Consider the following 144179-nt stretch of genomic DNA (forward strand, 5'->3'; position numbering starts at 1 on the left):
TTGAATTTTAGTTAATTTAAATTTAAAAAGTGATATTCAATTTAGTTATTGGAATACTTCAAGTATGTGTAGGACAACGTGGCTTTGTGAATCTACTTTTTTCCAACTATGAATTTTATGAAATCTAAGTATAGATCAAGAATATCCAATAAAAATGTAATATCCTGATTGATATGTCCTATAAGTACAACCAGCATTTCAAAGACTTAGTGTGGAAAAAAAGGATATAAAAGATCTCAATATTTTTTACATCAATCACATTAGTGATTTTATTTTGAATATATATGGTTAATAGAATATATTATTAAAACCCATTTACCTGCTTCTTTCTTCTCTTAAAAAATGTGGCTACAAGAAACATTTAAATTACATGTTTGGCTCACATTTTATCTTTATCAATTAGCACTACTTTAGAACCATGTATTGTGTATTAAATTATATTTTGTGTCAAAATTCTGAAATGACATGCTAATAATGTATCTACCATCACTACAGCCTCCACAGTATAATCAGTCACACCTCATTCTCCTGCCTTTGTAGAGAAAGATCAAGGATCACTAAGTTCCAAGTCACTTGTGGCAGATGTTAGATGCTCAGATAGGGACCCCAACAAGGAAAGAGAAGGGAGAACGGAGAGCAAGATGCAGGATGAATATTGCAGGTCTGGCTTTATCAAGTGTTGTCAAAGAACAGCATCACCTGATGGCTTAACCATGCCATAAATTTTGGGGACACTTTCGATTACTGAAGGGCTCTAGTTCTGGCTTATTTTACCGTGAGCAAAAGTATTGGGCTACCTTGGCTTATTTTCTCGTGCGCAAAAGTATTGTGCTACCTCCTTTCCTTCCCACTCCTGTGAGTTAGTACTTTCAGCTTAGTACTGATCTCAAAAACAGCACAGTATTCTAGTCTTTCATTCCCTTCTTTGCTTTCTGGCAATGTGAAATTAATAGTAAGAGTTTCCTTTACCACATAAAGATGAGTTTTCTTCTTTTTATGTAATTTATTAAAGAAACTACACACACACACACACACGATTTAGCAGTGTAGGTATTGTCTTGCCAAAACTAAAATCATTTTTGAAAAAGTAACTAATATAGAAATGGGCCTGACCTTAAAATGATATTACACATTACATTTTTATAAAGATGATTTCAAGATTTTAATACTTCAACATAAAATTTTGCAGGTCCAATATTTTTTTTAATTATAGAAAACTAAAAATAGTATGCAGATATTACGGTATTAGGTAAAATATTTATTAAAAATATAACTAAACCTCAAAAGTGTATTACTCTACTGCAATAGATAATTATATTAAGCTTTAACTTTGATACAACACAGAATAGCTCTCCATATAAGATAAACTTCTACAAGTTTTCTATACTTTGGGTGTGTTTTAGTGTATAATAATTCTGAAACAATCTAGGTTACGTACAAGTTCTAATTGAACACATTTCTCTCACAATCAAGCCAGCATCAAAGTAAATATATACTTACAATACAGAGATCATATCATGGGAAGCGCATAAGCAGTTGTTAAGCTACTCCACTGTATTATAAAATTCTTGAATTATTGCATTCTAAGCCTGTTGGGAAAGAAAGGGGAAAAAAAAAGTATGTTAATTAAATGTACTGGGTGTACTATATAGGCAGTTAAATAACCAAAAGAGAACTAAAAAGAAAATCATATACTTCTCATAGATCTTTCTCTATATACTTTAGTGCCTTTTGTTTATATACATTTATTATTTAAGTTTTAGAAAAATGCTATTGAACCATGTAAGTCATTTGAATATGTAACAAGAGAAATATTATTTTTTTTAAAGATTTTATTTATTTATTTATCTTAGAGAGAGCAAGAGCATTAAGTATGAGCAGTTAAGAGCAAGTGGAGGGAACGCAGGGGAAGGGACAGAGAGTGAAGGGGAGGGACAAGCAGACTCCGCACTGAGTGAGACTGAGCCAGGGCTCTATCTCACAATCCTGACATCATGACATGAGCTGAAATCGAGAGTTGGATGCTTAACTGACTTGAGTCACTGAGGTAACCCATAAAAGAAATATTATTAAAAAGAATGAATGCTAGGGACGCCTGGGTGGCTCAGTTGGTTGGACGACTGCCTTCGGCTCAGGTCATGATCCCGGAGTCCCGGGATCGAGTCCTGCATCAGGCTCCCAGCTCCACGGGGAGTCTGCTTCTCCCTCTGACCTTCTCCTCGCTCATGTTCTCTCTCACTGTCTCTCTCTCTCAAATAAATAAATAAAATCTTAAAAAAAAAAAAGAATGAATGCTATAACTGAAACTCTGAGGAAATAATATATCTTGTTAACCAAGGTAGATTTCATCATCTCTATTTTTTATGTTTTCCACCTACAGAATACGTTGTATATGTAGCACAAAAACAAAACCAAAAACTAAAAAAAGAGGTTACTGAATGATCTGAATGTTTCTAATTATCTGGATGCTTAACAAACCAAAGACCAAATAATTAGATGATTTGTCCAAATATTTTTGAATTTTCATGTTGATATATGCCAGCTGCTATGGTCTGAATTTTTGTATTCTCCCCCAATTTATGTGTTGAAATCCTTTTTTTTTTTTCTTTCCAAATTTTAAGTATGCTTCAAATCCAATGTGGGACTCCAACTCACGACCAAGAGTCACAGCCAGCCAGGTATCTGCAAATGTTAAAATCCTAATGCCCATGATGATGGTACTGAGGGGTGAATAGCATTAGTACCTTTATAAAGAGGACCCAGACAGTGTCCTTGCCCTCTTCACCACATGAGGACACAGTGAAAAGATGTCCATCCGTGAACCAGGAAGCTCTCGTCCTAGTTGCCAGCACCACAATCCTGGACTTCTCTGCCTCTAGAACTGTGGAAAATAAATTTCTGCTGTTTATCAGCTACCTAGTCTGCGATACTTTGTTACAGCAGCTCAAATGGACTGAGCCCACAAACATGATTGGCTATAAAAGGCAGGCAAGTGCTTTCAAGCCTTATTGAATTTTTTTATTCTATAATGAACGAAGATTCTATTTAATACAAAGTGGGAAGCTGACCCACTGACATTACCCCAACCAAGAGCAAATCTAGTGGAACTATGGAGCAGTTTAAAGTCAAATAAAGAGAGGATTGGGAGGGAGACAAACCATAAGTGACTCTTAATCTCACAAAACAAACTGAGGGTTGCTGAGGGGAGGGGGTTTGGGAGAAGGGGGTGGGATTATGGACATTGGGGAGGGTATGTGGTTTGGTGAGTGCTGTGAAGTGTGTAAACCTGGTGATTCACAGACCTGCACCCCTGGGGATAAAAATATATGTTTATTAAAAAAAAAAAAAAAAAAAAGAGAGAGGAAGAGAGAGGATTTAGTTTCTCCTTAAGAGGATGCCTTCACAAACTGTGTGGTACGAATGTATTCCCTGTCAAAAACGTCTTTTTGCTGTAGAACTGAACTTTTCAAACTTAGAGGTTAGTAAGTGGTGGTTAGGAATTCCATACCCAGTACACGTACACACACCTACACACGTGTACACACACCCACACATGCATGTGCTGTGGAGTGCACACACATGCACACACACATGCCCATCTTGTCCTCCTTGTAGGTCTCCCAAATTCCTAATCCATTTTTTCTTCCTGAAGTCAGTAGATTTTAAAGCAAAGTTCAGTCAAATTTCTTTCTGGATACACACATAGCATTGGCTGATGTTTAACAGAAAAAATGATTTTCCCCCTAATTTGGCATTCTCCCTCCCTCTTGGCACTTTAATATTGGATTCAAATCCATTAAAGGTAATAAAAATATGGAGTACTGATCTGGCATTTTTGTCTTGTCCTTAATATTAACTATTCCTTCTTGAAGTTGTAAAACAGATGAATAGCTTCCTTATATTTTATAACAACTGTTGAAGATTTTTTAGGTGTGTTTGATTGACATTTAACCATCACAGCAATATTTTAAGGTAGGTTTTATTATCTTCATTTTACAGGGTTTTGATAATTCAAACAAATCATCTATACAAGAAGCTGGAAGGTGTAACTGGGGTCAAATCCAGCCCTAATTTAAAAGTGTGTACTCAAAAAAGTCTTCACTTGTACATGGTTTCCTGGACTCTGTTTAAAAGATAATTCTGCCTAAACATCTACTTTTAATAGTATTTGAATACCAATTTGGAAAAAAAAAATTAATGAAATATTTAATAAGGTAGATCAATGTTCTGTGTTGAAACCATATATATCTTGGGTTTAGAGTTGTTAGATGAGCAAAACCAAACGCAATTATTGCATATAACATATGTAATGTGCTGGTTTTAAATCTTGACATAAAGGATCAACACAGTTAATAAATTAAGAAAAAATAGAGAAGGGACATTTGTATCTATCTCAACTGGTTCCAGACTTTTATGACACTAGAGCATCTGTGCCATTTTTTTTTTAAATGATTTTTCTGCCTCAGCATCAAATGCCATTCTTGCTTTGTTCTTACCATCCAAATCTTTTCTGATGCTTTCAAAATTATCTTTGCTGGCAAGTCAGCGAAATTAAACATTTAAAATCCTACCTAGATTGAGAGAAAATGATAAGAATCAACAAATGGGCTGACTTATCTACTTGGAAACTCAGATTTGGATATATTGTGTATTTGTGTGTATGCATGTGTGTATTTCCCAAATTATAGCTACGATTTAATTAGCTGAATAAATAACACTTACATTATGGAGTTATTCTTATCATTTTTGTTGATAAAGTTTTATCTAAATAAAGTTTTCTTTTCTTTTTTTTTTATTACCTGCAGAGAAACAATTGTACTCTTCCATTTTCTACATTTCTAAGTCAGTCATGTGATGATATACGTTTTTCTCTTTTGCTTTCCTATATACGTGTCTTTCCTTCTAAGGCAGTCAAGTCATCTGCTTGATGTGGGGTAGAGGTAGGTAGGATAAGACCCTCTATGTTTGTCTTTTTTTTTTTTAAGATTTTCTGTCTTTGTCAGAGAGAGAGAGTAGCTAGAGCGAGCACAGGCAGGCAGAGAGGCAGGCAGAGGCAGAGGGAGAAGCAGGCTCCCTGCCCAGCAAGGAACCCGATGTGGAACTCGATCCCAAGACGCTGGGATCATGACCTGAGCCTAAGGCAGCTGCTTAACCAACTGAGCCACCCAGGTGTCCCAGTGTTTGTCATTTAAAGGGTCATTTTGTCATAGGGCTTAAAGTCAGGCAATCTTGAGAAAGAAAGGTTTTTTGTTTTTTTTTTTCCTTAAAGATTTTATTTATTTACTTACTTGAGAGAGAAAGAGAGAGAGGACGAGTAAGCAGGGGGAGGGGCAGAGGGGGAAGGGAGAGAGCAGGGGTGGGGGGAAAGAATGTTTAGCCAGCTCCACGCTGAGCACAGAGCCCTTCATGGGGCCCCATCCCACAACCTGGAGATCAGGACCTGACTGAAAACAAGAGCTGGGCACTTAACAGACTGAACTACCCAAGCACCCAGAAAAAGAGAGGATTTCTAAATTCCTTTAATTCTCCTTTATATATATAAAGACTAGACCTCATGGATTAATCTATTATTTGGAGTCTGGCCCAGATCCAGAAGCTTGGTAACTGAAGGATGAAACATTAAAATGGTTCATTGATTTTTACTTTTCATCTTGATGTTTGTTAGTGAGCATAAATGGCTATGTTTGCATATAATTTTATACAAAGGCATTTGAAATCAGGTAGAAATGACAAGAGGAAGAAAGCCTTATTTGTTTATTCCTTTGGCAAAGGCAAAAGAGATGGAGAGAACGAAGAGCCGAGTGGAAGAGGAAAGTGACTGTTTTCTCCACCCAGCTGCTTGAGGTCAGTCCCAGGGAGAGGAGCTTTAGGACGTCCTACCTGAAGGAACTCTCAGTGTTTTTGCTTATGCTTTTGGGAAGAGATTACTGTGCCAAGTAATCCCATACCAACATGTGGTGACCCAGTAGTGTCACGAGGGCCGCTTGGCTGGAACAGGCCCAGTTTACAATCCCAACTCTCCCTAGGTTACTTATGGCATGGAAGATGAGCTGATAAAAAAAAAAAAAAAAAAAAAAAAAAACAAGAAAAAAACACAACAAAACGGGCCTACGGGGAGCAAAATGACTTAGGCACAGAAACTTGTAAGGTTTTCTGCTTTAACCAAGTGTTGGAAGAGGGAAGCATCAATTTATGTGACATCAGAGACTGATGGACCCAAATACCAAGATCCTAGACAGACTGAATTCATAGGGCCATTAGGCACACAAAGCTGAGAAATAAGTGACTATGAGAAACGGCAGCCACAGGGTGGCCCATAGCAAGGGACTGAACTGCCATCCTGAGAAGAGGCAGTTAGAGAAGGTAAGCCACACAGAGGAGGTCACATCTGAGCGATGGTAAGGGCATAGCCTCACCTTCAGGATAGAGCCTTAGGAGGAGAGGGAACACTGGGTACAAAGGGCCAGGAAAGGAACAAGTACAACATGCTCAAGGAGGAAAAAAATCCCAGCATGCTTGTGGTGTAGTAATCCAGGGCACAGTATGGTGGGGGGTAAGAGTGGGGGTTTGTGGGGGAGGGGAGGAAGGACTGAGGCAGATAGCGGCTGGGTGATGTTGGGTCCCATAAGCCACAATAAAGTCCCACAATAAAGTCCCAGACTTTATTCACGGTACAGTAGAGATACCCAGGTTTTGACCAGGGGACGCTATGACCTGATGAAAATTTTAAAAATTTCATTTCAGTTATTCTGTAAAACATTTAGCAGAGAGGCTAGCCCAGAAGCAGCAGCCTGACTAAAGGCGACCGTAGCAGTTGAGCTGAGAGATGATGGTGATTGTAAGTTTAGCGGCAGTGACAGTGGAGAGAAGTGTTTGGATTTGGGATATATCTGAATAAAGTAAACATAAATAAAATAAACATCCTATCCATTCATTTCACCATTTCACAAACACAAATGCATCTGTGAGCCATCATGATAGGGTGGGCTATGTTTCTTTCCTTAGCAAAGGGTCAATTTGAAAAATAAAAATTACGTAGATATTTATGTAAGGTACTTCAGTCATTTTGAGTAAAATTTACCAAAAGGTAAAAATATGGAGACATTTGTTTTATGTAGTGAAAAAAAATATGTTGAGCCAATTGATTAAAGACAGTATAAATGATTAAGAAAAGTACTGTATTATTTTCATAAATGAAAGAATAAAGAAATGGACAAAAGGAGCATTACTTTTCTCAGAAAGAAGAGTACTCTCGAGGACTCCGATGATGTTGTTAGAAACATCTCAGATATATTTGAAATTGAATTTCACTAATAAGTTTCTGAATTCACCAAATGTGATGAAAGGACATTGAATTTTGAATAAATAAAGATAATCCTTTCATGCAGTTTATAGTAATAAGTGAGATTTGCTGCCAGAAGAGGTCACTGAGCCAATTTCTGTGGCTATACTTTAAACAGAATTTTATGACTTCAGAATTGCTAGACTGTGTCCTCAAGCCTTCTTTAGTTCAACATACATTTCTAAAAATGCATTCTGTCTAACATCGGCTAGGTGCTATGGCTAAAAGGGTGGCCAAAATACTCTCCTATCCTTGAAGAGTTCATAGTGAAGAGGAGGGAAGAAAGAAAGAGAAATGAAGAAATCGGTACTAAATGTCTGGCTAGGGGCACGTATACAGCAGCGTTCAACATCAACTTAGCTGAAGCTTGATAGTGTAAAATGAACGTTGAATGGCGGGGGGGCAGGGGCACTGTGCAGGATGAGCACAGATAAAGAATACGGAGATATTAAAGGTTGGGACTAAAAACTAATGGCTCCAGCGGAGCAGAGAGAGATAGGCAGTGTGGTGAAGCACAAGCAGGAGGCAGCAGAAAGGAGCAAGGGCCAGCTGCTGGAGGGGCTCACGCTAAAACCTTGAACCTCATTAACACAAATAATAACACCCCCTCGTAATAAAAGAGTGCTCACTATGAAACAGGCACAATTTTAAGGTTTTATATATATAATCTCAGTCTATCAATAAGCCTATGAGATACTATTCCAGTTGCCGAGAAGAGGAATATGAAGCAGAGAGGTTAAGCCATTGACCCAAGGTCACCCAGCTTGGAAACAGTGTCGCTGGACTGCAACCAAAGCAGACTGATTCCAGAGCCCTACTCTCGGTCACGCAGGTATGTCTGGTGAGATCAGTGTTCGATAGTTTAGCTGCAAAAGGCTTGTTGCTTGTTTGTTTTGCATAATTTACAGGGAAAAGGAGTACTTTGTTTTTCTCCCAGTACAAAATGTTGGTTTGCTTTTTAAATTGAGTGGAAATGGGAATAAGAATCCTGAAATTAAAAGCACAAAGTGAGTGAGGAGGGAAAGGGAAGGAAAGAAATGACGTTTCTTGAGCATTTTGCTTACTGTGTGGCTAGAGGGTGAATGTTCACCTTCCTTGGTCTGTAGATACCTGTGCAAAGCTGGGGAAAGGAGTGATTATGGGAGAGGTATATGCTTTGTGCTCGCTTCTACAACTCCTTACATATTTTCATGGTCTGAATTCTTTTGCAGGTTAGGCTTTCCTGTTGCTCCCTTCCCTTTCCTATTACGTAGCTGGCTTTGATATCTGCCCTGACCTTATTCCTTAGGGGAATATGATGCGGAGCTGTGTGAACAGCACGAAACAGGATTGGTGTTCAGGAAGAGAGCTAGCCCTGAGTGTTTCGAATTCTTCTACTTCCTTAGCTGCTGTAGGAAAAAAGGATTAGTAGCATTTAGGACCATTAATAACCATCAATGTCTTGAGGACTTAAAATATATTTATGTTTGGATACAGGCTAGTAATTGCTATCATAGAAGATATTGGAAATTAGTTCATATTTTATACATGTATTTTATCCATAGAGTATTTTTTTAAATATTTTTTTTTATTTGAGAGAGAGATCACAAGTAGGCAGAGAGGCAGGCAGAGAGAGAGGAGGAAGCAGGCTCCCCGCTGAGCAGAGAGCCTGATGTGGGGCTCGATCCCAGGACCCTGAAATCTTGACCTGAGCCGAAGGCAGAGGCTTTAACCCACTGAGCCACCCAGGTGCCCCTATCCATAGAGTATTTTTAACACACACTTTTTGAGGATGGGAGGGAGAGTTGCTTTGTTCTTTTAAAACCTATAAAAACCTTCAGGGCAAACTATTGAGCCTCTCCCACCTGGGGCTTGAAATATTACTGTAAATCTCATTGTGTATTCATCCTGGAACATTTGTTTTACTCAAAGATTCGGGAAAAAGAAATTTGTTCTAAAATAAATATCACAAGTACAGTGCAGAATGTACATACATTTTAAAAGATACTTATTTATTTAACCAAGTGTTTATTGAATCTCTACTGTGATAGATGGTGCTCTGGTTATTGGGATTAAAGCAGTTATTTCCAGATATTTATATTATGCTGGTTTGTGAGAAAAGGATATAGTTATGTTTTAACATGTGTATGGGGAATCTCTTTTTTAATAGTTTCATTGAGAAATAATAAACATACATCACTGTATAAGCTTAAGGTGTACATCATAAAGATTTACTTTACATATATGGTGAAATGATTCCCACAAAAGGTTCAGCTAACATCTATCATATCATATAGATATAATTAAAAAAGAGAAGAAAAACAAATTCCTTGTGATGAGACCTCTTAGGATTTACTTTCTTAACCACTTTCCTATATACATCATACAGCAGTGTTATCAACAGTCATCATATTGCACAGCACATCCTGGTACTGATGTATCATTCCTTTTTTATCGAAGTACAGTTGACATACAATATTGTATTAGTTTCAGGTGTACAAAAGAGTGATTCTCGACATTCATATACATTACAAAATGCTCACCGTGGAAGATGTAGTTGCCGTCTGCCACCTTACAAATTTATTTTAATATTATGGACTGCATTCCCTATGCTATACTTTATACCCCCATACTTATTATCTTATATTTGGAAGTTTGTAACTTTTGACAGCCTCTCTCCCATTCTTCCTATCCCAACATCCTCCTTTGATGACCATAAGTCTGATCTCTTTTCCTGAGTTGGTTTTTTGTTTTGTTTTATTTTGTTTAGATTTCACATGTAAAGAAGATGATTCATATAATATTTGTCTTTCTCTGTCAGACTTATTTCACTTAGCGTAAAGCCTTCAAGATTCGCTCGTCTTGTTGCAAATAGTGGGATTTCTTTCTTTTTTTCTTTTTTTTTTTTTTGGCGGAAGAATATTTATGGCTCAGAATTTCTTTATCCATTCATGGACACTTAGGTTGTTTTCGTGTCTTGGTTAGTGTAAATAATGCTGCTATGACCACGAAGATGCAGATATGTTTTTGCTTCCTTTGGATGTATTCCCAGAAGAGGAATTCTGAAGTCATATGGTAGTTCCATTTTTAATCTTTTGAAAATCCTCCATACTATTTTCCATAGTGGCTGTACCAGTTTATAACTCACCAGCAGTTCACAGGTTTCCCTTTACTCCACATCCACTCCAGCACTCATCTTTTTGATGATGTCCCTTCGAACAGGTGTGAAGTGATATCTCATCGTGGTTTTAATTTGCATTTCCCTAGTAACTAGGGATTCTGGGCATCTTTTCATGTACCTGTTGGCCTTTCATATATCTTCTTTGGAAAAACGTCTATTCTGTCCCTTGCCCATCTTTAATTGGGTTATTGTTTTTTTTTTTTTTTTCCCCCTAGAGTTGGGTAAGTACTTTATATATTTTGGACATTAACTGCTTATCACATATATAGTTTGGAAATATTTTTCCTCATTCCATAGGTTGTCTTTTCTTTTGCCATACAAAGACTTTTTAGTTTGATGTACTCCCATTTGTTTACTTATTATTTTGGTAGTTACAGTGTCATATTCAAAAGATCATTTCCAAGATTCACGTCAGGGTGCTTTATTCCTGTTTTCTTCTAGGAGTTTCATGGTTGCATTTATGACATTTAAGTCTTTAATTCAGTTCAAGTTTTTTCTAAGTTTTTATTTAAATTCTAGTTAGTTACCATACATGGGATATTAGTTTCAAATGTACCCTATAGTGATTCAGCACTTCCATACATCACCCAGTGCTCATCAGAAGTGCCCTCCTTAATCCCCATCACCTTTTACACCCACCCCCCATCCACCTCCCCTCTGGTAGCCATCAGTTTGCTCTCTAGAGTTAGGGGTCCATTTCTTGTTTTACCTTTCTTTCTTTTTTTCCCCCTTTGCTCATTTGTTATTTCTTAAATTCCACATATGAGTGAAATCTTTCTTTGACTGACTTATTTCATTTAGCATACTACCTCTCTCTAGCTCCATTTATGTCATTGCTAAAAGCAAGATTTCATTCTTTTTTTTTTTTTTTAATGGCTATGTAATTTCTAGCTAATTTTGCCAGTGGTGTAATATAGGGGTCCATTTCATTCTTTTCACGTGTGTGTCCAGCACCAGTTATTGAAGACACTGTCTTTTCTCCATTGAGTTTTCTTGTTTCCCTTGTCAGATATTAGTTGACTGTATATGTTTTGGTTTACTTCTGAGCTCTCAGTTCTGTTCCATCGGTCTGTCTGTTTTGATTACTATAACTTTATAGTATAGCTTGAAATCAGGAAGTATGATGCCTCCTGCTTTGTTCTTCTTTCTCAGGGTTTCTTTGGCTAGTTAGGATCTTTTATGATTCCATATAAATTTTAGGAGTGTTTTGTCTATTTTTTAAAAAAATTCTATTGGAAAATTGATTGGGATTGTATTAATCTATAAATGACTTTTTGTAGTATTGGCATATTAACAATATTAATTCTTCTAATCCATGAACACAAGATACCTTCCCATTTATATGTTTTTTTTTTATCTCTTTTACCAGTGTTTTATAGTTTTCAGTGTATAGGTCTTTCAAATCCTTGGTTAAATTTATTCCTAAGTATTCTATTGTTTTTGATGTTATTGCAAATGGGATTTGTTTGTTTATTTTTCAGAAAATTTATTGTTAGTTTGTGGAAATGCTACTGACTTTTATTTGTTAATTTTGTATCCTACAACTTTATTGAATTGTTGATTAGATCTAACACTTTTTGGTCACGTCTTTAAAATTTTCTATATATAAGATCATATCATCCTCAAAAAGACAATTTTACTGCCTCTTTACTAATTCTGATATCTTTTGTTTCTTTCTTTCTTCCTTTTTTTTTTTTTTCATTAGGACTTCCCAATACCATATTGAATAGGAAAGGAATAGTGACAATGAGTATTTTTGCCTTGTTCTGATCTTAGAAGAAAACTTTTCAACCTTTTACCATTGAGTATGATGTTAGCTGTGGGCTTTTATTATATGGCATTTATCAGGTTGAGATATGTTCCTTCTGTGACCAATTTGTTGGGTTTTTATCATAAATGAATGCTAAATTTTGTCAAATGCTTTTTCTGCATCCATTGATGTGCTAGAATTCTTTTCTTTCATTTTGTTAATGTAGTGAATCACACTTATTGATTTAGGTATGTTGAAACATCCTTGCATCCCATGGATGAATCTCATTTGATCATGCTGAATGATCCCATTAATGTGCTGCTGGATTTAGTGTCCTTTTATGGTTTTGGTATAAGGATAATGCTGGCATTGTAAAATGAGTTTGGGAGTATTCCCTTCTCTTTGATTTTTTTGAAAGAATTTGGGAAGGGTTGGTATTAATTCTCCTTTAAATGTTTGGTAAAATTTACTAGTGAAGCCATCTGGTTCTAGGTTTTTCTTTGTTGGGAAATTGTGGATTGCTGATTTAATCTCCTTACTAGTAACTGGTCTATTCAGAGTTTCTATTGCTATGGGAAATATTACCATGGAATTTAATTTATGAATATTTTGGCTTCATAAATTAGACAAATAAAGTATGAATGTTTTGATGTAGACCAGGAATTAGCAAACTGTGCACTAAAGAAGTAGGTGGTAAATACTTTAAGCATTACAGTCCAAAAGGTAAAGTCAAGGATTTCTATAGGTTCTCATTTATTGTATAGTTTCTGTCATAATTCCTCAATTCTGCTGTTGTAGTGTGAAAGCAGATAAATAATACATAAACAAATAGCTGTGACTATGTTCCAGTAAACTCTTATTTACAAATATTAGCAGCAGGTCAGATTTGGCCCATGAACCATATTTGCTACCTTCCGGTTTAGACCATAATGAACTTTTTAAAAAAAATTTTACTGAGAGAGATGGATCTAAAAATGGTGATATTTTTCACATCTTTTAATTGAATCAATAAAGTTTAAGCACTTAATTTCCTGATTTCTCTAGCTCTGCTGGGAGGTGTGGGGGGGCAGTTCTTAAGGGTTCTTAAGTTGGGGGAGGCAATGAGAGATAAGTGCTGACTTGTGATGTGACAGGCCAAGAAAAAACAGGCCAGTTGGTAGCCCAGTGGCTGTCATGAATAGGATGAGCATGGGCTGAGCTCCAGTGGCTGCTCCCAAAAAGCAAGTGCACTTCTTGCTTGTTCAGATGGTGTTTTGATTTCTGATCCTACTTGTTAAAACCCTCCCTGGAAGAAGAATCTTGAAATGGGAGATATGAACTAAAATCAGGATAAAGATTGCATGGATACTTATATCCATATCCTCAGTCACACTCATCTAGAAAGAGATACCTGACTGGGACCAAAGATGGGAGACATGCCAGGGACAGATGGCTAGTGACACTGGATCTTTTCTTCTTTGTCTATGACAATAATGAAAAAAAAAAAGGGACACTTTCCTTTATAAACCGGTGTTGTAAGAATGTTAGTGAGATTCAGCCAGGTAGGCGGAATAAGGGAGGGTTTTTCATAAGCCATCTTTGTCCTCTGCACGGACACCTTTCTCCCCCCAGTTCTTCTGACAAAATCAGTGAAAGCATTGAGAAAATAGAAGGAAAATAGTAAAGAAGGGAAGGAAAACAGAAGAGAAGCAGGGGCATAGGAGGAGAGAGAAGGATGAAGCAAAGAGAAGTCTGTGAATATTTTTCCTGGGATCCAAGCATGCTGCCTGCCCTCTTTGGCCAGACTCCCAGAACTCTGGGGACATTGGGAGGTGCTTCAGGCTTTCTCTCTTATGTCCTTTGGATAAATTCTTTTGGAAGTAGTTGACAGCCATTGAACAGGTTCTCCCAGTGTACTGCAAAGCCTAGAGATTACCAGTATTGAAGAGGTTAGGATCCACTGGTCTGTCCCCTTTAATCCTGGGTTCTTAAACATCAATAAGCATAAGAATCATCTGAATAGAGTATTAAAAATAGATTCATGAACTAGCTTTCTAGAGATGTTGATAAATAGGTTTGGGGTAGGGACCAGAATTTCCACATACGAGAAGCCCTCTACTTCGCAGTGGTATTTGGTGTGTATGTTTGGGGAGCCACACCGTAAAAAGTCACAGCTACATCACTTCCAGATGTTATACAGTTAGTTAGGCATTAACAAGAAGGGATAAAGCAGATGCTGGCCACATCCTTCAACATTCCCCACCCCAACGGTTAATAGCCACACCTTCAGAACTATCTCTTAGGGCTAACAGAACAGGAAAGGCCTAGCCAGAGAGCTGGCTGAAAAGCCACGAGGGGTCTCCCACGAGTGGAACACGTACAAGAGAAGCAACTTGCCCTTAAGTCCACTACAAAAGCTTCTTAGAAACTCAGAAATATACATTACATAAATAAATACAATTATAACAGAATGTATCATGGATAGGCACATGTGCAAAAAACCCCAAAATGTTATATAACCACCAGCTGTCAGTCACAAATGCCAATACAATCCAGATTTACATGTAGGCTTAGAAAGGATGCAGCTAGAGCTTCTCAGAGCCACTGCCACTCTTGCACCCTCAGTGGCCCATTGCAGTCTTGAAAGGGTGATATATTTATCTACTTCTCTACTCGTTAAACTCTAGCTCCCCATTCCAGTCTTGGATTTCCAGTTCTTTGGTGCATCTGGAAAAAGACTGGAGCAACCCATCAACACAGAGTGCTCAAAACAGTTGAATAAAAGGCGCCATAGGAACTCATATGATTACTTAAATATTAAATTTTTTTCTTGAGTATAAATTAATTACATCAGAATAAATGTTTCGCTATAAATTTTAATTATAAAACTTAAGTTGTAGCTTTCTAATTCAGACCAAAGCCTCTTGGAGTATCAATAATCAAAATAATAACATTTAGCATAATATTTTTTTGTAATCAACAGAGAAGAAATGCTAAACCTAACAAAAATATGAATGGATATTTTATACCATGGCAACTTAATTTAGAGTAATGTATTTCCTTTTTTCTAAAGTTGTATTAAAACTGATGAAAGAGTCTGAAAAATCAGAATTTCTTATTAAATTCTGTTTCTTTTTTTTTTTTAAGATTTTATTTATTCAGTCGACAGACAGAGATCACAAGTAGGCAGAGAAGCAGGCAGAGAGGGGAGGAAGCAGGCTCCCTGCTGAGCAGAGAGCCAGATATGGGATCAATCCCAGGACCATAGGAGCCACCCAAGTGCCCCTTAAATTCGGATTCTTAAACTAATAATGTTCTGAGAAAGAAAAAGAATCCATTCCAATTATAGCTGCAATTGCTACATTAAATAAAATCATTCTGGCTATGTATTCATTGCATGTGATTTATGAATAAATCAAATTATTTAACAAAGGAAATACATTTATTGTTCAGGGTATAGGCCAATTTTATGACAAAGTTGTACTCTGAAAAGCATTTTGCATATAGGGAAAAGCATTTTGTTTTAAAATGCATTCATTTCTTTTTGAATAATTTTAAAACTTGAATTTCAGGATTTTAATGGCCTAAGTAAAGTTATCACATCCTTTGTCCCTACCCCACTCAGGGATAAGTCTTTCAGGATTGTGAATAACTAGTTACTGTACCAAGCAAGCACAGAAGAATCCAGTTTATCTGACTTAAGCTTTTCAAAGACTCTTTTGGTTTATTTCTATTTCTTCTTTTCATCTACACTTAGGAAGTATTTTGGAAGAAAAGAAATCCAGGCCTCCCCAAATCATTTATATTTGTGTAGTTTTCTGTTGCCAAAATTTCTGCCTGAATATCCATTATGTTTTCCATACATGAAATCTAAATCCACAATAACATGAAAAAAATAAAGTATAAAGCCATTATTCATATAATTTGATCCAAAGAAAATATTTAAATAGTTATCATAAAAGCAAAAAAACATTGTTAAAGGAAAAAAGAATTAGATGTACAGCTTAAGTTTTCTGCATAGTATCTCCTCTTCATTTTGGACCTGGTCCACTCTGGCTAGTGGGTCTTGAGGTAAATCTTGAGCTGTGGGTTTGCTGAAAGTGAGGAGTTGGAAGCTCAGGAAGCAGCTGCCAAGAATGTTCTGACCCCTATAAATCTATTTATTTTTTTTTAAGATTTTTTTTTTATTTATTTGACAGAGATTACAAGTAGGCAGAGAGTCAGTCAGAGAAATAGGAGGAAGCAAGCTCCCTGCTGAGCAGAGAGCCAGATGCGGGGCTCGATCCCAGAACCCGGAGATCATGACCTGAGCCAAAGGCAGAGGCTTTAACCACTGAGCCACCCAGACACCCCAAATCTATTCATTATTAATACATTTGTGTTACAAAGTCCTTCTCTAAAAATGCAAACAAAGTTTAGAGTTACTCGGACTTTCATATAAGTTGATTTAACCAGATGGATCTGGTAGTCCTTCTAAACAACCACCTAGTATTACTTTTCCTCTGCTGTGGATGAAATTGTGCCCCCACAAAGAAGTTTTAACGCTCAGTATCTGTGAATGGGACTTGGGAAGAAAGTCTTTGCAGATGAGACAGATTTAGGATAAGGTCACTCTGGATTAGGATTGGCCCTAAATCCAATACCTGTGTTTTTATAAAAAACAAAAACTGTGGAGACATCAAGACACAAAAGGACGACGGCCATGAGAAAGCAGAGTGAGAGACTGGAGTTATGCTCCACAAACCAAGGGGCATTGAGGATTGCTGGCAACCTCCAGAAGCTAGAAGAGGCAAAGGAGGATTTTTCTTGGAAACTTGAGAGCTTTGGAGGGGCCTGGCCCTGTCAACACTTTGATTTTGGACTTCTAACCTCAAGAATTTTGAGAGAATAAATTTCTATTGTTTTAAGCAAATGGTGATTTGGTGATTTATTACAACAGCCCTGTGAGATTAACACAATCTTCACAGATTTAACTTTGATTTGAGTAAGGAGTTACTTGAAGTAATGGTGGGATATGCTACAGTGATGAGTTCTTGAATAACAAGAAGGCAGCATGATAATTCTGTTCACCTGGAAAATGGAAATTAAGAGCAGAGAGGAAGAAGGGAAGTATCTAAAAAATTACATATGTGTGTGTGTGTGTGTGTGTGTGTGTGTGTGTGTGTGTGTTATTCTGACTGAAAGTCTTCCTAGATAAGTCTGTTGCATTATAATATTTCTGAAATATTCCCTGGGCTCCTTCCTTAGCACCCATTCAGGTGTTTAGGCCATCCTTTGTTCACGACCTCAGCCGGTATTGCAGAGCTGAGAGCAGGTAGCCCATGTGTCTCCTCCTGTCTGTTAAAGGGAGTTGAGATCCTGCCTACTACTCTCTTATTCATTATGTTCTAGTCACTTCTTAAAGTGCCGTCCCATCTCAATATGTAATCTCTATTGGCTTGTTTGGAATGTCAAATATTCTAGTGTAGCTGGATGTGTGGGAGGAATATAAGCTTAAACTACTCTCTCTAGTGCAATGTGAAGATGTTTTTTCCCTTTAAATTTGGCATAATGGGTGGAAACATAATTTCTATGTGCTATTTGATGTGGGTATCAAACCCAACTACATTTCTAAGATTCAATTCAAGTTCAGTGAGCCATATGTAATTATAAACCAAGTCATACATTTAAGGTTATTCCCATATTCAACTCTAAGTTAAATGTGATTTTGTTGTAGCAAAGTGTGTCTCAAATGTAGACTCATACACCACTTGGAACAGCTTTGAGAGAAAGAATTTATTACTCTTCTTGAAGAGAAGCACCTGACCATGAAACTCTTATTGGCTACAAATAACCCAAAGCAATGATAGGTTCTAGGAATTGCATAAAAGGAAAAAGAAGCATGTATCAAAAAATTATTCTAGTAAGGAGATAACATCATATGGTTTATTCTGTTTAATGAATGGTTTTGACCACATAATCATTTTTTTTTAAAAAAAACTTAGATTAATTCAGTGCTTTATTTATACATAAAGTTCTTACTTTGGCATTCTAATGAATATGATTATATTTCATCCTTTAAAGATAAAATGTTCATTAGCATATGTCATTTTCAAGAAATAAACAATGATCTTTGCAAGAACACCATTACCTACTTTTATGTATTGATGTAATATTAGGGAATATCTGCATATGATTGGATAAATCAGGGGATTTTTATTATGTTTTACTGAAATATCCACCAATTACGTTTTGAGGCTTAACATACAATTTGCCACCCACACAAGCACTCACACACCCCCCCCACCCCATACCATAGCAAACAAACTGAAATAACTATGAATTAGGTCAGATATATTTTTTTTATTTTTATTTTTTATTCTTATTTTTTTAAGATTTTATTTATTTATTTGACAGACAGAGATCACAAGTAGGCAGAGAGGCAGGCAGAGAGAGAGGGAAGGAAGCAGGCTCCCTGCTGAGCAGAGAGTCTGATGTGGGGCTCGATCTCAGGACCCTGGGATCATGACCTGCTAAAAGCAGAGGCTTTAACCCACTGAACCACCCAGGTGCCCTCAGATATACTTTTAAATACACAATTTCTTTATCATAAGCTAAAAAGATGAATTCCTGGAGATACTACCTGGTAGAAAAGGAGAATGGTGAAGGAGAAAATACTGTTTCTTTGCTCTCCAAATGAAGCAAAAAACCTGTGATCTCCTTAAGGAAATTATTGGTCATGTAACAAAATGTATATTTTTATTTTATATATTTATTTAGTTAGTTTCCTCTGAAAAATTATTCTTGAAGATCTTTTGGTAAAATAGAACACATATATTCATGAACAGGAAAAGATTACTTAGAGATTTATAAACTTAAAATTTTTCAGGATTAAGAACACTCATTAAAATTAAACATTTAGATATAAAACAGTAATATTTAAGAATGGCCATCTGGTTGCAATTACAATTATATATTGAGTAGCAACCTCAATGCCATCTTTATCTTTGTTAACTTCCACTTTCATTCAAACAGCAAGTCTTAATTCTAATTTTTAATAAATGTCCCCCCCCTTCAATCCCATTTCCATTGCCACAACCAAGAACTTCTTCACTTACACAAGGGCAATTACAGTTTTCACACCTTCTGTGTTGTCACCAATAAAGCATTCTAAAACACTGATTGATATACTCAGGTTTAACTCAGACCACTCCATGCTTTAGAAATTTTCAGTAGTTCCTCACTGCCAGAAGCTGAAGTCCAAACAATTTAACATGGAAAGAAAGGTCTTCAAATTTTAACTGTCATCTTCATTTCTGGGCTTATCTGCCATGACTCCTTACTCTATCTCAGTCACACAGAGCTGTATCTCATTTCTTAATTACGTTATATCTTTAGATGGCTTTCAGAGCTCTTGCCCACATTTTCAGTTTTGCTTAGAATATCCTTTAAAACTTGTGAAGTTATGCTCATCCCCAAAGCACAACTCAAAACTTCCCCATTTTATAAAACTTCATTATTGAATCCTCTAAGCTTCCATAGCATTATTTCACAAGGAAGTCAAAGTATTTCTCTTACTTTATCTCGTTTTAATAAGTGAATTCTCAATATTTTGTTTCTCCATTAGATTATGACTTTTTAGGGCATTGACTATATTATTTATGTTGTATTCTTGGAGCCTATAAATTACCTTAACCGTAGTATTTGTTCAATATAAATATTTATTAGTGTTTTTAATTCAAAATTATAATTTCTTTAAAGAAATTTTATAAGATGGTAAGAAACTACAAACATGGTCAAATTCTTATGTGCCCATTGCTATTAAAAACATTCTCAGGGCGCCTGGGTGGCTCAGTGGATTAAAGCCTCTGCCTTCGGCTCAGGTCATGATCCCAGGGTCCTGGGATCAAGCCCCACATCAGGCTCTCTGCTCGGCAGGGAACCTGCTTCCTCCTCTCTCTGACTGTCTCTCTGCCTACTTGTAATCTCTGTCTGTCAAATAAATAAATAAAATCTTAAAAAAAAAATTATCCCAATTTTCCTTGGAAATATTATTTTTCCATGTTTATGTAAGTGGTTAAGATGAGTTTTAAAAATCACTTTACCCCCTTTGGTAGTGGATTACAAATGAACTGAACAATTTCCACCCTACTTTAGCATTTGCAGAATGAACAAATAAATATAAGAGGATCTATTGGTATTCCATTGACCTTTCTGGTGCAGACCTCATAAGAATCTCAAGGGCTAGCTTAGAGTTCAATTAATAAAGATTACACATAAGGAACAAGGTCACCTTGTTCTCCCTCCACTGAGTTTTTCAGTCTGTAGTAGATACTAATTACTCAACCAGTGTGGATATTTTATCTGTAAGCATCTTCTTATATACATTGGTTTTAGAAAAAATGGATCTGTGTCTGGCCATCAAAAGGCAGTCATAAGATAAGGGCATTTTATTTTCTATATACTCCAATAAATGTATTAGTATCAGGCAAAGAACAGAAAATTTTAAATTTATATACCTGAGTGCATAAACATTTAGAGACATCGTGATTTTGTTGCATTTATCATTTTCCTATGATTTGGAAGGAGAAACTCCAAATATCAAGTCTATGAATGGAAATGTTGGCAACTGTTCTCTGAGAAGTGTTAATGAGATACTGTTTTTGACATTTTAAGAAGGAATACAAAAGATGCAATATAAAAGGAAGAAAAGGGAAATAACCATAAAAACATATACAGTTTTAGCTTTAAAAAGATGAAATTATCTTTCTGTAATAAAACCAAGTCACATATTCCATATGTGCACAAATTTAAATTAGCAAGAATGTTCTAAGTGAGGCACAAAGAGGTGAAGTGGCTCATCTATTCCCATGAATTGTTGTGAATTATTTTTAGTGATTTACATCCTAGAATAAGCCCAGAGAAAACTGCAAACTTTGTATAGGACTCTACATTCTGAGGTAACATGAGAAAAATCTTTATTCTTAACAGTTGGGCAAATATTTACCGAATAACTACTATTCACAAGCTTCTGAGAATGCAGAGACACAGGGAGCACAGACTCATTGTTCAGGGACTTAACAATACTTGGGAAGACAGATACAAATGAAACTTGGTGTACTGTGGCAAAGACTATGATAGGGACCTGCAGAAAATCTCACGAGAACACAAAGAAGGTATGTATCTTTGAATGTCAGTGAAGGATTTCACAGATGACGTCATGCCTCATCTGAATCATCTAGATTTCAACAAAGCACTTGAAATAATTCCTAATATCTTTGTGGTTAAGATAAGCATATATGGATAGTATTAATGTGTAATTTGTTCAATTTTTAGTTGATATATATTTCCAACCAAACAATACTAGTGAATATCTCTGTGTCAAACTGCAGGAGGCCTCTGGTTTCTATTACTGCACTTTTCTTTGCATCATTTTTAAATCAACTATTTGATGACATGATATTATTTGATATACTTAATAAATCTGGAGATAAACTTAAATGGGGAATTCGAGCTACTATGTCATATAACTTATAAAGAGTTTCATAGATTAGGATACTAGGTTGAAATTGACAAGGGAATTAAATAGTAAAAATATAGAGTTAAGGTTAAATGTCCACTGAGGAAGTAGAAACATGTAATGAATTTAGCTTAATAGACTTTTTGGTAACCAAGATCTAGAATTTATCTAAGTGAAAGATCATCATGGCTCATGTGTGATGGCAACATTGCCTGGAACATTAATGAAATCTAGCATTGTAAGTAGAACTATATAGTCCAAGTTTGGTGTGGGATAAGACATTTAGTTTGGTCTTATAAGTGATACAAAGTGGAAAATTATCAGAGGACTGTGATTTAAAAATTATAGGTTTTAAAAATCATGCTTTACAGGGTTGCCTGGGTGGCACAGTCATGAAGCAGATACTAAGTAGATACCTGAGCCACAGTCTGCCTTAGGCTCAGGTCTTGATCCCAGGGTCCTGGGAGAGCTCAGCATCGGGCTCCCTGCTCAGTGGGAAGGAACCCTGTTTCTCTCTCTCCCAATTCCCTTGCTTGTGTTCCCTCTTTTGTTCGCTCTCTCTGTGTGTGTGTGTGTGTGTGTGTGTGTGTGTGTGTCAAATAAATAAACAAAATCTTTAAAAAAATAATAAAAATAAAAATCATGCTTTATAAATAAAAAGTAAACAAAATGAAAGGTGTTTTGAAAAAGAGCTCTCAGGGGCAGTAATGGGTGCCTAAAATAACCAATTATCCATTCTATTCATTCATTCAATCTAGAAGTCTTATTTTTTCTTTGTGTTTTCTATTTCTCTGTGCTAGATTCGTGCTGGAAATAGGAAATGAATTCGACAAATAGCTAGCCCCTAGGTCCTCTTATTCTAGTACAGTATGTCTGATTTATAAACCAAGCCTATAGACAGTACTTTGAAGTTTGTGCTCCTCCAGAAATGGTATGAATGACTATGTCACTGGATTTTTACATGGAGGATTCTATTAAAAGAAATGGTAGTTTAAAAATATTTAAGAGACTGCCTATGTGACTCAATTGGTTAAACGTCTGCCTTTGAGGTCATGATTCCAGGATCCTGGGATAGAGCCCTGAATCTGGCTCCTTGTTCTGCTGGGAGTCCGCTTCTCCCTTTGCCCCTCCCCCAGGTCATGCTCGCACTTTCTCTCTCTCCAAAATAAATAAATAAATAAATAAAAAGTCAGTGATGAAATACAAAATGAGAATACATTATGTAGGATACTATACCTGGGAGGAAATACTTTTTAAGATTTTATTTATTTGGAGAGACAGAGAGCGAGAGAGAGAGAGATGATAAAGAGAAAGAGGACACAAACGGAGAGGGGCAGTGGGAAACGGAGAAGCAGACTTCAACAAACTACACGATAATACATATTATTATACTAATATTGTATTACTGCTGAGCAGGGAGCCTGACAGATGGCAGGCTCAGATCATGACCTGAGCTGAAGGCAGGCGCTTAATCAACTGACCCACCCAGGCGCCCTGCTGAATATCCTTTTTTGAAGACGATTTTTTATACAAAATTCCCTCATAGAGTAGGAAATTATATTATATTTTATCCTAAGGATCTTAATTTTTATTGCATTTGTTTTGTAATGTTCACTGAAAGTTGTTATCAGCTTTCACCCTCTCACTCCTCTATATCACAAACGAACTAAAAGATGTCTTGGCCTATAATCTCTCTTCTATAAATTATACTCACTAACTCATTCACTCCTGAACCAAATATCTTTTTAAACTATCTTTTATGCAGTGGTATGCAGGTAAATATTTAATAACTAGCTCTCGGGGAAAAGATTCGATTTGTAGTGTTTGGTGAATTCCACAGTGTAAATACTTCCACTAAGGCCAATTTCAAGTTACCAAAGTATGTCACTGAAAGCAGAGTGCAAAGAGAGGCACACAGGGCTCTCTCAAGCTATGATGCTGCTCTGTGATCACATCAATGCTTGCATGATCCTAACACTGTACTAAGTACCAGGTTATTAAGATGACTAAAACTGTTCTGCTCTCAAGGAAGTCTCCTTCTACTAAGGAAGAAGAGGATGTACTACCTGACACTACTCATCTATTCTTGTCTGTAAGTTACATATTGATTAAGCATGTGCACACTAGATGCTGACCTGCATCCTCTAACCCTGGGTTTGACCTTGGATTCCTTCAGCAAATTGTTTCCTATTTATCATGTGCTTCACAGTACATGTTCCATGTCTTGTGCATAGAAGATACTCAATAAATGGTTGGTAAATCTAAAGGACGAAATTGTTGAAAAGAGCTGTCATAATGCATTTATTCACTCTCCATTAAACAGCTGTTTAAATTAATATTTTGGTAACTCACTTTTTATGGATCCTTATTCACTTAATATCTTTGAGGCCGCTTTTATTTTTTTCCTTGGAAGGAATAATTATAGGCTCATAAATAAAATAGACACAAAGAAAGGCATATTTCAGCCTTAGTCTTTGCTGTAGAGATCTTTTCTGTTTTATACATCTTAATTTGTAATCCATAATTTATGAACTCACCTATGCAATTTCTTAACATACATTTATGTGTTTATTGCCAGGACTGGCATATCCCTACTACTTGTCTGGAACATGCTTTATTCAATCCCTATGGTTCTGGACAATGTGGCCAATCATAATATCCATTCCCTCTCATGCAGGGAGAGATGCCCAAACTGCATCCAATGGTAGTAGTCACATGGGAAAGACAAATGATAGCAAGGAATAATCTACAGAAAGAAACATGTTTCAGGGAGATCACACTCCAATAAACACATTTTATGGGGCGCCTGGGTGGCTCAGTGGGTTAAGCCGCTGCCTTCGGCTCAGGTCATGATCTCGGGGTCCTGGGATCGAGTCCCACATCGGGCTCTCTGCTCAGAGGGAGCCTGCTTCCCTCTCTCTCTCTCTGCCTGCTTCTCTGTCTACTTGTGATTTCTCTCTGTCAAATGGATAAATAAAATCTTTAAACAAAACAAAACAAAACACATTTTATGAAGAAAAAGTGACTTTATCAATTCACTCACCAATTTAATAAATATTTGGTAAGCACCTTTAATGTGTAAGAATTGTAGTAAGTCCTGGGGGATACACTGCTTAGAAAACAAGATACAGTCTCTGATTCTATGTGGAGGAGGAGAGATATTAATTGTATAACCTCATAAAAAAATGAGAAATAATTAGTATGGTGCCCAGAGGGAAGTAATAGTATGGAATATTTTAAGAATAAAATGTGCCTCCTGAATAAATGAGGAATGGGATAAGGGATGAAAGCTAAACAGGAATTATGTAAAGAGGAGGAGTAAGGCTCGGATAACCCAAAAAGAAGAAATAACATGCAAAGAGCCTATAGTGAGTCGTAGCAGGACACAGTCAAGTGTGTGAAAGAAGCCAGGCAAGGCTGGAGCACACACAGCTAGGAGAAGTGTAGTATTTGAGAATTCTAGAAATGTTGGCAGAAATCAGATCATATAGAGCTTTAAGATCTATAGCAAAGATTTTGGTATTCATTTTAAAGTTATGAGAAGCCACCAGAATAGCCACTGCAATTTACATTTTTATACTCCTGCTTTAAATAAATATAGCCAGAAACCTGATAACTATATTTTTGTTTATTTTTAAATTGTGGTATCAAAGATAACTTTACTGGTGCACTCAACACTGTTTCATTATATTTTCATGAAGACGTAGGTAGATCTAGTTCTTTCATTTTATCTGCCATTTAGAACTATATTATAAGAATATTTGGAACCTCTTAGACGATTACAAGTTTCTCTTTGATCTGTTAAATGGTAAATGTGTCAATCAGTTTTTTACTGTTAAAATATCATTGTATTTTAGGATACATGTACCTAGCTATAATGTATTTTTTAATCAAACTAGTTATAATGTGATATCTTATCAAAAATCATCTCTGTATTATGTTTATAGTAGCACTAAAATTTGCATTTTTCAAACTGTCTTGATCTGATTTAGGCCCAAGGTTATACTCACAATATAAAATTAGTAAGAAAACTTTATTTCTCAAAGTATTGTCTCCCTCAAAAATTCTTAAAGATTTTAAGTATTTTAAAATTCTGTCTTATAAAACAATCCTATCTTGGTGTTGTCCCTCCCTACATGCTTTTTATTGGGAAAATTCTCGAACTGATAGAAATGCTGAAGCATTATTACAAAGAATATTTGTACACCCTTCAACTAGCTTCATTGTTTAACATTTTGCCATATTTATTTTCTCTCTCTTTCAATTCTCACTCATCTGTTCTCTTCATTCTCTCTCCTCTTAGTCTCTCTTTTTAACACAAAAGCATATTTCAGGTATGATACCTCTTAGCTAAATATTTCAGTTTAATTATCTTAAGCAAAAGAGTATCTAATATGACAACAGTGCCATTATCATACCTCAAAAATGCAATAATAATGGCATGTCATATATTATGACTTTCATGTATAAAGTTATTTCAATTGCTTCCAAAATATATTTAAAATTAAATTTTTTTTTTTTTTGAGCTGGGGTACAATCAGAGTTCATGCTATTGGCTATTATCACTGTGTAGTCTTCTTTAATCTAAAATTATCCCACTGACTTTGGGTTCTTTACTTATTTGCTTTATTTCACAAAATCAAAGTTTTTGAAGAGAATGCAGAAACTTATTTCATAAAATTACCCATGTTCTGTATTGAATTTCTCACAGTTAAGCTGAGGTTGAACATTTATGGCAAAACTTCATAGGTAATGCTCTACATTTCTTATTGCATTGTACTGGGAGTCAAATAATGTTAGGTTGTCTTTAATTGACAAAGCTATGTCTTACCACATGGCTAAGATGATGCTGTGGATGTATATTTTCCCCTGGTTACTTCTCTTTGTTGGCAAGGTACTGTTTTAATACACGTTATTGGATAGAAAAACATTTGTGCTTCTGGTAATATACTGAAAACTCAGCTCAGTTTCCCATCTTGTCTAGGATAAGACCTTGTCTCTGCTGTTAAAAACTCAGACCACTGTTGTACTTTTGGTCTAACTGCAGGAATATGGACCAGATTAATCTTCAAGACTGAAACAACAACAAGAAAAGGAAAGCAAAAAAAATACATCAAACAGCAGTTTAGAAATCAGATTATCAGGAAGCACAGGACAGTGTTCCCTGAGAGAGGATAAGAAAATAAACCCCACAACTTTGCGCAGGTTCCTACCAGGCGAAAAGTTGCAGACTGCAGCATGAGGAGGGGGAACCCAGGTGGACATGGTGGACTTCCTCAGTTAAGGAGACAGATTTAGGAGTTCAAGGGAGCCAATAAGCTAGAATTCTCAGGTATGAATTACTGAAAGGAAAGGATTTCACAGCAAATATCTGGAAATTAGCTGAAGGTCCCCTCAGTTGACTATAAATGAGCAAATATGTATGAGGAAACTCCCCATGGTGGGAAGAAGAACCACCCAAAAAGAAGAGAGGGAACAATTTCATATATGGTCACAAATAGTTTGTGTTCCATCAGACAGAATGGGAAAACATCTCATAAACAATGAGGTATTGTGAAGAGTATTCAAAAAAGCACTGGGAGCAAAATTATTACCTGAATAAAAGCTGTTCTGGTCTCATCTAACAGAATCTGAAAGCAAACCTCAAAAGGAAAAAAAGTTAAACAGTTTTCAAATAACTTAGATGTCCTCCAGAATAAAGCTCAACAATGTTTATAGACAAGCAAAGCTATTCAGTATCCAACAAAGCAAAAATTTATAATACTTGGCATCTAATTAAAAAAAAAAGCGTGTGAGGAAGCAGGAAAAGATGATGTTCCATATGTTTAATTAAGATAAGAACATAACTAAGCATTTTAGAAACATGGAAGATTTTTTAAAGGACTCATATCTAACTTCTAGAGGCAAAACTTTAATTTTTGATATTAAAAAAATACACTAAATGGAATAAACCACAGATTAGGTACCACAGAAGACTGACGGGTGCTATTTAGGATAGAACAGAGAAAAATGAGCAAGTCATCAGTAGCTCTGATAAACTTTAAGCCATCTAATATACATGTAGTAGGAGTCCCAAAAGGAGGAAGAGACAGAAAAAAACTTTGAAGAAATTTGAATGAAAACTTCTCAAAGGTGATGAAAGCAATAAATCTAGAAGACCAAGAAGTCCAATGAACACTAAGCACAAAAAAATATGAAGAAAATTGTATCAAGATATATCACAATGAAATTTCTCAAAAATGAAGATTTTAAAAGCAAAGAAATAGACATATCATGTATAAAAATGAAAATAAGAATTACAGTAGATTTTTCATTGGAAACAATAAAAACCCAACAACAGTGGAGAAACTCTTTAAAGTACCAAACCCCAAAATCTTATACTTAGAAAGAAATATCTTTGAGTAATCAAGACAAAATAAAGATTATCTTAAAATCTTAAAAGCTATAACCTCCACCAACAACATCTTTATTATAAAGTATAATAAAGGAATGTCTTCAACAGGAAAAAAGAAAAAAGATCCCAGATGAAAACTTGAATCTATACAAAAGTATGAAGAGCATCAGAAATAATAAACATATAGATAAATAAAAAAATAATTATCTATTAATTTTAATCTCTACAAAAAGACATTCACTGGTTAAAGCCAAAACAAAAACAACATATTGTGGACGTATGTGGGGAAATAAAATGTATCATAACAACAGCGCAATAGTTTGTGGGAGAAAAACAGAAGTCTACAGTTGTAATGTTCTCATACTATATATAAAGTGATATAACATTACTTGAAAGTGGATTTTGATAAGTTAAAAGCATACACTATAAATTTTAGCTAATAAGCCAAAGAATTTTAGCTAATAAGCCAAGACAAAAATAAATGACAAAATATATTCAAATAATGCAAAAGAGGCAAACCTTTAACTTTAGCTTCTGAGTTTATGAGAGTGGCATTTTTTTCCATCAAGGAATGAGGGCTAGATTTTCAAAATAGGTATTACAGGAATAACAAAAACTAAGAATTGATCTTCTTCCACATGCATAATTGTTTGGCTCCTTTCTGATCACCATGTGTTGAGAAGGCCTGTGTCCCTCTGCCAGATATATGGGAGGTGCAGGTGCTAACCAAAAATTGGCAGGCTGCACACTCCTGAATTGCAGGAAACCTATATTCTGTGACAACGGGATCCTGCTGCTACCATGTGCCTTTTAATACCTGAATGCAGTCAGTCTGTTCTTTTTTGTGAGGGCTAAAAAGAGAGGCCAAGAAGAGGAAAGTATCAATTGAGAAAATGCAAGTGTTCTTGATAGATGAAGATTTCTTAGTTTGAGATTAAAGGTTAGAAACAATGTCAAGAACTCAGTGATTAAAAGGAGTTTCTCATTAAAAAAAATAATTTAGGTTCCTAGTTTATGCTAATTCCAAAATTAAACTCCAGATGGATTATATTTCCTAATTATGAAAGGCAAAACCATACAGTCAATGGAAGAAAACATAGGAGGATATCTTTCTGACCTTAAAATGGAGAAATATTTATTAAACAAATTACATTAGCACAACTAAAAGTAAGAAACAAAAAAGAAAAAAAAAAACTTGATTGATTCTCTATGCGAAAATTAAGGATTTCTGTTCAAAGACAAGTTAATAGGTGACAAATTGAGGGAGAATAATTTCTAATCTGACACCCAATGGACATTTATAGTAGAAAAGAAACAAAAACAGTGAATCCCAAATTAAAAGAAGAGAAGCAAACAATTATGTGGAGATAAATGAAAATGAAAGGAACACTGAATATGTCAAATTCCAAAAATGGAAATTTTGAAAATACTAACTATTGTCAAGGATGTATTGATGAGGGAGCAGGAGGCTGATTGAGGACAAAGCAAAAGCTGGCACCCTGCACCCCCTCTCCACCCACTCCCCTTGGTAATGTGTGTGACATTCCTCGGGCACCCCTGATTGCCATAAGTGAGAAACAAACAGTTAACTTGCAGAAATTACAATCCTACAAGACAGGAGTCTCCCTTGGTTTACAAATGTTGTAGAGATCTACAAACAAAGAAGTTACCTTATCAATAGCACAATTTCCAGAGGCAAATAACTCAGTTCCTCAAGCCCTAATGTCTCCCTCCCCACCATAAACAAAACTGGAGGAGGCTGAGGTAGAAGGGAATGTAAATAGTGTTACACCTCTTCTAAATCTAAATCTCACTAACAAAGATGCTTGATAGCAGGATTGTGACATCCCACCAAAAATCTCCCAACTATCTTGATGTTAATGGCTGGCCTAAAAACAGCATTGATCAAGCCACAAGGGCAAGGGCAAGGCAGTTGTAATTTGTAGGCCGCTGGTATCGTGGCACCTTGTAGGCCCTCTTAAGCATATGAAAGTTCCATTGAAACCTTCCTTCCCCTCTCCTTCCCCCAACCGCAAGGTACATAACCTGCAGCAGCCCTTCATGCCCATCATGCCCACGGGTCCTGTCCCAGTGCTTTAATAAACCACCATTTTGCACCAAAGATGTCTCAAGAATTCTTTCTTGGTCATTGGCTCCAGACCTCAGCCCACCGAACCTCACCTAGGTTCTAGAACTTCATCAGTATGAAGAGAGGTACCTTTTTTGCTCTCTGGAGAAGAGACTGGTATATTAAGCCTACACATGCAACCTGTGATTCAGAAGACTCTGTTCCTGGGTTTGCCCAAGTTCTGATTCATGCTGCTTTTCCAGAGTAATTATTAATAATGCCCTTTTCCACTCTCAAAGTTATGTCAGTATGAACAATAAGTTGTCCAATGATTGTCCTACTGATGACTAAGCTATTCAGTACCTGAGCTTCTGAAGGAAACTCCCACAGGTCTATGAGAGAATATGTATAAATACATCCATCACAGTGTTGTCTGTGGTAGTCGAAAACTGAAGGCAACCTCGATGTCCATTTCTAGGTGAATGACTAAAAGATGTTTAAAGACTGCAAGCCACGAAAATACTAGCAATTAGAAACATTAGCTAGCTATGTATTGTGAAGGTAGAATTTATTTACAGTTGTACTGTAATTTGTTAAAAGCTGAGTATTAGAGTGGTCAGTCCCAAATGGGTGTGCAATAAAATTACCTTTGCGTCCTACAAAAAACATTCACTCACCTTAAAATCCAGCTAAGGTCAAGCTTTGAAAACTTTATTGATAAACTCTGAGAAATTAAGAAAAACATTTTCTTTTTTTTTCTTTTTTTAAAAAAAGATTTTATTTATTTATTTGACAGAGAGAAATCACAAGTAGGCAGAGAGGCAGGCAGAGATAGAGAGAGGGAAGCAGGCTCCCTGCTGAGCAGAGAGCCAGATACAGGGCTCTGAGATCATGACCTGAGCGGAAGGTAGAGGCTTAACCCACTGAGCCACCCAGGCACCTCAAGATAAACATTTTCAACTGACAAAGATGGTTAGGGGAAAAACAATTTTTGGCTTTAGTTCTTTATCCAAAAATCCTTTCTTCATCAGAAAGCTAGGTCTCATTTTAAAAAAGTACATAACACTTCTGAAATATACCAGATGGTCTTTCCAGGAAATTTAGGTTTTTTTATTCTTTTTTTTTTTTTTGCCAGAATTCTCTGGGGAATCAACCCAAACTTATTATTTTTTTTTTAAAGATTTTATTTATTTGACACAGAGAGATCACAAGTAGGCAGAGAGGCAGGCAGGCAGAGAGAGAGAGAGAGAGGAGGAAGCAGGCTCACTGCCGAGCAGAGAGCCCGATGCGGGACTCGATCCCAGGACCCTGAGATCATGACCCGAGCCGAAGGCAGCGGCTTAACCCACTGAGCCACCCAGGCGCCCAACCCAAACTTATTTTGGACGTAAAAAAAAATGGGAAGATATGATCTTCTATACAGCCCAATTTTTAGTGTGATTAAACACTTTAGTGTCTTATTTAAAATACTTTCAATGTTGCTACGTAATTTTTGGAAAAACAATCCCATCATCACGGGTAGAAGTAAGAGGCCAAAGTCTTCACTACGTATCTATTGAATTGACAAGTACATACTGAAAGGTTAGAACTTAATTTTGGGAGTTATATAATGGCATGCGAGAACTAATGTTTTCTCAAATTACTATTGCTCATCTCTGCTATGCTTAGCACATGGTAGACACTCCAGAAATAGTAGCCGAAAGAGTGCATGTATGAAAGTAAGAAGATGTTTCAGCTAAGTGAGAGAAAAATTAGTACATTACCTAATAGATTACTTAAAATATATGAAGAGTTATTTTGCCAAAAGAAGTCGAATTTGTTTTTTGAAGATCCGGTGATCAGGGCTCCAGTCAATGATGGTGACTCAAGAGAAGTAGAAGTTAACTCAGTATAAAGAACTCTTATATAATTAGAGCTTCTTTGAAAATGGAATGGAAACTTGAGGAGAGAGTGTGCTGCCTGATAATGAAGGGGTTCAAGCGGTAGTCCTGTGGTCACTCCACAAAGATGAAAGAGAAGCCACCAGAACACTGGATGAGAAGGAGATCTAGGTGACCTATCATCAACACAATTAGGCTGCCCTGTGTTCAAAGGTCCACTCTAAGTGATGTTTTCTGCATCTAGAAACCAGAAGAGAATAAACAAATGGTCATCAGTTTCTTTTATATTACCTGCTACCCAAAAAGATTATCTTTTTGTTTGTAATTCCATGATTTTGGCCTATCCTGGTTAATTAACAAACAAAACAATTTATGGCAAGGCAAAGCCCTCATGTGGACTTATGCATTCTGAAATATTAGTGATATATGGGACTCACATATTAATTTATTCTACAATTTCTTATTCAATAGTTTTTTAAAATGCCCACTTTACTTTAGATCCTGGTGATACAATATTGACCAGAAGGGACAAAATTTCTGCTCTCAGCTGAGTTTTGGTGAGAGAAAGCAGGTAGCAGCACATCAAAAGACAAATAGAAAAAATTCAGAATGTAGTAAGTGAGGAGAATGGACAGAAAGGAGACCAAAGTGGAAACACTGAAACCAGCTAAGAAATTTTGGAAGATCTCTTATTTTTAGCACTTTGGTAGACTAAATAACCAGGAAAAAAAGACCCTCCTTGTTAATGCAACCAAGAACATTAACTGTCTACAAACAAACAAACAAGCAAACAACGTAGGGAGGTAAAATATGTAGAAGTCTGTTTGAAGAAAATTATAAAGCTTTATTAAAAGACATGAAAAATATCGTAAATAAATGGAGAGTTATACCATGTTATTGAATAAGGATAAATATATTAAGGATGTAATCTTTCCCAAATTGGATTATAGATTCAGTATAATTTTCTTTAAACTTAAAGGATTTTTTTTAAGAAAACCAAAAACTATTTAAAATGTATATAGATGAATAAAGGGACAAGAATAGCCAAGACTCTTTAGAGGAAGCATCAGGTGAAGAAACTTGCTATACAAAACACCAAGACATATTATTACAAAGTCTTAGCTATATAATTAAGGCAGTGTGGTATTTGGGATAGAAATAGCCAACAGAAAAAAATAATCTAAAAATAGATCCACACATGTATGGATACTTGATCTATTATGTTAGCAGTCACTGGGAAAGAACAGACTGCTTAAGGAAAAATGTTGGAATCTAACTGTTCAAAAGGAAAAATAAAATTAAATCCCTACATATACCATTTCACAAGGATTGTCCTAAGAGATATTAAAATTTAAATGTGTATGGTAAGACTTTAAAAGTTTTAGAAGACGATATAGAAGAATATCCGTAAGAATCAAAGTTTGGAAATATTCTTTTAAGGAAGCTCAAAAGAAATCAAGATCCCAAAGAAAAATACTAATGTTTGACTGAATTATAGTGATTTTTACTATCAGAAGATAGCATAAAACTAGCAAAAGGATAAGACTAGAATTGAAAGAAAATATTTATAAAATACAAATGTCAAATTTCTACAAATCAATAATTATAAGACCATCAACAACACAAAAAGTTTAAATGACCAAGTATGTTTGAGATAAGAGGAAACATGAATGGTCATAAATACAAGAAAGATGTTCAACCACATTAGTAATCAGGAAAATGCTAATTGTAACTTACAAACGGATATCTCCTTAGACTCTTTACACCCTTCAGATGGGTAAAAATTTAAAAAATAGACCTAATAATGAGCACTGATGAGGTAGTAGAGCAGCAGTAATTCTCATCCACTGTCACGGGAGAGTAAATCAGCACAGTTAAATGGTTTGGCTTAAGCCACTGTATTTGAATATTCAAAAACTTCAGGACTTAGTTCCTACACTCTAGGTATGTACTTTGGAGAAACCCCACGGCATACTTATAATAGATTTATGTCTATTATGTAGCGGCATTGTTTTTAATGAAAAATTATAAAAATAAAACATCAAGAAAAATCTGAAAACCATTCAAATCTTCACATAAATTGTAATCAATATGTGAATTGTGAGATACCAAAACAATTGCCTAGTGTAAAGCAGTAAAATTGCATGAACTACAAATGTATATAGCAATATAGACAAATATCCCAAACAAGATATTGAAAGAAAGAAGGTTGCAGAAGAATATGTACCATACAACTCAATTTGTGAAAAGTTCAAAAACAAAACTAAACCATGTATTATCTAGGATGAATATATATAAAAAGGAAAAAAATATAAAAAGCCAGAAATTATGAGCATATGATTTAGGGTACTAGTTACCTGTGGGAAAAATGGTGGACAAATTGATCAGTAAGGACATTCAAGGTAATAAATTCCTATGTTCTATTTCTGAAGTTGGATGTTAATTGACAAGTATTTCTTAAAAAATATATATATATATATACACACACACACACACACACATATATATTTTATATTTCTTTAATGAAATACTCCATAGATATGAACACAAAATAAAAATAAATGACTGTAGTTTGATTAGAATTCTAGCAATGAGGATAGAGAGAATGAACATATTTGATGCATCTTTTGGTTTTACTGTTGGTGAGATTTTATGACAAGTACATACAAAATGAGTTAAAAAGTGGTATCAAGAAAGAATCTCAAATTTGGGACTTGAAAAAACAGTACATATTCCCACTGGTCATTCAGATGAGGAACATGTTTACCACAGAAATAAGATTTCTGATCTGGACATGCCATTTTTGAGATGTGTAATATACATATCCAAGATGTTAAGCTGGCTGTTAATTACATGAGACAAGATTTATCTGGGCTGGTGATACAAATTTAAGAGTCAAGGGCATATGAATGGCATTCGTATTAAACAGTGGAACTAGATTCAATCTTCAGGGAAGAGAGTGGATTTTAAAAGAAGGCAATGTGTGAACAAGATTTGGCCACTCTAACTATTCAAGTTTGAATATATGAAATATGTTCATTTTAATAGTCATTGAAACACAAACCATGAGAGACTGTGGACTCTGAGAAATAAACTGAGGGTTTTGTAGGGAGGGGTGGGGTGGGGTGGGGTGAGCCTGGTGGTAGGTATTATGGAGGACACATATTGCATGGAGCACTGGATGTGGCGCATAAACAATGAATTTTGGAACGATGAAAAAAAATAAAAATAAGTAAATACTTTATTTGGGGCAACCTTAATTTTCTCAATACAGTGATTTATTTGCAATAATTTACCTTAAATTTATTTTTGGAATAGGCAAAGTACACATATATTTAATAAATAAGCAAATGAATTGTTTATTTTTGTTTCACTTCAGTCCATTATTCTTTCACTGAATCGGTTTTAGGCATAGAAAAGAGCAACTGAAAATTTCATTTTCTTGATCTCCTCACTGTTCTTAAGTAAGGTCTCCAAAAATGAGTCCCAGATTCTACAGGAGTATTAAGGAAGTTATTCATAAGTACACTTAAATATTCTCCTATAAATAACAATTTTTCAAAATTAATGTCATAATTCCAGCTTTTATTTTAGAAGTATAATTAAGTTCTATTTATGAGAACTACTAACAAATAGATCACAATAACCAGCATAAATAAAGGTTAAATATTTGTTCCATGAAGATTTTATTCATCATGGTTTGTTTAGATACAATTCTAAAAATAATTTAAGAGCATAAATACATGCAAATTTGTGTTTCTTTTGATATTTAATAGCCTAGATTTATTCTAATTCTTTTTTTTATAATTTTTAATTTTTTTATTAACATAATGTATTATTAACTCCAGGGATACATGTATGTGAATTGCCAGATTTACATACTTCATAGCACTCACCATAGGATTTATTCTAATTCTTAAAGTACAACATTAACATTGACAAATACAGTGTTGTAAAGGTGAGAGGCTTTTTGGTGAAAATCGTGACTTGTTTTTCCATTTTTTATAGCTCAATCCATTTTTGTTTTCCTACAATGACCTTTCATTTTTTTCAGAGTTCACTAAATTTAGCAACTAATTTTTTCCTAAAATATTCAAATACATCTTGTCATTCTTATTATGCTGATGGACTTCCATAGTAAACTTCCTCACCCCTCATAGTAACTTCTTATCTTAGGACAGTTTTTAGTCCCTTCACACAAGTTATGGACTGACATTCCAGTTCTGGTTATCTTCCATTTTTGCTGAGTTCATATTTTTACAATAGAAATACACTGTATAATGACAGAATTTGTCATCTTAGATATCCTCAGCAACATTTGTCTATATATTAGAAGGCAAACGGATTGTACTATTATCTTGAAAATGAATAAAGAAATATTCCATTATAATGTGCATTTATCTCATGTACTTACTTTCTCTTCTTCCATTAACCTCACTAAAATGATTTCAAAGGAATAAAAAGTTCTAAATACTCAAACACAAGGAGTATTTAAACAGAAGGAAAACAGAAGAAACAGGGAAATAGAGAAGATTATAGCAGCTGAGAGATTTCAATAATTTCAGGAGAAACCAGAAGATAATTGGAAGAGTAATAACTGACTTAACTTCACAGAGGAAGCCTCCTTCTAAATGACAGAACAAAGACTAAATGAGAAGAAGCTTGTATCTGTAGTACCTGGAAAGCTCAGTATTTGGAAGCACAGGGTATTTTGGAAATTTGAAGTTATTGAAGACAGATAGTTGAAAGAATGTATGTAGATTTAATGTTTTCTAGTCCCCCTTCTCCACTCTTAAAATCAAGGTGACTACCAACAAGGATAACAAACCAAATGCATATTTTCAAAAGAAATAAAACCACAGGGGTGCCTGGGTGGCTCATTTGGTTGGGTGTTGGATGTTTAGTTTTGGTTCAGGTCATGATCTCAAGGTCATGGGATCAAGCCCCAACCAGCCTCCATGCTCAGCACAGAGTCTGTTTGAGGTTCTCTCTCTCCCTCTGTCCCTGCCCCCACTCATGTTCTCTCTCTAATAAATAAATAAATTACTTTTTTTTTTTTTAAACCACAATGCCTCTGAACATGGGAACAAAAAAAAGCAAAACAGTGAAGAAATGAGGTGAGGATCAGGGTTAAAATATAGGGGTGCTATTGAGGAGTCTGAAATTGTAATGTTGGAATCCATTGATCCCAGGCCTTCTGTCCCAAGGATATGGCTCCCATGAAGTAGACTGAGGGAACTTCTTCACAGAAGCTGAATAGTTAAGAGTAGGGAATAAAATATAAATATTGATGTCTTTCAGTGAAAAGACCACCTCCTTGATTACTCATACCCAACAAATTCTCTCCATACACTAAGAACTTTAATTGTCTTTGGTCAGCATTACTTACAAATATGAATGAATAACTAAGGATCATGGGACATTTGGTTAGCCTCTAATATGAAGAAAAACAAAGTAAGCCCACTGGAAAAAAGATCATGGGATAAAAAGTATGGTGACTATCTCAGAATTATAAAAGAAGATGTATCTATGAAAAACAAAACAAAACAAAACAAAAAACAAATGTTGTAAAGCTAGAGCAGCCAAAGAGCAAGAAAAAGGTCTTGGAAATATTTCCAAAATTAAAATTCCAATAGAAACTTTGGAAAACAAATTTACAGGAATCTCTCAGAATAAAGATAAAAAATAAAAGGAAAAAAGTAGGAATGGAAAAAAAAGAGTCAATTCTTAAGGTCCAGCATTGATTCAAAAGCATCCCAAAAATCAAACAAAAAAGAAATAATTTAACAATTATTTTTAAAAACAATAAAATAACTAGGGACATGATTGCAGGCATTCACTGAATCCCTAAGATGATAATATTATAAAGAAATTAAAACAAATGTACATTGTCTTGAAATTTCAAAACCTTAAGGATAAAGAGTAAATAATAAACACTAGAAATGGGGTGTGAAGCAGATCACATAAAAGGAAACAAAAAAAGAACTGCTTCTGAATTCTCAACAATGAGCACTGGATATCAAGAGACATTAAAATACAAGGGGAAATGACTGTCAGCAGGGATTTCTACAGTCAAATTATTAGATGAGTCTGATGGGGAAAAACAGGTAGAAGGTAGAAGGAAAATTTACAATAATTAGAGTTTGTGATATCAGTAGTTCAGGTAAAAGGGACGTGTATATGTGTAAGGAGTTATAAGAATCCTGATCTCATTTACCATAACATAGAGTCAAAAATCAATGTAAACATTGATTAATTCATTGCAACATAAGGAAATTGTACTACAACTGTGTCTGATATTGTATATTTGTGAGTATTGCATCTCTGGGCTACCAGTCTAGGGAAAGATAAGGCCTGGGGAGGGAATTATAGTTTTCTTTACAAGACTTGCACTATTCAATGGTTTTAAGCTCTGTTAGCATATTGCTTGTATCAAAATTTTACAGATTAATAAAATTCAGAATGAAGAGAAGCATTAGTGAACTAATAATTAAGATTTTCTTATTATGGTCTATTTGTTTATATGAATACAAACCTGACAAAGTGTTCCAATTTGTGAAGCAAGGTCAACAATATTTGCTGCTGAGCACTTCATGTGGTTGCTTTGAGAACTAAATAACTACTATTACAAGCACTTCAGCTGTCCCAGGGGAAATAATAACCCAAACACAAAACAACGTTATAACATGCCTATTCTAAATTTTCATTTTATTAGGAGTTAAGTATTTATATTTTCATATGCCAAACAGTATAATCCATTGTTAATAATTTAAGCATTTATCTTATACTTATGAAGCCAACGCCAGGGATGTGTGTCAGTTGCAGCAGTTCAATTTTCTTTTCTTTTTCTCTTTTTTTTTTAAAGATTATTTATTTATTTATTTATTTGACACAGAGAGAAAGATCACAAGTAGGCAGACAGGTAGGTAGAGAGAGAGGGAAACAGGTTCCCTGTTGAGCAGAAAGCCCGATGTGGGGCTCGATCCCGGGACCCTGAGATCATGTCCTGAGCTGAAGGCAGAGGCTTTAACCCATTGAGCCACCCAGGTCCCCTCAGCAGTTCAATTTTCAAGTAAAAACATGGAAGATCCGTTTGCCAGTTCTATCCCAAGTGAAATCTTAAATACAGGTACCCCCTGACACTATCTGAAAGCTTGCTTTATGCCACTTTGCTTTTATGAAAGACTTACACTAGCATTTGTTTTCCCTAACCAAAAGAAATCTGAAGAGGATTTTTGCATTTATGGAAGAGTAATTGCTTCTTTGGTTTATGCCATTTTGGCTTACAAAAGTTTTCATAGGAACACATCTTTTTTTTTTTTTTTTAATTAAGATTTATTTATTTATTTGAGAGAGAGAGAGAACACATGGGAGGAAGCGCAAAGGGAGAGGGAGAGAGAGAACATCAAGCAGTCTCCCTACTGACAGTGGAGTCCCAATGTGGGGCTCAATCCTAGGACTTTGAGAGCATGACCCGAGCTGAAATCAACAGTCTGATCCTTAACCAACTGAGTCACCTAGGAGCCCTATCTACTATCCATCCTTCCAACAGGCATAGCTAAAAAAAACAATTTTAGGTGAAAACCCAAAGTATGTCCATATTTGCCTCTTTGGATGAAGAAAGACTAATTTATATTCGCAGGGTAGGAATAAATTAATTCCACAGTCACTTAAAAGCCCACAGGTAATTTTCCAGATTACCAGTAATACTGTGTATTAAGTGAACCTGCTATCCTTGACATTTTGTAAAGATATTTTAATAATTGTTGGTTTTTCCTCTTTTAGACCCTAATTGTCTCCCCATAAATAGTCTTTTTTTTTCCTATATTTACTGGAATCTGAACATCAACTTAAAAATAATAGCACTTGGAGAAATTGTAAGCCTTCTGTTCTTGGTACCTGCTCCTGATGAAGGGAACTGAAAATCTGTGCTGTTTCTGAATCCCACTGAAGTGTGATCTACCACAGAACTGGCTGTCCTGAGTCACAACTCACTTCAGACCACCTTCCCAGACATTTCATTATTTATAGTAAATAATAGGCCAGTGACAAAGTGTGAATAGCATAGCTTGTGTAAGTATCCTTTCCTGGTATGTTTTAAGAGGTTGAAGAACAAAGGCTGCTCTAACAACAGACTATTTGGGGCTATAAATATTTGTTAATACCCACTGCAAAACATGTTGGAGGAGAAAAGAAATGTCATTCTCTTAATTAACTCAATGCACATATTAAACTTTAGAATCCTATAGGAATCTTTCATTGAGATACTGTCAAATCCGTCAGTGGACTTACATTAAAATGAAATTCACGGAATCAGCTAACTGACATTGATTCAACTGATGAAGCAACAGACTGAGTAAGATTGGCATTTTGAAAAGTCTAAAGGTTTAAAATGTGTTTTGGTTCCATTAGATTCACTTATACATTTAGATTACAAGAATATTCTAGGCTTCACAATATATGACTCACTAATTCTTTCAAAATATAATGAAATGAAATTATTAAAAGTTAAGAAAATAAAAATTATAAATATATAAAAAATATATAATCCTATATATATAGGACTTGAGTTTTCATATTTGCCAAACTCCTTCTGCAAGAAAGAAAACTCATATATTTATTTACCAAAAAAGTGGGATTTATTTCTGAAGCACAGAATTTCCATCATTTTCCTCCTAAATGCTAAATATGAAAGAAAAAGTTAAGATGTGAGGATTTTCATGCTCTCTCAAGTTTTCTTTGCATCAAATCCTGGTCAATGACGTTGTCACTTGTTAGTTGTGTATCCAAGGAGAACATGCAATCTTGATTTTTTCCTGCTGTTTAAAATTTTCACCATCATTAGTTTCAAACTTGGCTACTGATACAGCCCAATTTTTTTGTTGTGTTTCTGATATATGTGATGTAGTAGCTTATTGCTAGTGCTGAGTCTTCTTCATGGGACAGATTACATATATATGTATATGCATATATATACACACTGTCTAGAACTAAAATCTAATCTATGATTATATTTTATATGGTTTTAATATTTGACTTAATTACATGAGCAAATTTTTAGTGGTGAAAATAATATTCTTCTAAGAAATATGGTTATGAGGGTTGACTACACTATTTTTAAATACCCTGTTTTTGACCTCCAATATTGAAAAGAACGAGAGGCTCTTTCTGAAATGTTTTTTCAGGAAATCCGCATGGAGTACTAGGTGAGATCAATTAGATCCCATTTGTTTTACAAAGAAGAAAAGTGACATGCCAGAAGGTTAATTTTAGTTTCTTCCAAGAGACATAATTGAACAAAAATCTGACTCTTAACTAGATATCGATAAACTAGGCATTTTTGGGAGATTCATGTTCACAACTCAGTTTTTCTTTCACTATACCATTTGCCTTCCTTCCAAGAAATGACTGATTTTAAATGCTATGTTTGTATTTTAACAAACCAAAGAAAACAGATATCATCATGTTCTGTGTAAACTGTAGTGCTAATGGTCCCTCTGCTGCTGCCAGGCAGGCAGCATTCTCAGGGCTGGGGACAGTGTGAATGTTGTGTGGTACAAGATACATTTTATGCAAAAAACCAACTACTGCAAATATTCACCGAGATAATAGAATAATAAGTTCTCAGAGCTGGAAGGGACTCTAGGAACAATTTGGGCAAATTGTTTGCAATGTTTACACAAGTAAAGATTCTTTCATTATTTCAACCACAAATTCCAAATTTCGTAGGATTTAAAATCAGTGAACAAGCTGTAATGTAGACTGTTTTTTTTTTTTTTAATAGAAATAATCATAAGGAGTTTTAATTTAGTTTGAAGAACTCCATCACTACCTTGGAGAGCCCGGGTTGGGAATGAATGAATTAGCTTCATTGTCTCACTCTACCTATGATAGAAGTTGTACCTGTAGTGCATGAGGGTTGTTCAAGGTTACAAAGAGAGTAGCACTGAAGAGAGTTTATAAGCAGGACGGATTTGGGAAAGCATCAGCTCTGATCCTTCATTTGCACTTCTTCCTCACCATGTCCTCTTTAAGGTTGGTGGATCTGACTGTCCATTCTAGTGCCTGCTTCTTGCGCTGTGCAAAACTTTTAATTAACAACTACATACTGTTGATGCTCAATCCATTTCCCTAATCCGACCTCACTCTTGATATTCAGACCCACATTTCTTACATTGAATACTACCCATGCATGGGATATTAGGTTTTTAGTTTACTTGTATGTGTATCAGCAATACCATCCTTCCTCCGTTCAATACTTTTCAAGAAGCAATACAAATACCATCTTCTGTGAAATGTCTCCTGATTTCCATCTTTCAACCATGTCCAGGAAAAGAAAGTGTTCTTTCTTGTGTTTATGTTAGTAGGTATAATATTGGTCTTTGTGGGGTGCCTGGGTGGCTCAGTGAGTTAGGCCTCTGCCTTTGGCTCAGCTCATGATCTCAGGATCTTGGGATGGAGCCCCGCATCAGCAGGGAGCCTGCTTCCCCCTCTCTCTGCCTGCCTCTCTGCCTACTTGCGCTCTCTCTCTGTGTCAAATAAATAACTAAAATCTTAAAAAAAAAAAAAAAAAGAAGTTACAACATTTGTCTTCTTTTCTAATTGTTTGTTCATTTGTGTCTCTCTAACCAGATGGAAAGACTCCAAAAGGTAAGAAGAGTCTATTGTTCACCTTTGTAATTGCAGAGCCTACCACCGTCTGGCTTCACTGTGCCTGCCAGATACAGGTTTATGTGTGATGTGTAATTATGTTCTGCTCATCACACTAAAATATCTGTTTTCCAGTTTTAGATGACTTCAGAGTAACCATAAATTTTATTTAGCTACATTTGTGCATTTCTTATGTACAGCAAAATATTTTCATTAAAATATAGTATAAGATAACAATTTCAGAAAAATCTTTTCTTTCACCACTGAGCAGACCATTGAATTTCATTTTTCAGAGAAAAAATGTGGCCCTCTTGTGATAAATTATGGAAAACAAAGGACATTACAGAAATAACTATGTTAATACCATTTTGAAGTACATACCAAGCTTACGGAAAATTGAGGGAAGGACCACTAATTTTCTTTTTTTTTTTTTTTTTTTAAAGATTTTTTCTTTATTTATCTGACAGAGATCACAAGTAGGCAGAGAGGCAGGCAGAGAGAGAGGAGGAAGCAGGCTACCTGCAGAGCAGAAAGCCCGATGTGGGGCTCGATCCCAGGACCCTGGGATCATGACCTGAGCTGAAGGCAGAGGCTTAACCCACTGAGCCACCCAGGTGCCGCAGGACCACTAATTTTCAACATGATCTTCTCTGTTAATTTTTTTAAAGAATCCAATTTTGGGTACATTGAGAAATAACTCTTGATTTTCAGTATATTCAACAAGGATATATCTATAAGACAATCTACTAGATGGCTGCAGGAAATAACAGGTGTAAGATACAACTTTCTACCTGGTCAGGTGAATTTAATGAACATCTCAAATGCTTGCAACTAACTGTTAATAAGCCCTGATTGCTTAGAAAAGATATATTAGAAATAAAGAGGAAGTATATGGTAGTCGTTCTGAGTTTGGGATTTGCAGTCAGTTGAGTTTGAATCTTTACTCTGCCAATTGCAGCTATGTGACCTTGAGCAAGTTAATTAACCTCTCTAAACCCGTAGCTTCTCATTAAAAATGAAGCTTATAATTGAATCTGCTTTATAAAGTCATCGAAATGATTAAGTAGAATAATGCATGGAGAGGATTTTGTGCCACAGTTATATAGTAACAATAAATGAAACTATTATTGTTGCTGTAACTGTGAAGTGGCTGGTATTGGAATTATGGTAACAGAAATTAAAGAATGGAAAGGACTTTAGTGATAACTTAAAAACAAATCCCTTTTATTTTTACTGTTGAGAAAACTAAAGTTTAGAACAACTCTGAGTCTTGCTCAAGTCTGTTTATGCAGCCATGGTTAAACTGTCAAAGCTTCCATGTGTCTGGAATTGTAGCCCAGTGCTTTTGATACTTTCCAGTAAAATGAGTACTATACTTCATTTTCTACATAATTGACTTTCCATAAACAAAACTGTTTTCACTTCCAGATTATTTTCTTGTGATCTTTCATTTGATTAAAGAAAATTAATAATCATGATATTTGGGCAAATGTGTGAGAATTGTTTTGAATGCTTAAATTCACATCTTGTTTTTCGTCCACTTTCTCAAAATTCCCACATTCCAAAACACACAATCTCCTGTCAACCAACTAGAACCAATCCCACCTGAGATAGTTTGCTTCCAGAGACAGATGCACATGCATCCTCATAAAGGGTACTGTTCTGGGACTTGTTCCTCTAGAGCCACACCCGTTACCTTCAGTTCCTCTTACAGACACATCAACTGTCAGAATTTGACCACTTGTTCTGATTTTAAAGACTCTTCTACCACCTTTTAAACATCTTACCTACTTTAAATTGGTTCATAAAATACAAAAGTATATCTCAAAGAATTTTTAATCTATGTGTATGAACTACTTTAATTGACTGGCATTGTTTCAGATCATTTTTTGTCAAGTAATTTTGGAAAATGCTCAGATTTGTTTTAGTCTGGAGAGTAGTATTAAACAGATATACTGAATTTAAGTGAGCAGGCTAATAGCTATCTGACAAACCTCTAATTACATACATTTCAATTTTTCTGTTTAGATCATTGTCTTAACAAAGCAATGCATAAGTCAGATCCTCCTGCAAAAGTGGTTGAAATATCTATGATATATTACATATGCCTTAGTTTAAATCCAATTGCTTATATATTTCTGCATCTAGCTTTTTTTAAAAATTATATTTCTTTTCTTTTCTTTTTTTTAAATTTTTTATTTGTCAGAGAGAGAGAGAGAGCGTGAACACAGGCAAACAGAATGGCAGGCAGAGGCAGAGGGAGAAGCAGACTCCCCGCTGAGCAAGGAGCCCGATGCGGGACTCGATCCCAGGACGCTGGGATCATGACCTGAGCCGAAGGCAGCTGCTTAACCAACTGAGCCACCCAGGCGTCCCTGCATCTAGCTTTTTACTCAAAATTTTTATCATGATTCCCATGTAATTTTGATTTTAATGCCTGTATAAATTTGCATAATATGGATTGCCATAATTTACTTTTCTTGTTTTGTATGGCATTTAGATTGCTTCCAGTACTTTGCTATTATAAATAATGTTTCAATAAGTGCTGTATACTTAAATAAATGGTTTTTTTAAAATTTCAATTTCCTTAAAATAGCTTTATAGAAATATAATTACAAAGACAAGGAACATTAACATCTAAAGCATATTATTATTTTTTCAAATATAACAGGATAAGTGGCCCTTATATATCTGTTAATCAAAAAAAGGAAAAGAATATTTCTCATTGTGCTTTTTATTTATATGAATTTCATTATTAATAAAGTTAAATATTCTTTATTCCATTAGCTATTATGTTTCTAAATTAATGAATATAATTATGAACTGTGCTCACTGAAATTCTTTATATTTGTTTCCTGAGTTTTAATTATTTTTTAATGTGCTTTAATAATATGTTCTGTCTAGCTATTTACTCATCTTTCTTCAAATCACTTTACCAAAGGTTGTTTGGTTATATGAATTTTGGGATAGATTTTTAAATTTCCTGAACATATCCTACTGAGTTTTTGATTGAAATTAAGTTAAATATATAAACAAATCTGATATCAAATATTTTTTCCCAATCTTCCCATTCAAGAATATGTTTTTTCATTCCATTAAGCCAAACAAAATATTATAGTTATCATTCATTTCTTTTTAAGGTGATTCTTAGTGATCATATTTCTCATTTGTTTCCTTAAATGAAGTCATTTTTCTACTATAATTTCTAATTGTTTATTACTTGCGAATATGAATTCTTCTTTTTTTGCTTATCCAGTTTATTTGACTCAAAAAATTTACTTTTTTCCCCTTTGTAAGTTTTCCACATATGAGTGTTTTCTTTTCTTAGCCCATAGACAAAATCTGCTGACTCATTATACCCTTACAATGTGTGAATAATAATATGGAACAAATTTAGATAGCATATAATTCATTTTAATAGAAAAATCTGCCTAAAATTATATTTTTACCAGAACATAGTCTTCCTCATTTCTCCACTAATAACAGCCCACTAAGTTCTAAACTGTGTACCTAATATCGCTTAAAGTACTTTTAGTCTAATATTTATTTTTAGTGTATTCACATGCCAAACAATGTGATAGGAACAGATGGAAATAGCTTGCTATGTCACCAGTGACTTCCCAGTCATCAAATTAGTTAATTACTTCATTCATAAAAATCATTTGTTGAATCCCAATGAGCACTCTTCAGGTTTCTTCATCTTTTGGGGGGTGGGTGTCCTATCTATTTGCTTATCTCACTCATCTTTCTACATTTTTCCATTGTATCTCTTACTGATCTTCAGGGTACTATGATGGCTCATCTACCCATTGCTTAAATATTAGTATTTCCATGAAGGTTGACTTGTTTTTCATGATTCCTACCTTCCTTTCTTTTTTTATATTTTCCCCTTGGGCAACCCAAGCTATTTCATAGCCTCAAATGTGACCTGTATGGGGATGACTTCCAAATAGGTATACTAGATTTCATCTTATTCCAAAACTGCATTTCTAATGGCCTACTTGTCATTTCTAACTTAGAGGCTTAAATAAAATGTTTGATCAGTCCAAATTGGGACTATCTTTTCCTCAAAATCATTGTTTTGTTTGGAATTCTTTATTTTGGACAATGGCCTCATGATAGTGATAATAATGATATTCTATGGTTATTATAGTGATATAATAATATTAATAATATTATCAAGAGGAAACACTTACTCAACATTTACCATATTCCAGGCACCATTTTAAGAGTACTGCATGTATTAATTCATTAATCTTCACAACAATCTGATGAGGTAAAAACAATTAGTATACCTGTTTTACAAATCAAAAAAAAATTGGGCATAGAAAGTTTGAGTAAATTGCCCAAGGTCACACTGATAAAATAAAAAAAAAAGTGAAACCGGCTTTAAAGTCTTAATACAAAGTCTGTTTTTATTTATTTGTTATTTATTTATATTTAAACCACAATTCTCTGCTTCGGACCTGAAAACATCAGTGTAATCCTTAAGTCATTCCTTCATCTTATATTATTAAATAATTTACCAAGGTCTGTCAATTTGGTCCTCTTATATGTTCTTAGTCAATGCCCTTCTCATCACCTCTACTACCACTTTGTTTTTTCAAGCAACCACCGACTCTTAAAGAGTGGCAGAGACTTAGCATCTCTAATATCCTATTAGTTCCATGATGCATGTAGCATAGGCATGATCCAATCATGCCTATGTTTAAAATCTTTCCATAGATAAAATTCAAATCCTTGGCAAAGTACACAAGGCCTTCTATATTCTAAAGTTGTTTTCTTTTTTAAAAAATGATTTTGTTTATTTGACAGAGAAAGAGAGAGAGAGGGAGAATACAAGTAAGGGGAGCAGGAGATGGAGAAGCAGGCTCCACACTGAGCAGGGAGACTGATGTGGGACTCAGATTCCAGGACCCTGAGATCATGACCAGAGCCAAAGGCAGATGCTTAACTAACTGAGGCCCCCAGGCACCCCAAGTTGTTTTCTATTTTTGGACATTTTTCACCTGCTCCTCTACCCTACCACAAACACATGCTCACAGCTGTACTGAATTATGTGTGCACATATATACATTTATCCACAGCTTAATGGAAAAATATACATACATATACATATATATCCATAACCATTGGGCTAGGAATTTCTCAATGGAAAGATTATATAGTATTCATCTATCTATCTATATATTTTTTTACCTTTACAATATATAATATCCCACACATGACAGATATTCAATAAGTTTTGGTTGGATGGATGATTGAATGAAGGATGGATGCAATGAAGGAAGGACTTAAAAACTTTAGGTAATCATATTTTATGGTCCATGATATTCATTAATCCAGATCAGCCTCTCTTACACTTGAAAGAGGATGAGTGTGCAAGATGCAGAGATTGGGCAATTCTGGAATATGTACATTATACTCAACCATCTTGAATACTTACAGCATAGAAGAGGAATATATTTCTTTTTCTTTTTTTTCCAAAGATTTTATGTATTTATTTCACAGAGAGACACACAAGAGAGGGAACACAAGTAGAGGGAGTTGGGGGGAGAGAGAGAAGCAGGCTTCCCCCTGAGCAGGAAGCCCAATGTGGGGCTCCATCCCAGGACCCCGTGATCATGACCTGGGCCAAAGGCAGACACTCTAAGTAATGCCATCATAAAGTAGTTCTAGAAATAAAGTATATATACTTATACTTGTATTAGTTATATATATATATGTCTCCATGCGTTCTCAACTTGTAACTACTGGGTGCTTGCTTTCCATTTGAGGAAGCTGGTCTATGGAAGTTAAATGAATACAAATTCACCGTCATGGTTAGAATGTAGAAGAACTTGTTAAATTAAGAGAATGGTGGCCTCTTTTTATAGTAATTTAAGATTGGTGATGGGTATGAATGACTGCAGATGACAATAAAGTGGTGAGTATCAAATGACACTGTGATTCAACAGGCCACACATGTCAGGGACAAGAGGTGTGAAGCGATCACTCTGCTTGTTAGAATCTTTATACTAATACTAAAATAATTTTGAGTATAGTTCTCTTCAGTTATAGCCTTTTATAGGAATTTCTACCCTACGGATCCTTTGAACATGCATTTTAATGTGAATCTTACTAATCCACTTTTAGGTAATAGATGAGGGCATAAGAAAATTCTAAGTAGAAAGAAAAAGAAACTAAAACTAAGCCAAACTAACTAATATTCTTAATTATTTTCTTTCTATAAGGTACTTATTAGATTAAACAAAGTCATGACTCAAAAAACAAGGTTATATAACTCTAAATAAGGCAGCAGTGACCCAAGTCATTTAACTGCACAAACATCTGGCAGGTGAAATGACAGCATCTAAATCATACAACAGCTATGAAGAGAAAAATAAAATTTTTGGACTAGAACAGTTGGTTGATAAATGTATCCTACTTTTCTTCAATGCTTACTTTTGATAAATGGACAGACTTTGTTATGACTTTGCCTTGACATTTATCTCACAGTCAGTGGCCATTATCTTGTGACAACAATCTATTTCTCTCTGTTATTTTGCAGCTTATAATTGTTAAGTCTTCTCGCTAAAGATTTCCGATCCATTTTGTAATTTATGACATACAGGACCAAACTTTAAAATAAAGTATTTTAGGCATATGGTTTATGACTAAAACTAAAATATAATAGGCGCTTTTTTTTTTTTAAGATTTTATTTATTTATTTGACAGAGGGAGACACAGAGAGAGAGGGAACACAAGCAGGGAGAGTGGGAGAAGTAGAAGAGGGCTTGCTGCAGTGCGGGGAATCTGATGTGGGGCCCAATCCCAGGACCCTGGGATCAGGACCTGAGCCGAAGGCAGACACTTAACGACTGAGCCACCCAGGAACCCCTTGTCACTGTTATTTATAAACATACACAAAGGAAAAAATATTGTGGAAAGAAAAGCAAATATTAACATTTTTTAAAATTCAAATTCATTTAAATTCTATATAAATTCATGAGAAAGTTTTTAGAGTTGGAGCTCAAAGAGGCCCAACAATATTTTTCTCATTAACATACTGGTCACATCCTAGATGGAGTAGCCACCATTGCCAATTCCTTAGAGTACTGAGCAAGTTGCCAGGAATATGTAAGCTTTGGCATTGCCCTCACTAAACATATTTTTTCCTTCCCCACATTTTCCTGCTCTTGTGGCAATAGGAATCTTCCCAGAGCACACTAGAAATGACAAAATTGCAAGGCAAACTAAGAGAGCATTTTGTTTTGTTTTGTTTTGATAGTTCATTTTACAACATTTAATCTGAACAACTAGATAATGAATTGTACTAAGAACACCTGGACTAGTCCTCAATGACTGTCCAATTTAATTGCTCTATTTTTAGATGAGGAAACCAAAGCCCAGGACAGTTTCATAACTTTCTCAAATCTACTTAGATATAAGGAAAGTAATAACACTCATGTGATAATAATCTTTTCCCAAACACCTAATCCAGTGTTCTTTCTACTGATCATTTTTCTTAGAAGTTACATGGAATACTTACTAAAAATATATTCTTGATTCTTACTCCCAATCTGGGGTGAGGCCAAGAAATCTACATTTTTTTTTTATCTAGGAGATTCTGAGGTCTAGGGCATTCTGATGTAGCCAATCTAAGAACATATTTTGAGAAGTATTGTTCCATGCCCACCTTTCTTCATAAATATAAAATAATCTTCCTTATTGCTTTAGTTGCACACAGATATCTCAGTGGTGGGATTTCTTAGCCATTCAGCTTTAGGAATATCTGATGCAGACTGGAATGGAGAGGAGATAGATGCGTGTGTGTGTGTGTGTGTGTGTGTGTGTGTGTGTGTTGAGGTGAAAACTAAAGATGAAGAATGCCTTTGATAGGAACTTGGTCACAAATAAGCTGAAAGATTCATAGAGACTAAATCAAACTGATTCAAGAGCTAGACATTTTTGTATATTAGAACTACTTTCACATACGTATTTTTTGGAATGTGGATAAGTATGGGTGCTGGGATCCAAAGAAAGGCTACTTCCAAGAGGAGACCTTGTGCCAACTTCTATCAGAGGTGAAAAGACTTCTAAAAGCTCCTTATTCTAATGATGCCATCCATCTCCTCGTTTTTTCATTGCTGTCCTTACGGTGCACTTGCAGGTTGGTAATGTCTTATTCAGATGTTGCCAGTATGAGATGATCAATGCTCAAAGGAGACATTAATCACTTTCCACTTGAACCTGTACAACGTTCTCTGTGAACCCCCATTCAGCACACATCCCTAGCAGACAGGTGATTCAGCAGTAGTCAGCTCTTAGATAACTTGTTTCCCAGAGACCTATGAGACCATAGGTCAAATGCCATGGTAATCACATTAATAGTGAGGTATAGAATGAGTTCCCTGTCACAGACAACTGATATGGACCAGCAACTTCTTCAATAGTGGATAGCTTGAGCTAACAAAAGTATGAAGTAATTGTTCCACTTTGATGCCAGTATTTCTGGGTCTCTACACTGAAATCTCTTGTGCACTTTGGCAGTAATTGTGCCATTATAAATTGTAAATGGATCCAGATAGGCAACAACTCTAACAACTCTGATAGTGTAACCAACAGTTTGCTAGTTTAAACATTCAAGTTATACCATTATCTCACTTTGAGGATCTTCCAGTGAGCTGAAATAACAACAAGAAATACTTAACTGGGCTTATTTACATAGATTGCTTTTCCCCTGAATCTACATGGCAGTTCTTTTTTTTTTGTCCTAGTCTCAAAGGAATCTACATGGCAGCCCGAATCTACATGGCAGCTCTTTTTTTATGTCCTAGTCTCAAAGGAATTGGCTGAGGTCGTTTGGTGCATCTACCATAGACTATTGATGACATTGGCAGGATTATTCTCCAAATTCTCTCTCCAAAAGTAAACTTATTGCTCCCCATTTTGTATACCCCTGGGTCCATAATTTCATTCATCTTCAGCCCTGTGATGCTTCATTGCCTTTATTTGACTCACCCAGGAATGGGGCATTTAGGTTATGAAATATCTGTATTTGACACCACAGAAAGTCAGAAAATTTCCCTGTTTCTCATCCTCCATAATTCCATAGAGTCCAGGTTCATTGTCATAATCCTAAATGAGGAATATCCTTGCTAAGAGAATTCCGTAGATAAGGTCTCTTTTGTCTTGAGTCATATTGGTTCATTAATGAAAACATCCAGTTTCAGCTTTTTCTAAGGAGATTATACCAAATAGTCTGCTGCCCACCTCATCCCACAGCATCTTCATTTCTGCTTTCACAATGACAGTGAATGGATCATAGGCCAGCTACTTTAAATCTTTCCTCCCCAATATTAAAAGAGACAAATTAACTAAAGGCACTTAGAACACTATCATAACACTATTATAACTATGGCACAACTGTAACTTAAATTATTAAGTTAATTCAGCCACTCCATGGAAATGATTAAGATCAAGGTAACTTCTAGAGTATAGATCATGTAAAACAGAATAATAACTCTGGCTTGCTAGATAATCCACAGGGCTCCTGTTTTCTATAATTTGACAGTGGCACTAGCTCACTTTTCTTCTTAGTTTCCTGGGAAGAAGTATTCTGGGAAGATGCTTATAATAAAACAGGGGAAGCAAAGAGCCTTCTGAATTTGCTCATAATTAAATATGATTAAATCATAAGTGTTCAAGAAGAGAGGATTGCAACATAAATAACATTAACGATGTAGAGTGGTGAGATACTGTAAGAGTGAAGAACATAAACTCAAGGCATGCATTGGAAGTTACACAGCACGCAAGAAAAAGATCTCAGAATCAAATAGTGCAAGTCTGTTTCACAAAATAAAAATAGAAAGTAAAAAAACTAGATACATGGGAAACTAGGAATGCTAAAAATATCTAGAGCAGAGATGGCTTAATTATCTCTAAGATAATATATAGCACGATTATTAGGATTTACCAATCTCCAGGGAAAATAAAGTTTAAGAAGTGTCATGGGACTTAGAGAACAATAAATAATAAATTCATTCTTTCCAGAAAATGTGGTTAAATACTAGAATGACCTACTAAAATATGTTGTAGCATCTACTTCAACACCACCCTTATAAAGTAGATTAATATTCATGTACCACAATAGGTAAATTCTAAAATGAAACCCAAAGCAGTATGTCCTTTCCTATTCGCATAGCTCTGTGATAAAATCCCAGGGGATTACTAGAGAACTGAAAGTTTAAAACTAGTTATTGTTTATGGACTTCTATAACAATTTTGTCAAATCAAAGCAAATCAAAACAAGTGAAAACTTATTTAATTTGTTTAAACTCTGTTTCAGTGTAAGGTCTTTCTTATTAATTGAATTCTGTGATTTATGTGCAATAAGTGCCCAGCTAGTAATTTTTCTGTAGCCGTTGAGAGTACTGTAAGTTCCAAATAATCTTCAATAGGAATAAGACAATCAGGATTTCCTTAAATAGCTAATTTATTTTTTGAATGTTATATTAAAATTAATGATGTTAGGAGCACCTAATTCAAAATAATCTTTGTGTATTTAATGGTTCTAAGTGCTTTATGTTGTATAATTAAATTTAAATTAATATGTACATGTTATTGATGAAATACTCTTTGGTACTTAAAAATGAATTTAACTAGCTGTTCATAGCCTGTGGAATACTCTGGGATTAGACAGTTATTGAATTAAAGAGTTTATTTCCAAGAAAAGGCCCTCCATAAGTGAGTTTGCATCTGTTCAATTTGACACGAACCAGTTTTAATTCAGGTCAGGACCATTTCTTGTGTTTAAACAATTGAGTGAGAACAAGATAAAATTTTGTCAGATTCTGCTTTCACTAAATGAGATCTACTAACAAAGAAATTATGTTATTGTTCTAAATAATAAACACAATGTGTTTTTATGTATATCTTTTAGTATTAAAGTTACTGAAGTTTAGTATTAAAGTTCAGCATGTGATTATAGAGATATGTAAGATTATAAAATGAATACTGAAATATCTTGGAGCATATTTACCTCATAAGCTTACTCCAGCCATGTTGCCATGATGTGGAATATTTTAGTAACTCCATTTTAGGAACTGTTTTTAGAGATCGGATATGACTCAAAAAAGAAAATCAGTCTCATTGCTTTATTTTCACACTTTGGAAAAAAAAAAAAAAGAGGTAACATTTTTCCATACGGAGGAGATATTGTGGGGCAGGCTGAGAAATCAATCCACACACAAAATTCAAAGTAAGAATCAGAAAGCAGTGGTTTTCCAAGGTAACACTGGTTAGAAATAAACGTCAGAGTGAAAGGTAATGTAATGTGATAGACAGGTGATTTAGATGATTTTTAAACTCCTTTCCAATCTTAAGATTCTGTTGTTACTGATTAACAGTTATTTTTTTTTCCTGATTCAGAATTCTGTCATACTCCACCATATCAGTTATTCCTCATGTCTAGACACCTATGTGCTAAGTGACCATTACTCCTCTGCAGCACCTACATGGTCCAAAGTGAAGTAATTACTCCAAAGCAGAATGCTGCCAGCCTGCTCGGTCTGTGCATGTGCAGGTGTGTGTGTGTGCAGGTGGGGAGTCTAACATTATTCTCTGACTTTCAGCAAATTGAGTCAGTTGTGATGGAGGCAGAGAAATGAATTTAGAGAAAGTTGGCATCAAATAAAGCCCCCCAAAAACAAAAACAAAAACAAAACCATTGAACTATTTAGAGAAGATGGCCTGTAACCAATCTGTCTACTAAAAACACAATATATCATACCACATTTAGCAGAAAGCACATTCTCCTTTAGCGTGATAAACACTCAACTCTTTCCATTTTAGACCTCAACCTCCAGTGTCCTCGACACACATTTGTTTTTATATCAAAATTCTTCAAATATTCAGGATTTCCATATATCTTTCCTAAGAAATACATTTGGAAAGATACTAAAATTTCATATTATGTGTTTGATTAAGCTAAAATCTGTTCCTATATTTTTCATCTAAATACAACTGCTTCTACTGTTATTATAAGTAATATATAAGTTTGTTTAATGTATCATTAGTCACAATATGAAAGAGTGGAACACTTTTATAGTAAAGTTTTATTATTTTGCCTTTTCCACCCATGTTCAAAATTCAGTTTGGAAAGTGTACAGAATTCTACTGAACAAAGGTGATTAATATAACTAATATTATCACATCACTGTGAACCAGGCAAAGCATTCAAGACACAAAATAACAAGAGGTAAAACTTTGCCAGGTTTTTCATTTGCCTCCTCCAAGTAACAACATTGCTAATGCTAAACACACATTACCAAGGGGTGCTACTGCTTGGTCTCACTACATTAAACATTTATAAATTCATTACTTACTACTTCAAACATTCATTTATATTTTCTTACATGGAATTATTATGCATTTAGCTTTTATTCATTTAAAAAAGTTCCACTGCATTAGGTCTTCAAAGGGATTTCCAAAGTGTTCAATTACTTCTTCTAACTGTGGCTTTTTCTTTTTCTTGGAAAAAAGCCAGGTTCCCAGTCTTTGCACTTTCACTCTTACTCTCTTCATCCACTTGTTTCAGGGGTTGTGAAAAGAGGTTTTCTTTCATGACTGCCTCAACAGTGAGGGTTCCTTTCTAGCTTTAAAAAATTCAAGCTTAAAAAAAATTTAAACTGGCATCTTTATAATGCTGTAGCTTTTGCTCAGTGAGGAATCAAACCCTCTGAACAATGAATGCTTGTCTAAAGCTACTATTCACAGAAGGTACTGCCTTCTGGGGAATGAGAAAAAGTTTCTACCTACTGACAAACGGGAGTAGCATAACAGAACAGAACTGAACCCAGTGCAAAGTGCCTCATGTTCCCAGTGCTGAAATAACGGAGATCAGTTACAGCCCCTCTACTACAGACCCATTCTAAAAAGAACGCTAAGGAATATCAAACAAGGTCAAGCACAGTCCAGATGAGATCATGTGAATTCCTTTTACATGTCTTTGATTTACAGATTTTTTAAAATGTTTGGAGAGGCTAGAGGCTTATCCACATGTGTGAACTAAAACTCGATGACTGAACTCAGTGAGCGCCTGAGAGACAAACGGAATAAATCCTGAGAAAACTGTCTAGTATACATAAATAGCTTTACCAGTCACTTCAAAATTTAGTTCTATATCATTTAGACCATAAGATCTTTCAAAGGCCCCTGAAAGAAATACGGACCTAATGAATCTAGTTTGTGTCATCTCTCTCACAGTGTATTAGCCCCTCTTATCCTGTGAAGGACATAAACCTATTAGAAAGAAATTGAAAAATAAACGTTTTGCTTTATCTGTCTCACTGGAAGAGTGAGCCATCATGTCTGTTGGTTTGTGCCTAGGTGAGAAAATATTTCAATTTCTTCATCCTGTTCCTGATTCTATTGGTGAACAAAGGGGACAGGGCGTGGAGAAGTTGACAGGGCTGGTGTACTTTCAGTTTCTGAGTTCTCCTGTCTGCTCTGTCCCTCCTCCCCCTTCTCATTTCAGTCCCTCCCTAGTGCTGTACAGGTAGGGCTGCAGTAGTCTATGGAGACCTTAAATGGGATTTACAAAGAAAGGGATTGAGGGAATTTGGGCGAGGCAGGGTGGCAGCAGACATGAGACAAGAGAGGACTGGGGTGGGGATGTGGAGAGACAAATGGAAGCTTTCAGAGAAGAGACGTGAGAAATTTTAGAGTAAGCTGGTACCTTATATTCCTTCCCATCCCATCTTATCCTGGACTTCACTGTGAGTAAGTGGTCAAGTTAGACTAGGAAATGTTGAGGTCTTTTCTATTTGAGCACAAACATATCAAATTTCTTGGATGTATCTTGAACAGACATCCACTGCACAAAGGATACACCATTATTTTCCTTGAACGTGAAGCTGGAGAAGCTACTTTCTGGTTAATTCCATTCCTTGAAAAGAAGAAAGTTATCTGATGATCTTATATGTGGTCCCTTAAGTACCTATATGGAAAGTGGGGAAGGTGAAACCTTTACTTTAGATTCTTTCCATACTTTTCCTTACATTAAATTATATGTATTTGTAGAAGTAACTTTTGATTTCTCTCCCTCTCTCTCCTGAAGATTTCCTCCCCTAGAGTCTAATGGCATGTACGGTAATTACAGTTTTCTTACAGACAGCACGAGATGTAAGGGAGGCTGGGTACGGACAGTCTTCGTAGATTGCTGAATACACCTGATTTATCCAGAGTGGTGCTGCCTCTTTTGATGTTTCACACTCAGTTTTCTCCAAAACACCATTCCATGTATATACTTCTTTTCATCCTGTGCTTCCATTAACTTTCTGTTAATGCAAAAATTGTGGCAAAGAAATTCTGTTCTGCAAAAATTGTGGCAAAGAATTTCCCCAATTCAGCCTTTGGAAGGAAGAGACTTCAATCCAGTTTTAGGGGCTTGAGAAAGAGCAATTGAGAGCTTTTCAAATATATGTTTATAAAATCAACAAGTGTAAATTTTGCCCATTATTGCTGCTGATATTGTTGAGTTTCTTGGAAGTGAGTGGCAATATTATTGCTTCAGCAATTCAGTTTTTATCTTTCTGTCTGTTACTTTTTTATTCAGGAAATGGGTGTGGAACGTGTGGTTTGTAGAGGCTTCTTTCTCTGTCTTTCAGAATGGTCTGGTTTACTGCTCTTTAGCACTTCCTAATATTAGATAAAAAATGAAAGAAGTGAACACAAACTAAAATAGTTTACCACTTTTCTAACATTTTAAACATTAGAAAAAGAGAAGGTTGATAATAAAAACTAAAATGCAATTCTCGTATATCCAAGCATTCTTTTATCATTATTTCCATAAATAATCAAGAAGTATGTAGACTATAACTATGTGAGATATAATTACTATATTAAATGGTTAATTAGAAGAGTTTGGGTTTTCAGATAATAGTTATATTTGCTTTCATTAAGTTGTTTTCTTTTCTACTAGTAATACTTTAGAATTTAATCACTGATATTCATGCAAAAGAGGTCTTACAACTCACACTTTTTATTAAGAACTATTAATCTAAGCTACATGAACAATTAATAAAAGCAAACTAAAAGCTGGTATGTTCATAGGGTTGATTCTCCATCTGCTATTTTAATGTTCTTGTCAAAGAAAAACAAAATTTCTAGATCTCATACATACCAGCTTTGACATAGAGGTTAACCAAATTCTATCCTTTCCTGCTCCCTTCCAATGAGAAACAAGGATATGCAGGTATTTGAGAATTTTAAAGCAGATTGATCATTGTTTCAGTCTCAGGCAAGACAGGTTCCAAGGCAAAAAGTATTAAAGGGGGCACAAATTATCTTATATAACAGCACAGAATAAAGGTATAATAGGCATGAAACTTTAAGAACTGGCAGAGACCAACGTATCTAAAAGAGAAATTCTTTTAAAAAAATAGAACTTAAACCAAATATAAATAGAACTAAAATGCAAAAATTCAACATATTTACTTCAAATATTATTTTGATATTTTGATCTGAAGTTGACAAAATTGAAATAGAAATATAAACACTGTTTAGTCAACTTCATGCCGTGAACTACAAGGGATTTTTTTTCCCTAAATACTTGTTATTTATGTAGTTGAAAACAGACCACACCATAGGGAAAATTCTAAATAAATATAAAAGCAGAAATTGCACATACTATAATTTTTGACTAAGATGTATTAAAATTAGATATTAACCTAAGTTTGAACAAGAAAAAAGAAAAGGAAAAAAAAAATAAAACCTCAAACAACCATTAACTACAGTTTTAAATCATTATCCTTCATTAATGGGTCAAAGAAAAAATTAAAAAGATCATCACATCTATTTATAAGTTAATGAGCATATGTATACTACACATCAACATTATATGACTACAGTTACATTCAAAGGAAATTTCTAACATTACATGTCTTCACTATTAAATAGGAATGAAAATAAGTTCATTACTGCACTAAGCAGACCATTCACATTTCGTAAACAAAGGAATCATATTAATAAGACAAGGAGCATCATTTTTGACACAATATAAAGCAATTTAAGGAAGTCTTGAAATCTAATGGAGGAAAGGGAAACAAATACAAAACCTAGAGAGATAAAAATAAAAATAATAACTAATATTTACTGAGTACTCATTATGTGTTGGGTACTCTTAAATAAGCACATCATCTGTGTTAACCGATGAAATCCTCACTTTTAAACCCTATGAGATAGAAACAATACCTTTCCTTCTTTCAGACCTATGAAACACTGAAACACAAAGACAAGGACATGTCCAAGATCAAAAGACAGTATGTGGCTGGAATCTTCCACGTTCTAATAGACATATTTCTGCCTAAGTCTCTTCTGGTATGCTCTGTGGTTCGTGTGTTACTCACTTATTAATTTTCTTAAATTACTAAACTGTATTGTCATATATGTCCTTTATCTAAAATGCTGATAATTGTGAAATTTTTTATTATATGTTTTTCATCAGACTGTAAATTCTTCAAAAGTAAAAAGTTTTTTGTTTTGTTTTTTCTTTGTTCTTTTTGTTTTTTTTTTTTTTTTGTCTGTTTGTTTTAAATCTTTGTAGTCTAAAGATCTAACAGGATGCTTAGGCCAGAATATTACTCAAAAGTTTTGACAGAATGAATGGATGAATGAATAAGTGAATTCTGTAGGGCAGATCTCAAGTGAATTAGTATGTGGACTTGGTCTTGAACTGTAGGGACAGATAAAGTATAAATAGTTGCTAGGCTGTATGGCTCATAAAGGCCAAGACCATGTCTATCTCTTCTGTATTTGTTATAACCCCTGCAATTAGTGTAATACTTAGCCCAGAATAAGGGCTAAGTAAAGAAGAGTTGATTTACTGAGTGAGTGAATTAGTTTGACCATTCATCCTCCAAAATAGGGACAAGACCTCTAGCCTTCACAGCTACAATCATTTGATGAAGTGCACCCTGAAACAGCCAAAGAATTAGTCTTCTTGCTACTGCACTCACCACAGCAACATTATGTTGTGACACCTTGTGATAATCTTGTGATTTATGTAGCAATATTAGACATATCTAAGAATGAGAAATAAATTTGATTAGTCTGATTCACTAATTATATATCTTATATTGTATTATGTTTACAAATAATACAGTTTCACACTTTCCCTGGAACTATAATTTTAGATTAGAAGTAAATAAATATCATGTATAACTTACACTACTGGTTTATACAATCAAATATTGAATAGCTTTCCAAGAGAACTTTGCAAAATTGATAATAAATATGTAGCATGTGATATTTTGGCTGGTGCTGAAGTGATTTATTTAAATGTGTCTGTTAACAAATGTATTTTCCTCAGTTTAAATGGTTCAGGATTTTCTTCTTTTTTCATTTTTACTAGTGAGTAGAAAAACTTCCTTTTTCCATCTAATGTAGTTATTGGTCAACAGGACTTTGGATATATAGTTGACCTATGAGCAATGCACATGTTAAGGGCTCTGACTTTCATGGAGTCAAAAATTCATATTTTTAACTTTTGGCTCCCCCAAAACTTAACTACTAATAGTCTAGAGTTGACTAGAAGCCTTACCAACACAGTCAATTAAAAAAAAAAAAAAAAAGATTGTGGGGAGGGAGACAAGATGGTGGAAGAGTAGGGGATCTCATTTCATCTGGTCCCTTGAATTTAGCTAGATAACTATCAAATCATTCTAATACTGATGAATTCAACCTCAGATGTTAGAAAACAATTGCTGGAATTCTACAAATAGAAAAGTGGCCACTTACTGCAAGGTATGAGGTGCAGACAAGTGAATCTGAGGGGATATATAGGAAGATAAGGGGTGGAGTGATAGACCCTCCATAAACCAGCTACTGGAAAGTGATATAGCCCTGGAGAGCAAAATCTGAACTTTTAGAAGTTTGCTCTAGTGGGGGATATTCCTGACTGAAGGGTTCTCAGGTGGTGAAGCAGGGCAGAATCCTAGGTGGGACAGTGTGATCTCAGGATCCCTGGAGTCACAAAAAGAACAGGGGTACCTGAGCCAGCAGAATTCCCAAGCATTGGAGCAAGGAAAACTGTCTATGGTCAGTGAGCCCAGGAGTGGGCTTTCAGCCAGTTTGCCATAAACCCAGAACCTGGAAGGACTGGTCAATTGCTCTCTGTGCAGGGATCTTGCAAAGCACAGATATGTAGTGATCCTTCTCCTTCCCCTAGGAGAATCGACTTATATGAGCACCATAGGAGTCTGTAAAGTCTGGCCTCACACAAAAGTGAACACTGCTTTTCCCTGAGGGCTTATGAAAAAAAGGGGGACTTCCAAAAAGAGAGGTTTTATGAAAGCTTTCAGGGAACAAAAGTCACATGGAGCAATAGAAGGAGCTTACACTGAGCCCTGCCTCCTGGAAAGGGGTGGTACAACTCTGCCCAGACAAAGACACCTGAGAATCAGTGCAGCAGGCCACTCCCACAGAAGACCAGCTGGAACATCAGGCGAATACCAAGTTTTTGGAGCACATATGACTCCAAAAACTCTAGCTCAAGGGGAAAATAGTATATACAATTTGACTTTTTTCCTCAAGATGCTTTTATCTTTCAGTTTACAATTTTCCTTTTCTTCTTTTTCTTTTTTCCTTTTCAACTAGTTTCTTATTTTAGCAACTCTTTGTTTTAAGTCTTTTTTTAAATTTCATTTTAACATTTACAATTTATAGATATATTCTTCATTTTTGGCTTCCTCCTACTGTATTCAATTTTACATATATAAGTTTTGCTTTTTTTACAATTTTAGGATTTAGTGTCTTCTAACCAACAGACCAAAATACACCTAGGACCAAGTGGATCAGCCTGTTTCGTTCACCTGGGAGATTATAGTCTCTTTTCCTCCATCACCCCTTTTTTTCTCCTCTTTCTTTTCTTTTTTGGTTTCTGACATTTTTTAATTTGTCTAGTGTGTATTTCACTTGAGTCATGCTTGATATTTTTGATCTTGTTCTCTCTTTTATTCATTCTTCTCTGGGCACAATGACTAGAAGGAGGAATTCACAACAGAAGAAGGAACTAGAGGTAATACTTCCTGTCACAGATCTAATCAACATGGATGTAAATCAAATGTCAGTGCTGGAATTCAGGACAATGATTATAAAGTTAATAGCTGGGTTTAAAAAAAATCATTAAAGACACTAGAGAATCTCTTGTTTAGAAATAAAATATAATTAGGCCAAAAATAAAAATACTTTAACTGAGATGGGGTCTAAAAACGCATGCTTTAAAAGCTAGGATAAATGAAGCAGTAGAGTGACATAGAAGACAAGGTGATGGAAAGGAAGGAAGCTGAGGAAAAGAGAGAAAAACAACTAATCGACCATGAAGGGAGATTTTAAGAAATCAGCAATGCTGAATTATTGGGGTCCCAGAGGAAGAAGAAAGAGAGAGAGAGAGAGATAAGGTATATTTGAGCAAATCATAGCTGAGAAGTTCTTTAATCTGGGAAGGAATCAGGCATTCATGTCCAGGAGGTAGAGAGAACTGCCCTCAAAATCAATGAAAATAGATCCACACCCTGACATATAATAGTGAAGTTTGCAAATTTCAGAGATAAAGAGAAAATCCTGAAAGCAGTTTGAGGCAAGAGTTCCTTAACCTACAATGGTAGAAACATTAGACTGGCAGCAGCCCTATTCACAGAAACCTGGCAGGCCAGAAAGGCCTGGCATCATATATTCAGGATATTAAATGGGAAAAAACATGTGGCCAAGAATACTTTACAAGGCTGTCATTCAAATGGAAGAAGAGATAAAGAGCTTCCAGGACAAACAGAAACTAAAATAATTTGTGATCTCCAAATAGCCCTACAAGAAATATTAAAAGGGGTTCTTTAAGCAAGGAGACAGCCCAAAAGTAACACAGATCAGAAAGAAACGGAGAAAATCTACAGAAACAGGGACTTTACAGGTGGACATACAATGGCACTAATTCATATCTTTCAATAGTTACTATGAAAGTAAATGGGCTAAATGCTCCAATCAAAAAACACTGTATCAGAGTGGATAAAAAAGCCAGATCCATCTAATGCTGACTACAAGAGACTCATTTATACCTAAAGACATCTCCATATTGAAAGTGAGGGGGTACAGAGCCATTTATCATGCTAGTGGGCATCAAAAGAAAGATGGGGTAGCAATCCTTACATGAGACAAATTAGATTTTAAAACAAAGACTGTAGGAAGGGTTGAAGAGGGGCATGATATCATACTTGAAGGGTATGTGCAAAAAGAAGATCTAAAAATTATAAATATCTATGTTCCTAACTTGGGAGCAGCCAATCATATAAAACAATTAGTAACAAAATTAAAGAAACACATTGATAATAATACAATAATTGTAGGGGACTTCCACACCCTCATTCACAGCAGTGGACAGATCATCTAAGCAGAAGTTTAACAAGGAAATGAGGCCTTTGAATAACACACTGTACTAGATGGACTTCATAGATATATACAAGCATCATATCCTAAAGCAACAGAGTACATATTCTCGATTTTACATGGAGCATTCTCCAGAATAGATCACATACTGGGTCACAAAATCAGATCTCAACTGGCACTAAAAGACTGGGATTATTCACTGCATATTTTCAGACCACAGTGTTTTGAAACTTGAACATTTGGAAGGAAATCAAACACTTGGAGGTTAAAGAGCATCCTAATAAAGAATGAATGGGTCAACAAGGAAATTAAAGAAAAATTTTAAAGAATTCATGGAAACAAATGAAGGTGAAAACACAATGATTCAAAACCTTTGGGATACAGCAAAGGTGGTCCTAAGAGGGAACGTGCTAAAGCAATACAAGTCTTTCTCAAAGAATTAGAAAAGTCTCGAATCCACAATCTAACCTTACACCTAAAGGAGCTGGAGAAAGAATAGCAAAGAAACCCTAAACCAAGCAAAGAAATGAAATAATAAATATTAGAGCAGAAATCAATGAACTAGAAACCAAAAGAACAGTAGAAGAGGTCACGAAACTAGAAGCTGGTTCATTGAAAGGATTGATAAGATTGATAAACCCTTAGCTAGACTTATCAAAAAGAAAAGAAAAAGGACCCAAATTAAAATCATGAATGAGAGAAGAGAGATCAAGACCAACACCAAGGAAATACAAACAATTTTAAGAACATACTATGAGCAATTATATGCCAACAAATTAGGCAATCTGGAAGAAATAGGAACTTATAAACTACAAAAACTGAAACAGGAAAAAATAGAAAACCTGAACAGACTCATAAAGAGCAAGGAAATTGAAGAAATCATCAAAAATCTCCCAACAAGCTAGTCCAGGGCTGTATAGCTCCCCAGGGGAATTCTACCAAACATTAAAAGAAGAACCAAATCTTATTCTTCTGAAGCTGTTTCGAAAAACAGAAATGGAAGAAAAACTTCCAAACTCATTCTATGAAGCAAGCATTACCTCGATCCCCAAACCAGATAAAGACCCCACCAAAAAAGGAGTATTACAGATAAGTATCTCTGATGAACATGGATTCAAACATCCTCACCAAGATACTAGCCAATAGGATCCAGTAGTACATTGAAAGGATTATTCACCATGACCAAGCAGGATTTATTCCTGGGCTACAAGGGTGGTTCAGCATTCACAAATCAATCAACATGATATATCACATTAATGAAAGAAAAGACAAGAACCATATGATCCTCTCAACTGATGCAGAAAGAGCATCTGACAAAACACAACATTCTTTCTTGATTAAAACTCTCCCCAGTGTAGGTATAAAGGGAACATACCTCAAAACCATAAAAGCCATCTATGGAAAGCCCACAGTGAATATCATTCTCAATGAGGAAAAACTGAGAGCTTCTCTGTTAAGGTCAGGAACATGACAGGGATACCCACTCTCACTGCTGTTGTTCAACATAGTATTATATCAGCCTCAGCAATCAGACAACAAAAAGAAATAAAAGGCATTCAAATTGGCAAAGTCAAACTCTCACTTTACACAAATGACATGATACTTTATGTGGAAAACCCAAAATACCCGAAAATTGCTAGAACTCATATAAGAATTTGGCAACATGGCAGGATATAAAAATCAATGCACAGAAACCAGTTGCATTTCTATACAGTAACAATAAGACATAAGAAAGAGAAATTAAGGAATCAACCCAACTTACAATTGCACCAAAACCCATAAGATACATAGGAATAAACCTAACCAAAAACATAAAGGATCTATAATCTAAAAACTACAGAATACTTCTTGAAGAAGACACACACACACACACACACACACACACAAATGGAAAAAATAGTCCATGTTCCTGGATTAGAAGAATAAATATTGTTAAAATGTCTATGCTAGGGGCACCTGGGTGGCTCAGTGGGTTAAGGCCTCTGCCTTGCGCTCGGGTCATGATATCAGGATCCTGGGATCGAGCCCCGTGTCGGGGTCTCTGCTCTGCAGGGAGCCTGCTTCCCCCTCTCTCTCTGCCTGCCTCTCTGCCTACTTGTGATCTCTGCCTGTCAAATAAATAAATAAAATCTTAAAAAAAAAAAAGTCTATGCTATCCAGAGCAATCATCACATTCAAAGCAATCCCTACCAAAATACCATTGACATTTTTCATAGAACTGGAACAAATAATTATAACATTTGTATGAGACCAGAAAAGACTCCAAATAGCCAAAGGAATGTTTAAAAAGAAAACCAAAGTTAGTGTCATCACAATGTCGGACTTCAAGCTTTATTACAAAGCTGTCATCATTAAGACAGTATGGTACTGGCACAAAAAAAGACATATAGATCAATGGAACAGAAGAAAGAACCCAGAAATGGACCCTCAACTCTATGGTCAACTAATCTTCGACAAAGCAGGAAAAAAATATCCAATGGAAAAAGGACAGTCTAAATAAATGGTGCTAAGAAAATAGGACAGCCACATGGCAGAAGAATGAAATTGTACCATTTTCTTAGACCATACAAAGATAAATTGAAAACGGGTTAGAGAGCTAAATGTGAGAGAGGAATCCATCAAAATCCTAGAGGAAAAATCGGGCTGCCACTCCTGTGACCTCAGCCACAGCTAGACACATCTCCAAAGGCAAGGGAAACAAAAACAAAAGGACCTATTGGGACTTCATCAAGATAAAAAGCTTCTGCACAGCAAAAGAAACAATAAAACTAAAAAACGACTTACTGAATGGGGAAGATATTTGCAAATGACATATCAGATAAAGGGCTAGTATCCAAAATCTATAAAGAGCTTATTAACCTCAACACCCCAAAACCAAATAAGTGAGTCAAGAAATGGGTAGAAGACATGAAGAGACATTTCCCCAAAGAAGAAATACAAATGGCCAGCAGACACATGAAAAAATGCTCCACATCACTTGGTATCAGGGAAATACATAAAAACCATTAAAAGATACCACCTCAGACTGCCAGAATGGCTAAAACTAGCAAACAGGAAAAATACATTGTGGTGAGGAAGGGGAACCCTTTTACACTGTTGGTGGGAATGCAAGTTGGTACAGTTACTCTGGAAAACAGTATGGAATTTCCTTAAAAAGTTAAAAATAGAGCTACCCTATAACCCAGCAGTTGCCCTATTAGGTATTTACCCCAATGATACAAATGTATTGATCCAAAGAGGCACTGTACTCCAATGCTTATAGTGGCAATATCCACAATAGGCAGACTGCGGAAAGAGTTAAGATGTCTATCGACAGATGAATGGGTAAAGAAAATGTTGTGTGTGTGTGTGTGTAGTTTGTGTATAAATATAATGGAATACTATTCAGTCATCAGAAAAGATGAATACTTACAATTTACCTTGACATGGATGGAATTGAATGGTGTTATGCTGAGTGAAATAAATCAGTCAGAGAAAGACAATTATAGTATGGTTTCACTCATATGTGGAATATAAGAATAGCCCAGAGGATCATAGGGGAAGAGAGGGAAAACTGAAGGGAAAGTCATCAGAGAGGGAGAAAAGCCATGAGAGACTCTTAATTATAAGAAACAAACTGTGGGTTGCAGGAGGGGTGGTGGGTAGGAAGATGGGGTAACTGGATGATGGGCATTAAGGAGGACTTGTGATGTGAGCAGCGCTAGATGTTATACACAACTGATGAATTAATGAACAATACATCCGAAACTAATGATGTAATATATGTTGGCTAATTGAACTTTAAAAATGGTTTATTTATATGTATTATATTGTATTCTTACGATGAAGTAAGCTAGAGAAATGAAAATATTACTATTAAGAAAATCATAAGGAAAAGGAAAATATTTATACTCCTGTACTGTATTTATCAAAAAAATTGTGTGTACATGTAGATGTGTGCAGTTCAAACCATGTTGTTAATAGCTAACTGTAATAGCTTTAAAGTTTCTAAACTACAAAAGCAACTAAAATGAACAAATGGTTGGGAAAAAATGCATTGCTTTAATGCTTCTTAGACATGCAAAATCTCAAAAATCTAGTATAATCCTGAGGACCAAATAAAATAAATTAATTTTATGGAGATATTAACTTTGGAGTTATTTTGATGTCTTTTAGATCCATGCAGAAATTAATCTTCCATGGACCAAGGAAAAATCTTGCTAATTAATTTGACTTGGTGCTTGGTTTCAAAAGAATTTAAAAAATTACTTTGCTTTTGGTAAATTTTCAATGAAGGCTGCTGAGCTTTGTGATGTGCTTGCCTGGGTGGTGACTGAGTGAAGACACAGCTTTCAAGACTTTATTTTTATAGTTTTAATTTTTTTTGATCTCATTAAATATTAACTTGCTCTCTAACTTTTCTCCAAATATTCCTCTCTGCATACCATTTCCATGAAGAAAAGTTCACAAGTATTTTCTTCCTCAGAGATTCTTTCTTTATGTTTCAAGAAGTATCTTATACATTAAAAAAGCAGAAGACTCTCATTTTTCGTATAGTGTTAGAACTAGGCATCCATCATCTCCCTAACATCTTTCAGACTGTTGGCGACTGAGTGGTCATAGTAAATTCAGCTTGGTTCCGTTTGGAAAATCCTTTGATGTTCTCCTTCTTGCTCCCATTTCCTTTGTGCAACAACACATGAAATTTGGCTGTCCTAATTTCTTTTTGCTTCTTTCTTGATTTAACCAATTGGAAGTTGAGGAAAAGGAAATGTGTTTAGTAGCAGTAAGTGCCAAACACTTGGAAACCTTGATAAGTTTTCCAAAAAGCTCTGAGGTTAAAGAGTAAGGGAATAACCCTCAGAAAATGCTGCAGAAAACAAATATGACTGGGAGAAAGAGGGACAAATGTGGCTAGACTTTCCATTTCTCTTTAGGAACTCTTTCCAATCCAACCACACTTCAAAAGGTTCTGGAATGCCAACGGTACTTACGAAAAGGTATTCAGTGGGTCTGGATGCTTGCTTTTCCCCATCAGAATTCTAATCTAAGGAAAAATCATGGGTTTAATACAAAATATTGATTTGCACATTTTAATTAACTGATTTTACTATTATTTTATTATTTATAAAAGAATTTCACACAAGTCATGTAAAAGTATCTAGACTGTCAAAAGTTGATTCTTCAAAAATCATTTATGACTGTTTCATAGGCTAAAAATGTAAAAGAGACATGGCAGTTATATGTCCCTCTATCATTCATAATTGAATTCAAAGACTCTGAGATAGTATTTTTAATCAGTTCCTTACTGAAACAATTATCTTCACAACTAAAATACAACAATGAGATATCCTTTAGATCAGTGCTACACAAAGTCTGGTAGTATGGTATGCAAACTCTTTGTTCCAGACGACCACTGAGATAAGTTGAAAAGAGAGAATAGGCATTTACATACTTTCAGAGCAATTTAATATGACCAAAATATTCAAGTAAGGGGTTTTGTGTTTTATGGAAGGATCAATTGGTGATAGACAGGAAGAATAAACTCTTCCTTTTAAGAAAGCTTCAAAGCACAGGGCTAGATAATGAAGAATAGTTCCTCATGACTAGAACACTAAAACACAAATCTGAACATGGGTTGCATTTTTGGGGGGATTGCAGTTTTAATTGACAGTAATGATGATAAAAGAGCATTGTTTCTATTAGAAATAAAAAATAGTGTTTTGAAAATCTAAAAATATTGAATTTTACATCATGTTGGGTTGGCCCCGTACTTGGTTTCTTGGTTTATTGCTCTTTGGTTGCTGCCTTGAAATACTTAATAACTTTATTTTTGAACTTGTATGTTGTAAGTGAAATTCAATTTTAATTATGACAAGAGAGTGTGCATATAAGCAGAGGAGATACATGCAACATGTGTGGCCACCAGTTCTTGCCGTCCTGTTTGCATGTCGCCTTCCTGATACCTTGTGGGCACAGAATTCTGATGAACCCACAATGTGGGAATTCAAGGAGACTCAAAGTGAGTTCAAGGTAAAAGGCTGTGGCACAGACAACACCAGGTGGCCATGCTTTCCATTTGAACTCAAACTTTCTTTGATTATAAATAGAAGCCAATGTTATTCTAAAAAACACAACCAAGGAATCCTATCATATTCCTCTTATTTCTGTTGCTTCTTCCCTGTTATCAGCAAACCATTTACACTACAAAATGCATATAAGAAAAGGTAGAGAGATAGGGCATCCCAAAGTTTCTTTCCTTTTCAGTTCTTCCTTATTCATGAGTAAACTGAGAGTAGAGAGCATTTGTCAAATGTGTACATATCAAGAAGTAAAATAAAAACACTTGAAATAATTTTTCACAGAATTTCCATTATTCTATTTTAACAATGGAATATTTATGAGCTATGAACTATGAATTATAACTTTGGGTGATTTTACAGGCAAATTAATTGTTCTAATATTTGCATTGGGACTGGCATTGCATAATACAAAGATGAATAATAAAACTTATGCTAATAATTTAAAATTTTAATTGTCTTTACTTAGAACATTGACTAGCACATAATAATGCCATGACATGTGAGAGAAACTGTAGAAAAAAAGGAAAAGAAATTATATTTAATACTTTTAATGATATGTTTTTCCTGATTTTTGAGCAAGAGCCTCCAAGACATGTTTATTTTGCACTGGGTCCCACAAATTATGTAGATGATCCAGGTGTCATCTACATAATTTAATCTAAGTACTGCACATCTAAACAGGATGTGCAGTACTTAGATTAAATTGGTGTCATTTGCTATAATCCAGCCTATATGGTTGTATAAGCTTAAGGATGATTAATTCAACAATTTTAAACAGGTTTCACTACTATAGGAGTTTCCTAAAGCTTTTAACAGGGCAATGTACACTGTGAAGAACAGCAGAGGGTATGAGATATGCTGCATATCCTTCCTCATTTGAGTCCTGAGACATTTTCTCAGTATTTCCAGAGATAAATATTTCTCTGGACATATTGGGCAATTCTACCTCTATCACCAATTAGTTCTGCAAGTCACTTAACTTCTTCAACTGTCCGTTTCTCCTGCAAATAGGATGCCTAATTTAATATTTGTTATAAAGATAAAATCTTTGAACATGTGCAAAATACCTAGCAGGTTTTCAATTTTATTACTGCATTTTCCCAAGTCTGCCATTGCTCTGTGGGAACAATATAATTAATTTTGCACCATGAATCTTCTAAAAATTTTTGGTAATCTTGTTCACCAGTAACCAGAAGAAAACAGAATATTTCATAAAAAGAGACCATTCTTGAAAATTGCCTGGCATGTATTAAGTGCTTAATGTACATGACAGAAATGAGTGAATAAAACAGTGATAAACCCAAATAAAAAGTATCTCAAGTACAGCCAGGGCTTCCTCCATTAGGCAAATTACTTGATTTCTTACTTTTTTCATTTTAAAAACAAAAGGTCACACCTGCCTTGTGGAATTACTGTGAGGAATAAATGACATATAGCATTTCCGTATAGTGTCTGATATATAATAACTGTTCAGTCTATGTTACCTATGTTGAGAATTTTACTCTTTCCCCAAGATTTTATTATAATCCAAGTCTCTGGTTCTCTCTTTTCTGTGAATGAAAACAGAGAGATACTCAAGGAATTCAAACCCCCCCTCAAAATAGTAAGTGTAACAGAGATTAAAGAAAAAAATTCAGAAGTATTTTCTAATTCATGTTTTTCATTCCAAAACTTTAAAAAGTTGGGGCCAATGTCTGGTAGATCTTCTGTTTATTTTCACTGTATCAAAAAAGGACACGTGTTAAAATTCCTTCCTTTTCAAATTTTATTTCTGATAGTTTCCCTTGGGTGTTGACTTGAAACAGAATGGCCTCATATGAGATGTGGAAGAAATAAGAAGGAGCTGTTTACTGACTTACTGTAACTCCTTTATTAGACTGGGTTACATAAATTGAGTATAAATGTTTTTAATATGCAATTTAAATACTGAATTTTATCAGTGAGTAGCATATATTTTGGTATATAGGTGATTGGCATCCCAAGAGACTGAATATTACTACTAGCTTGTCTAATTCTTAGAAATATGCTACAGAATAGAGAAGCCTGGGAACTAAGGATTCCAAAGAACAGCAACAAGAAGACTTATAAAGAAGAAATTATTTTCTGAGACTCCTTATGCCCTCAACTTCCTGTCCATTACTTTCCATTTGAGACCAGCCAATCTCTTATTTCAAGAATACCCCTTCCTTAATTGCTTTCTTGTCTTTGCATAATTATAATTATTATCTATTTAAAATCTACTATATGTCAAGAACTGTTCTAGGAAAGTTATGTGTACTAACTCACAACGAAACTATAAAAAAATGTACTTTTATTATAATGTCCATCCTAGATGAAAGGAAAATGAAGCACAGTAAGATTTAAAAAATTGTTGAAGGTGATCCAGTAGAAAGTAGCAGAATGAAGACTCAGCCAGGCAATCTGACACAGGTTCCCTGCTCTTCATCACTTGGCTTTACTGCTTCTACATCATACTCACTGGAAAAGTAAACACTGAATAAGGTCCGATTGCACTTGGTCAGTTCCCTGTCCTATTTCCCATGTCAAGCACTCAGGAGGTATTCAGAAATATTCATTGAATGAGTAAATATATGCTATTAGAATCTCCAGTGCAGATCTTTCCATTTGTTTGCTTGTTTTTAACTTCAGTTCCATGGGATTATGCACATTTTCACCTGCATTTAGCATAAGTTTCACAGCAACCTTAGGTCAGTATGTCAGCCATCCAATCTTCTCTCTTCTCATCCCAGTCTTCACTAATGTCACTGCCATTTATCCCTGTACCCAAGTGAGAAGCTTGGGAGTAGCTTTTTTCTCTTTTCTATCCCTGGTTCCTCTTTGGCAATCCCTCCTAACCATATTACACAGCAAAACCTTCTTCTCACTCTACTAACTTTTCCATTGAGAACTCTGTCTTTTCCTTCTTGAATAATGGTGGCAGCTATGAACACATTTTTGTAGGATTTATCTCTCGAAGACTCTGGTCATTCTACCTACCCACCATAGTAGGCAGAAGTGCAAAGATGTCTAGGTGTTAATCCCCAAAACCTGTGAATATGTTATCTGGTTGGCAAAAGAGACTTTTTAGATATGATTAAGATAAAGACCTTAAGATCAGTGATATCTTGGATTTTCTGGTGGGCCAAAAGTATTCACATGGGTCTCTAAAAATGGATAAAATTGTCCTCATTGTGGTCAGAGGAAGATACCGCTACAGAAGAATCAGAGAAATATAATTTTGCTGATTCTGAAGATGGAGGAAGGAAGCCATGAGGCAAGGGATGCAGATAGCCTCTGGAAGACTGAGAAAGCAAGCAAACAGACTCTTCCTGGAGATCTCAGAGAGGAAAAGAGCTCTGCTGTCACCTTGATTTTAACTCATGGAGGCCTGCGCTGGTCTTCAGACTTAGAGAACCATAATGCAATAAATTTTTGTTGTTTTAAGCCATTAAATTTGTGACAATTTGTTACAGCGGCATGGAAAACAAATGCAGCCTCTATAATCCTCCAGTGGGTCTAAAGAGATTTCAGGATTTCTTTCTTAATGTCTCTGGTGTGTGGCTTGAGTGCCCTCACATAGTACCCATGGCATTCTTCTCTCACAAACCTTGTTCTACTTCCATATTGGTGTAGAGTTTCAGGGGAGGGGCAGAAAGGGCTCCTTTTCTACTATAAGTGAGAAATACTTTTCCTTTCTGAAGTTAAATCACAAAATCCATATGAAATGAATGCAATTAGTTATCTCAGAGACTAAATAAAAATGTGGAGGTTTAAGACTAGGGACACTTGGGAAATACAATTCGCATCAAAATAGTGTGTTTGTAGTCTCAAACAGAAAAAAAAAAAGATATGATTGCAATTCAGTAAATGGAAATTGTAAGAATTTTTCTTTAGTGTTGAAAACATATTTTGTGACTAAATGTGCACCTAGAAGCAGAGGCAAATACAGTGTAATGTGAATGGCACTTTAACATCATTGGCTTCCTCACTTGCATGCCCTTTGTAAAGCTCTGAGAGAGGATTATACATTCCAGTAAAATTTGCATAAGTGAGATATTCCCACTGCAATCCGTTAAGAACACTATTCTTACCATTTCTCCAACGCATTTTTCTTCCTGCTGGGTGGCACTGGAAGGACATATTGTATTTGTCATTTTCTATTTTTAAAGAAGGCCCCCAAACTGTGTAAGATTCAGGCCACAAAAAAACGTGGATCCCTCCTTGCTTAGTGAAAAGTAAAGATCAAATAAGAGTTTGGATTTGCCATTAAAACACAGGATGTAGCCTCTTTCCTGCTTCAGAGACAAGGTTTTCTAGTCACTGGTGGAGAGAAAACATTATTAAAGATATGTTCTTTAAGTTACTTAAGTCAAAATACGTGATTAGTTCCCCTCATTTTGATAACTTTTTTTTTTTTTTAATGTAGCAATCCCTTAAAGGGGGGACACAATTATTTTTGGATAATGTTTCCAGGTTGACCCCAAATGGTACATAAGATATCTCATTGTAAGATAATCCTTGGGAATTGTGGAACAAATGTACATGTATAATAGACAAAGCATATATATTTATTAATCACTTGTCACCATGAAGCCAAGATTCATAAGGATTTAGCAGTGAAGAAAATGGGCTCTCCTTTCTAATAGACAAATAAACAGATAAATGTATCACTGTCAGTAGTGTTGAACATCTTTACATTGGGTTAAAAAGGCAGGCTTCTTTGAAACAGTGACATATGAGCAGAAGCTTAAGAAAAGAGGGAGACATTTCTGCAGAGATCTCTGCATGAGGAGTTTAAGGCAGAGGGATCATCAAATGCAAAGCCTTAGACAGAGTTGAGCTATATGGAGTTATAGATCCATTTTTTTCAGACTATGGTCTGTGACCAATTTGTGGGGTTTACAATCAATTTGATAAGTTGCGACAATTTTTAAATATGAATTATAAAAGGATAAAATACAAAAATCAGAGTGCATTGCATATTTCAGGGATACATATTTCATAAAATGGTGTTTGTGTGTGGTGCACGTATGTATGGTTGTGCAGAGGCATATAGATCATGACATAAAATGTATACTTTCTATAAGTCCCAATGAAGAGTTTGAAAGACATTATTGTACAGTTTATCAAGGGATCTGAATATTATTCCATATATAATGAGACAGGAATGAAAGTTTGAAATTATACACACACACACACATGCAATGAAAGAATGAGCTGCTCAAAAGCAAAAGCTGGATCCACTGATCCACTCTAATTTATTTAGCAAGATCAGATTTATGTATTTAGAAAGCTGAAAATCAGATTCTAGGTCATAGTGTATTTTACATCTGAGGAGGACATTTGGAAGTTCAAGTAGCCATCCACACCCATCCTGCTTAGAACAGCCTTGGGCAAACTAAAAAGAAGGTACCCCCTTGGAAAGGACAGATTCCAAAAGAAGATTCCCTCCTCTGAGGTTCAGTGGCATGGCAATAATCTCACCAGGGGGACCAGGCTACACAGCTTAGCAGGTGGCTTTCACCCCCAATTTTCCCCATAACTGAATAGCTTTCACCTTGCAGGGACTACACAACCATATGTAGGATCCTTGGACGTCCCCTTCGATATCCTTGGACATTCCAACAGTATTTGCTGTCTTGGATGGTAACTGCTCACTTGTCAGTCCTTGGGATTTTGAGGCAATATCAGTATACAGTGTTTGGTTTAAAATTATGCTCAAAAATGAGGGGAGGAATTGGATTTAACTACCTAGGAATCAACAAAATTAATATATTAGATGTGGACGCCAGAAACCACACACAGGCTGACACAGAACAACCTAAAATAAAGACAAATAGAAGAACATCTGAAGATCAGGGAGAATTCTATCTTATACCCTCAAAGTTCCTTTTAGCCTCAACTACTTCAACTTACACTCGCTTCTTGATTTTTGCTCTTGCTTTTTCCTATTATCCATTTTCTTTCTTTTAGTTTGAGTGCTTTTGGTGGCTGACATATCCACAATGCACTTTGTTTTAGCATGATTTGCTTTTGCTTTCTAATTTTCATGTCCTGGTTTGTCTCCGGACTATGATAATCAATCAGCTGGTTTAGCCAATCTCATCCCTCTGAAAAATCCGTCTGCCACATGTCCAACTCCCTGAGTCCTGACATTCTCCCCTACAGAGAGCCTGGCCCATTTCACCCCTTTTGTGTTATCCAATTTAGATTGACTTCCTATATTGTGCCTTCATTTATCAAATGAAATTAGTGATTTGGCATTTCAAGCATTTTGAAATATTCATATGCAGGCAGAACATGTAAGACTACATATCAGCAGTAATTAATGTTAAAATAAACAGGGTAAATTTACTTATTCTAACATTGTCATTTTATTTAATTAAAATAATTAATTTATACAGTACTTTCAAACCTAGCATAGTAAACATATTACTTAAAATTCATATGAATAATTAATATAGTCATTAGAAAACTGTAAAGACTATTTCTAAATAAAATATTTTTATCATAAAGACTTAGCACAGATTGTGACACTAAATAAGATGATTTTAGCTGTGTTTAAGTTAGGCAAATAAACTGAACAAATTACTGACCAAGGTGCCAGTGCCTAATCCAAGACTTTCAATTACTACTTGTTTGCTAGTTGAAAGGGTGACAAATATGCAAATATCAAACAATATTTAAGAAGAAATTTATCACATATTTCATTCAGCTTTACTGTTGGAAAATAAAGTTTGTTTATTTTTGTTTAGTTTTTACTTTATCAGGCATGATTGAGCTTTTCATGACTATATCTACTGCCTCGTCTTGATTTATAAACAAAACCTGGAAAACCTACAGAAATAAGTGTTTTGTGGTTTATCTAGGAATAATACAGAAAATATTACTGTTATTTTTGGTGAAAAAGATCAATTTTGTATAGTTTATTTCAACTTAAATAAAATGTGAATTTTGTTTAAAAAAAAAATATGGATTTTTGGAATATCTCCATTCAAATCTAAGTAATTGTAAATGCAAATGGGCCTGTTAAATAAGGTCTGTCTCTTTGTGCCAGTGAAAGTTAAATGAATAAGTTCAAAAAATTCAATGAGGAATCAGAGTCAGCTTTAAGGACAATTATTTAGGTCATGCTGACTTAACTTGGTCTTTGCTCAAGGAGTCATTCTTTCAATTTTGAATGAATTGTAGATAATGGAAAAAATCACCCAGAAGAAAGGCTTTTGTTTGTACACATATGCATTAATTTTCTTTTGAATGTGAGACATGTACACAAATTATACCAAGTGTGGTGTCTATGGTCTATGACACTTTCATTCCTCCTTCTTCCTCACATTCTGATATAAGTAAAATTACAGTCATAGGTGTTTTTGTGTGTTTTTTTTTAATTCAGATATTACTTTTCAAGGTGCAAGCCTGAGCTAAAGTGACATTAAAACAGTCAAAAGCAAAAGGAGTCACAGATAAGATTTATTTCAAGATGACAAGACAAAAATCTCAACCCATGTAGACTGGCAATTCTTGATCAGATTAGCAACAAGAATGTTGTGTTTTTTTAAATATTATTTTAATGACATTGATATCCATAATCTCTTTTTTATTTAAAAATGTTCTTGCAGCTTCCCCATCTTATTCTCTTAAAACAAAGTCTTTTGGATATAACAGAGTCAAGTATCACAATAGGAACCCTAAAAGACCTGAAATTATGAAAAGGCATAGTGGGAGCCTTCTTTCCAACTGTTAAAAAAGAATATGCTAGTCAAGCAACATTACTCACTCAATCAATTCTGCTTTGAATAACTAATAATCATAATTTTGTTAATTTTCTTAAATTAAAGTTTAATATATAAGATTTCTTCATTAATGAAGTTGTGACAGAAATCAGGGGTTCCCAGATTTGGAAATTGTGTGGACCAGAAAAAATTCAAATAAAATCACATTGACATTTTCTTTCCCAGTAAAAATAAAACAAACAAACAAACAACCAAAATAAACCTATTAAGCTATCATCTATTGTTATTATAATTTATTAAGAACAATGTCATTTGACATCAATTATGAGTTATAACCTTAGAATAAAGAACAAGCCTACGAGTTATTCAAATTAGATTTATGAAAGTTCACTACTTTTTAAGTGTTTTTATTTTATTTTTTTTTGGCTATACCCATAAAAATTTAGTCAAGGATCTCATTTGTCCAGAGACCGATGTTTGATAAGTACTATGATAGACTACATTTTTGTTTTGTTTTGTTTGTTCGTTTTACTTAAATTCTAGTTAGTCAACATACAGTGCAATATTGGTTTCTGGAGTAGAATTCAGGGATTCATCACTTACATACAACACCCAGTGCTGACCATAACAAGCGCCCTCTCTAATGCTCATCGCCCATATAAGGACTTCTAAAATGCTGAGTGCAAATTTTATTTGTACGCAGGGAGCTTAATAAATTAAGTCTTAATTATTACCTGCTCTAGGCTCTGGTTTCTGTATGTATGAAATGGGCATACTAATAGGTCCATGTGGTAAGAATTCATGGGTTAATATACCTGAAATCTTTAATGCAGGATCTCTTACACACAGTAGGTGCTCAATAAGTGTAAATTATTGTTCTTACTGACAAAGTAGTGTTTAGGGCCTCATTATATCTAACTAAGATTTGATTCACCTCTAAAATATCCATCTCTCAGATCCAAATCAAGTATCTCATAAGGAAAAAAAGAACCATAAACAGATAATAAACTTCAGTGTATGAGATGCATGATAAATTGTACACGTGAGATATACTGATGTCTGTAACTTACTTAGCATCTAAAAAAAAAATTAGAAGATATAGATGGATATCTAAGCACAGAGCAAATGTGATAAATGCTAGTTGTAGAATCTAGGTAGTGGGCATATGTAAAAACCTTTCAAATTTTCTGTGTGTTTCACATTTCTCAAAATAAAATAAAAAAAGGTTAAACACTGAAACAATCTTAAAATTCTTAGCACCTATTAATTAAAATAAGAAGCTGTCAGATGCAGGCATTGTTCCTAACACCTACCTAGGCATTCCAAAATTATATCTAAGGGTATGATTTCTGCTGTTTTGCCTCCAGGTTCAAAATTACTAGCTGTGATAGTGCTTCCACAAGCATGTTTGCCCTGACGTGCACTTCCACCGTGTGTCGGAGGCTGTGGGAGGCCCTGCTGCCTGCAAGCTTAACCTGGCATCTAGTTTTGACTCACTGGATCAGGCTGAACCTAGAGACGTGTGAGGGCAAGTGTGAGCAGACTCTGGGAATGACTAAGAGTTGCAAATTGGTCCCTAGTCTGCAGTCAAGTTTTTGAAAAGTAGCACTGATACAATTTGATGGTAATTTTCAGGACAAACAGGGCATTAGTTGCAAAAACGTGAAAAACAATAAAAATGCGTTGATCACATAACTTGCCACAAAACCCCTGGTATGGTACAGTTTTATTTCGTGTTAAAAAATGTATATATGTGTGTTGTGTGTGTGCATGTACACATACATACATATAAATACACACATACACACATATATACTATATATTTATTTATATCTTGGACTTCTTATGGTTCTTTAGAACTATAAATTTTTTTTTAAGATTTTATTTGTTTATTTTCCAGAGATCACAAGTAGGCAGAGAGGCAGGCAGAGAGAGAAGGAAGCAGGCTCCCTGCTGAGCAGAGAACCAGATGTGGGGGCTCAATCCCAGCACTCTGGGATCATGACCTGAGCCCAAGGCAGAGGCTTTACCCACTGAGCCACCCAGGCATCCCTATAAAATGTTTTTTAAGTATAAATTTTTTTTATAAATGTTGCTATTTTTCATAATTCTTACATTCTCTTCATAATCTCAGCACTAAATTTTTGTTTGTTTTTGTTTGTTCCTCAACTGTTTGAGACATCTGCAGTGATTGAAACCTAAAGAGTAAGCAATTATCATATGATCTCTCTAATATGAGGAATTTGAGAGGCAGAGCGAGAGGGTTGTGGGAAGATGGGAGAGGAAAAAAATGAAACAAGATGGAACCAGGGAGGGAGACAAACCCTAAGAGAATTTTATTCTCAGGAAACAAAATAAGGTTTGCTGGGGAGGGGGCTAGAGGAGAGGGTTATGGACATTGGAGAGAGTATGTGTTATGGTGAGTGCTGTGAATTATGTAAGACTGAGGATTCAGAGACCTGTACCCTTGAAGCATATAATACATTATAGGTTAATTTTAAAAAACTAAAAACAAAACAAAATAAAAAACAAAACTCAGTGAAGTCAGAGCCAGTCATGGTAAAAATTAATGTCATGCCACCAGATAAGAATTTTCATTTTATTTTAGAAATTAAGGGAAAATATTTCCTTATTAAAAAAACAATCCAATTAGGAAAAAAAGAAAAAATGAGGTCTATCATGTAAATATTTCTCATTCTATAGAAAGTTTCTAGGTATTGTGGTTTTATGTCTTCCTATGGATGCCAACAATTTTTTGGTTTTGAGTAGGACATCAAAATACGAAATAAATCTATATAGTTATATCTTCCCTAGGCACAGATAACTAAGTAAAGAACAATTTCAAGCAAAAATAATTCTGCATTAATCACATGGATGTTTCTAGCAAACCTTTTCTTTTCTGAATTATCCAGATAATAATTGCCACTCCTTTTTGTTTCTATATAAATATAATTTCAGAGAGAGAACTGTTCTTTAATAATATTTTTCCACAATAGGGTTAGGTCATAAGAAAAGACTCATCAGGATTATTAAGAGATAATCGTGATGACTACAGTGTGCTATAGATTGCTTAGGTCCTACACAGAGTTTCAAAAAAACATAGGTCAGAAGAAATCTGGAGCTAGACATGCCCTTAGAAATGTGCTTTTAGGAATGAGAAGACAAATGTTCAGGGCAGTTAAAAAAAGATGCACCTCTTAAGTCCACAGAGCCAGCTAAGTGGCAGAGTCAGTTGGTCCCAGTGCTTTTTCCCCAGCCCCACTGCCAATACCTCTTTGTAGGGTTGCTATTCTTTTGCTATGCAGAAACACGACTTTGGAAAGAAAACCATATGGAAAATATTTATCTTAATATGGTTAGATGTCTGTTTATATTCAGGGACTAGTAACAAGATTATATTTGATTGTGAATTATTTATACAAGATTTATGCAATTTACATACAGATTACAAATCATTTATTCTACAAAGCACCATAGGGGAGAACTAGAAAATCCTTCACCCGGATTTTTGTGGCTCGAGAACACTTAAAATTCAGTACACCAAATATCTATTTTATGTTAGACACTTTGGTGGCTGCTTTATGGTATACACAAACCCTACCTTCAAGGAGTTGGCCGTCGACTAGATGAAAAAGATACTGTAAAACACAAAGTGGTGTTTTCTCAGGTTGGTCAGAGAAGTGAAAACTGGAGACAGCCATAGGCATAAACGGCAGGCAAAGAAGAAACCCTTCAGTTCAAAACCTGAGAATTCTGATAGCTTGATTTCTCTTCCTGTCTCACCATCTCGCTACACCTTTGATAGATTAACACAAACAAACAAAAATGATAGAGTTCCAGTATGAAAACAAAACAAAACAAAACAAAACTACTGTAACATCAACCCCAACCAACCTAACCCCCTTCTGGTCTTGTTTTGAATGTCACTACCATGCCCAAACTGGGGAATCCTCAGAGATTGCTCCTTGACTTTCAATCCTCACACTGCATCATTCAGGTTCCAATACTACTGCTTCCAAAAGGGGCATTTTTACATGGACTCGCCTCCAACTACACTGCACCATTTTTTGCCACCTTCATCTCTTTCATGTGGACTACTGTATCTGGGCTTACCCTTTCCAAACCTCTTCCCCTGTTTCCCAGGATCCTACAGAAGAGGAGTCATCACCTACAAAATAAAATTTAAGCTCAATTATCTGTCACTAAAGGTATTTTGTGATCTGATCTTTATTTGTATCAGCCTACCTCCCACCACTTCCTTTCCTTTTCAACTATCAACTTTATTCTCCAAGGGTACTGAATACTTGTAATTCCAGGAACATGCCATGATTTTGTACTGCTGTGCCTTTTCACTTGTGGAATACCAGCTGCTAGGCAATGCTTTATTTAGACCACATGACTGCACAAGTGAGCTGATGGATAAATAAATGAATTTATTGTTATCTTTCTTGGTTGAAATTTTTCAGAGCCTCAAATAGTTTGTGTTTTGTTCTCCTAAATGGCTCTTAAATAGATGGACCATTTAAACAACTATGTACTCACACTATGTTACACACCAGAATAACAAAGATAAATCATTTATAATATCTGCTTAACAACACATGTGGCACACAATATTCAGAAAAAGTTAGAAATTAAAAATATTTTATTTAAGGTCATAGTATATAATGATGCATTACTTATTGGAATCTGGTATGTAATAGGAATCTGATAAATATTTGAACTAAGAAGGAAAGAAAGCAGAGAGGTAAGCAAATAAGCAAAAAGAAAAAGAAGGAAAGATATAGGGAAATTGTTTGAATTTTAAAAATCCAAGAAATATCTTTTCACATATTTTTAACCCAAGAAATCTTTGTACAGACAATATTTTATAGGAAAACCCAATATGTAACAGAAATATATTATTCTTTCCATTGGTTCTTCAAATATATGTTGATCATTTGCTTGAACTACAAAAAAATGTCAGTCATTTGCTTGGACTGTGTTAGAGACATAGCAAAGAACAAGATCTGTGTCCTCTTGGAGCTTTACTTCTAGCAGTGAAGATAAGAAATAAATGACAAGAAAAATTTTCAAATGGTGTAAACAATATGAAAATGACAGAATAGGATATTATGATTGAGAATGATGGGCAGGTAGCTTGGCTATTTTTGAAACGGTGATAGAGACAGTCTCTGGGAGGAAGAGACAATGTTTGAGATGAGAGCTGGATAATTGAAGAAGAATCTGGATAAGGAAAACACCACATGCCCAGGTCCTTTAGAGGGAATGAACTTGTCAAGGTCAAGAAATTAGATGAATTTTAAAAAACCACCATTTTATTCAGCAATTCTGCATCTGGATATCTATCCAAGGGAAATGAAAAGAGGATATTGAAGAGATATTTGCATTCTCATGTTCAATGCAGCATTATTCCACAGAGCATTCATTATTGCATAGAGCCAAAATATGGAAATAACCCGTGTCCATAAATGTATTAATAGATAAACAAATTGTGATATTTATATACACACATTTATACACACACACACAAACACAATGAAAGGAAGTCATACCATTTGTGACAACACAGATGGGACCTTAAGGGTATTCTGTTTAGTGAAATAAGCCAGGTAGAGAAAGACAAATGTTGCATGGTATTACTTATATGTGAAATTTTTAAAAAAAATTAAAACTCCTAGAAACAGAGTAGAAAAGTGGTTGCCAGAGTAAGAGAGGTAGGGGAAATAGGGAGAGGTTGGTTAAAGGCTACAAACTTTTAACTATAAGGTGAATGAGGACTGAGGATGTAATTTAAAACATGGCGACTACAGTTGCATTGTATTACGTAATTTAAATTGCTAAGAAAATAGAACTTCAACATTCTTGATAAAATAAAATAAAATATAAATATTGAGGTGATAGACATGTTAACTAGAGTGTAAGAATTCTTTCACAAAGTATGGGTACATGAAATCACCACAATTCATACTTTAAGTATCTTCCAAACTTATTTGTCAATTATACCTCAATAAAGCTGAACAAACAAAAACACCCAAATATTTCCCGAGCACCTACTATGTGCTCATCACCAAGCTTAATGATAGGGATACAAAGATGAAAAACATACTTCTTTTCTTAGACATTATACAATGTAGAAAGAAAGAAATATATTAACATAATTCTAGAATAATACATTAAGTGTAAAGGTAGAGATATTGAAAGATTAGGGTGAGGTTCAGTTACCCTAAACAGGTGATTGGGGGTAGATTTCCTGAAAGAGGTAACACCTGAGTTTTGAGTTAACTGACCAGGCCAAAAAGAGTGCTCCATGTACAAAGAAAATACAAGCTGAAGAAGAGACAAGCTTTTAAATAGATGGGTGCAAAAGAGGTCTTTTAAGGTAGTATTACTAAAAATAAGAACTAGTAGAAAATAACATTTGGGACATAAACAAGCTACAGAGCAAGATATTTCAAGGCCATTTCAAGATGTTCAAACAGTATCCTCAGGTCAGTTAAAAACCATTGATGAATGCTGAAGAGCAGACCGGACCTAGTCAGATTTGCATTTTAAATAGAGCTCTGGCAGCTGGTGGGGAACATCTTGGACATATTTTTACCCAGCTACTATTCTGGAAGAAAATTGCTTTTCTAGAAATGCCAAACCTCTTTTGAATTCTTTAAACACCTTTTAGCCAACTATTTAGCATAGATTTTAAGGGGGTTAATATTTTTCTTTTAAGGGGGTTAATATTTTTCTTATAATCTCCGACATTTTTCTTTTTCAAATTAACTTTATAGTTTAAGTGCATAATAGCAAAAACGAAGAATAAAAAGAGGTTTGTGGTTTGCCTTGTTAGCCAGACATTCTGCTAACAGAAAACTGAGGTGTCCTTGGTTTTCTAATAATACTCGTGTCTTAGCTCCCAAGATAGCAGTGAATTCATCTGACTCAGATGTGACAGGGGATACTCTCTGATGAGTAGCTGCAATATTTTTGCATATTTCTGTGAAAATCTTTACTCCTCTGACTCAATTCCATAATTGGAAATTGAATGGAATGCCATACCTTCTGAAAAATCTTATGATTATAAATATTGCATTTGTTTTATGAGGTTGCCCATTGTCATGTCCATCTTTTTGACCTTTGGTCACTGAAGCATTGGTCCCTGTTTAAGGCAGCACACACCTAGGGTGAGGATGCAGGTCTCATATGTATGTTTCAAGTGTTTGTATTAAGCTCTAATTAGTCATCCTGTCTGAAACTTCTAATACCTTTAAAACCATGGCCCAGCTTAAAGTCTTGGCCAATACTGATATGCAGGTTTCTCTGATATTGTAAATACATTTTTAAACTACTGTCTCATTCACTTCAGCTATTACCTATTACTGGAGTAATTCTTTTAAGAATCTGTACTGCCAATTTGGGATAACTGGCTAATGAAAACAATACCATTTGTGAGTATACTTCTCTATAGAGAAGATTCAACGTTGTTTTCTTTTTGAACAGGTAATAATTGATTATTTTCACACTAGAGACTAATTATTGAGCACTTGCATATTGTTAATGAGATAGAAATAAAGATAAGTTGAGAGGTTAATCTTTAAATTCCGCCTTTGTGGTCTCTACTCTCCTCCTTTTTTTAAAAATTGTAGGATTTTTAATTAATTAATTAATTGATTGATTTTATTTGGCAGACAGAGATCACAAACAGGCAGAGAGGCAGGCAGGGGGCGGGGGGCAGGCTCCCTGCGGAGCAGAGAGCCCGAAGCAATGCCAGGCTTGATTCCAGGACCCTGGGACCATGACCTGAGCCTAAGGCAGAGGCTTTAACCCATTGAGCCACCCAGGTGTCCCGTCTACTTTCCTCCTCCTAGCATTTGTTGTTATTCCCCAGCTTCTTCCATATCAAAGTCACTGTATATCATCGATACTATCAGTTTCTCTTCCAATCTAGGCCAAGGCCAAGGATGTTTTTCCCTAGAAGAAAGAAAAATTTAAAAACCCAATACCTCATTTTTAAGAGTACGTTCATATTCATTTATTTGTCCGTTCATTATTTCATTCATTTACTGAATTATTAAACCTCCTTTCTCTCTAATCAAAGCTTGAAAGACATATCTACTACCATTAAAAGCCCGAGTTAGGCACCAGAAACCTGAATGCAAGTCCTAAATTTGTGACTAATTGTGTAAGCTAGATAATTCAGGCTCCTTAGACCTTAGTTTACTCATCTAAAAATGGAGCAGATTAAATTGGTAGTCACTTATCTTAATTAGGTCATAAGTCTCTTGCAGAATCTCATAACTATGAACTCTCCAGAAAAGAAAAAAATGTTCATATCCACATACATTAAAAAAAAAAATTGTATTTGATTTCTTGGGACCCATGGAATCCTAAAAACCTATGTATGAATGCTTGGGAGATTCTTAGGCTCCTGATTATGAAACACGGAAGTAAATGGTGCCTAACTTCAGCGTTCCAAAGAGCCTTGCTATTCAAAGTGTGGTTCAGAGTAGCAGTTCACCCAGGAGTTGGCTAAAAATCTCAGGTCCTGTCCCAGACCTAACTGCATAAGAATTTGCATTTTTAGTGATTCATATGGACATTAAAGTTTGAGAGAAACAGCTATCGCATTTGGTTTAAATACACTTCATGTAAATGCAGAAAGGATAATAATGGTGGTTATTAAAACGGTTTAGAGGTGCTTTCCTTTCCTGTGTCTCCTTGATGATGACTGCAAATACAGACAAGCCACAGCAGGGTTTTTAATCATGGACTCAGATCCATGAGTAAAGTGAAGAGCCTTTCAGTTAACGGTCCTTAAATCTCTGGATTTTGTTTTATTCATGGAAGAAATATTTCTTTACATTATGTTATGATGTCTGTGTTAATGATAATCATGATTCGATATTCAGGATATTTGGGGAAGCTATCACTACTAATGGCCGCATTGACAAAATGGGAAAAACAAAACCAAAAAGTTAGTTTGGTTATAGAAAAGTAATTCTAATGGCAGTCATTTATGTGAGCCACTTAGCATATATGCATAATAATCATACAGTGTAATAATGATTATCCAACCCATTGATGGATTCAATACATCAGATTAACTTTGCTATAGGTTTTATTTAATCACAGAAGCAAAGCTCAGAGATACATTTAGTCTTCATAATTTGTTATTCTTGCAACATGGGAATCTGCTCAGAATCTTTTAAAATCAGGTCACAAAGAAGTTTAAAAAGATTGTTAAAGGGGTGCCTGGGTGGCTCAGTGGGTTAAGCCGCTGCCTTTGGCTCAGGTCATCATCTCAGAGTCCTGGGATCGAGCCCTGCATCGGGCTCTCAGCAGGGAGCCTGCTTCCTCCTCTCTCTCTGCCTGCTTGTGATCTCTCTCTCTGTCAAATAAATAAATAAAATTAAAAAAAAAAGACTGTTCAAGATGAAATCAGTGTTTTATATTAAGCTACTTAATGCTTACATAGGATCTCTATTCTGAAGTGTACATATTCTGGTTCAAAAAACATATAAAAGAAATGTAAAGCCATAAGTATTCATTTGCAGATATCAGACTGAACAGTTTTATTATATCTACCTTAAATTAAGGCAAATTTTGAAGTTCTCCTGGGTGGATGCCACATTAGTCTTCAAAACGGGGAACTCCTGGGGCACGTGGGGGGCTCAGTAGGTCAAGCAGCTGCCTTCAGCTCAGATCATGATCTCAGGGTCCTGGGATGGAGCCCTGCATTGGGCTCCCTGCTTCTACCTCTCCCTCTCACCTCCTCCCTGTTTGGGCTTTCTCTCTCTGTCTCAAATAAATAAATAAAATCTTAAATAACAACAACAATAGCAGCAACAACAACAAACCCTTGAAAACAAACAAACAAACCCTGTGAACTCCTGTATTTCAAAAATGAATTCTAAAAATGGAATAACTAAATGTATTAGAAGTATGGAAGATATAGGGATTAAAGGATAAGAAGAAACCAAATAAGGTAAAGAGAAAATAAGATTATATGTGACATGGGAGGTAGATATAAAATGAACAGAGTAAGGATCTTCATGCACAACTGCAGAATGGCATATACTGAGCAAAAAAAGAAATAAGGTGACAAAATAAGATGTTTTTAAAGTGTCCATGCATCTTTTGTTATACCAATAACAGTCATCCAATAATGCTCCATAATTAAACCAGTATCTCTCTCCTTCTCCCTCTGTCCTATCTTGAATGTGTTTATAGTAGTAGTGTTTCTTGGGTTCCAGAAAGTGTATAACATATTAAAGAGATGGTACACCATTGTATTTCCAACAAAGATTCCTTTAGTAGCTCTGTGACCTCATGTGAGCTAATTGAGTTGATGGTTACTCATCCTTCTCTAATCAGAACTTTTAGAAAACTGTAGCTCATTTGTCTATGCCTTCTTATTTGTGTCATTTGCTTATCTTCTCTTACCTAAGCCACATGAGTAATGGGCAGTTACTGCCAAAATAGCTATTTCTTAAAAGTTGAAAAAGCAAGAAAAATAAGGCTAATTTCACTTCCTTCATCTCTAGTTAAGAGCTTTTGATAACTTTCTTTGCACCTATTAAACAAGTATTCTGGGTTCGATACAAAGGCAAAGTCTGGGTCCAGGGCAGCAAGGATGAAAGTACACAGGTGACAGTTTCCCAACCACAGAACTCAACTGCCTCAGTGAATAATAAGAGCCAGACAAAGAACCAATCTGTTCTGTTGCATCTCAAATTGATTTATGTCAGTTTATTCATTTGCCAGGTTAGAGCATTTCTCTTGCACTGAAACATACACATGCTAATTGAATAGACATTTGTTGAATAAAGACAATAATTCAAGCCAATGATAGGGCATGCACTGTTCTTCTATGCTATAGTCCATTTAGGTAATGATTTATTATTTATTTTTTCTACCTTTTTTGCTCTGCAGATTTGATTTTATATTGGATATCATTTCCTAGATAAAACATGGACTATATAAGTGGGTAACAGAGTTTTATAGAGCCTAACCATACTATCACCTACAATTATCTTTTAATAAGAGTTATAATAATGATGTACTCCTCTACTACTTTTAATAGTTATGATGATATATTTCAACCCATACCCACGTAGATACAGAGATTGCTTTTACTCCTTGGCCTGCTTCATTCTGAGGGCTGATGTGCTTGAGAAAGGAACTAAAGGACAGGAAGAATCCACAAAAAATCAAGAACTCAGCAAGAAATAAGAAAATACTGGGGTGCCTGGGTGGCTAGGTTGCTTAGGTGTCTGACTGTTGATTTCAGCTCAGGTCGTGATATCGGGGTTGTGAAATCGAGTCCTCATGGGTGTCTGCACTGGGCATGGAGCCTGCTTAAGTTTCTCTCTCTCCACCTCAAAAAAATACAATACAATGCAATACAATGAAAGAAAATACTGTAAAAATGCTAGAACCAGAAATCAGAATTACCCTGCTCTTTATAGGGTTTATCTTTGTCTTCTCATCTGCCCTAAGGTTTTCTCTTTCTAGTTGAAAGTCTTTGTATTTGTCTTTATAGCAAATTTAGGCACTGAGGTTTTCTGAGTTTAGAATATTTAAAGGAGTTAGACATGGATATGTGTGTGTCTATGCATTCGTGTATATATTGACCTAAGTGTATGTTTATATGTAAATGTATTTACAAGTGTATGCATGCGTACTGCATTTGCTTGCATGTATATTTGTATATATACTTACATATTTGGCAGTTTGTGTTTGTATGCACATAAATATGTATACACATGTGTGTAGTTGAGTATCTATATGTGTGTTTATATTTGGGATATCAGAGGGCAAACAAATTTGAGGAAGTAAATAGTTCATCTGTATAAATGTTTGGTTTAAAAAAATGTGCTTTCTAATATATTCTAGCCTGGTTCATGTCAGTAAACTTTTTGTGTGTTTCAGAAGAATAATTTTAGGATGAAGAGAATTTGACTTTGGACAGTTTTCCAGGGATTTAGACAATTTAGGTTATTAATTGTGACTTGCACGTTTTCTGGACCCCACTGTATCAATTGAATGAGGAGTCATTTTCTTTTACAAGCAGTTTTTATTTCATCTACAGATTGCTATGCCCCATTTTAGAGATGGCTCGGTCCCGCCAACCAAAAATATGCATCTTTTCAATAGAAGGCCATTGTTTAGTAGCTTTAATTAGTGATCAAGAGGTTTTCAGTAAGTCTTAAAGGTGAAGTCATGTAAGCTAAAAAGTGTTACCATTATTTTTTCTTCCATGATATTCAACATAATATATTAGAAATTATAGAACAAAGTTTAGCAATGGTTATAAAACCCCTCATAATAAATGGGTTTTCAATATTTTTCATACTCTTACTTGCAGAGTGGCTTACTCTTTTTTAAACTTCTTTTTGTCTGCACAAGGTATAATTAATTATGCAGAATTTCAAATCCCAATGTAGAGAGCTGAAAACCACATGGTAATTGTTCTTAGTAGTTGGATTCTTTTCCTGGTTAGCAGCATAGAAACTTCTTTCTGGGAATCACTAAATTGTCGTGCTGTGCTGAACAGGATGCAAATCTGGCCTGAAGTTTTCTTACAATTGCTATAAAAATATGTACTGTTCATCTACTCCTCAGGTTGTCATTAGGAATAAAAGCGTATTATCTCAGTAGGATGCTGTTATCTCTCCAGTTACATGATCTGCCTACAGACAGCGCCTGGCTTAAATCAGGAAACTGAAATACTATGAGACCACATGGACATGGAGGTAATAATGAAATGATTCCCAGTTTTCATACCTGCTTTGAAATAGGTGATTCTGAGTGGAGGAAACATGGGCAAATCTTATTGCCTGTTTTTACATATAGAAAATTATAGTAAATTTCTTCCTGCTACATTTATTTGTAACATATTTTTCACAGAATCTTTTCAACTAAGTATCAAGGACACATTCAGATATTTAATATACAATATACAATCATAGCTGAGCATCTAATTCCTTCTTTCCTTTCTTCTTTTTTCCCCTAGTACTTATCATCTTTCTAGTTGCACCTTATTTTGCTACAAACTTAAATGCATTATGAGAGAAAAAAATACTGACAGAGCAGGGTAAGAGACATGAAGTAAAGCAAGATCATTTATAAGTTAAGTAATATAATTTAAAAATATAGACCATAAACCTCTTTATAGTTATCAGAGACATAAACTTAACTCTGGACTTCCTAGAAACCATTGAAAGACAGAATTGTTCATTCAATATGGTCAGTAATAAAATCAGTATGACCCCTCTGAAAAAGTATGAGAAATATTTCTCTTGCAGATCATCATAGCTAACACTGTGTGATGTAGTGAACTGGATTTTTTAATAATATCTTTGTTTTAAATGCAACAATATGTTCTATGGAGTTCAATGTAGACTGAAAACACAATGGTAAAGCATAGTTCTGTGAGATCAGTTCTGGAAGAGGTGAGAACAATGTCCTTCTGATGCACAGGTTTCAAATTTACAATGTCTAAAGGCAGGACTGGAAAGTGGAAAACCATAGGCCAAGTTTGGGCATAGATTTATTGCACTTGTCTAATTATTTTTATTTCATTAGTTGTATAATACCTAGGGATCAATGCCTCTCAAACTAATTGCAGTGAAACACTAGTTTTGTTTTTAAATATCCTATCCTTCATGAATCAGTTTTGTAAAGTATAATTACAAATGCATTACTAGAAAAGAAGAAATTAAAAAAAAATTTAAAAATGCAAACCTATATTTTCTTTTGTTAGAGTGAACAGATAAATGAATTCAATCTTGTGATAAAATTCTCTAAATGCTTCCTCTCAGTTACTATATTTCTCATGGGCCCATAAAAAACACTTTGCAAAACACTCTGGACCTGCAAAACATGCTTTGAGTAGCACCTTTGTCTCCAGGATGCCAATCAATTACTTTCATTACTCCACTTTCCCCTGTGACCTTGTGTCTTACCCAGACCCACTTTACTCATTTACATTGTGGGCTTAGCAACTAGGATTGGCTAAAATTTTGGGCCCTGGGGCAATAGTCAATTCTCCAAAAAGTGCTAATTCACATAACTAAGCTTTGAATGAATACTAGATGAAGTGGGATCAAAGTTATACTTCCTGTCAAGTTATTGGGTGCAAATATTCTGTAGTACCATCTAAGGATACACTATCTGTTAAATAAGTATGAACAGTTGGTAGGGATAGATAATCTTTTAAAGGGTCATATTGTTGTGCTAGGTTTTATTCTTAGAAGCCAGCTACCCTAACTCTGGATGGAGGTATAGTTTGAGCTATTATAAAGGTCAAATGAAATAACATATTAACACTTTGGAATAATGCGAAATGTATTTGTACAAATCAGGTTATTGTTTGCATACATGTACAATGTTCAAATGGCAAAGAATTAATAATGAGTGAAATAACCATTATCATACTATGCATAATTTTTGAGGTATCATTGACATATACCCTACTTTTACATGGATTACAAAGTCCCCAATATATTGTCTTTATTGTGTTTCACACAGTCAATTATCTTCCAGTACAATTAAAACTTTTATTTAACTTTGTTAAATATCAAAGCTCTGAAGCTCTTCATGTTTTTACTGAAGCTCTTCATGTTTTTATGTAGGTCCATGTTTCTGTCTGGTATTTTACTGTACCACATGAAGAACTTTTTAAAAAAAAAATTTTTAAATTTATTTAACAGACAGAGATCACACAGAGGCAGAGAGGTAGGCAGAGAGAGGAGGGAGCAGCCTCCCTGCTGAGCAGAGAGCCCCGATACAGGGCTCTATCCCAGGACCCTGGGATCATGACCTGAGCTGAAGGCAGAGGCTTTAACCCACTAAGCCACCCAGGTGCCCCAGAACATTTTTAAAATATATGTGTACTTTGTTTGTATAGTTATCTTGTTTGGAGTTTTCTTGACTTCTTGGATATGTAATTTGATGACTTTCATTATTTTTAAAAATTTTCAGGAAAAATCATGCCTGCTTTTATAAAGAAAGTTTCTTTTATGTCTTCAAATATTTCTTTTGCATTGTTCCCTCTCTTACTCGCAGTCTCTTTTATTCTAGAATTGCATATATAGTACACCATTTGGTATTGTCTCATAACTCTTGGATCTTCTATTGTCATTTTTTTGTTGTTGTTTTTGTCTTCCTTTTACTCTTTTTGTCTCTGTTATTGTTTGTTTGGTTTTTGTTTTTCTTTTCAGTTTGGCTAATATTTAACGACCTGTCTTCAAGTTTACAGATTTTTTTTTTCTGTGAGAGAAACTGAATCAATTGATAAGCACATTGAAGGAATCTTTGATCTGTGATAACACTTTTTTTTTTTACGTTTTTTGAATGAATTTTATTTACTGAGTTGTAAACATTATACAAATCAGCATTTATCAAAGAAAGGTATTAAGCATAATACATTGTGCTTCTCTTTAGAATAAGCACAAGATGTGTGCATCTTTTTAAATGTTTACAGTGCCAAAATTCTACCATTTACTCAAGATTTCTTCTATCCATAAAGTGTGATATTTAAATAGATAACCATGCTGGTACACTGATTCTACATTTTGAAGCTGTTTTAAAAAGAAATTACTTTTTTTTTATTCTAGCATCTTCATTTGAATCTTTCCTATAGCTTTCATTTTTCTGCTTAAATTCTCCATCTGTTAATGCATACTGTTCACCTGTTCCACTAGGCCCTTTCATGCATTAACACTAGTTATATTAAAGCTCTTGTCTGATAATTCCAACACTGGGCCACCTTTAAATCTGGCTTTCTTCATTGCTTCGACTCTAGACAATGGGTTCTTTTTGACTTGCATTTTTGTATACCTTGTCATTTCTTATTAAATGCCAAAAATCAGGTGTGAAACAGTTGGAACCAATGAAAATTATTTATACCTGGACATAGCTCGTGCCTCTTCTATGCTAAGCCTATTAGTTTGGGACATTGAACTTATCCAGTTAGGAGTTGAAGTTCAGTGAACCAAAGACTTCGACATCCTCTATAACTGCTTAGGATGGAAGCTGGGCTTTGGAGGGGGTTTTGTGCTTTACCTACAGTGGTGGCCAATCTTCTACTCCACACATACTTTAATGAGGGAAGCTTCATCTTGTCTTCTATCTTGCTTCTAATATTCCTGATAAGTACTTGAAGGAGGTCCATATGAAGGCATTGGTGAACGAGTTCAAAATCTCCTTGTGACAGTGGTTACAGAGGTCCTATGTTGTCATCTAGCCCACATTTAGCTTTTATCAATTTGTTACAATTTTAGCTGACTTCTTTTTAGCCATTTGTATGGTGACAAGGTGTTCTTTTGTTCTCTGCCACATATGACATCATCCCTATGACCTAGTTTACCATGGAAGGATCTACTCATGGGTTTGCAAATCTGGATATTTGTTTGCATCATAAACTCAGCTTTCTGATGGGCTTAAGAAAAGTTACAATTTTGTAGTTACTGGGCTTTTTTTTTTTTTAATACTGTTAGAGTAGGATATATACTCTTCCAAGTATATATAATCTTCAGCCAAGGTAGAACAAGAATCTTTCTTTTATGGGTTTTAATTCTTGGGGAAAAGTTTTATACCACAGAATTAATAATTCTAATAATTAAAGATTAGAATTAAAGTACAAATAATAATAAAAATTAAAGTACATAATTTATTTTCCACATGCCTACTTAATATTGTCATAAAAACTATGATTCTAATTAGTTCTTCAGTGCTCATTATATGCTGCTTCCTGCATTACTGAATACTATTCTGAAAAATACAAAATTCTCCTAGTGGCTGGAGGAATGAATGTCACTTGATAATTATTTAATTGGAAAGTACACTTGTTTCATTTGTTACAAGCTGAAATGATTATGTCTTTTCAAATTATTAAGTATGGAGAAAACGTAACATTTATTGAATGAGAATTTATAGTGCCAATCAGTGTTTTAGGGATTTCTACATGCTATGTTAGTCTACATTCACAATAATTATGCGACATTTTTAGATAATGGGAAAAAGAATGTAAGAGAGACTAAGAAATTTGACTTTGGTCTCTTAGCTAGTAAATAGATGGGAATATAAAACCAGTTATGTCTGATTATAGATATATGCTTTTCCTCTATAATGCAGTATTTCCATAGAGCCTCACTTATAGCATAGGCAAATATTTGTTTTTATTAGTCTATAACTTGCTTTCTTTGTCCCTCTCCTCTCCACGTTATTTTCAGGTTCTTCTATTATTCAATATCTTCATATTTTCCTTTGTTTGTTCAAGCTTGCCACTGTCATGCTTCAAACAACCTACAGTCATTTACTGACTTTCCAAGCTTCCCATTAAACCTTATCTATCTTGGGGCACCTGGGTGGCTCAGTGGGTTAAAGCCTCTGCCTTCGGCTCAGGTCATGATCCCAGGGTCCTGGGATCGAGCCCCGCATCGGGCTCTCTGCTCAGCAGGGAGCCTGCTTCCTCCTCTCTCTCTCTGCCTACTTGTGATCTGTCAAATAAATAAATAAAAATCTTAAAAAAAAAACTCATCTGTCTTTTATTTAATTCCTTCCAACCTATTTATTTTCCTAAATAACACATATATTTCATTGATTCCAAAGTATTCACTAATGTAACAAGGCAATATAGAGACAAGACAGTCACCTAAGACCGGTTTACTATGAGAAAAAAGATATTGGTTAATCAAAATTCAGTAATTTAGCATTTTTAAATTTCCAAAATAGCTCTGGAACAAAACCAGAACATCACAGCCCCTGAATTGAAATGAAGTTGCAGTCAGCCCATGTACAACCAACACACATAGAAGAAGAACCACAGAGCTCGTCATTTCTCATTTGATTCTTCAAGTTCATGGTCCAGAAGGCAGCTGTCCCTTAGAGAAAGGCTTTATGTTTTTTGTTTTTATAACACGAATAATCAATACGACACAAAATAAACTGAAAAACTGGAGAAAAAAGGCAAGGGAGAAGTACACCAGACTTCAGGATTGGCAGCATTGGTTATAACAATAGTGATCAGGGTGGGGCAGTGACAGAAAATGTTAAATGTTAAAGCAGGCGTGCATGAGCAGCAGATATCTGAACATCAGAGAAAAAAACTCTGTGACAGAGAAACAAAAAAAGATCATCTGTGCATCAGGGCATAGGGTGAAAGGAGGTATGCTCTTCATGAGTCTAACCCTTTGATAAAGGGGAAAAATCAAGGCTTTGAAATTTCTAACTGAGCATTTAAAAGAGAAATCAGCCCTGGATAATATAATCAATGACACCTAAACTTTGATAATTCAGCAAGGGCTTGTATTATATTTTGTGATGCTCCCATCAATTTCTAAAGGTATATAAACTACAAAATTTTAAAGTTTCATAATAAATATGAAATAATTTTAAATGTTTCAGGGTGTCATAAAACTAAGAAGAAGCACCAGAATTTGGATGTTGAACATGGCTATAACTAAATCAATGGCCAGGCATCCCTGCGTGGCTTGGTCCTTTAGCGTCTGCCTTCAGCTCAGGTCATGATCCCCGGGCCCTAGGAGAGCCCAGCATTGGGCTCCCTGCTCAGAGGGAAGCTGCTTCTCCCTCTTCCGCTTCCCCTGCTTGTGTTCCCTTTCTCTCTATGTCTCTGTCTGTCAAACGAATAAATAAAATCTTTAAAAAAAAATAAGTAAAATACAAACCAATGACCATTAAGAACTCTTAAAGATTATTCCAGCTCAAATATTCAACACACCTTCTATTCAGTTAGGACTTATGGGAGGTAACTCTCTAAAATATCCAGTGGTAAGTTCAATGTTAATGGACTTTGTTACCTTTTGTCCACCTCCATAAATACTGACCCACCATGCATCAACTGGGAAACAAGACACTAGGGTTTTGAAGGTTAATAAGCAACCAACTTCAGAGTAATACAGTGGGAGAAATGCATATAAATATATCATGCCAAATGTAAAGTCATAATATGGTACAGATAAGCCTGGGCATTATACCAACACAGAGAAAGGCATGTGTTTCACCCTCGGGTAGAGCAGATGCATATTAGAGAAAATGAAAACCATGTTTTCATGGTTTCATGTAGAAACAGTCTACAATTAAACAAAATAAAATAACAACGAGCCTTTTTCCTCTGATTATTTGAAAAAATTTAGGTACCCCTTAAACTTTTTAAAGTATTAGACAGGCATTAAGGCTATGGGAAAACATCCATATACAAGATTTTCATTTAAGGTTTTTTATTTACAATCTACTATAATTACATAAAATAGACATTTCTTATATCCTGTAGTTTGGGCTCAAGTTTTCAACTTCCTAACGTAGAAATTCTCGGTTCTTTAATCTGTTTTATACTTTTTAACTACCTAGTCTATAGACCATAGCTGATATAATTAGGAACAGCTAATTAAGAGTCTGATGTTGCACTTTAAGTACAACATATTTGTTTTAAAAGTTACTTTCTTAGTTTCTATCTTATTGAGAGATTCATTACTGTCAGGTTGTACCTGTTTAAAGCACTCCATCATTATGAAGTAGCAAGGATGAACATATGTCATACCACATATAAAGAGCTTATCCAAATAGGCATTTGTTGAAATCTTCTGTCATTGTTAGGAGACAATTTCCCAAGGGTCTCTCATATTTCTGAATAAATTATGAAAGAAGCTCTGACTGCTTTTGTTCTGAAATATTTTTAAAAGATGTTTGTAAAGCAAATAACCTTGGAAGATAGAACTAGCATCTCCTTCTAACGTAAAGGGAGGCATACTTATCCATTATAAAAGATTTGCACTCCTTGAGTTCAGGATCCCTTTTTTGTAGTATTTAAGTATCTAGTCTGCTCTGTGATGCTTGTAGAAACTAAGGCTTAGGGAAGCACTTCAAAAAAGGTGAAACTCTTGCTACTGCTATTGCTGTGAATAATAAATTGTCCATCTCTGACCCTAATGTCTTCTGCTAGCATCCATGAATCTGTGGCAGGTTCTCATGCCAGTTTGAAATCAAAGCAGCATCTCAAACTCTTCGGGGTTTTTGATAATTCTGCTAATAAGGTTGGGATGTTGACAGAGACATGGCTTTCTTTCTTGAAAAGGAAGGATGAGGGCCTCGCAGGTCAACTAATGGGATCTGAGGGAGGCCTATGGGAATCAGTAGCAAATTATATAGTGAGCTGGGCAGTAATGGTCCTCTACTGTTTTGTCTGTGAATTAAGGAGCTTGGGTAAGCTAAGTAACAGGAAATAGGTAAAATACAGATGGCAAAATGATATATATCTATATCTATATAGATATAGATAATACACACATATATATGATTATATATTATATATGATTATATTATTATATATAATATATATTTTATTATATATTATATACATACACATATATGTGTGTGTGTGTGTGTGTGTATATATATATATATATATATATATATAAAATGTTATGTTAGTCACCATACAGTATGTCATTAATTTTTTTTTAAAGATTTTATTTATTTATTTGACAGAGAGAGATCATGAGTAGACAGAGAGGCAGGCAGAGAGAGAGAGAGGAGGAAGCAGGCTCCTGCTGAGCAGAGAGCCTGATGCGAGACTCAATCCCAGGACCCCGAGATCATGACCTGAGCCGAAGGCAGCGGCTTAACCCACTGAGCCACCCAGGCACCCAATATGTCATTAATTTTTGATGCAAGGTATCAAGATTCATTGCTTGTGTATAACACCCAGTGCTCCATGGAATACATGCGCTCCTTAACACCCATCACGAGGCTAACTCATCCCCCATCGCCCTTCCCTCTAAAATCCTCAGTTTGTTTCTCAGAGTCCATAGTCTTTCATCCTCTGATTCCCCCCTTCATTTTCTCCTTCCTTCTCTTAATATCCTCCATGCTATTCCTTATGTTCCACAAGTAAGAGAAACCATATGATAACTGACTTTCTCTACTTGACTTATTTCAATCAGACATAATCTCCTTCAGTCCCATCCATATTGATGTAAAAGCTGGGTATTCACCCTTTCTGATGGCTGAGTAATATTCCATTGTATATATGGACCACATCTTCTTTATCCATTCATCATTGAAGGGCATCTTAATTCTTTCCACAGTTTGGCTATTGTGCCCATTGCTGCTATGAACATTGGGGTACATATGGCCCTTCTTTTCACTACATCTATATCTTTGGGGTAAATGCCCAATATCTCCAAAGGCAAATGAAACAAAAGCCAAAATGAACTTTTGGGACTTCATCAAAGTGTTGTTCTGTTGTTAATTCTCCTCTAGGTGGAAGGACTTCCTTGCCAATCTGGTGGCCAGCCTCTGATCTGTGGCACAAGTTACAATTAATACTAAGATTTGTACTGGACAGGCAGAAGGTTGCTTCCTATTTCAGACAACAGAGGGATGCACACACATATTGTGTATAAAAGGGAGAATTCCATAACATGACCCAGATGAATCATTAGAACTTTGGTTCACACGTGAAAGAAGCAGGCATAGAGAACATTGTTTATTGAGGAATAATAGCAAGTAATAAATTGTCTTGTGGCTATATGTCTCCTGTATTCTATCATGTCAAATATATCCATTTGGAAGTAATGTAAAATTGCTCAAAGGTTTTTTGTTTGTTCGTTTGTTTTGTTTTGTTTTGATCGTGTGTTCCGGTTGTTATAAGGGAGTTTTAGCCTTCTTGGGGGGATTTTGCAGAGACAGAAAAACTCCTTTGGGAAACCGCAAATGAGGCTTTGACGAGTATCTGAATTCTTACTGCCTTTGATTGAGTTTAGAATTCCGGTAAAGTTGATCTACTGGAGAATTAGAAAGAGACACAAAGGAGAAGAAAGAAAGAAAGAAAGAAAGAAAGAAAGAAAGAAAGAAAGAAAGAAAGAAAGAAAGAAAGAAAGAAAAGGGGGGGAGAGGGAGGGAGGAAGGGAGGAAGGAAAGGAAGGAAGGAAGGAAGGAAGGAAAGAAAAGGAAAGGAAATGAGGAAAGGAAAGGGGGGGGGAAGGAAAGAAGAAAGAAAGAGAAAGTGACCTAAGCAAATCTAGATAAATACTTGAGGTCACCACCACTGTGCAGGAAAACTCCCTCAGCTCTGATGTTAAAATCATTAAAAACTTATTATGTGTTATCTGGACAATGGGGCAACTAATTCCCCAAATTGATATGAAGTCTTTAAAGAAAGTCACCACTGTGTGAGCCAAGACTGAGTCAACCAGAGGTTGACTGGCAAAATAACAATGTGCCTACGGTTTCTGAGTTCAGGGTTTTCTAAGGCTGAAATAGATGATGGCCGCCATGAGGGCCTTGCTCCTCCACATACAAAGTATTGGAAGGGCCAAAAATACTCAAAATTCATTTGGTTACCATGGGCCATTTCATACCACTTGAAACTAAAAGTACAAATGAAGTCTCTCTCCTTTCCTGCTCCCTGATTTGTCTCTTTCCCTCTATTTTGACTTATCCTTTAAATAGAAACATAATTAGAGGCCAAGGCATCTCTATCCCCAACAGAGATCAAAGGATATATGCACCTACCTGAGTATGCTAGGAAACTTCAAATGGAAGGGGGGATCAAACTTATATAGATGTGTTGGATATAAATCCTCATGTCACTTTCTCACCTGGATTTATAGAACACTCAGGTTTAGTTAATGGCATTAAGGCAAAGTTCACAATGGAAAAGGCAAGCTAACTTGACCTTGTGGATAGAATTTGGGACCAATTATATGTACTATTTTTATTGTTTCTACCTTTGACTGTATGATAAAAATTAATGTGTTCTATGCTTATATTTCATCATCCACAGCACCTAAGAAGATTGTCACAATTGGGAAAGGCCACATACAGAGAAGTGTTAATGGAACATATAAATCATTTTCTAGTTTTCTTTGTGTTTCTTCCCAGATAGTCCAACATATAAAAGCCCAGGAAGGCAAAAGGAAATCACAGCCCTGTTTACAGACCTGAAGGCAACATGGGTAGTAAGAGATGCAGTATCTTAACACAACAGCTCAATATGGATAATAAAAAGACAGGATTGGAAGCTTAGAATGGATTATCACCAACTGCTCGTGTAACTGAATCCATTGCACAGACTAAACATTTGGGGTGCGTGGGTGACTCAGTTGTTAAGCGTCTGCCTTTGGCTCAGGTCATGATCCCAGGGTCCTGGGACTGAGCCCCGCATTGGGCTCTCTGCTCAGCGGGAAGCCTGCATCTCTCCCACCCTCCCCTGTTTGTGTTCCTGCTCTCACTGTGTCTCTGTCACAACATAAAGAAAATCTTTAAAAAAAATTTGCTATATTACACTGGACTATAACAATGATATCTTTCTATCCCACTGACTCCTGAAGACAATGATCAACTCATATTCATGCGTCATGACAATGAATATATATTTGCAGTAATTCCCCACGTTCCAACAGGTTTTCTCCAGGGGTAGCTAAACTCTTCTGCCATTTGCCATCAGCAGGTGAGCAGTAAAAGTGCCTCCACCCTCTACTGTACAAAGTTGAACTCTGTAATGCTATCCTGTCTATGACAAAGTCCATTATCAACGTCTTGACGGTGATATCATCACATATACTAAAGTAGCTGATAAACCCTGAGAGAATTCAGGGCTCTGCTTGTCGAATAAAGTTTCTTGGGACTCTAAGGGCAGATTTGTAATATCCTATCCCTCTGACTGTCAAAGAAAAACGTCTGTCTATTCAACTTCAGCCAATAAGAAAGGTGCTCAGAATCTTACTAGAATCTATGGGTATTAGAGATAGTATGTACCTCACTTGGACATTCTACTTAGACTTTCATATCAGTTAATCCCAAAATTGGCATCCTTTAAGGCCCAAACCCATACTCTGTGTTGGAAGTTGCAGGTAGGTTGCAGGAAGCTCTCTACATTTGGGGTCCTACATTGCTAATAAATCTGTGAGATACAGGTCTCTGTGAGTAACAACATTGCTGACAGGGCCTCTGGAAAAGGCAGACAGCTTCTTCCTGCAGCTCCCCCTTGAGGTTTTGGACTGGTCACCTCTCCGACATGGAAGGAACATATCATTTTGGGGTGAGTCAACGTAGCACAGTGACTAACACTGTGAGAAAGGGTTCTGTAGACCTCATTTATCAAATGGAAATGGGATATTCAAGCTCTCAGCTTGCCTGGCTCCTGTGGCATCTCAGTTTTACATAAAAAAATGGCTTTCCCAACTGTTACAAGGGTCCTAAATTTAACTCTGCTGAATCTGCCATCCCCTGCCAGACAGCTCTGACCATGATTTGATCTATATTCCCTTTTCCCCTTAATCTTAGCAAAGAAATGTATTAGAAATAGCAGGGGATGGTCCCAGCTTCTGCATTTCCTATGTAAATACCTGTCAACACCTTTGGCTATTTTTTCCACTTCCATTTCTGTAGGTATTGCTTAGCCACTCAGTGGGGTAGCCAAATGCCACCAGGCTATTGACATGGACAAATAGAACAAGTTAGAATGACTGCTGTCATGTAGTCCCTCCAAAACAAGGTCTAGGATCAATTATTCATGCTTAGTAAAATCTCAGACCCTTCATCTGTCTTGAAAGTCAGCAGGAACTGGCTATTGAAATAGCCAGTTGTCTCCTACAGTCAAAGCATAAAGCCATCATTATCACGAACAGCCCCATGTCCCTTTGTATCATACAGTCATACTTGCTCAATAAATGTTCATTATTAGGGTAAGTAAATTATAGAAATTTAAAATTGCCTCTTTGAATTTAAACATATTTTGCTAAAGCTATTTGTAAACTTCTATTGTTTAATCAATATTACATGTATTCTTCACTTGTCTCCACCATTTCTTCCCTCTTTTGTACATTTCCCTTGGAATATTCCTTGAAGATTTAAGTTTCTTAAAAGACAAACTTGATATTTCAAATTTATGTTAAAAGTATATACTTAGTTACATTTACTTTAAAAAATTACCTATGACTTATGAAGATGGAATCAACCATTGGTTTCATTAGTATAGGACTATCTGTATTAGTTCATAATAATAGGTTCCTGCATTATCAAAACAAAAATCTTCATCAGAGTTAAAATTAATATGGAAAGTAGTGGAAACATAAGCTTTTATAAGGACACAGATTATTTTTATGCCAAGATTTAGTCATGGCAAAACTCCATCAATTTTGGCAAGGCACATTAGAACTAAGTTATAGTCTTTTTGATTTTTTCTTTGGAATCCTTGCTCAGTAACATGGTGGCTGCCTTAGATTATGGCTAGCTGGTGTCCTATTGTTTTTTTTTGTTTGTCTGTTCTTATTTGTCTCTCCACTTATATTGTAAGCTGCTTGAGGTCAGAACTTACATGACATTCATCCTGTGTCTGAAGTTACTTCAGTTCTTGCCATGTAGTAGTTCCTCAATAAGAGGGGGCTGAATTACATTCCAAAGAAATTAGGCTATGGGAGCCTTAGAGACATAGTGATTCTTTCAGTTAAATCTATCTCTTATGGGGCGCCTGGGTGGCTCAGTGGGTTAAAGCCTCTGCCTTCAGCTCAGTTCATGATCCCAGGGTCCTGGGATTGAGCCCCATCTTGGGCTCTCTGCTCAGCAGGGAGCCTGCTTCCCCCCTTCTCTCTGCCTGCCTCTCTGCCTACTTGTGATCTCTCTCTGTCAAATAAATAAATAAAATCTTAAAAAAAAATCTATCTCTTAATTGGTTTAAAGAAGACAATGATCAACTCATATTCACGTGTCATGACAATGAATATACATTTGCAGTAATTTTTCCTAAGCCAAGGCTTTCCCCTCAGCTTTTGAACCAGACACACAGCAGTCTGAAGTCACAGATTCCCCTAACTTCCATCAACCCAGGCACAATTAGACAACACTATATTCTTCCAGATAATGTAACTGAGAAGTCAATCTATATTACCATGTTGCTCTTCCTAGGTGAGATGGCCCTGATAAGCAAACATCACCAAGAATATATTTGAAAGTTTATCTTTTACCCATAAAGGTGATTGTTCCCCATTGACTGAGTCATTCACTTTCGCTGATCTATCTGGCCATCAGTGAAGAGAATTCTCAAAGTGCCAGGATTTTCAATTATAGACTTGGAACTTTGTGAAACAAATTTATCTTCCCTGACCACCTGAGCCTTTCACAGGCTACAGTGACAAATAAAACAAAACAAAAACAAAAGGTTTGTGTGTGGATGCATAAACTTTCTCTGTGATAACAAAAAGGCTGAATATACAGAGATAATCTATAAGTCCATTTCCCCTGCTTTACTTATGGAAGCCAAAATCTGTTTTTAGGAATATTTTTCAATGACCTATCTATTTAAAGGTAAAATGAAAGTGTCCAGGACATACAATTACCATGAAAGAAACCTATATGGGTGAAAATTTATGATGAAAATTAAGCAAAAACATTAAAATATGTTAAGGTAAACCAGTAACAGTTAAGTTTTCAAAACATTTCCCAAGCTTTAACCTGAAGCTGAAAATGATTGAGCAGAAAAATATTACTTTTAACTATGATGGTGACAGGACCGGGTATTTCCTAAAGAAGCACAGACTTTTATTTCATTTAATTTCAGCTTTCTTTGATACTCAAGCCGATTTTTCCCTTATTACCTTCTTAAAATAAAATAAGAAGGAAAACTGATTTTTATTTTATAGAAAGACATATAACATGGTGTAAAAGACCTGAATTCGAATTCTGTTTCTATTAACTATTTAAGAACCTTGGGTAAGATATAGTAAAAAGATGGGAAAGGAATGCTCTCTACATCCTCTAATCAATATTTAGATTCTGTGATTCCTTCTATTAAGAACGCCAAACATTCTATTTGCAGCTACATGAATAAAAGTGAATCTCACATAGTCACATGCAAAACCACAGAATCTAAATATTTCTATTTAAATCTAAATATTTCTTTTCTGCAAGAATTTCAATTGTTTAATTGATCTTATGAAAGGATCGTTTTGAAAGCACTATTAAACTTCGGTTAATCATCATGCTAGCATTGAAATATTAATTTTGCTTATTTCTTCTTTGAGAATTTGTTGTTAAATATCTCTTCTCCTATGGAATGGGGTAGAAAACATAGCCATTGTAAACATTGATATAACAATTTGATATTTACAAATAAAATATGAGAATTATTTTGAATTCACAAAACTCGAGGCATTTAATAAAATATAGATCCTTGTGAATTGTGAATAAAAATGCAAAAATCCATAAAAATTGAATAATACACCAAGAAACATAAATAGAAAAATATGTGAGATATAAATTAAGCTATGAAAGTATTTTATGTAGTTATCCATCAACTGAATCTTCTTGCCTTCATAAAACACTAAAACACCTGGCTCTTTATTTAATATTGTAATTTTAGTTGTGTGTGAATATGTGTTTTCCTTCTTTCAAGGTTTTTCTAAAAAAAATTTGCCTAGAATTTTATTTAGGTCAATTAGTTTACATAAAACAGTTTGCCTATAATCTGTAGATTTTACTGAATAAAATAAATGAGTCACTTCATTTAAAAAATATTTTTATTGCTATAATTAAAGAAACATTTCTTAAAATCAAAGTTGGAAAAAAGCTGTTATCCCAAATACCAAAATAACAGAACTTGTATTTAGTTACCTGAACTTGAGTAAAGAATTTAAGCAAGTATCCATTGTTTTTTATCCTGTATCTCTCCCTTCTTGCCTGCCTTCTCTTCTTTAGCACACCACTCCCCAACACCACCACACACAAGCCAAAATATGGTTTCACATAATAGGTTTCAACTAATACAGTCTATTAGTGAAATAATCTATATCATTTCCACATTTTAAAATTTCTCTTTACCATTGTAAACATTTAATATAGACCCATCCTGTCCTCTAGGTGGCACATCTTCTAGTAAGTATTATAAGACATGACTTAATGATATTCAAAGATATGCCATTCAAATATTGGTATGCCTTGTCTCCGCAAGCATTACATTTAGCTGTTTTTCACAATGACAATGACATTAAATTTAGGTAGATCTCGAGTTCCAGTTTATCAAGAGTTCTTAACCAGAATTCCTGTCATAATATGGCATATTAATTATTTGCATTTTCACAGACCATTTTAATTCTGAGACCATTCTATTTTAATTCTGAGACCATTTTAATATTGCCATGTATACATGCATACATTCTCACAAAAGGTATGCCGAGACATTTCTGACATTGTCTAGAATTTGACATTAATTAGAATTATGTTAGCCTATATCACTTGTACTTATCATTTACACAATTATGGGCAATAGTTGATCAAAGTCAGCATTGCTCCTTACTTTGCTTTTTGTTCAATTGGGATGTATCTTTTCCAATACAGATTCATTGGTGTTGGACACATTGCATACAGTAAGCATCCACTGTTACCCAAAGGGTAAAAGGATTTAGAGAATAATAAATGACCTTTTGATTCAGTACATAATTCTTACCTGCCATCTATCCACCTCATATGAACACATGTGCATATGTGCAATAATCTTAAGTTTAAATGCTTGGTTTTGAATAGTCAAGCATTAAGTTTTAACAACTAAAATTTCTAAATTTAGAAAACCAACAATAAAGTCATTACTCATAGCTTCTTCTAACTTTAGATGCAGCTCTCCACGTTTACTTAAAACCATCCCTTGCCAGTGACTTGCTCACTGCATTTTTGCCTATGTCACAAGAAAAGAGCAATAAAGGCTCAGATCCAGTTTGAGTTAAAACAAAATAAAAAAAAATCTTGACATTGAGTAAGACAAGATTTTAAGGCAATCCTCACTAGATAAATTCTCTAAATAATTGCTCAACTTTCCCTTTCTATTTCTTGTGTAGGCGGAGACTTGCTAGTTTAAGGTGAGGAAAAATGCATCTCTCTGCATCAACTGCGAGAGTAACAAAGCCAATTTAATTTTTATTTCTTCAAAATTAGTTAAAATAATAATAATATTACCAGTATATTCATATACCACATACTCAAATGGGACACCTTTTAAAGTTTTGACATTTATTTCTGAGTACTTTTATCTGCATGAATTCGAGCACAAGCCCTATGACCAATGGTTCTGTAGGGTAAAATATGCTGAAATTAATATGTTTTCATCACTTCTTTAAAAAAACTAAATCATAAATTGTGTGTGAGTAGTTTTGTTTTTTAAGATTTCAATACAGAGGGAATTGGGAATACAAATTTTAGTACTTAGGTGATCTCTCCCCGGGCTCACTCATTCCTTTACCTCCCTTGCTCATACTCATTCACTGAAAACAACTCCCGGTTATCTCTCAAGCCAAGTAGAAATACTAAAACGTTAAACATGGTTTCAGAAGGAAAAGGCAGCTGCCCTAAGAAAACTTCTACAGAAAGACTGTCTGGATGATAAGATACTACACAACAGCACTCAGATCCTACAGGAGGTATTTCGGACGCGTTTTCTGATCCTACTATATCTTTTTCTTAGCCATTAAACCTAAAGAAAAATAAGGGCTTTGGCTTCTTGCAAATTCAAAGAAGATTTTAAAGAATGAGTTTGGTGCCACTCTCCTCTCCTCTCAAGGAAAAGCTTCTTATCCTCAAGAGTTGCTGAGCTTTAGATAGTGCTATTGGGAAGAAGATTCATCACCCAGTCAGGTGCATGGTTCTCAACCTGGAACCAAGACCTTTTCCAGAGAAAACAGGTAAAATAGGGGCGATCCGTGTGTCAGCTAAGGAGCCTTCAAAACGGAATAGAATAAATCTGAGCAGCATAAAAATGTGTGCCCTTTAAAACAAACAATAACTAAAAGTTTAGTCGCAAAAGGTTTGGGGTGTGTGCTGTGTGTGTGTGTGTGTGTGTGTGTGTGTGTGTGTGTGTGTTTTGTTGTTTTGTCTTGACTTTCTGCTTTCATGCTTGATCCTACCCTAAACAACCCAGGTGCTGAGAAACACACAAAGTAACTGTACACCAGCCAGGACCACAGCGTGTCTGTGCCAGTTTCCTGAGGTGACTGTCAGAAAAGCAGACAGAAGAGAGGCACCATCGCGTGGAGGGAATGAGGTCAGAATTCGCCGGGTGGACCATTGGCTCTGCGAAGGAAGACGGCGGGACAGAGGGGCTCGCAAGCCAGGCTTTGTAAAAGGAGGGAAGGAGGGTCAGGGGCGGACTTGGTGGAGAAGGCTTTGTCGGCGCGAGACCGGGTGACGGGTGGCAGATGGGGGGCGTTTGCCAGCTGACAGAAGCGGGAAATCAGAAGAGAGAAACGCGGGGACTATGAAGCCAGAGAAGACCCCGTTTCGGGTGACGGGAGGGTCAGAACCAGCCACTGCCACTGCTAGGGTGGGTGGTCGGGAGCTCGAAGGTGAGGCGGGACCGCGAGGTGCGGGCAGCGGTCCCCGGCAGGGAGGGAGAGGGGTTCAGGTTGCCAGCAGGTAGAGTTGATATCAAACAGCCCCTCGGGGACCACGGAGCAGCGTCCTCACGAGACCCCCAGCCTCGAGGTTGAGCAATCACAGCAGGTGGTTTGTGGTACCCTAAAGCTAGGGATTTTCACTCAGCGCCCAGCCTGGGTGCCCGACCCCCGCGCTCTCCAGGCTACTCACCGGTCCTGGGTGGAAAGCGCCATCCGGGCGCGCGCGAGGGCTGCGCAGCGCAGGCGGCAGGCAGGGCCGTGCTGCGGCGGCGGCGCTGTCTTAGCCGCGGGACTGGAGCCTGGGGACACCGAGGAGGCGACAGCGGCGGCGGGGGCGCAGCGAGCTGCGGGCTGGGAGGGCTGTGGATCCGGAGCTGCCGCGCCGTGCGCGCTCTCTGCCCATCTCCGGCTCCGCTGAAGTGGCTACTGCTGCTGCCGCTGGAGGGGAGGGAGCCGAGGGGGAGGGGAGGAGGCACGCGGCTGGGAGGGAGGGAGGGATAGAGGGGAGGGTGGGGAAGAGCGAGGGGAGAAGGGGAGATGATCACCCGGAGTGGAGAGGAGGAGGGGAGGGAGGCGCGCACGAGCTCAGCAAAGGTTCCCACCAGAAGAGCTCGGGGAGGAGAAATGCATGATGAGGAGATGGGTCACTCCCCCGCACCCCACCTCCCCTCCGCTCCTTCCCCCTTCGCGCCCTTTCCTTGGGCTCTTCCTCGCGCAGCTCAGGCTGGCGGTTACCCAGGCTCGGCTGGAGCAGAGGCTTCAGCGCGCTGGTGAGAGTGCTGAGCCCCAGAGGCGGCCGCGACAGCTCTCCGCGCCACCGGCCTGAGGCACCTGTGTGCGCACACACCGCCGCCGGCTCCATTGCCGCGGTATTCCGGCCGGGATCTGCGGGCCGTCGCTGTCCCTCTCTCCCCTTTCTGGTCAGATTATGATCTTGCATGTGCATCCATGACATCTGTGTCGTGCCCCGACTGCGGTTTGCTTCCTGGGCGCTCTTTGGCACAGGGTGTCCGGCCAGAAGGCGCCGGCGGGGAGCTCAATGCAGGCAACCATCGCCAGCTCCTTGGAGCTGTTTCGTGGTTAAGGGTGGTGATGTATGCTTGCCGCCGGGGTTGACTAGCTAACGAGGTTAAAAAAGAAGAAAGGAAGGAAGAAAAGAAAAAAAAAAAAAGAAAGAAAGAAAGAAAAGAAATCTTATGACCTGGTTGCCTGGAGTCCTGTTCTCCGTGATCTAGGAAGGTTTAAGTGTAAAGGGCGCACAGGCAGTTCATTATCTTCTGCCTTGGTTTTCCTCCCTTTCCCTAACGTCCTAAAACACCAGGACAAGACTTGGCACGTTTAGTCGAAATATTTCTCAACCTTTTTATTGCAGAGCATTTTGTTTTTACCCCAATTTTCCTAGTGTTGGCCTCTCTTTCCCATTGTAGATTTTCTTTGCTCTGTTAGAATGTGAGTCAGTCTTGTTTATTCGTAAACTGCAAAGACTCGTATGAAAATAGATACTGTAGTTAGCGCCTTGTACATTCACAAGATCCAAGGGGTGAGAATCCACACATTTAGTAAGTATAAAACAATCGGGACATTGTTGACTGATTTCCATGAACCATAATTTTGTTTCATAATCTTCACATGGTGGTTGAGGGTAAGCAGCAAGCAAAGTAAATTTTGTGTGTAAAAGAGACGACTAGAAAAGAAAAAGTCTAGTACAACTCTCCTCAAATAACATAACATTTGAAGTGATCGAATTACTCCCCATGAGCACACTGGAGACAGTTTTTGATAGTGTGTGTGTGCCTAATTATAGTAGTCTTTCAGTAACTTGAGTCCTTTTTTAAAAGCCTAAATGATCTTATCCTTTAGTATAAGTAAATTAAACATACTCTTTTACCTAAATATGTCTTATGTAACAAATGTACTCATATTATTAAAATACTCTCAGTTGTATATGCAGTATGTAGAAACATTTTTAATGCAGTAAGGCACACACCCAAATTGATGAAAAACCTCTAGCTCTTCCCATATAAATTTACATGAGATAAAACAAAATGTTGGTAATAACGTATTGCTAGATGGTCTGGATATTGCTAACTTTCTAGAATCTTTCCTGTGGAGCACATCTGCCACTGAAAATATTTGGTTTCGCATCTACCCAATAATCTGAATGAGAGAGGCACCTCCTCATTAAGGAAACAACAGATATCAAACTCCTTAATACACCTCAGCTTTAAAAGGCATGTGTTACTGTCTCCAGATGCTCAGTGTTGCACCATGCAAATTCACCATATGCTCTTCTTTCAAAGAAGACCATAGGAAGAAAATAGTGGGTGAGGACCTTTACCTTATTTGACTTTAAGAGTTTTCAGTAGTGTCTGTATTACAGACATGAGCTGTAAAATTTTCAAATCCTGGTGGCTACTTAGGCAGGGAGTGATGATCAGAAATTGAATCTCCATTTTTCATCCCTGTTTAAGATATTCCTTACCCATCTTCTGCTAAGGTAATTCACCTTTGAGAATTTTTGTTATTTTCCTCCTACATTTGATTATGAAACTGTAATAGCAGTATCTGTATAGTCTCATTTTATGGTTGGAAAAAGACAAAAAACCATGGAAACGAAAATGCCTTAAAGCCATGCAAAGAGAAGGGATGACATTTAGAGCACAGCAAGACAAGTATTTAACTCATCCCTAACCACTTGGCCCACCAGAGACAAGAATAGGTGAAAAAAGTTGGGATGGCATTCCAGTTCTCCTGCTGGAGGACTTGGTTATACAATTTAGATTCTCAGGCTGGGTGAAAACTTACCTGTCACCTCTACCACAGCATGTTCTCCCTTTTATATTCCTTTCCTCTCCTATATCCACAGTAGTGTTACACTCTGTTCTTCTTTACAACATGGGAAGCCAAATAAACAAATAAAATTAAAAGCTTCATTTTAAACACTGACCTTTTACATTTACTTACTTGAAAACAAATACTTACATTGCAATTTTCTGAAATCAGAAATTTTGAAAACCCTATCTTTGAACAACGATTGCACTCTACCAGAAACTGGTTCTCGAAGGAAATACCATTCATCTATTTAATGAACACATGTGTTTAACAACCACTGCTTGCAGGCAGGCATCATTTTAGGCTCTGGGGATACCACAATGAAGAAAATTGGTAACTGAAAATTACCAATGGCTTTTTGAAGCTTAAAGTCAGATGATCCAATAGAAGTGCTTTATCACTAGGAAAGATGTTTATGATTATGATGATGGTAAATTTCAAGCCCAAAGAAGAAATATTTATTTAATTGTAGGCATTAACAAGATTAGGCATAAAGGAATACACATTATTCAGCTTTGCTTATAGACATTTCTTACATTCTTTTTTGAAAAAAGTAAGAAAGAGGGGCTAGGGGAACAAAAACAAAACAAAACAAAACATTTGTTGTAGTAAAGGGAAATAGTAGAATTTTTTTTTTTTATTTCCAGCATAACAGTATTCATTATTTTTGCACCACACCCCGTGCTCCATGCAATCCGTGCCCTCTATAATACCCACCACCTGGTACCCCAACCTCCCACCCCCCGTCCCTTCAAAACCCTCAGATTGTTTTTCAGCGTCCATAGTCTCTCATGGTTCACCTCCCCTTCCAATTTCCCCCAACTCCCTTCTCCACTCTAAGTCCCCATGTCCTCCATGCTATTTGTTATGCTCCACAAATAAGTGAAACCATATGATAATTGACTCTCTCTGCTTGACTTATTTCACTCAGCATAATCTCTTCCAGTCCCGTCCATGTTGCTACAAAAGTTAGGTATTCATCCTTTCTGATGGAGGCATAATACTCTATCCCCAGGGGTACAGGTCTGTGAATCACCAGGTTGGAAATAGTAGAATTTTTTCAGGCCAATGAACATTTTCATGAGCCTCAACTTTGAGAAGTCAACATCTGCTTTTATTGGTGGGGAAAATAGACAGTAATATATGTATTTGAGGTTGTGGAGACTTCTGAAAAATTATATATGTACCATGTAATACATATGATTAGTACTGATGACTACATGGACAGATTCTAGAATGAGGGTGATGACAAAAAATCAGCAATTTTCCCTTTCTCTTTCTGAAGAACATACCGAAACAACAAGGAGAATTAAAACAACAACAACAAAAATCTGCAAATTCTAATTTCAGCAAAATCAGGAGATAGATAATCTGCAGTTTTCAAAATGTGTGTACAGGATGCCCAAACTGCTGAGATCAACCAGAACTTGAAGAAGAGGAAGTAAGGAGAAGAATAGCCAATAGCGAGACCAATGTTAACTCATCTTAGAAAGCTTGATAAAAATATCATTCCTGAAAGTGAGAGTTTCACTCTGAAGTGCAAAAGCTTTTTCTCTTGGTCGCAACAATGGATTGAGAAGCTGAAACTAGGCTACAGCTGCGAAAGGAAGAAAAGAAATGTGGCAAGTGTAGACAGGGCTCACTTGTGGCTAATCTCGCAAAAGCCAAGAAATGTATGCTTCCTGGTGGGGAATTGCTCGTCTTGGCTTACCAAACTTATGCATCTTTTTTACAGAAATCAGTGTGGGAACTGGAGTGAGTGGGACTGATGATAAGAGCCCTCTTGTGTATGTCCTGTGGGAAGAAATGTAGGACTACACACAGATAAAACAGAGGAGTGATATTTGCAAAAAGCTGTCTATGTCTTCAGCAGCAGAGAAGCAGAACATTTGTAAATCTCAGATGGCTATTTTCCCTTCTTTTCTTCTCAGGAACCTAGAGGAGAAAAATTTAACTCAGTTAATTATGGTAATAAAAAAAAGAACGGGCATAGTATCAATACAAAAATAATATAGGAAAAGATTTACAGAGGAGCATCAAAGTGTAACAATTGTTGGAGAATACATACCATAACAGTGTTGCCATGGAGAAGTTGAAAAATTTGTCCTAACATTTTGCCATGAATTTTCATAAGGGCACAATGAAGGAATTTCTTCTGTGAATGAAAACTATAAGACACGATTACGAGAACCTGGGAATGGTTGAGAAGACAATAGGAGCTGATGACCCAAAACTGGCAAAACTTGGGAAAGAAGTGGAGCTAAAAATAAAACCATTACAAACAGAGAATGAAATTGGAAGAATTACAAGGTAAGATATACAGTGAGGTAAACATAGTAAGGGAGAAACGACAAAGGGTGGTAGAGTGAACTGGAAATGGAGATGAACAGGATAAGAGAGACTATGAAAGATGGAGAAGATTAGCAAACATAATCCACCACATACATAATTAGAGACACTGAAGAAGAAAAATAAGTACCAGAAAAGAACAAATATTTAAATATATTAAAGAAAGCATTCTTAAATGAACTAAGACCTGCAATTTCATTTTTTTTCTTTTTTCAAGTTTTTGCTTAAATTCTAGTTAGTTAACATACAGTCTAATATTGGTTTCAGGAGTAGAAGTTAGTAATTCATCACTTACATACAACACCCAATGCTCATCACGAATGCCCTCCTTAATCCCCATCACCTATTTAGCAATCACCCCCCTCCCTCATCTCCCTTCCAGCAACCCTCAGTTTGTTCTCTATAGGTAAGAGTCTGTTTTATGGTTTGCCTCCTTTTTTTCTTTCTTTCTTTTTAAAGGGACACCTGTCAGTAAAACATGCAATTCTTGGTCCCCACTGTGGGCCTGGAGCTTACTTAAAAATGAAAATAAGAATAAAGTGATAATAATAAAAGGCAATTTTATTTTTTTATTAACATATAATGTATTATTTGCCCCAGAGGTACAGGTCTGTGAATTGTCAGGCTTACACACTTCACAGCAGTCATCATAGCACATAACCTCCCCAATGCCCATAGCCTAACCACCCTCTCGGCGATTTCGTTTTTAACGGACACAATGATTACTAGGAAAATTGCCCCATAATTGTCACCATCAAGATATATCCTAGCGTAATGTCAAGAATTTTTTTTTTTAAGATTTTATTTATTTGACAGAAAGAGAGACAAGAGAGGGAACACAAGCAGGAGGAATGGGAGAGGGAGAAGCAGGCTTCCCTCTGGGCAGAGAACCTATGTGGGGCTCAGTCCTAGGACCCTGGGATCATGACCTGAGCTGAAGGCAGACACTTAATGACTGAGCCACCCAGGTGCCCCAAGAATTTAAATATAATAAAGAATCTTTTAGGCATGCAGCCAAAAACAATCAGTAACTTAGAAAGAAAATACGGAGTGGCCTCAGAATTCTTCACTGCAACATTCATAGCAGAATAGAGTTAGTATCAGTGGAGGAAAGTCTACCAGATACCAGAGAAAATAAGTGAGAGCTAAGGATTTTTTTCCATTTAGCCAAATAGTCCTTCAAATGTAACAGGTACATACAGTTTTGAACATGCAAGAACTAAGGGAATATTATTCATATTAACTTGTTTTCAGAATGCAAAATAGAATTTAACTTTCTAGGAGATAAATTGAAGAGATATCCTGGCTCAAGGACTGATTGTCCAGCACTAAATTTATTTACTCAAGGATCTAAAATGTGAGAATATGAGAATTAAAGCAAAATAGTAGAATATAAATCTCATAAACCCCGACAATATAGAAATTATATATCTACACAAAATTTGAATAGAAGGGTAAAAGAAGATGGGATTTGAAGGCATTGATTGTTTAATGATCAGGAGTCAAAGGAAAGCACTTAAACAAGTAGTCCAACATATTTAACAATACAAAGATAAACTATAATCAAGGTAATATTAACCAAGCTAAAATTAACAAGTCAGAAAATGACAGGTGTTGGAGAGGATGCAGAGAAAGGGGAACCCTCCTACACTGTTGGTGGGAATGCAAGCTGGTGCAGCCACTTTGGAAAACAGTACAGAGGTTCCTCAAGAAGTTGAAAATAGAACTACGCTATGACCCAGCAATTGCACTACTGGATATTTACCCCAAAGATACAAATGTAGTGATCTGAAGGGGCACATGCACCCCAATGTTTATAGCAGCAATGTCTACAATAGCCAAACTATGGAAAGAGCCTAGATGGTCATCAACAGACGAATGGATAAAGAAGATGTGATATATATATATATATTCATCATATATATATATGATGAATATCATGCATCCCATCAAAAAACCGAAATCTTGCCATTTGCAACAATGTGGATGGAACTAGAGGCTATTATGCTAAGTGAAGTAGGTCAATCAGAGAAAGGTAATTATCATGTGATCTCACTGATATGAGGAACTTGAGAAACAAGACGGAAGATCACAGGAGAAGGGAGGGAAAAATGAAACAAGACAAAATCAGAGAGGGAGACAAACCATAAGAGATTCTTAATCTCAGGAAATAAACTGAGGGTTGCTGGAGTGAAAGAGGGTGTGAGGGATGCGGTGGCTGGGTAAGGGACATTGGGGAGGAAATGTGCTATGGTGAGCACTGTGAACTGTGTAAGACTAATGAATCACAGACCTGCACCTCTGAAACAAATAATACATTATATGTTAATAATAAAGAAAGATAATGTTAAACAATTTATGTAGTGGAAGAGGAAGACAGAAACAAGAAATACTAATTTTTATTATTATTTATTTTAGAAAACTAATAAATACAGTCTATAAAAAAGAGAAATTCAGTTAACCTATAAAGGAATGATTACAAAAGTAACAAAGAACAAAACAAAAACCATAAATATTGAGAATACACACATAGAAAATTAGACCTCAGAGTGAAGAAACTTTATAAAGTTAAAAAATAAAAATATAACACAAAACAATATAGCAGAAAACATACCCTTCATATAACAAATGTAAATAGAGTTATTTCCCTTTTCTATAATGAAAATAGGATTTTTAGATTGGATCACAAACAAAATAGAATTTTGGGTTTTATATCTATAACAAGAAAACTCTGAATGTTTAAAAAATAAGGATAGACAAACATACCATGCAAAGGCATGCAAAAAATAAGCAGAAATTAGGGGCGCCTGGGTGGCTCAGTGGGTTAAAGCCTCTGCCTTCGGCTCAGGTCATGATCCCAGGGTCCTGGGATCGAGCCCCTCATGGGGCTCTCTGCTCAGCAGGGAGCCTCCTTCCCTTCCTCTCTCTCTGCCTGCCTCTCTGCCTATCTGTGGTCTCTGTCTGTCAAATAAATAAGTAAAAATCTAAAAAAAAAAAAAAGCAGGAATTGCAATCATAATCAAAAACAAGGTGTCATACAAACAAAAAGCATGTTAAACAAAATGAAGAATATTTTATGATTATAGTAATAGGCATCTTCCTATGCATGCAAAAAATTATGAATATCTATATTTCAAATAATATAACATCAGCATTGTTACATCAGATATTATGATATCTGCAAGAAGATAGCATGAAGCTTACTATTGGTAGGAATCTTAATACTTTTAATTCATGAGAGTTCACAAGTACAGATAATATATGAAGTTTTAAAGATTAAGGATCCTATACTCTTACAGATAATCTTATTCAAAAGCATTGTTGGAAAATCTTAGTTAAACTATGAACAAATAAACCATAACAACACATGAAAACAACACGATGTCATCACCAAGAGTGTGTGTTTTATCCAAGAATGTAAGGAATTTTCTATACTAGAAAAACTATTAACATATTTCATTCCTTTCCTCATCTATAAATGGAAATAAAACATCATTACCCACTTTATGGAAATTTTTACAATTATTTAAAGAGTTATGGCATACAAAATCTTTAACAAGAATGCTTAGGAATACAGTGAGCCCTTCATAAATGTTATCTGTTGTGTTTATCGGCTTTCATAAGATATTAAAATATGACTATGCTTGTGATAGTAATAGAATTCTTATTTTCATTTTCTTGAATAATAAATGTCTGTGTGAATTTATTAATGTTGTGTTCTCATCTTTTGTCCTTTTCCTCAAGGTTTTCATAATTATTTTTGGTCCTCTCTTCTTGTTGTACAATTATTAAAGTCCTGGTGAACATTAAAATCAATTTACAAATTCTGTGATTACTGCAAATGATCTACTTAAACATAATTTTTAATATAATAGTACTCTATGAGTACATTCTCTCTCTCTTCTGATAGATTATATTTTATAGCAGTTTTAAATTCACAGCAAAATTAAGCAGAAGGAACAGAGTTTTCATATATCCCTCGTCCCTCCTACATGCCATCTCCCCCACTATCTGTCTACATTCTCTGCCAGAGTGGTTCACTTGTTCTAACGGAGGAACTTAATTAATACATCATCACCCAAAATCTATAGTTTACACTAGGATTCACTCTTAGGGTATTGTACATTGTATAGGTTTTGACAAATGTATAATGGTGGATCTATGTACATGTATATGTATATGTGTATATATATATATATATATATATATAGATAGATAGATAGATCCACCATTAGAGTATCATACAGAATAGTTTCAGTGCCCTAAAATCCTTTGTGCTCCATCTATTTATTCCTTCCTCTCTCCAACACTTAGTAATATGCATTTAAAATTCTTCTATGTCTTATAATATCACTAAAAGAGAGTAAAATACCTAGGAATAAACTTAACCAAGGAAGTGGTTATGTAGAAGATATGTACTCTGGGGACGCCTGGGTGGCTCAGTTGGTTAAGCAGCTGCCTTCGGCTCAGGTCATGATCCCAGCGTCCTGGGATCGAGTCCCACATCAGGCTCCTTGCTCAGCGAGGAGCCTGCTTTTCCCTCTGCCTCTGCTGCCACTCTGCCTGCCTGTGCTCACTCTCTCTCTCTCTCTCTGGCAAATAAATAAATAAAATCTTAAAAAAAAAAAAAAGAAGATATGTACTCTGAAAACTATAAAGCATGGATAAAAGGAGTTAAAGATGACTAAACAAGTGAAAAAAAAAATTCCACGCTCATGGATTAGAATAACCAATATTGTTGGGGCGCCTGGGTGGCTCAGTGGTTGAAGCCTCTGCCTTCGGCTCAGGTCATGATCTCAGGGTCCTGGGGTCAGTCCCGCCTTGAGCTCTCTGCTCAGCAGGGAGCCTGCTTCTCCCTCTCTCTCTCTGCTTGCCTCTCTGCCTACTTGTGATTACTCTCTCTGTGTCAAATAAATAAATAAAATCTTAAAAAAAAGATAATTGTAGAATAACCAAAATTGTTAATGTTCATACTACCCAAAACAATCCACAGATTTAATGCAATCCCATCAAACACTAACAGCATTTTTCACAAAGCCAGAACAAATAATACTAAAATTTGTATGGAACTATAAAAGACCCTGACTAGTCAAAGCAATCTTGAGAACAAAGAAGAACAAAGCTGGAGACATCACAACCCCAGATTTCAAGATACACTATAAAGCTGTAGTCATCGAACAGGTACGGTGCTGGCACAAAAACAGACACACTGATTGGTGGAACAGAATAAAGAATCCAGAAATAAACATGCTTATATGGTTAATTAATCTATGACAAAGATGCCAAGAATATACAATGGAGAAAGGACAGTCTATTCAACAAATGGTGCTGGGAAAACCAGACAACTACATGCAAAACAATGAAACTGGACCACTTTCTTACACTGCACACAAAAATAAACTTAAAATGGATTAAAGATCTAAATGCGAGACCTGAAGCCATAAAACTTCTAGAAGAAAACAGGCAGTAATTTCTCTGTTGACCATAGAAACATTTTTCTGGGGAAATAAAAGCAAAAATAAACTACTGGTACTACACCAAGATAAAAAGTTTTAGCACAATGAGGAAACTGTTGACATAACAAAAGGCAATCTATTGAATAGAAGAAAACTTTTTCTTTTTCTCTTTTTTAAAATTTTATATATTTATTTGATAGAGAGAGAGAACAAGCAGGGGAACAGTAGAGGAAGAGGGAGAAGAAGGCTCCCTGCTCTGTAGGAAGAAGCCCCATGTGGGGCTGGATCCCAGGACCCTGAGATCATGACCTGAGCCAAAGGCAGATTCTTAACCAATTGAGTCACTTAGGTACCCTGAAAGAAGACATTTTCAAATAATGTATCTAGGATAAGGAGTTAATATCCAAAATATATAGAGAACTTGTATAACTCAATACCAAGAAAACAAATAGTCCAATTAAAAATGGACAGAAGACCTGAGTAGACATTTTTTTTTCTTTCAAAAAAGGCATACAGATGACTACAGACATATGAAAAGACGCTTGGCATCACTAATCCTCAGGGAAATACAGATCAAAACCACAAGGAGATATCACCTTACACCTGTCAGAATGGTTAGAATCAAAAAGATGAGAAATAACAAGTGTTAGCAAGATTGTGAGAAAAAAGGATGGTTGTGCAGTGTTGGTGGGAATGTAAATTGGTGCAATCACTGTGAGAAACAGTTTAGAATTTCTTCAAAAAATTAAAAATAGAAATACTATATGATCCAGTAACTCCCCTATTGAATACTTACTCCCCAAAAATGAAAACACTAATTCAAAAAGATATATGCACCCCTATGTTTATTGCAATATCATTTATAATAGCCAAGATATGGAAGATACCAAAACACCCATCAGTAGATTAATGGATAAAGAAATTATGGTCTCTATATATATGCAATTTATACATATATATTCAATTTTTATCATACTACTGTTTTCAGTTTTTGCTGAGGGAATCTGTTGGTAATACTTTCTAAATACACATTTTTTCTAAATATATTAATATATATATATTCAAGAACAAAGATAAAACAAATATCTTTCAGACATGCAAGGCTCACTGAAATTACATGTATAGAGTTTACATATAAAATTTACATACATCATATATTTATATCATATATATCATATATTTATATATAACAGTATATGTAACTGTATCATATATTTATATAGAGTATGTAACTATATATATAATAGTTTATATATAATTTATATATTTTTATACATTATGAAGAATTTATATATTATATAATACAGTTTATAATGTATACCAATACATTATTATTGTGCATAACATAAACTATATTATATATTTTACACATATAATTTCAATGGGCCTTGTATATCTGAAAGGATATTTGCTTTGTCTTTGTTCTTGAATTATTAAAAACAAAGTTATTATAATTTATAATTCTAGATTCACCATTATATTTCCTCAGAATGTTAATGGCATTGATCTATTGTTTCTCTGTTTCCAATATTATTGGTAGGAAATCCTTTATTTATTTATTTATTTATTTATTTATTTATTCGAAAGGCAGAGATCACAAGCAGGCAGAGAAGCAGGCAGAGAAGCAGGCAGAGAGAGAGAGAGGAGGAAGCAGGCTGTCTGCCGAGCAGAGAGCCCGATGCAGGGCTCGATCCCAGGACCCTGGGATCATGACCTGGGCTGAGGGCAGAGGCTTTAACCCACTGAGCCACCCAGGCGCCCTTGGTAGGAAATCTAATGCAATGTCTTTAGGCAGTCTTTTTGTTCTCACTGTATACTTTGAGGAATATGTTTATTTATATTATCCTCAGATATGTAGTTTGTGTTTTATACTCTTTGATACTTGGTGGGCTTTTTCCATCTAAAATCTGGGTCTAGAAATCATTACCAGTAATTAAAATACTTTCCTATTTTTCCATCTTTTTTGAGCTATTAGACAAATATGAAGACAGACAGCATAATCTTAGTATAGCATATATGGTTCCTCAGTCCTTGCATACCTCCATCTGAGACTGGCTCCATGATTGATTCACAATTCCTTTGAATGTGGCCCTCAAAGTCTTTTATGTTAATGTTTAAAGACATTCTTTTACAGAACTAGGGGAATGGATTGTGCAGTTCTAACTTGTCAGGATTGCTTGGTACAAAAATCAAGATTGAAAATGTGCACAAGTTTCATTGTTGAGGTCCAGAGTTTTCACTATTATAATTGGTTGCTTAGCAGGATATGCTTAGGTGACCAGACCCATAAGAGCCTCAGACCCTGAAGACTTGAGATGATTTTCTGAAGCAGAGACATTACATCCTATGGTTCCCTGCTAGAGAGAAAGCACTTTCTGGGCTGAGACATAGCAGGGCTCAGAAGACTGCACCTGATCTCTCTAGACTCCATCCAATGCATATATTTTTCTTACTACTTCTACTTTTTCTATCCTTTTGTTGTAATAAACCTTAACCATGAGTAAAACTTGCTTGAAACCCTGTGAATCAAGCTTGTGTAGTACTGAGTTCTCTAAACAACAAATTTTGAGACATTTAAATCCCTTTTTATTTAGGTTTTTTTTCCCAAACATTTTCTCTTTTCATCATTGCTAACATTTGAAATGATTCCTTAATTTTTTCATTTACTAATTTTCCATGTATATAAATATAGTCTTCTATTTATCTTACCTATTGAGGGTTTTTTGCTATTGTTATTTATTTTAATAATTACATTTTCCTTTTACAAAATCTTGATTTGTTTCTTTGCAAAATTTCTGGTTCTTTGTACAGTTGCCTCTTCTTGATTCACAGCCGCTTGTTCTTTCATAACCTGCCATTCTAGCTTCATAGGTATGATTGCATATCTTATGTCTGTGTAGACAGTACATATGTGTATTTAAAATTTTTTATTCAGATTGTGATATTACCATTTCTACAAGAATAAGTTCTTCTTTCATTAAGAATGTTGTCTCTTTTCATCTGTTGGCCATTTTCTGATAGGTGTGCCATTGTCTTCTGCTGGAATATAGCTGTATGTATGCATGTTTGCTTTTATCTATGGTATAGCAATTATTTGGCAGGGAGAGAGGTGATGACATTATGACCATGCCATTCCTGGTTACACAGTGTGGCAATGTTTTACCCTTGACTTTGGAAGGAAGAAGTCAGGAGGAGGGAATAGTGGTTCCATTTGGGCACAAATGCCGTGCATTATGAGACATCTCAGCCACTATTCAAATACCTCTATGTACATCTCATTCACCAAATTCCCATTTACAATTTCTTGTTGTTGTTGTTCAGTTCTTGCTGGAGATAGGGGAATTAAAAAGGCAAAACTGTTCTTAGATTCAACCATTTTTGTTCTTTAATGACTGCTCCTCAGATTGTTGCAAGTTTTGGTTAATTTCTAAAGTTCTTAAACAGCTGATTTTTGCAATTTTTTACTGCACTTTCTTTGTTTTTTTTTTTTTTTTTTTTTTTTGGAAGAGATTTTCCATGGTCCTTATTCTGCATTATTGTAACCCCTGGCTCCAACTCCCTGCCCCACAGATTGTTTCTTTTTATTTTGTTTTGGATGAGCCAAATTCCATGCTTATACCTAATAGCAAGTGCACAAAATTCCATCCTACCATTTTCCAGAAGAAAAACTGGATTTGTTTGGTGAATGGTTCTAATAAATACTAACCACTACAATGAGTATGTTAGACATTATTTGAAAAATAAGTTTGGTCTACTATATTTCAAATTGCTTTTTTTGTGCTAACTCCTATCAATACAATTATCATATTGTCAGATTTGTTTAGAAATATCATGCTTCTAATCAGAAAACAACTTGTAGTTTCTAACCAATAGCCAGCAAACATCTCTACTTTTAAGGATATTTTTATGTACATTTAGTTATAATATTGAAATTAGACAATAGATATTAAAAAGACCTATTATACCATATTGTTATAATTCAATTTGTTTGCTCTCTTTGCACAATTCTTACATCATTATAAGTACATTTAAGTCTGAATCTTGTCTGATATTATAGAGAGAATAGGGTGTATATATTCTAGTAGTGCATATACTGATTTACTTAGAAAGTCGTTCTTAATTAAAAAACAGGCATGATGTAATTCTCATAATCAATGGAATCATATACATATGTTCAAATATACACATGGAAATAGCAAAAGAGTCTCTATTTCAATATTTGAAAAAATGTAAAACAACTTCACTGAAAAGCTAATGTGTTTATTGTATATAGCAAATTGGGATAGGTTGATTTTTATTATAGCTTCTTTATACACACAAACACATATCTATGTATGTGTTTGTAAATATATCTATATATCTATAGATATTTACATATCTATTTGAATGAAACATTTGAAAGAAACATTTATAGAACTGTTGAAACACCTTCGTAAAATCTCAGGCTTCCAAAAACAGAAACATGAGTCCTGAGACCATTTTTTTTATGTATTCCTCAAAGTGAATGCATAGCCATGGGTATAAATATGAGAACACAGAAAGAAAAAATAAGTAAGACAAAGTTCAAATATGCTGAAATCAAAAGTAGATAGTGAGGTAGCAGTGATAGAAATGATCATTCAAATGGCATCTCTGTAAATATTACCCAGTCCTCAAAGGTAGTACTAACAACTCTTTTTTCTTGTGTTCTTATATTACTTTTTTCCCAACTCTTCCTACCAACCCCTGCTTTCCCTGTAGTATAAATAAGTTGCCATTTCGTTATGAGATTGTGAAGACTGCAGAGGAAAAACTAATTTCCAGGCATATTTTTAATTTCCCTAGTAAATAGCAAAGGAAATACTCTTGAAATATTTGCAGAATGAAACAATAAATGAATATGCAGTTGAAAAATTAATCAAGTAAACTTTTGTAAGAAATTGAGTATTTATAAAGATTATTTTACATCTATTAAACTGGTTCTTAAAACTATAAATAATTTTTCCTATGAATTATCTACTTTTTCTATGTCATTGAGAGTGATGCTTTTGAAAAACATTGTCATTTATAGGTATAATATTTGTGGGGTGGGGGTTGGACTTACAGGTGGAGATGTTAATGACCTCATATTAATTACAATTTCAAATTAGTAGCAAAAAATGTAGTTTGTGTTTTTGACAAAGTAAAATGAGAAATTCACAGGAAAAATAGGTTTTCAATAACTAAATATCTTTAAAGTCAGGGAAATATTATTATTATAAAAGGAAAGTATGTACAAAATAAAGGAAAAACAATAAAATTAAATTATGTTATCTCTAAGGCCCTTATAAATTATGAATACTTATTTTATGTCTTCTATATTAAATGAAGAGCAGGTCTAATTTAAATCTGTATTTAGTAGAACTTTTGAGTAGCTGAATTCCATAGGATTTGGGAAAAGGAGACTAGAAGAAAAAATTTTGTCTTCTTCTAGAAGATCAGGAATTGACTAATTTAACAATGAAGTTTAAAGTACAAGAAACTGGTAATGAGGATGGAGTGGATGGACTATAATATGGTTTGAATAGGCTGACAGTGCTGGATTTCCTACATTATGGAAATATCAAACCCATTGTACATTAAGACAAATGCTTGAGCAATTTCATTTAGGCCTTATCAGACTTTATTATAATAATTACACAGTAACAATTTATAATTTTCTGAGTTTCCTTTATATTACTGGTGCTCTGATAAACATTTACTATCTTTTTTAATTTTTACCAATATCTTAGGAAGTTGCCATTGAAGAATAATTCTTGTCTTTTATTTACAGTTTTCTTTACCTCTGAATATCTACTCTTTCCAGGAGAGAACAGTATTGGAGGAAATGTTGTTGATCTCACTTCCATCCTACCTTTTCACTCACTTCTCATGGAAAAAGGAAAAGTATTTCTGAGTAGTGAAACTAGAAGAGCCCAGCACATGTAGGATACAGTCTCTCGGGGGGCTTGTGCTTAATGCATATTCCTATATTGTTCTGTATGGAAAATGCTAAAAGTGTCCAACTTTTTTGCCTGGATGGAGAAAGAGTAATAAGGTACCTAATTTTTACTTTATAACTTAATCAGTGTTATCTGATCTAGATTACTAAGATTAAAATGGATATTCGGACATCTAACTTCATACTCTCGGTGTGCTTTTTATTTGGATATAAACTTAAGTAATAAATACATGTAGCTATATTTTGGAGTTGGAAAAACTGAGTCTCAGAGAGATTAAGCCATAGTTAAGATCATACAACTTATAAATGGTGAGTTCAGGTTTAAAATACAGTTCTCTCTGAACTCCTTGTTTTCAAATATTATTTGTAATCCATCCACTCTCACCCCCTATCCTGAGGCCAATCCCAATGGAGAGAAAATTGGGGAATTTTACTATATAACATATGCCAATATATACTTTATTGTAAAATTGCCATTTTTAGGATGTATGAAATAAAACTGCAACTATTGTAAAAGAAAAGAGAGAGAGACTAGATTAGAAAGAATTATATGCACGTGGTGTTTTTAGTCCAGATGAAAATGTAAGTAGTTTAGTTAGCTTGGGTGGCCCATTATGCTACATAATGAAGTCATGTACATATACCATGTGTAGGCTAGATGGTCTGATTTTTTAAGAAATAAACTGAATTTCATAGTTTTGAGTCATATTTGTCTTAACGTAATTTAGCTGCAGCTCTTCTCAGTGGCTGAGAGAGTCTTACATGGAATTGCAGCCCTTAGTCTTTCTTTGAGAATCAGCCTGGTCTCTGTCCACTGCAGAGTCTATAAGGACTGCAGCTAAATGGCATCTAGACAGGGTGCAAGGCAGCAAATATTACAGTTTGTAAGATATAGAAAGGGACTAAGACCAGTATCCTTTTGAAAGGGGTAATGTGTGTCTGACCTGAAGAAAGGGGCAAAAACATTGGATGATGAGGACAAAACTGGGAGTGGGGGAAGCAAAGGGAGTATTAGAAGAGAGTGAGAGATTAGTGCGGCAAGGTTATTTATTAGTAAATAAAGACGACATAATAACTCCGTGAAGTCCAGTTTCATTTTTTTTTCCCACATTTGTCCCTACCTAGTCAGGGAATTAACAAGGCCCCTTTGCCCAGGAGGGGAGCATAATAATAGTGGTGGTTTTTCTGGGTTTCAGAGATATCTGAATACTTAATCTGTACTTAAATCACATCACAATTCTTAGACTGTACTTAAACTGCAAAATTCTGACTAGATCTTCAAGTATCCTATCCTTGTTGACCTTGAGGTAAGTACAATTACTATCCAGTTTATAGATGAAGAAACTAAGGTTAGAAAATTATTAAATAACTTGTCTAAGGTCACATAGCCAGTAAATTGCCTGGGCCCAGGATTCAAATCTTGGGACAGCTTAATCCCAAATACTGTATTATTAACCACTATATACTGTTTTGCCAGGAAAAAAGAAATTACAGGGAGAAAATAAAGGTCTTTTCATCTGGAAGTTCTGAGTGGAGGAAAATTATTTCAAAGATTGAAGTTGGAGGTGACTTTTTTCTTGCCACCACCAATTTCTCACCATTTTCTGGGATCTTGCATGTCCCAAATCAAAAGAGTAGGAAACAACCCAACAATATAACTGATATGGAGTTTTTAAAAATCAAGCTTGTATGTGGGGCTTGACATTATTTATAAAAATTATAAAGCAATGTAACATTCATGAAATACTATTATGGAAAACTGAAATTTGTTACATTACTAGCAAAGGGCATATTGTGGTGAAACATCCTCTACCATCTACATATTGAGGACTTTCTCTGCCTTTGGAGATAGCTTGAGCTCATTACATTAGATAGACCACAATTTTCTATCCTTCCCCCCTGCACCATATTGACATATCAATTTGAATTCTTTACTGAAAAAGAATGTAAATTTCAGTGCACTCCAGTGATGGAGAGACATATGCTGTTATTGCAATAAATATAATTCAAAATTTAGGCAAATCATTGTATTATATTTACACTATTATTTAAAGAATGATAATCTTCTATAGCTTATATATTTCCACTTTTTCTTAAGTTATGAACTTTATAGATGATTTTCAGTGGTGGATTAATGATCTAGTTCCCACATAGTATATGAGATATTGAGGGTTAGATTTAGTATACCTCCAGAAGTTGGTGCCAATGTCAGAAGAGTGTGTCTTTCAAATTGCATGCAGTTATAATCAGTAAAAAATAAAATTACTACCTTCAAAAGTAACATTCTGAAATATGATTTGTGATTGTATTGGTGATGAGAATTCTGTTTTTCTGACATCTTACTGAGTACACTAAAATGCCATTAGTGAATTTATGACCCAATTAATTGTTATGTGTCACCAATAGAACTGTGGTGCTTAAAAGGGATATAAATATTTTAAAAAGAAAAACAGTATGAATTTCTTTTACAAAATCTTGTAGAGCAGCAAAGGCAGATGTCACAATCCTACCCAGCATAAGCAAAAAGAAAATACTGGGGAAATTTATAATTGAAGGGACAATAAGAGGAAGCATGAAAGCATGCTATCCCCTCACAATCTTTTATCCTTCCTTGGGGAGTCATGCAGGAGTAAGACTACAGGGAAATTGTAAAGGACACTGTGGTCTAGAAAAAGGTCTCCACCACCCTTTTATTCTAACTTTTTTAGGACTCCTATGAGAATGGCCTCTTAAGTGCTTGGTGAGGGGGTAGAAAAGTAGTGAATTAGCTGCCATGTGTGCATCCAAAGATTTGGAACATTATTCAAAAGAACTGTTAACATGGCAATGACAATATCTGGAAACCCTATGGGTGACTGACACTTTTGCAGTCCATTCCACTAGAGTGAAGAGGAGGTTTTAAAGACTTATTTATTTATGTTGGGGGAGGGGTAGAGGGAGAAGGAGAAAGAATCTAGAGCAGACTCTTCACTGAGCATAGAGCCTGACAGGGGTCTGAGTTCATGACCTGAGCTGAAACCAAGAGTTAGACGCTCAGCCAACTGAGCCACCCAGGCACCCCGAAGAGGAGAGTTTTTCTTTTAGATCTTCCTACTTAAGGTAGTGTCTATTAATTCCACATTTGGGAATATATTAGCACATGTATACATATACATGGATATCTAAATAGATGGGGAAGAGAAACAAATCATTCATGCAGAAAAATTCCAAACATTCTATGTGATACTCTGCCCTCAAAGACAGCAGAACTTCTTACTCTTATGGGTAGACTGATTTTGACTGCCTTCCAATGAATACAGTCAGAAACAGGGAAAAATAGAGAAACTTTACAGTAGAGAAGTCTGGCAGTCACTACTTCTGCCAGGTGATCAAGGTCAACATTGGCAGAAGAATTGTATTGATTGCTTGTAGCCATGCTATAAGGTGATGAAAATGGCACTCTATCTCTGTGACCTTTCTATCTCAAACCTATACTCAAGTCTAACTATGAGAAAAATGTAAGACAAACTCCAAAAAAGAGGTGTCTTATAAAATACCTGGCCAGTATTCCTCAAAACAGTCACTGTCACTAAAAACAGGAAAATCCTGATAAATTGTTGAAGTCAAAAGAAACTATGGAAATATGATAACTAGCAGTATCATGGATAAGATATGGAACAGAAAAGAGATGTTGAGTAAAAGCTAAGAAAATGTGAATAAACAATGGGCTTTAGCTCATAATAATGTATCAGTATTGACTCATTAATTATAACAAATATACCATACTAATGTAATAGTTTAATTATGGGAGAAACTGGGAGTTTGTATACTGGATATTTACTCTATCTTAATTTTTTTTGTGTGTAAATTTAAAACTGTTCTAGGGAGGACAGTTTTAGATTTTCCTCTTGTCTTCTAAAATCAAGTATTTTTGTCAACTTTTGTGTTGCTTTATCTCCTTCAAATTCTCTTCTCCTTTTTACCTTAACTCTTCAAAGGGGTGCTTTGGTATATGGGGGATATGAGGAATGCTAACATTAAGGAAGAAAAGTCAAAAAAAGAGTTGAAGGATATCAGAGAATGCGTAACTCTGCTAGACCTAGTTGGGATTGGCAGAAAAACATGGGCAGAAACAATTTTTCTCCAATGATGAAAGGCCTAAAATGAAAAAGATCAAAGAGAGATTATACCTGACACTTGCTAATTCATACTACTTATTTCATTGAAATCAACACACAGTTTCTCTTCAAAGAGTGTGATATTTATTCTATTTCTTATTCTTTAGAGAATAAAGAGTTGATGAAAGAAGCAAAAATAATCTGTTCTTCATGAAAAATGGCAGAAGCTTTCAAATGATTTTGCAGTTTTCTCTGATGAAAAAGAAAATTAAATATCAATGTAGTAATATATATTATAAATAATTTACATATAATATGAGTGTATATACATATATATATATATATATATATTTTTTTTTTGATCAGGAAAATTTGGTGACATTCAACCAAATGATGATGCCAATACCTAAAATCTCACTCTTGGAATCCATTAGAGGATATGTTGAAGATTTGATTTGTTAAGTGAAAAGAGATTTGAGAACAAAGGAAAAAACTACAAAAATAATTGATTTCTTACACTGTAGTTTAAACTTACCTAACAAAGTGATGTGATTAAAAACAAATTGACCCCTAAATAGAACCTGAACTGTTTTTCTGCATCTATACAAGTGGCTGCAAAGTAGCCTGTAGAAAGAAAAAAGAGTGACCTCTCTGCATAGGCATCACACTTTCTTCAAAAATAAAATGTGATGCAAAAAACTTCAGTTCATCCCTCACACTACAAAACTGGTGGGTCAAGGGCTGTGAACCTGCTAAAGCCTCAAACAGATAACTGAACAATTAAACTTTCATAATCCAGTTTTAACAATTCTAAATGTCTCCATTCTTTGCTAGGAAAGTAACAGTGAGCGGACTGCTTTTTTCCAACTACTTTACTCGCTCTGCTTTGCTTGACTACCTCTTTTACTCAATGGTCATGAAAAATTTATCAGTGTTGTTTCAAAGAATTCTCTTAGAATCAAAACAGACAAATTGGATGGTGATCATTAAACTAATTTAGGAGAAGTAAAATGTCACTGATTGTCTCTTTATTTAGTATTTAAGCTTTACATTTTCATTTTTATATTTTCTATTTTGTAAATTAGTGTTCTGTCTTTATTATTTTTATGTAAATATATATTTAAAATATATTTTAACAGTTTCATATTCTACTTCCTATAAAAATTCTTTATTTCTTCAATTAATGATGCTTCCACCAACTTTAAAAATCTAACCTTGAGATTTGGGGAAGAACTTCTAAAATTATAGTTTATAGTCCAAAGATATAGTTATTTATTTCCACAAAGTCTAGAGACTTTTGTTTGTTTGTTTCTAAAATAATTAATATACGGCTATGTGAAGAATTCTCAATTCTTGATTAAATTCATAAACAGGAATAAAAGTTTTCATTTAAGATAAAAATGTCAATGTTGCCACAGATATTAAATTCAATGCTATGATTATTTTGGCCTTGTCACTACTGATAAATTGTAATTTTTCAAAATTGTAGTAAAATATGTAACAAATTTTTAAAAATATTTTATTTATTTATTTGAGAGAGAGTAAGCGAGCACAAGCAGGGGGGAGGGCAAAGAGTGAGGGAGAAGCAGGCTCCTCCTGAGCAGGAAACCTGACAAGTGGCTCAATCCCAGGGCCCCAGAATTGTGACCGGAGCTGAAGGCAGACACCCAACTTACTGAGTCACCCAGGTGTGTATTGTAACCATTTTTAAGTGTACAGTTCAGTGGCATTAATCATATTCACAATGTGGTACAACCATCATCACTATCCAAAACATTTTCATTAACTCAAATAGAAATTCCATAACCATTAAACAGGAACTAACGCCCCATTACCTCCTACTCCCCAGCTCCTGGTCACCTCTAATATTTCTGTTTCTATTAAGTTACCTCTTTTGGATATTTCATGTAAATGGAATCACAGAATATTTGTCCTTTTTTGTCTGGCTTATTTCATTCAGCATATCATTTTATCCATGTTGTAGCACACATCAGAATTCCATTCCTTTTTATGGATGAATAATACTCCATTGTATGTATATAACACATTTAATTGCAATTCTTGAAAAGAAAACACTTCCGAATTTGTGAAATGTAGAAATTCTTTCTGTTAGGGTGAAAGTTAGTGATAAATATTAAGAATATATTGTAAACTTTTTCTTTAAAAAAAAAAAAACCTTTGGTGGAAATTATAGCCTAACAAAATCCAGATTATGAAATACCATATCTGGATTTTTACTGTATTTTAATGTTGCACTGCCTTTTCCCTTATAGTTTTTCTTGAAACAAAACAAACCCTAGTAACTCAGTGAGATTAACTGGAACAAGGAATGTTATATACTTCCATTTCCCTAAATTTAAGCTTTCTATGATATGACAAATATTTGTAGACTATACATAACTCTTATATCTGACAACAATACAAAATTTCTACTCAAGATGGATCATAAAATTTCAAAAAGATCTATCATTTTACACAGCTCAGTATATCAATGAATTGAGAGAACTGAAGAAAATACACTTCTAGGACTGATCATGGATTATGCTATTGATGGTGCCAGTTGTTTTTTTACTACAGTAAGTTTGTTACTAAGAATGTATTTTATTCCAAAAATGTAGTTTCAGCCAGGTGTCTGAAGCTTGGAGTATATTTTCCAATGACATAATATTTGGGAAAGCTAGTTAGACTTCTTATCTATCCTGCTAATGAATAATGTAGCTAAATCTAAAAACTCCAGGTAAGGTATTCTTATTAGTGATTTTGAAACAATTTTCTTTCCGTTTGTCCCATCCAGGGCTTCACTACCCTTGCCACCAGCATCCATATCTTATTCTTGCAAGGAAGCGGACTATCACCTGGAAATGTCATAGAAACAGGGTTTCACTGGCAGGCTAGATGGAGAAATAATGACTGAAACTGAATTTTTACTCAATTTACATTCAGCAAACATCATTTATAGGTATTCTACTGTGCTAAGAGGAATAGAAAATATAAAACAAATGAGACGCAGACCCCGACTTCAAGGACCTTAGAGTTTAAGGAGCACAGAAGAGATTAGGATTCCTCTGAAAAAAGACTTGATACAGAAAACAGGTTAAACAAGTATCAAATAATAGTGTATGACTATATTGAGCATATCTGTTAAGAGGAACCATGGAACATTCATACAGCAAGGAACAGTAAAGATGAACCTTGAATAATTTAGGAACTAGAAAATCAGAGTTGGGCATTTGGCCCCCATGGGCAGGAACATTGTGTCAGTAGTTACACACAGAAGGTTTTGAAGTAGGGCATAGCTTCTCAGTTCCTAATTCTGGAAGATATTAGAGAATTGAAAATGAAAATTAGAAAGCATCCCCTGGATTCATGCTGTCTTGCCAGTGCTTGTGACTGTGACAGGCCTGTGCACACGATTTTGATGAGAAATTAAAGCTAGATTTGGAATGACAGGAATTTTTTTCTCTACCTGAACTTCAGTTTTATTGAATTCAACAGTGAACAGTGGGATAAATATCTATTTTAACAAAACATTCCCTACTTTTCTTATTAAAAATTAAAGAAGTCATGTTTTCTACAGAAAAACTAAATACTAATAGGAAAAAAGGGAAAAATATTTACAAGTCTAAGTTTTAATAAACTATGTCAATATAAGAACAACCATTCAGTCTTCTTTTGTTGAACAATATAGCCATAAAAAAGTAAGAATATAAAAAATAATTTACAAGTTTTGCAGCTGGGGGAAGGGCCAATACTATTCTATAAACTCTGAAAATTTTCTCTTAGCTATATTACAGATGAGACCTTCTGGAATAAGTCTCCAGGCACTGAAGGAAGATACACATATTTTTTTGGAAAAATAAAAAAGACCTCAAGTAGTCCTAGTTTGAAAAAAATGAAGGCCAGAGAAAAAGGTAGGTGATAGGAGAGAGAGCTAGAGACTTTAGGTTTATGGCTGAGTAGCCTGACTGTGAACAGACAGCAAAACTTCAGTGCCTTAAAAAACAAAAGTTTAATGGCTGCATAGTATTCCATTGTGTGTATATACCACATCTTCTTGATCCATTCATCTGTTGATGGACATCTAGGTTCTTTCCATAGTTTGGCTATTGTGGACATTGCTGCTATAAACATTCGGGTGCACGTGCCCCTTTGGATCACTACGTTTGTATCTTTAGGGTAAATACCCAATAGTGCAATTGCTGGGTCATAGGGCAGAAGATGTGGTATATATACACAATGGAATACTATGCAGCCATCAAAAGAAATGAAATCTTGCCATTTGCGACAACATGGATGGAACTAGAGCGTATCATGCTTAGTGAAATAAGTCAAGCAGAGAAAGACAACTATCATATGATCTCCCTGATATGAGGAAGTGGTGATGCAACATGGGGGCTTAAGTGGGTAGGAGAAGAATAAATGAAACAAGATGGGATTGGGAGGGAGACAAACCATAAGTGACTCTTAATCTCACAAAACAAACTGAGGGTTGCTGCGGGGAGGGGGTTTGGGAGAAGGGGGTGGGATTATGGACATTGGGGAGGGTATGTGCTTTGGTGAGTGCTGTGAAGTGTGTAAACCTGGTGATTCACAGACCTGTACCCCTGGGGATAAAAATATATGTTTATAAAAAATAAAAAATAAAAAAAAAGGAAAAAAAAAACCAAAAAAAAAAAAAACCACAAAAGTTTATTGATCTCTCATCTAATAGTCCTGGAATGCTATTCATATTGATAGCTGAGCATCCTCTATACAGACCGCTGTCTGACTGATGGCTACTCCAGTATCTTTAACACCATGGCCACCAGGGGCATTAACAACTCCAAAAGTGAGGGGTACAGAAGGAGGATTGTTTATGGAAGGTTTATAGGGGCCAGTCTTGGTAGTGGTACACATTACTTCTTTTTACAGTCTGTTCATTAAAACAATTATGTATCTACACCCCGTTGAACAGGAGACTGAGAACTGCTGTTTCTGAAAAAGCAACAAACGCATTTATTTGCTTATGCCTCTGATGCATAGCTTGCTATCTGCCATAGAGATTATTCGACTTTTGGTACCATTTATTATTTAATCATGGCAATACTAAAGAAAATCTCTGGGTGGACTAATATTTTATACTTTATATTGCATAACTTCTTTGCAGAAAATGCACATTAGTAGTATAATAACATTTTAAAAATCAGTGAGGTGAAAAGTCACCCTAAATGTCATGATCCTGAGTACATCCACTCAGTATTTGCCTGATGTAGAGATGTCATTTCAGATCTATCATCTATCTATCAATATTGCTTCCTTAAATGTGTCAAAATTTTTAAGTTAAAGATTCTAGTTGTCTTCAGTGGTGTCAAAAATCATTATTTTAAATAGAAATTGATTTCTTTTAAGATACCAGAGAGTTTACAGACTCACTGGGAATGTTGGAATACCAGGTTTTGATGTTATGGTTTCCTACTGGTTACTTAAAAAGCTATTTTTATAGCCTGGGTAGCTAGCCATCTACTGAGCTCTATCATAACTTTGAAGAGTTTTTCAATTTTTGCACGCTTTTAAGATAGGCAATCATATCTGCAATACTAATATTTATCTCTTCCTTTCTAATACTTATATCTTTTCAAATTTCTTTGCCTACTGCTATCACTATTTTAACCAGAAATACTAATTAATACATACTTTTTCAGGACCTCTCAAATAAAACAGATAAACACCTGATGACACTTGTAGGCATAAAACTTATTTTAAGTAAAATATTTGATAATGGGAATTATTATTGGCCATAAATATTTTGCTGTTCCTGTTTGCTTAGGGAGTTTTTTTTTATGATACATGTAAGAGAGAATCGGGGTTCTAGGATTCTAATATGAAACTGCCATGTAATTAGACTAAATGTCTATGTAAAAATAACTTTTATTACAGCAAAATTAGATTAATAAAATATAGATTAATAAAGAGAATATAGATTAATAAAGAGAATATAAAACTCACTGACTTAATTGTACAGAATGATCTGATAACTTTGTGTCTATATTCATACACACACCCATACATACATGCATTTTTAAAAACTAGATCATATGGTCATTTTGCATATGTTACTTAATAGTAATTCAAAATTATATTCTTTTAAATTTTTTATTTAAATTCAATTAATTAACATATAATGTATTATTAATTTCAGAGGAAGAGTTTAGTGATTCATTAGTTGCTTATAACACCCAGTGCTCATTACATCGTGTCGTCCTTAATGCCTGTCACCCAGTTACCCGCCCCAACACTCGCCAGCAACCCTCAGTTTGTTTCCTATAGTTGAGAGTCTCTTATGGTTTGTCTCCCTCTCTGATTTCATCTTATTTTATTTTCCTTCCCCTTCCTCTATGATGCTCTGTTTTCTTTCTTAAATTCCACATATAAGTGAAATCATACAATACTTGGATTTCTCTGATTGACTTATTTCGCTTAGCATAACTTCTAGATCTATCCATGCTGCTGCAGATGGTAAGATTTCATTCTTTAATGGCTAATATTCCATTTTATATATATGTATATACCACATCATCTTTATCCACTCATGTGTCGTTGGAGATCTGGGCTCTTTCTGTAGTTTGGCTATCGTGGACATTGCTGCTACAATTATCAGGGTGCAGGTGCCCCTTCGGATCAATACGTTTGTATCTTTTGGATAGATATCTGGTAGTGCAATTGCTGGGTTGTAGGGTAGCTCTATTTTTCACTTTCTGAGGAACTTCCATACTGTTTTCCTGAGTGGCTGTATCAGCTTGCATTCCCGTCAGCAGAACAAGAGTGTTCCTCTTTCTCCACATCCTCGCCAACATTTATTGTTTCCTGACTTGTTAATTTTAGCTGTTCTGACTGGTGTGAGGTGATGTCTCATTGCAGTTTTGATTTGTATTTCCCTGATGCTGAGTGATGTGGAGTATTTTTTTCATTTGTCTGTTGGCCATTTGTATGTCTTCTTCGGAGAAATGTCTGTTCATGTCTTCTTCCCACTTCTTGACTAAGTTATTTGTTTCAAAATTATATTCCTATTTCAATGAATCATAGCATTTCATTGCAAAAAAAAAAAGCTACAATGTATTTATTTACTCCAGAAAGGCTTTAACTCCAAATACAAGCTGATGATGGTACCTGATGTCTGTACACTTAAAATATCATTCTATTTTACATTTTTATGTATCAGTTTTTTAAAATTTAATAATCTTCTGGCTTGAAATCCTTTAAAAACTGAAATTCTATTTTATTTAGAGTATTACCAAGCATTTTATTACAGATCAAAAATATTATTTTAAATCACTATATGTTTATATTTTGTCATGTTGACCAATTAGCAAGTAAGTACATTTTTTTCCCTTTATTTTGAATTTCATTGGCTTACAAGCAAAATAGTTGAACTAAATAATAAATTTTAAATTCACTTAGTCTCTTGGAGAGTAATGATGCACAAAGGAAAGATTAATCAGAATAAGAACAGTTGTCAAAAAATTGTATTATACTCCCATAGCATATAACTTCTGTAGAACTTTGTGAAAATTTTCCATTGTTATGTTACATCTTTATGAGAGAACATCAATTATTGTTTGCTAGAGAATGTCAATTAATAACAGAATTCTACCTTTGTTTTTAATGTTTTAGGTAGTATTGAAGCAATTCTAGTTAGGACTCAAAGTTCTGAGTCAAACTGGGTGGTATAGGCTGAATTTATGTGGCCAAATGAAAGAACATTCAGCAGCAAGAGTAGAGATTTTATGTATATGTGCGTGTTGTATGTTTTAAAATGTCAGAATTTGTAATGTGTTTTGAACCAAAGGTTTCAACAGTCCCTCTTCAGGGCCAATGGAAATTCATAGTTATACTAACTTTGACTTAAGTAAGTATTTTAGGTACAATAAATCAAACAGAACTTTAAAATTGTTGTTCTGTGTAGAGTTTATAATAACATAAGATTTTTAAAAAACAACTGAAAAAATCCTTAAAATCATACATTTTAGAAACTTTAGAGGTGTATTAAGTGAAATATATAAACATATTTCCAATTTACCACATACATTAACATTTTAGAACTTTGTCTTCCAAATACACACACAATAAGAATGTACTAAATCTACTGTTTCATAATGTATTATTTTCACTTGATTTAAGAACATCTTTTGGTACAATTAAATTTCTTTGAATCATGATTTTTGATAGTTTAATGACTGAGCCACCCAGGCGCCCTATGATTTTTGATAGCTATAGTTAGATCTATTTTGTGCTCTTTCTCATTATTTATATAACAATATTTTTCTAAAAATTTTTGTGTTTATAAAGAAAAAGTATCGAAAGTCATGACAGCTTAAATTTTTGCATATGTTCTCAGTTATTTTCTCATGATATATTTCCAGAATTGGAGTTGTATAGAAAATTATTTAATAGAATTTTCAATATCAAAATTTTATTCAAAGTTAAGTTACACAGAATAAATTTATTGGATACTACACAATTAAATTAGAAATCAAAAACAAGTAGACAAATAAAACCCTACATATATTTGAAAATTAGGAAATTAAACACAAAATTACCTAAACTCAAGCTAAAATATACAACCCATGGGAGATTTTATATCTTATCTTTTTAAGAAGGAGATTGACAAAGGAAATGAATACATAAATAAAAGCTAACAAAACCTCATAGTCTGATTTTAATTTCATGTAATCATTAAACAAAATAAATGCCATATATAAAGATAAATTAGAAAACCTCTGCCAGTCAGAGGCTAAATGAGGAAATGCGTGTTGTAATACTAAATCTGACTTTTTGGAGAACTGCTAATATTGCTGGTTTCATTTGTTTTGGACAAATACGTTCTCAAAAATCGAAGCAGGAATCAAATCATGTATCTCAGCTGAATGGGGCCATTCTGTGATATCCTATGGGCTGATTTGGAAATCGTAGAGAAGCTATGCTCTATTGGCTGAACAAAATATATACATTTTTTTATGAGTATGTTCTTGACTTTGGCATATTAAAATGATTTCACTGACAATGATTTATTTTATGTTTTATTATTACAGAAGCTATGGCTAGCAGCCTTAAAAAAAAAAAATGAGACCTGATCTTTAGGATTCAAATAACCCAATTTGATGCAAGTCTCTCTTAACAGTCTGTGTAAACATTAAGACACATGTTTTCAGGACTTGAAAAACTGGCAAGTAAGGCAAGCATAGTTCTTTCATAATCTGATTACATATGGTTTTATGATTTAGACAAATACTGATTTAGCTATAACAATGACTTTACTTTTTACTTGATTTTCCTTATGTTTTTCCTCTAATGAGGTTGAAATTATTACCTTGATTGTAGTGATGGCTTCACAGGTGTATGCACAAGTTCAAACCCATCAGTTAAGCAGTTTTTTTTGTGTGTGTATGTGAAGTTGTTTTTTGTATAACAATTATACTTCAATATAGCTGTTAATAAAATAGTAATATTTATATAATATATCTATAAGTTAGGAAAGGTAATCCATTGAAAAATAGCTGTTCACTTCATCTGTTCTCATTTATTCATTTTTTCTTTTATTAGTTATTATACATTCTGTGTTCTAGGTACAGAAGTAGGCTCTGGAGATGATGCTATGAAGGCACTGTATTTTGAAGGGCCAGTTGTAGATTTTCATAATAATATAACGTGCTGTGTTTGGGTGCTGTAACTGTGAGGCAGTATTCTTAGTAGCTTCAGCTCTCCAATCATTTGGCAGGAATTCAAAGCTTGCTCCACATCTCTTCAAGTTAAATAGTTGCCCAAGACAAGCTTTTGCACTAGTTCCCTCATTTGTTAAATGACATTGATAACAATACGTACATTATAAGATTGTTCTGAGGAGTAACTTAGGTAACACCTGTGATATTAGCTATAGCTATACCTCATTGTTACTAAAGAATGATTGTGCTAAAAGGTCAAAGATGAAGATGTGACTTATGTAAGCTAGGAAGGGAAGAGCATCATAATTAAGTAAAAAGGAGGGAAATGGTACAGAGCAGAGAGGTGTGAAAAAGCCAAGCAGGTTGAGAGAACAATGGCTTTTTATGTTGTCATTGATGTGAAATGATGAGAAATTTGGACTTTACATTTGAATCTTTTAAGTCATTCAAGAAAAGAAGGAATCTGATTAGCTTTGGATGTGGGGAGGAGTTTGGGGAAAAAGGGGAGAAGGTATAAAAAGAGATGTGGAAAACAGATCTGAGTCTAGGCAAATGGGATTAGAGAGAATTGAGACTCCATCAGATTGTCTGGGCGAGACACTGAAAACAATCTAAAGCTTCAACATTAAAGACGTAGACAGAGGCATATGCCCACAAATTATTTAAGACATATATGTGATGAGAAGATGGAATTTAAGGCTGACTCAGATTTCTAGTTTGTACAGCTGAGTAAATGGTAATGCTGTTAGATAAGGCAGGGGACACAATGATGCTTATTATGATTTTTAATACTTATTTGGCTCTTAATTTGTGCCAGGATCTGCTATAAATACTTTTTAATGTGTTAATTTATTTAATTCTCTCAACAATGTTACAAGAAAATGATATTATTTTCATTTTTTTCAAATATGAAAACTGTAGGACATGGAGAGAAAGTAACTTTTCCAGGATGTCATAGCTAGTGACCAGTACAGTGGGATAGCAAATGTGGGTGAATAGTTGAAGAGACTGTACCTTTGAGTTCCATGCGCATAGCTTCACTAGTCAGGAGAAGAACTAGCTTTGAAGAAGGAACTGGGAAATATCAAGATGCATAAAGCATAGCCTTAGCAAAGGACTCAAATAAAGACTTTGCTTATTCATTCTGCAACATTCCATACATTTACAGTGTCAACACAGCACCACTTTTCATTCATCATTTTAATTACTAATCAACTTGATCGTGTCTTTCTTACAAATGTGTACTACTTTCAACCAATGGCTGCCAACTCCATCAAAAATAACGTAGGCTCCCTTTTACGAAGATGGCGCCGAAAGCTAAGAAGGAAGTCCCTGCCCCTCCCAAAGCTGAAGCCAAAGCAAAGGCTTTGAAAGCCAAGAAAGCGGTGCTGAAAGGCATCCACAGTCACAAAAAAAAGAAGATCCTCACATCACCTACATTCGGACAACCCAAGACTCTGTGTCTCCGAAGGCAGCCCAAATACCCTGGAAAGAACGCCCCCAGGAGAAATAAGCTTGATCACTATGCCATCATCAAGTTCTCCCTGACTACTGAGTTAGCCATGAAGAAAATAGAAGACATCAACACACTTGTGTTCATTGTGGATGTCAAGGCCAACAAGCACAAGATCAAACAGGCTGTGAAGAAGCTTTATGACATTGATGTAGCCAAGGTCAACACCTTAATCAGGCTTGATGGAGAGAAGAAGGCATACGCTCAGCTGGCCCCTGACTATGATGCTTTGGATGTTGCTAACAAAATTGAGATCATCTAAACTGAGTCCAGCTGGCTAAATCTAAATACAGTTTTTTCATGATAAAAAAAAAAAAAACGTAGGCTTAGTCTGGAATAACTTACTATTCATGAATATATGCTTGCTCCTAGTGGTTGGACACCCTTTGATTTTGGATATTCATATTTTCTATTATTCCGAGCTTTATTTTATCTCCTTATAAATGGAGACTTATTTAATTAAATATTTATTTATTAATGTAAACGTGGGTGATGGAAATTAAATATAATCCTAAACCTGTGTCTAAGGAAATTAGATCCTCTCAAAATTCCATTTTGGCTTACCATTATATATTTGTGTTAACTGCCTTTTTTTATCTATGTTAGAAAAAACTCTTATATGCTAATGAACAGCTCTGTCTCTACAATATTATTTGATCTATAGTATCAAGGGGCTTGTTTGTTACATATACCAAACTATAAAATGTTAGTATGTTATTTTACTTAACAAACAGACACATATATGAAAGTAAACTCAAAGCCTAGGCAAATTTATAGGTCGGATGGGAATTCTACCTTTTCTGGTTATATATCTCCCAAGAGTTTCAATTCAGTGATTACATTTTTTCTTCTGATGATACACAATTTTAGAACATCAGCAACATGAATACAAGCCTTGAAATTAATAGCTGTTTTCTCAAACGAAGTGAAGGCAACATAACATATGACTATCTGGTTTTAAATTTAATAATTAAAGTGCTTATTACCAAATTGTGCTTTTAAAGTAGAACAGATAAAGAAAATAAAAATACAAGTTTGAATAGCTCTAATCCTAGGCCAGACTGCAAATGCATTCATTTATTAATGGTCTACTTGAATCTGGAGACTGGTAACCTTGTAGAGCCTATTAGCTTTCTCTCTCATCCTTCACAGAAGTCATGTCAAATCTCCATTCTCTCAAATCTGTGAAATCAGGGACTTGCTCATTATCAGAAGATGAATTTGCCTCATAAGTAGTAGAGAAGTGAGAATCACATATATGGAACTACCTGGTGTTCCTTCTTTTATTCTGACTAGTATTCAAGTGTCTCCTCCTATGGCCATTCTCTGAGTTGGCACTCCCTGCCTTCTCCTCTAGAAACTTGCTCATCGGTGTCTCCTTTCTCATCTGTCTCCACTCCCTCCCCTCCTAGTGACCCATTCCCAACATTTAAATCTGCTGGAGTCTTCCTAATGTATGAGTTTCCTCAGGTTGCTTTGACAAGAGTCCTATAGAGTGACTTAAACAACAGACATTTATTGTCTCACGGTTCTGGAGGCCAGAAGTCCTAAATCAAAGTGTCCACAGGGCCCTGTTCTCTCTGATATTTGCAGGGAAATCTTTTCTTGCTTATTCTCCAGTTTCTAGTGGTTTACCAACAGTTTGACTTGCAACTGCCCACCACCAATATCTGCCTTCATTGCCATATGATGTTGTCCCTGTATCTGTTTTCACATTGCTATCGTCGTCGTCTTCTTCTTCTTCTTCTTCTTCTTCTTCTTCTTCTTCTTCTTCTTCTTCTTCTTCTTTTTTAAAGATTTTATTTATTTATTTGACAGACAGAGATCACAGGTAGGCAGAGAGGTAGGCGGAGAGAGGGGAAGGGAAACAGGCTCCCCGCTGAGCAGAAAGCCGGACTTGGGGCTCCATCCCAGGACTCTGGGACCAGGACCCTAGCTGAAGGCAGAGGCTTTAAGCCACTGAGCCACCCAGCATTACTGTCTTCTTATAAGGACATGTGTTGTATTGGGTTAGAGGATTACCCTATTCATTACAGTGTCATTTTAACTTTACCTGCAATTATCCTATTTTTGATGATGGCCATACTTGGAAATACCAGGGGTTAGAACTTCCAGCTTACCTGTTTTCGGGGGAGACACAATGAAGCCTGTAATATCATCTTTTTTTTTTTTTTTTTTTTGTTGTTGTTGTTGTTGTTCTTTTTTTTTTTTTTTTAATTTTTTATTTTTTAAAAACATATGTTTTTATCCCCAGGGGTACAGGTCTGTGAATCACCAGGTTTACACACTTCACAGCACTCATCAAAGCACATACCCTCCCCAATGTCCATAATCCCACCCCCTTCTCCCAAACCCCCTCCCCGCAGCAACCCTCAGTTTGTTTTGTGAGATTAAGAGTCACTTATGGTTTGTCTCCCTCCCAATCCCATCTTGTTTCATTTATTCTTCTCCTACCCACTTAAGCCCCCATGTTGCATCACCACTTCCTCATATCAGGGAGATCATATGATAGTTGTCTTGATAAAAGTGGTAACTGAAACAAGAAGTATGATTAAAGAATCTTTTAAAATTTGATTTATTTATTGTGTTTTATTAAGATGATATTACAGGCTTATCATGCTTAGCAAAATAAGCCTGTAATATCATCTTAATAAAACACAATAACTAAATCAAATTTTAAAAGATTCTTTAATCATACTTCTCGTTTCAGTTACCACTTTTATCTTTTTACTCCTTTATAAACAAACTTTTGAAGGTTTTGCCAAAATTTTCTGCTCTTACTACCCTACCAATGCATTTACTCTTCATCATGCTTACAAAGAAAATTGGCTGTCCTTGTGTATGCGGGTGTGTAGGTGTACATTTGTCCTGATTAAGAAAAACTGTTCACTCAAACTGACAGTTCTATTTCTCAGTGGCAAGCAATAAATCAACATTCAATTTATATATAACAACAAAGCTATTATGTATTGAGCATTTATTGTTTCAGATATGCTGATAAATATATCATCTCATTTTATTTTCACCTTTCTAAATATAAAAGATGTAAGCAAATTTGATGTTCTTAGTCAACTGTTCCTGTGGGACTCTCCACTGGAAAACCTATTCTCCCTTGATTTGCCAATAAAATTAAGTTTCATAAAAATTACATTTCTAGGGGTACCTGTGTGGCTCAGTGGGTTAAGCCTCTTCCTTCAGTTCAGGTCATGATCTCAGGGTCCTGAGATAAAACCCCGCATTGGGCTCTCTGCTCTGCAGGGAGCCTGCTTCCCCCTTTCTCTCTGCCTGCCTCTCTGCCTACTTGTGATATCTGTCTCTGTCAAATAAATTTAAAAAATCTTTAAAAAATTGCATTTCAAAATTCTTATGACATCCAGATTGAGAGAAGTGTGGTAAATTCACCAAAATAATGTCACCCTGTGAAGTTTCATGAAACCAGCCTGCTGGCCTTCACTTGGACTCAGTGGCTTTATTTTGAAAGTCTAAAATTTGTACAAACTTACTACTATGCATTTTATTCAAGCCACCTTTACATTCACTGATACCATGGCAACAGTCTTCTAAATGTCCTTGCCTCTTATCTTACTTTTTTTTCTAATCCATATAATAATAATATGAATAGATATTATTGAGACCACAGTATTAATACAGTCTCCTAGGCTTAGCAATACATTAAGTCAATAAAAAAATTGAAAACCTTGTTTTTAAAGAGCTGGATAATATTGTATGCATATTTTATTCCACATTATTTTAAATTACTAAAAGCAAACTAATATCCAGGTTTTAAGGGGTTCTTAATTTGGGGTCTTTTGAAATCATTTGAAATCATTGAAATTATGTGTGAAACTGCATATGTGTCCATAGATACCATCAGAAACCTCTAACCCTTCAGTTTCAGCAGGTAGCCCAAGATTTATGATCATGAGCTTGGGAAATACTGTTAGAGCTTGACTTTAAATTTTTGATATTTTCAGTTAACTTCAGTTAACTTCCTGATTTTCTCACCTACTCCACACTTCTACTGGCATCAGGACCTACCTAGACCCTCTGTCTCCACACTTACCTTGAAAGAACCATCTCTATTTCTATTAAAAGTCAAAACTTCCCTTTATCTCTGGTTCCCCACTCTCACCAGTTTCCAGGGACTTCTTTCTGCAGTTCCTATTTCTTTCTTCTTTATCATACTCCCCTCTCTAGAGGGTTTTTCTCAACAACATCGAACTATGCTCTACATCTCCTATCTTTGCTTTAAACTCAATCGGTATCTCTCTTCTTCCATTTCAAATCCCATTTTTGGGTCCTCTTTTACAACAACTGCTTGAGAAAATTATCCTCCTTCACACAGAATTTTTCCACCTTTTAAAATTTCAAATATTATTCAAAATTCTCTAAATGAAAAGTCCTTACATTTACTATTTTATTGTGAAATACTCATAGTATATATGACATATTTATATTTTAAAGAACAATAGTAATGAAGAAATACTTATATCCCCACAAACAATTTTAATACTAAAACAATAATTTTAAAGCAACTTGAATATTTTTCCCTAATCCCCTGCTTTTCCTTTCCTTGAATGTTTTCTTGACCAATTTCTTGGTTTCTTTTTTATTTCTGTAGTTGCTTTCAAGTATTAAAAAATACAACAAATGCATAAGTTTATTAAATAAATGTATAGGCTTAATAATTATAAAACTAACCCATGAGCCACCAACTAAGTTCAAAATAGAACATTGTAAGCCCCCAAATTTTGCTAATATAGCTTTTTATGAAATTAGTAAGTTTTATTTTTTAAATAGTTTCAAGTATCTCCTCAAATTATTTAGATTCATATCTAAATATTTCATTTTAGGGGTGCCAATATAAATGATATTGTGTTTCTAATTTCAAATTCCACTATTGATTGTTGTTATATAAGAAAAACAATTGACATGTGTATTT

General features: G+C 35.3%; 2 protein-coding genes across 2 annotated transcripts; one reads left to right on the forward strand and one right to left on the reverse strand.

The window, feature by feature from the left end:
• Positions 1-1500: 1500 nt before the first annotated feature.
• LOC116589311 (histone-lysine N-methyltransferase 2B-like) lies at positions 1501-108195 on the reverse strand. The gene is made up of 3 exons (XM_032341329.1): positions 107915-108195; positions 107524-107807; positions 1501-1589 (listed from the first exon to the last, which is right to left on the reverse strand). Exons 1-3 carry the CDS (start codon positions 108193-108195, stop codon positions 1558-1560), a joined length of 597 nt encoding a protein of 198 aa, XP_032197220.1. The 3' UTR covers positions 1501-1557.
• Positions 108196-139023: 30828 nt separating this feature from the next.
• Positions 139024-139499, forward strand: LOC116587728 (60S ribosomal protein L23a-like). Its single transcript, XM_032338319.1, has one exon. The coding sequence runs from the start codon at positions 139029-139031 to the stop codon at positions 139497-139499; it is 471 nt and encodes a 156-aa protein (XP_032194210.1). The 5' UTR covers positions 139024-139028.
• Positions 139500-144179: the final 4680 nt, after the last annotated feature.

Source organism: Mustela erminea, chromosome 4 (assembly GCF_009829155.1).
Source record: "Mustela erminea isolate mMusErm1 chromosome 4, mMusErm1.Pri, whole genome shotgun sequence".
NCBI lineage: Eukaryota > Metazoa > Chordata > Mammalia > Carnivora > Mustelidae > Mustela > Mustela erminea.

Bases quoted from the DNA above. Each gene is read 5' to 3' on its own strand.
- LOC116589311 (XM_032341329.1), bottom strand. From the start codon at position 108,195: ATGGAGCCGGCGGCGGTGTGTGCGCACACAGGTGCCTCAGGCCGGTGG. The intron at 107,808-107,914 runs GTGCGCGCCTCC...TCCCAGCCGCGT, and splicing joins TGGGAACCTTTGCTGAGCTC to GCCTCCTCCCCTCCCCCTCG. The intron at 1,590-107,523 runs GTGAGTAGCCTG...CTTTCCCAACAG, and splicing joins GCGCTTTCCACCCAGGACCG to GCTTAGAATGCAATAATTCA.
- LOC116587728 (XM_032338319.1), top strand. From the start codon at position 139,029: ATGGCGCCGAAAGCTAAGAAGGAAGTCCCTGCCCCTCCCAAAGCTGAA.